The 144179-nt window shown below is 31.1% G+C and overlaps 10 protein-coding genes, 6 long non-coding RNA genes and 1 pseudogene across 22 annotated transcripts; 8 read left to right on the top strand and 9 right to left on the bottom strand.

Annotated features, from left to right (window-relative positions):
* The first annotated feature begins 1617 nt into the window (after positions 1 to 1617).
* Positions 1618 to 5681, top strand: LOC112800214 (protein root UVB sensitive 1, chloroplastic-like). The gene is made up of 6 exons (XM_025842361.3): positions 1618 to 2909; positions 3147 to 3203; positions 3360 to 3558; positions 3820 to 3935; positions 4350 to 4526; positions 4991 to 5681. Exons 1-6 carry the CDS (start codon positions 1950 to 1952, stop codon positions 5273 to 5275), a joined length of 1794 nt encoding a protein of 597 aa, XP_025698146.1. The 5' UTR covers positions 1618 to 1949; the 3' UTR covers positions 5276 to 5681.
* Positions 5682 to 5945: 264 nt separating this feature from the next.
* On the top strand, positions 5946 to 7990 carry LOC112800215 (lysine-specific demethylase JMJ32-like). Of its 2 annotated transcripts, none has more exons than XR_011881748.1 (4): positions 5946 to 6704; positions 7033 to 7208; positions 7301 to 7386; positions 7469 to 7990. XR_011881748.1 is itself a non-coding variant. In XM_025842363.3 (4 exons), the coding sequence occupies exons 1-4, from the start codon at positions 6015 to 6017 to the stop codon at positions 7597 to 7599; spliced, it is 1068 nt and encodes a 355-aa protein (XP_025698148.1). In that variant the 5' UTR covers positions 5946 to 6014; the 3' UTR covers positions 7600 to 7990. The 2 variants fall into 2 exon arrangements, 1 of the variants encoding a protein (XP_025698148.1); XM_025842363.3 differs by having other exon boundaries at positions 7316 to 7386.
* Positions 7991 to 8619: 629 nt separating this feature from the next.
* On the top strand, positions 8620 to 10217 carry LOC112800213 (pentatricopeptide repeat-containing protein At1g31790-like). Its single transcript, XM_025842360.3, has one exon. The coding sequence runs from the start codon at positions 8857 to 8859 to the stop codon at positions 10123 to 10125; it is 1269 nt and encodes a 422-aa protein (XP_025698145.1). The 5' UTR covers positions 8620 to 8856; the 3' UTR covers positions 10126 to 10217.
* Positions 10218 to 18141: 7924 nt separating this feature from the next.
* LOC112800212 (probable carotenoid cleavage dioxygenase 4, chloroplastic) lies at positions 18142 to 20938 on the top strand. The gene is made up of 2 exons (XM_025842359.2): positions 18142 to 19498; positions 19754 to 20938. The coding sequence occupies exons 1-2, from the start codon at positions 18333 to 18335 to the stop codon at positions 20364 to 20366; spliced, it is 1779 nt and encodes a 592-aa protein (XP_025698144.1). The 5' UTR covers positions 18142 to 18332; the 3' UTR covers positions 20367 to 20938.
* A 4998-nt stretch (positions 20939 to 25936) lies between these two features.
* LOC112800211 (probable apyrase 7) lies at positions 25937 to 30103 on the bottom strand. Of its 2 annotated transcripts, none has more exons than XM_025842358.3 (3): positions 27448 to 30103; positions 26620 to 26963; positions 25937 to 26472 (listed from the first exon to the last, which is right to left on the bottom strand). In XM_025842358.3, the coding sequence occupies exons 1-2, from the start codon at positions 29387 to 29389 to the stop codon at positions 26653 to 26655; spliced, it is 2253 nt and encodes a 750-aa protein (XP_025698143.1). In that variant the 5' UTR covers positions 29390 to 30103; the 3' UTR covers positions 25937 to 26472; positions 26620 to 26652. The 2 variants fall into 2 exon arrangements, with proteins under 2 accessions (XP_025698143.1, XP_025698142.1); XM_025842357.2 differs by having other exon boundaries at positions 25937 to 26457.
* A 20952-nt stretch (positions 30104 to 51055) lies between these two features.
* Positions 51056 to 53188, bottom strand: LOC112800210 (uncharacterized). Of its 3 annotated transcripts, none has more exons than XR_011881744.1 (4): positions 52716 to 53188; positions 52218 to 52280; positions 51612 to 51688; positions 51056 to 51515 (listed from the first exon to the last, which is right to left on the bottom strand). It is a non-coding gene; the product is annotated as an uncharacterized lncRNA (long non-coding RNA). The 3 variants fall into 3 exon arrangements; XR_003201351.2 differs by having other exon boundaries at positions 52371 to 52989; XR_003201352.3 differs by having other exon boundaries at positions 52687 to 52967.
* A 7093-nt stretch (positions 53189 to 60281) lies between these two features.
* LOC112800209 (uncharacterized) lies at positions 60282 to 61412 on the bottom strand. Its single transcript, XR_003201350.2, has 2 exons — positions 60984 to 61412; positions 60282 to 60547 (listed from the first exon to the last, which is right to left on the bottom strand). It is a non-coding gene; the product is annotated as an uncharacterized lncRNA (long non-coding RNA).
* A 1914-nt stretch (positions 61413 to 63326) lies between these two features.
* LOC140184654 (uncharacterized) lies at positions 63327 to 65173 on the top strand. Its single transcript, XR_011881747.1, has 2 exons — positions 63327 to 63556; positions 64943 to 65173. It is a non-coding gene; the product is annotated as an uncharacterized lncRNA (long non-coding RNA).
* Positions 65174 to 65193: 20 nt separating this feature from the next.
* On the top strand, positions 65194 to 67143 carry LOC140184653 (uncharacterized). The gene is made up of 3 exons (XR_011881746.1): positions 65194 to 65565; positions 66395 to 66608; positions 66844 to 67143. It is a non-coding gene; the product is annotated as an uncharacterized lncRNA (long non-coding RNA).
* Positions 67144 to 76890: 9747 nt separating this feature from the next.
* Positions 76891 to 79627, bottom strand: LOC112800206 (WAT1-related protein At3g45870-like). Its single transcript, XM_025842350.3, has 7 exons — positions 79086 to 79627; positions 78908 to 78970; positions 78699 to 78815; positions 78352 to 78616; positions 78001 to 78156; positions 77616 to 77767; positions 76891 to 77487 (listed from the first exon to the last, which is right to left on the bottom strand). The coding sequence occupies exons 1-7, from the start codon at positions 79304 to 79306 to the stop codon at positions 77331 to 77333; spliced, it is 1131 nt and encodes a 376-aa protein (XP_025698135.1). The 5' UTR covers positions 79307 to 79627; the 3' UTR covers positions 76891 to 77330.
* Positions 79628 to 79732: 105 nt separating this feature from the next.
* On the bottom strand, positions 79733 to 81033 carry LOC140184652 (uncharacterized). The gene is made up of 2 exons (XR_011881745.1): positions 80237 to 81033; positions 79733 to 80107 (listed from the first exon to the last, which is right to left on the bottom strand). It is a non-coding gene; the product is annotated as an uncharacterized lncRNA (long non-coding RNA).
* Positions 81034 to 82180: 1147 nt separating this feature from the next.
* On the top strand, positions 82181 to 86862 carry LOC114927712 (uncharacterized; annotated as a pseudogene).
* Positions 86863 to 95677: 8815 nt separating this feature from the next.
* On the bottom strand, positions 95678 to 98757 carry LOC112800207 (WAT1-related protein At3g45870-like). The gene is made up of 7 exons (XM_025842352.3): positions 98425 to 98757; positions 97655 to 97717; positions 97444 to 97560; positions 97103 to 97352; positions 96453 to 96608; positions 96136 to 96287; positions 95678 to 96018 (listed from the first exon to the last, which is right to left on the bottom strand). Exons 1-7 carry the CDS (start codon positions 98628 to 98630, stop codon positions 95874 to 95876), a joined length of 1089 nt encoding a protein of 362 aa, XP_025698137.1. The 5' UTR covers positions 98631 to 98757; the 3' UTR covers positions 95678 to 95873.
* Positions 98758 to 98890: 133 nt separating this feature from the next.
* On the bottom strand, positions 98891 to 101546 carry LOC112800208 (WAT1-related protein At4g19185-like). Its single transcript, XM_025842353.3, has 7 exons — positions 101179 to 101546; positions 100664 to 100726; positions 100442 to 100558; positions 100072 to 100339; positions 99680 to 99835; positions 99387 to 99538; positions 98891 to 99239 (listed from the first exon to the last, which is right to left on the bottom strand). Exons 1-7 carry the CDS (start codon positions 101367 to 101369, stop codon positions 99104 to 99106), a joined length of 1083 nt encoding a protein of 360 aa, XP_025698138.1. The 5' UTR covers positions 101370 to 101546; the 3' UTR covers positions 98891 to 99103.
* A 2971-nt stretch (positions 101547 to 104517) lies between these two features.
* Positions 104518 to 108428, bottom strand: LOC112800203 (WAT1-related protein At4g19185-like). Of its 3 annotated transcripts, none has more exons than XM_025842346.3 (8): positions 107640 to 108411; positions 107177 to 107216; positions 106957 to 107019; positions 106740 to 106856; positions 106269 to 106554; positions 105511 to 105666; positions 105117 to 105268; positions 104518 to 104941 (listed from the first exon to the last, which is right to left on the bottom strand). In XM_025842346.3, exons 4-8 carry the CDS (start codon positions 106826 to 106828, stop codon positions 104740 to 104742), a joined length of 885 nt encoding a protein of 294 aa, XP_025698131.1. In that variant the 5' UTR covers positions 106829 to 106856; positions 106957 to 107019; positions 107177 to 107216; positions 107640 to 108411; the 3' UTR covers positions 104518 to 104739. The 3 variants fall into 3 exon arrangements, with proteins under 3 accessions (XP_025698131.1, XP_025698130.1, XP_025698128.1); XM_025842345.3 differs by having other exon boundaries at positions 107131 to 107216; positions 107640 to 108370; XM_025842343.3 differs by lacking the exon at positions 107177 to 107216 and having other exon boundaries at positions 107640 to 108428.
* LOC112800205 (uncharacterized) lies at positions 108384 to 112759 on the top strand. The gene is made up of 4 exons (XR_003201347.3): positions 108384 to 109089; positions 110880 to 110984; positions 111081 to 111156; positions 111663 to 112759. It is a non-coding gene; the product is annotated as an uncharacterized lncRNA (long non-coding RNA).
* A 4482-nt stretch (positions 112760 to 117241) lies between these two features.
* Positions 117242 to 123058, bottom strand: LOC112800201 (conserved oligomeric Golgi complex subunit 6-like). The gene is made up of 11 exons (XM_025842341.3): positions 122731 to 123058; positions 122585 to 122637; positions 121807 to 121954; positions 121588 to 121695; positions 120923 to 120990; positions 120289 to 120412; positions 119873 to 120019; positions 119507 to 119770; positions 119136 to 119420; positions 118436 to 118582; positions 117242 to 117898 (listed from the first exon to the last, which is right to left on the bottom strand). The coding sequence occupies exons 1-11, from the start codon at positions 123043 to 123045 to the stop codon at positions 117383 to 117385; spliced, it is 2175 nt and encodes a 724-aa protein (XP_025698126.2). The 5' UTR covers positions 123046 to 123058; the 3' UTR covers positions 117242 to 117382.
* Between the last annotated feature and the right edge of the window lie 21121 nt (positions 123059 to 144179).

Genomic DNA, 144179 nt, shown 5'->3' with positions numbered 1-144179 from the left:
GGCACGAGAAATGTGCTAGGCGGATCTTGTCTTGCTGAAGAAAGTGTAGAATATATCATGCGCGACTTTAAAGAAAGTGTCACTGGCAGTTATAGAAATCAGATCGAAGAATTGATGAATTGTAAAGTGGAATTGGAATTGAAACCTTATTAGTTATCTAGGCATCATACCATTAGGCTGGATGCCATTGATAGAAGAAGGCTTCCTCATCGTCATTATTCTTTCTTCTAGTTAAGAACAACTAAGAAGAGAAGGCTTGGAGTAAATTTGGGGATTATGATTTTTTAAAATTGGTCCAGGAACTAAATTGCCATAGAAAAGTTTCGTCCTCCACATCAGCTAGCTCTTATCTTGCCCCCGTATCAGAAATGAGTCCATTTTAACTCTCCAATGACGCTTGTTGGCATAAATTGTTTGAAGGATAACTCTGGGTATCGAAATGCAACTTTAAGGATGAATATGAGTAATTATTAATTTGAAGGACCACTACGAAGCTCGAAAGTAACTTCACATTGCGTTTGGACGGTGTTTGTGTATATGAGAGACACACACAACAACATATGTGCACTGTTTGTTTTGTAAGACACAAATTCAAAAAAGACACAGTTACAAATAACTACACACAAAGAACATGTATTTTGTGTTTGGCCAAAATGAAGAGACATGAAAATTTAGCTTGAGATACAGATCAAAATTCTAAAATTACCCAACTCACGTTAACTTTCTCTTTTCTCTTCTCCTTTCTCCCTCTTCTAACCTCCATTATTATTGCATCTCAACTCCTCCTCTCTAAATTTATTTCATCCTCATCCTCCACCATCCCAAATCCATCAAGTAGTTACGCTTTCAAAGCACTTTGTGTTTATCCTCCCCACGATCGACGTCTCTCTCTGGATCTCTCTTTTTTATTTTTTCCTCTTTGGCATCACTATCTCCGACGATGTCGCCTTCACTTTCTCTATCTCCTTCATCTTTATCTTCGTCTAGTGATAAAAATAGTGTTAGTGATTGGAGTGGACGGCTATTATTGTAGATCTGATGCTGCTATAATTGCAAATATGAAGGAGGTTGTCTCTGCCGAACGCCGCAGTAACCACGAGCATAAAGAAGGTCGTCCAACACTATAGTTTGCCTCCGCATTGTCCTTCGTTATCACCGTCGTTTTTCTCATCATTTGTTTTTCCTCTGACGCATCAACAAACCCTCACCCTTATTTTTATTTTTTAATTTGAATTGTTTAAGTAATATTTAAATTGGAGTTATTAATTTTGTTTATTTGAAAAAAGATTGAAAGATCAATATTAATGATAGTGGTGGTAGAAATTGGTGATGATAGTGGTAATGTTAGTGGTGGTGGTATTGATGTTGTTTTTATTTGGGAATAAATTTGACTTTTGAATTAAATAAACGTGCCTTGTGTATTATAACTATTATCACTAAACATGTTAAAAATCGTGTATATCTATTTTCATGTATTTCTGTGTCTTTATATTTATGTCTCTATTTTTGTATGACAATAAAAAACAGTGTCAGAGACTATTTTAAAATATGTCACAAGTCACGGAATCCTATAACCCTAATATTTAATTAAGTAGACGAATAAACTATCGGTTAACGTAAGTTGCTTCATAAGGGTTTTTTTTTTTGTATTCAGTTGGTTCACAACTGGTCAAAGTTGTAACCGATAGTCCAGAGTATTTATGTTTTTTTTTTTAACTTGGGATAGTCCGGTTTATGGCCCATCAACGAAGAAATGAAAACAAAAAGCCCACTACCATTACATCGATCCTGACAAAAACAAAAAACACTACAACACTAAACTTTCAATTATTCTGAGTGGAGCGGCGGTCGGAATTCCAAAGGTTTTCAACGTTGGATCTGGTTGCGGCGGTGGTTCCGTTGATTGACTGATTCGATGATTCCCAAGTTTTGACCCATTTTCCTTCTCCATGGCCTGCTCTTCTTTCTTCCCCTCTTCCCACTTCTTCAATCCTCTCTCTTCCTCCTCCTATTGTTCTCCACCGCCGCCGGTCTCCGCCACTCGTTTCCGCTCCCTTCCATCCAAACAACTCAACACTCTCTTTACCACAGCCCCTCCTCTCCACCGTAGTTTTTCGGCGCTTCCTCTCTTCTCGGAACACCATGGCGGCGGTTACAACAACAACAACAACAACAACAATGGGGGTGGTGGTTGGGGATACCCCTTTGACTCCGACGACTCTTTTTCACCATCAAGCCACACCCTTTTCTTCTCATTGCTTCTCTCTTCAGCTTTCTGCTCCTTCTCCCAACTCGTCCTCGCAAAATTCGCAAAGGCGAAAACTTTGGCTTCCGAGAAAGAAGCATTCTCAGAGTCTCTTTGGGAAGTGAAAGGTGGCAAGTGGACAAAGCTAATCCCTGATAATTTCAACGATTCTTTCGTGACCTCGGAACCCGGTTTGTTCAGTGAGTTATCATCCATTAACTCGACTCAAGTTGTAACCTTTCTGTGGTTCAAGTGCAGGGACCTCTTCCTTCGTTTGATGCTCCCTGAAGGGTTTCCCAAAAGCGTAACCAGCGATTACTTGGAGTATTCTCTGTGGAGAGCGGTTCAGGGTGTTGCAAGCCAGGTTAGTGGGGTGCTGGCAACTCAGTCATTGCTTTATGCTGTTGGGTTGGGAAAAGGTGCAATTCCCACTGCTGCTGCCATTAATTGGGTTCTCAAGGATGGAATTGGGTACCTCAGTAAGATTATGCTGTCCAATTTCGGCCGCCATTTCGATGTTAACCCGAAAGGCTGGAGGTTGTTTGCTGATCTGCTTGAGAATGCCGCATTTGGTTTGGAGATGTGCACTCCTGCTTTTCCACACTTCTTTGTGCTGATTGGTGCTGTGGCCGGCGCCTCCCGTTCCGCAGCCGCATTGATTCAGGTGATTGAATGGATCTTGTATATAGTACATGAAGCTAGAAACAAACCAATCCCTTGTATTCTACTTTGTTTAAATGATTTTGTTTAGGTAGTGGCTGGTATGGTTAAGACATTTTAGTATAGAAGGCAATCTATTCTCCTGTATGATTCAGGCTGGGGAGTATGCATAAACTTAATATAGTTGTTAGTTATTCGTATGAAAAATGATTGAAACTTGAACCTGATTTTATATTTACAGGCATCAACCAGGAGTTGTTTCTTTGCTGGTTTTGCTGCTCAAAGAAATTTTGCTGAGGTAAGAAACAGATTGTTCTTGCTTTGAATAAATAGAAGTACTTGTTTAATGACACAGCTCAACCATTCTAGTATTACTAGTTATTGGAAATTTTCTGAACACATGTTCATTTTATTTTATTTAATTTTTCTTTCTAAAAGTAATTCTAAATATTAGGTAATTGCCAAAGGTGAAGTACAAGGAATGGCAAGCAAGTTTATCGGTATCGGGATTGGTATAGGATTGGGTAACTGCATAGGATCCTCCACGCCTCTTGTTCTTGCATCCTTTGGTGTTGTGACTTGGATTCACATGTACTGCAATCTGAAGTCATACCAGTCAATTCAATTAAGGACTTTGAATCCTTATCGTGCAAGTAATTTCTGATCACTTTCTCTCACTCTGGCTAACATTAACATGTTGGGGATGTATTATAGTAAACTTTGAAAGAATGAGTGTGTACTATTGATGAAACATTGAATATTCTTCCAAGTTGTCTCTTACATGTAGATTTAAATGTTTTTGCAATCAATTGTTGGAGGAGTAAGGAGCCGAGAAATGCTACTAGGATTTAATAAGTTTTAATTTTTCTGTATGGTTTAGAATTTTATACATATGATTATTGAGTTTTAAACAGGTTTGGTTTTCAGTGAATATCTACTGAGTGGCCAGGCACCTCCAGTTAAAGAGGTCAATGATGAGGAGCCATTATTTCCGGCTGTACCCATATTAAATGCAACGTTTGCAAATAAAGTGAGTTAATCTTGCTTCCATGATAAATATATATATGACATTTGAAACTTCAAAATGAAGTTCCTATCTGTTGGATCATATTTTTGTGGCATGCTAAAATGTGATAAAAGTTTTTATTTTTATAATGTATTATGTAGTTTAAGGTTGCCCTTCGTTTTATTCTACTTCTCAGTTGATGGAGGCTAAGGATTTGGGGAAATATCATATCAATCTTGCCAATTGCCATGATAATGTGTGATATTGCTTGTCTGATTTTGAAAACTTTGAATATTTTGTGCTTCCTTGCAATTCTTATATAGTAAGCCCATATAAAAGATGATGATTGTGTTGGGCACTAAACAACTGGTATAAAACACCGTCGAACACTTAATGACATTGCCTCTTCATGACATGGCTTGTTCGCTTTTGTACTAGGCAAAATCAAATGCATTGTCATCTGAAGCAAAGGATGCGGCTGCAGAAATTGAACGGCGTCTAGAACTTGGGTCCAAGCTTAGTGAAATTGTCAGCAGCAAGGATGACGCACTCGCTCTGTTCACGCTTTATAAAGATGAGGGCTATATCTTGTCAGAACACATGGGGAAATTCTGTGTAAGTTGACAGTCATATACACACAAAATTTGATAGCCTCTTCCCTTTGGTAGGAGCATATTGGACCTGAGATTTTCCTTGTTATGTTTCTATCTTCCCAGAAAATTGGATTAAAAGATAAGAAGTTCAAAGGATAAGGATGAGTTTGGAGTGACTTTTGAAAAAGAAAAAAAAAATTAAGAAGCAATTTCGTGTTTGGATAGAAAACATAAGAAATATTTCTGTTTTAGGAAACGATTAATTAAAATCTTAAAAGTTTTGCATTTTTTGAAAAGCAACATATTGTTTGCTTAAAATAAAAGAATTTTTTAATAAAAGTACATTTTTTTAATGAGAAAAAAATTCTTTTCTTCTCTTCAAAAAGGCCACTCCAAATGAGGCAAAAAGTCTTTCCCCTTCTAGATATTAGCAACCTGGTACATTGTTGTGTTATGGACAGTGACTAACATATCTGGCTGAATCAGGTTGTTCTTAAGGAGAGCTGTTTGCCATTGGACATGCTGAAGGCGTTGTTTCAGGTCAACTATGTATATTGGTTAGAGAAGAATGCGGGAATTGTAGGAAGAGGAGTCGTTAATGATTCCAAACCTGGCGGGAAGCTGCACATGTCCCTTGATTATGTAACACGGGAATTCGACCTTGTCAGAACTGATGGGGAATCAGTAGGTTGGATCACGGAGGGCCTCATTGCGAGGCCATTGCCAAATAGAATTCGTCCGGGCAACATGGCACCCTCAGCGAGTAGCTGATACTGTCAAGGTTTGGTGGTTTTCATGCATGGGCAGTTGAATTGCCATGAAGAAGCATGGTGGATGAAGATGTGGGAGAGATCAAAGTGGATTAGCTGGTTCTTATCATCTTTGTCCATTGTTGGTGATCAGCACATCAATGGGTCCAATGGTGTGGAGAGACATAGAGCTATAAATGGTTGGAACCCTAAAACACCACCCTGCAAAGATATCAATTTGAATGTGAATGATGGACTGACTTTTGAAAGGGTCAAACAATGGCCATGAAAGAGATGTGCATGTAATTGTGAAGAGAATTTGATATTCAATACATGTAGATGTGGTTTGCTCAAAATCTCACACAAATAGAATTGAATGTTTCTCATAAACAGTAATTTGAAATTAAATGCAAAATTTGTCCCTCCAATGTTTAGTCTTAGTTTAGTTAGAATTTTATATTATTTTTAATTATTTTATTAATATCATTATACAAGTGGTAAAATTTTATTGATTCTCTATCAAAGATGTTATTAAAAACACTTCATTAGAAATGTTATTAAGCATGATTAAAACATCAATAATATTTGAAAAATAATAAAAGAATCAGTTATCTAATTTAATATTTATTAATTATTATTAGAATAATTAAATAATTTTATATATATAATAAATATATAAAGTAAGTATAGTTATTGTCTTAGACATGTTAGTAGCTAAATAGTGAGGTGCGATGTGCGAAAGAAGAATCTGAGAGAAAAAGATGGAGGAGGTAGAGAGACTCTGGAATGAAGTGAGAGAGCTAAGCTTAGGCAACAACAGCAAAGTGGAAAGACTGCAAGCCCCACCAACTGCCCTTCAATTCCTCAGAGATTTCGTTAACCCAAACAAACCCTGCATCATCTCCAACGCTATCAACCACTGGCCTGCACTCTCCCTTTGGGCCCAGGCCCAACCCAATCAGGCCCAACATTCCTACCTCTCCCGCTCCCTCTCCTCCTCCAGCGTCTCCCTCCACCTCACCCCCTCCGGCCGCGCCGACGCCCTCGCCCCTCTCCCCTCCTCTCCTTCCTCCCTCTGCTTCGCCTCCGCTTACGTGCAGCGCACGCCCTTCCCCGACGCCCTCCGCCTCATCGCCTCCCCCGATCACAACCCCGCCGTCGTCGCCTACGCCCAGCAGCAGAACGACTGCTTCCGCTCCGAGTACTCCGCCCTCGCCGCCGATTGCGACCCCCACATCGATTGGGCCACGGAGGCTTTCGGCGGCGCTTTGCCTGAAGCTGTGAACCTCTGGATTGGTAACCAGCGTTCTCACACTTCATTCCACAAGGATCACTACGAGAATCTGTATGCCGTTGTCTCGGGAGAGAAGCACTTCATTCTGTTGCCTCCCACTGATGTTCATAGACTCTACATCCGTCAATACCCTGCTGCCACTTACAGATACTCTTCGGTATGCTCTTTCCCTCTTTTATTTATTATGTTTTTTCTTCCATTCATCTTTATTATGCTGTTATAAGTCTAAATGTCTAATAGATTACTCATGTAAAGATATCTTCATGCGAATAACAGTGGAGATTAACATGTTTGACTAAAATGCCTAATATCTTCATTATCTTTTTTTTGGGTGGTAGATACTGGATCAACAAGAAGTGTAACGAGATAGGCAAACGAATTGGCAAGACTTAAGTTGACTTTATATGTTATGATCCGATGCATGTAGGTGTAGCTGACCCTATTTAGCAAAACAAGACTGTGATGTCAATGTTTTTGGTTTGTAGGACACTGGAGAGTTTGATTTGGAGCTTGAGGAGCCTATTAGATATGTTCCATGGTGCAGTGTAGACCCTTTTCCTCCTCCTGAGAAACTCCATGAGGAGGTGTCTAAGTTTCCCTTGTACTTCAATGGCCCTAAGCCATTTGAGTGTACAGTGAAGGCTGGGGAGATTCTCTACTTGTAAGCATTTCCCTCCTTTTTCTCTCTTATAATTTCATTAGCGAGATGAATTCGTGGATTTATATAGTTTGTCGCGCGCTCGTGCTGATCAGATGGAACTAATGCAGGCCAAGTATGTGGTTTCATCATGTTAGGCAGAGTTCAGGTGATGGAGGATGCACTATTGCAGTAAACTATTGTAAGGATCAAGCCTTACTTTTTCCTTGTCCAATTTGTAATCAAAATCTCTTCTGCAAGTTATATTTTTCTTTTTTATGCAGGGTATGATATGCAATTTGACATTAAGTATGCATATTTCAATTTCTTAAAATCTATCCATTACCGATCTCCGAGTCTACTATTGCCTGAGAAATTTTCTGAGGAGACAGATTCAGATCCTGATTGCTTATGACACTGATGAAAATAGTTGTTCCTTAGCCAGTGTTCTTTGGGAAAATGCAAGAGATTCGGAAGTGTCATGGAAACATTTCGGGGAAGCATTGATTGATTCCCAAAACAAGCAACTAACTCTTGGAAGCTGGAACTCTTTTAAGATTTTTGACATCTCTACCTGATATGTGGCAACTGCCAACACAACTTTGTTTTGTCCTTCAATTGTGATATCAGTTTTTGCTGTAATCATTTAATTTTCGCTATTTCTGGTGATGCTGATGAGAATGAGAGAGACTGAATAGTTCAGTTCAGCAATTTTCTCCTAAAACAAGCGTATTCCTTTTTATTATAGTTGTAATATTGTCACATTTTCCGCACATTTTATTCCCTTCCTAATCTGTGTTGTGTTCTACAGTGTGTATTTAGTTTTTGGTCTGATAGCTGGTGTTAATTTTATCTTATTAGTGAAGTGAAAGGAGCACCTAGAAGAGTAGAAGTCGTGACCAGGTCTTCAAATCTTGCAAATTATCTTATACTAAGATGGTTCAAGTCGTATGCATAGTCATCTCCACAATACTATCTTCGTGAAAACTGAAAACTGATATCAATTATTCATAATGGTTAGTTCCAAGCTTTTTTATTTAAATAAGTATAGGAAAATGATTAATTCTCAGAATACGTATGAATGGAAATTTAGAACAAAATGTGCATAGTCATGGAGGCTCCATTTCGTGAGTGATGCAGGTGAATTGGAGGCTCCATTTTGTGTGCGCCTTCTTTGAAATGAAGTGCAATTCCATTTTGTGCGTATTGTCCTAAGATGGCCATGCGCATTTTGTTCTAAATTTTCATCCATGGGCATTATGAGAATTAATCATTTTCTTATACTTATTTAAATAAAAAAGCGGTTAGTTCCATAACTAAATTACCTATTTTTTTACAATTTCGATATAATGATCTGCTCTCTTGATAATTGTAAGGACCTAATTTAATTTTGAAATCTAATAAATGTTTTCAATAACAAAAATACTACGAGCATATAAAAATTCAGTTAAAGAATTATTTATCATCTATTTATGTATTGTTTAATTTATATTTTATGTTTGTATGAGTGAGTGGTCGCTGATTTTTAGTATATAAATAGCATGATATTCAAATAATTCACTTCATGTATATTTATTTGGTGATTCATCACCATTGAACGTTTCGTAATCTTCGCTACACAATCAGAAGTACGTAGCAGAAAGCTTGTAGGTCTCATGTTGACGGTCCAAAAATGGAACTTGTCACTGTTCCGCCGCCAACAGCCACTCAATCCAGCTACCATCACCACCACGGCAGCAGCATCTCCACCATTACATATTCTCCTCACAACCCCAAACTCAAGCTTCCTCTCCTTCACACCTCCCCTGTCATCTCTTCGAAACCCCTCCAACCCATTATCTCTCCACAAACCACTACTACTTGCAGCGACAGCATTAAGAGGAGGAAGAAGAAGAGGAAGAAAAATGGGTCTTCAACCTTAGATATATTGTGCTTAATGGAAGCTCTCTACAATCCCATACCCATTGACATCTACACCTCTCTTGTTAAAGAGTGCACTGTTTCTGGGGACCCACATACTGCTATTCACTTGAACAATCACATAATCCACAGTGGGATTAAGCCTCCGTTGCCCTTCATCAATCGGATTCTCATCATGCTTGTGTCATGTGGCTTGTTGGACAATGCACGCCATGTGTTTGATTTAATGTCTGTTAGGGACTTCAACACTTGGGCAACCTTGTTTGTTGCTTATTATGATAATGCTGATTATGCGGAGGTAGCTAGAGTATTTGTCAGCATGGTTGAAGATTTGGGTATGGAAGATTCGGAATTCCCTGCGTGGATGTGGGGTTGCCTTCTCAAGTCATGTGCCTGCAGTGCGAACTTCCATCTCGGTATGCAAGCTCATGGATGTTTGTTGAAGTTAGGAGCTTGTACTGACGTGGTTCTAAGTAGCTCTTTGATCAGTTTCTATGGGAAATTCAATCGCCTGGAAGATGCGAATGCTGTATTCAACCACGCTTCGCGACACAACAACATGACTTGGTCGGCTAAGATTGTAGGCGGATGCAGGGAAAAGCAATTCTCTGAGGTTCTCTGCGACTTCAAGGAGATGGGAAGACAAGGGGTGAAGAAGGATAGCTTCACATTTTCCAGTGTTCTCAAGGCATGTGGGAAGATGCTGAATCGCGAACAATGTGGCGAACAGGTCCATGCTAATGCCATCAAATTTGGGATGGTCTCAGATAAATATGTTAAGTGTAGTTTGATAGCTATGTATGGAAGAAGTGGTTTGCTGAGAGATGCAGAACAAGTGTTTGAAATGAAGGGGAATGAAAGAAATGTTGATTGTTGGAATGCAATGGTTATGGGTTACATGCATAATGGTATGCACATTGAAGCTTTGAGGTTTCTGTATCAGATGAAGGAAGCTGGAATGCAGCCCCAAGAAGATCTGCTTAATGAAGTGAGAATTGCTTGTGGCAGTGTTAAATACTAAACCATGAATAAACTGAGAAGTATATTGTATATGTACTATATACACAATGCACAAATGTTGAATGGAAACTATACATATGATTGATGGTTAAAGTCCGGTAACTTTACTTTTGAAAAATGTGTTTAGAATTTGAAGGTTTGTTTGATTTAAGAAAACGATTTTTGCTATATTTTTTTTTTAGAAAAAAACAATGCAATTTGGATTGGACTGATTCATTCGATTTTTAAAAGTAAACTTTTAATATTTTAGAATTAAAAAATAGAACAATTTTAAATTAATAAAAGTAAATGAATAAATCTTATTTTACATTTATAAAATGTTATTTGAGTAATAATATATGAGTAACATAAATTTTGTAACAAATTAAATATACTAAGTAAAATCTTAGATTTGCTAAAACAATAGTATTAGGGTAAATGAGATAAATAAATTAAATAACCTCTAATATAATAATATTATACCAATATCTTAAAATAGATCAGCTTACATACAAATCCTAAAGTAAATCTATATAATTAAATCAAATAAATTTGATTCACATTTGATTCCTTACCCATAGCATAAGATAAAGGGTGCGTACTTCAACATCTAAGTTTCACACAAGGAATCTCCTGTTCTTAGGTGTTCTCTGTCCCTCCCTCCTAGAAATTTAAATAAGATAGGTCGTAACTTAGTTATTAATAAATTTGGAAAAAAGATTAATTATAAATTGAATTTAGTTGATTTAATTTAATATTGATATAGATTATTAATATTTATTATTTTTATATTAATTTTAAAACATAAATGTCAATAAAAAAATATTCTATTTAAATTTAAATAGAATATCAAAAAAATTAAAACGAATAAGAATAGAAATTCAAATTTTATATTTTAGTTCAAATTCTAAAAAATATACATCTATATAAATTTATGAATATAAAATAGAATATTAACATTTAAAAAATTATTATCAAGACTTTTGATATTAAAAAAAGTAATATAAAGTATATTCTTCTAAAATGCGATAAAAATTAAAAAATATTGATTATTTATTACACATTATGATATTTCGATATAGGAAACAGAGGCCACAAAAAAGGTCATGTATTAATCAACTACCCCACCAACTATAACAATTTATCTTTGAAGCAATGGTGAAGCAGTGGACCCAACTGCTTTCTTATTGTGCCAGAAATGAAATAGCATCTCCAATTCAAGTGGCTTTGAAAGTGAGTGCTGTTTAAATGGAGGGCAGAAAACTTTTATCTGATTCCTATTCCATGGATAATTATTGGTCATTTTCTAATGAGTGGCTGGTCCCTATTTAGAAGCCAATATTATCCTTTGTAACTGCAGTTCACTGACTCAGAAGATATTTTTCAGTTAGTTTTATTGTTTTTAAAATTTTATTTTTATTATTAGCTGTTTAATTTTTTATAGGAAAAAAAAAGATCTTTTGGAGTTTTGGTTAGATTGCATAATTTAGGACAAAAGTTTAATTTTGCATGTTTTGTTTTGTCACCATATGTCTCTCTTGCATGCCTTAGTCCCACTCTTATTTCTCACTGTTTAATTGATTGGATTGTCCCATTGTTACCCTGCTTGCTTCTTTAGTTGAGTTTATTTTGATTTAATTTCTAAAATCTTTTGATGTTATAATTTAAAAAAAATTATATATTTGATCGAATAATTTTAAAATTTAAATTTTATTAGAATTTTATATTTTATGTATTTAATTAATTATTTTAATTTTATGTAAAATTTCAATTTTTTCGACTATATTAACCATTAACCGTTATGCCGTTATTCTAGCACTATTAATTTAAAATGTATTGTAAAAATAGAAAAGTTGCAAAATTGAATTATATGTACTCTTTTTTTTTTTTAAATATTTGAAAGTAAAAAATTGAAAAAATATATACAAATTTTTTTAGTATACAAAAATATATTTTGTGGAGTGTACCAAAAGTAGTATTACAAGTGTCATTTTTTCTCAAACCCAATTATTACCACTGATTCTGCCGTGATGGAGAAAATATGGACAAAAACAGTTATTATTATTATTATTATTATTATTATTATTATTATTATTATTATTATTATTATTATTATTATTATTATTTATTTATTTAAAAAAACTGGAAAAAACTGATAGTGATTTTCTTCTTTATTAAGTGGCTAATAGTAGGTAATAAGAAAAAGGTGGACCCTCTTGGCATTTATGGATTCGGATAGAATTGTAGAAATATCATATTTGATATATTACAACAGCTACATGTTTTATCTCCACCTTACACTTGTTTCCAATGGTTTTCACAATATCTTACCATGGATGTGAATGAATGATTGGAACTCTTATTTGTACCTTTCACTCAAACACTTCCCCTCATCAACATGTTCTACTCTCAAATTATGAATAGGCTATGGTGAAATGTAGCAAAGGGACTAGGCAGATCTTAATTGTGTTACAAATAAGGTGAAAACTCAAGTATATATAATTAATTTTATGTAAAGTTGATAATTGAGAATTATTAGATAAAAATTTAGTCAAATTAATTAAATTATTTAACTGTTCTCAGTTATCAACTTCACGTGAAATTGACTGCACCTGAGTTTTTATCTACAAATAATTGACTCATTATGCACCATCAGTTTCTGAAGATTGATTTTAAATTTTCTGTGGTAATGGAAAAATAGTGTTATTGTCAAACCTAAATACCTGAAATGGAATTTATTAGATATTGGAAGTATATATAGTCTCAGGTTAATTTGAAGTGGACTCAAGATGGATATTTTTTTTATTTAGTAATCTAAGGAATATTAGACTAAATGGCAACCTTACATAAAAAGAGAAAAAAAGATATACATACACTACAAGAAATAAGGGGTTTAGCCACGAAAATTTTTTTGGCTAAACTCTAAGATAACCGTAGCAATTATACATTGGCTACGAAAGAATATTTGTGGCTAATCGAGGGTTGCATTTTCAATTTGCCACGATTTTAGCGTTATTAGCCACAATTTTAAACATCGTGGAGACCTTCAAAGAGCCACGATTTATATATCATTGTCCACGTATAATGCCGTGGCTAAATAAGAATAATTAAATAAAAAAGTATAATTCTATTACACTTAGTTAATTTGTGCAGATTTTTCAGCCACATTTTTTTTGTAGCTAATGTTGGATTATTTAATCACACTATTTTTGTGGCTAACTCACTATATTTTTCACATACAATTCAGAACTAATTTATGCTAATTTGATTTAATTGAACAATTTTATTAAATTAAAATTATATTTATATATATTACATTAATAACAAAAATCAAACTTTTTAAATATATAATATCTAACATTTTTCCATAAAAAAATACTAATAAGAATTCAGTATAATAATAATAATAATAATAATAATAATAATAATAATAATAATAATAATAATAATAATAATAATAATAATAATAATAATAATACAAGTCTAAACTTATATATAATAAGAAATAAAAAAATTTAACATAAATAAAATAAATTCTAATCCCTTCTAGATTAAATATATTTAAAATTTTAACTATTACTTATTAAATATATTAATTAAATGTCTAACATATCACTGGATAAACTAGGCACTTTATCACTGTATTTTGATAACAAAAATTTGTACAGAGCTGCTATATCCATAGCTTTTTCTCTAAAGTTTCATCCAGTTTCTCTAAATTTATCACACATCATACATTTTCAACACCAAAGACCTTTCCAATTTACAGCGTTGCTCTACGAGCCATTACACCCAGAAAATCGTATCAATAAATTTACGTCATTATCTCGACTTTGTCCATGCCCATCAAGTTCCATAATGTCTTTTTCATCAATTTTCAAATGCCAAACTTAAATTGTCGTCCTTTTGCCAGTTGTAATTTCTCCCATAGAAGTGTCTGCCATGAATATAAAATTGAATAAAAAAATAAACTAAATATTAGAATTCAAAAAATCACGTAAAAAAATTGAAATTTCATATACCTTTGACATTCACAACTAAAGGGTCATTATAATCTTTTCTGGTAGGTACTGGTTGAGACTTATTTCACCCAAACCTTCTGCAAATTCTTCATTGTTGTTGATATTCTGTGTTATCGTAATTCTGCTAGGAGGGTCTCTTCTGAATTATTATGTTTTTGTTTCACGAAAAAAATCTACTAAAAAAACTAACAAATAACAAAGAAAAAATCAGTATTTTGAGTTTGGAGGATATCCTATCATATGATAGGGTTCATATAATGTGGTTAAAGAGAGTGCTTTTAAGGTGCTGCAGAAAAGTAGGAGTTAAAAGACAACGTGAATGATGGGAAGTTATATTAAAATTTGTCCGTAATTATTTTAATTTTCCGCCAAAAACTACTTCAGAAGTTAAGCGCACATTAAAATTTTAAATTTTAAAAATTCAGCTTGACCAATGTTGTTTAAATTGTCTTTTAACTTTCTTTAATCTTAAGAATATTTCTTTCATCCTACTGTTTATTATCTACTAAATATACCTTAAATTATTTTATTTTTAACAGAATAGTTATTTATTTATTTTTTAATGGTCAAATATAATAAAAAATTTAAATTTAAATTTTGATTTTGTAATATTTTTATCTTTAATTTTTATTACAATAACAATAAATAACCAAAAAACTACTTTAATAAATATATGACCCTCACAATCTTTCATTTCATGCAGTTGATAGTTGATGATTTAAATAATATACTATTATTTAATTATTTACCTATTATACATGAAACAATATAACAAGAGTTATACATTAAGTAAATTTTGTAAATACTTTTACCTGAAAATTTTAATGTTTAATAAATTTTAATTATTAAATTAGTTACTAAAATTTTATTACATTAGACAAATTAATTATCAGATAAAATTGTTATAAGAAATTTTATAAATTAATTTCTTTGTTACTTAATAAAATTTCAAACTTTTATACAAGTGACTCATAAATTAATTAGTATTATTTTTTTATAACTGAAAATAATTGTAAAATAATTAATTAATAGAATATACCAATTAAATAATAATAAAAATAAAAAATTTAATTCATAATTTCACAAAATAATTTTTAAAAAGATAATTATACATATAATAAGAGTACATAATAAAAGTACAGTATTCACAAAAATATATAGTATGTATTAAACCATATAAATAAAGACTAATTTTTTTTAACTTATTCTCATTTTTTAAATTCAAAAAATGATAAATAATTTATTTTTAATAAAAACCAAAATATTTTTTATACTTACAAATTATTGAACCTTTTATTATCTATTCAAATTATATTATTTTAGTTAAATAAATTTTATCTTTATAATTAACTCAAATATTAGAATATTATCTTTATTTTTATAATTTTTTATTTTATCTAAATTCATTTTTTATATTTTTAGATTTAATTTTATAAATATGTGTTAATGTTAGAATATTAAAAAATGATACTATACATTAATAAATTTATTTAAAAAATTAATTTATTTAAGACAGAATAGTCATGGTACGTTAATGTAAGCAAGAAATACAGCTACGAAAAATATTGTTTGTAGCAAAAGATTAAATTTTAGCCACTGTCGTAATATTTCGTGATAAATAGAAGACACGCTCATTTATTTTTATCACGATTTAGTGTTCGTAGTTAAAATTTGGTGACTAAACACCGTTTTTGTGGTAGTGATATATACCACTATATCTTATTCTGAATTTCTTTTTTAATTTTCTTTATAGTTTAAAAGAGCAGAGAATATATAGTATTAAGGATCAGCTACATTATCATTATTTAGATGCTCATTTGTTTATTACTTTATATTATAGGTGAGGATTCGTCATTAACATTTTTTTTCCCTTCTAAATGTTCATGTAACTCTTGTATGTAAATGTAAAATAAAGTGGTCCTTTCAATTTTGTCCGGCATAATGTTTCCTTTCTTGACATGAAGAAAAGCATCATAGCACAGATAGAAACAAAGTTGAAATTCAACAAAACGTGAGAGATAGAATGAAAAATTAAACTAATTTTCCATATGCATAAAATTAGGTGAAGAATGATTGCTAAGAAAAATAAAAAAGATAAATGGACTATTTTTGTGTATATTTCTGTTAAAAGATTTTTTATTTTGCATATAAAAAAATCAATTTATAAAGAGGGAGAAAAAACAAATATATCATAAAAAATATAAAAAAATGTATACAAAAGGTAGTGTGATGAATATAATTTTTTCTATTAATAACAGAATGTGTTTGCTACAAGTAATGGATACTTGTTAATTAAGTTTTTCTTCTAACTCATCAATAAGAAAGATCATATTAAATATAAAATAAATTAAAATATAATATAATAAAAAGTTAACAGCATATAATTTATGGTATTTATTATGGTGTCTAAAAAATATTTTCTAATTATTAAAATAAGTTAAATAATTAATTTTAAATTTAAAAATATTAAAGTTAAAATATTTTAAAGTTACTATAAAAGATAATTTAGACAAAAATTACACGCAAAACAAAAAGTACCATAGAATTGACCATAATTTATAAAGTAAATAGTCAAATTAGTCCTTAAAGATTACTTGTTTTTTAAATTGGTTTTCGAAAGAATTTTTTAATCAAATTCGTCCTTTAAAGATTTTAAATTAGTCATATTAGTTTTTTCGTGACTTTGTTTATTTATGGTATCAAAATTTGTTAATATAAGTATATAACACGGTTAAGTAACATTCTAACCAATACACACTAAAGAATCTTAATTGACTACCAACATAATAAGTTTATGAAATTAGATCAAATCTAAACTTAATTTATGGAGAGAACTTGAGACATTAAAATTCCTCAATTTAGGATTGATTTGATCTAATTTTATATACTAATCATATTAATAGTGAATTAAAATTTGATAATATAATAACAAAAGTAAAACCACATATCTAATTCATCACTAAATAAGTAAGTAAAAAAAATAAAAAAAATTTCATCATCTCTATACTTTAGTATGTGGTGATTTCAATGAATCAATTACAGCAACGTCAAATAATTATTGTGGTTACTTTGGTGAATTGATTATGGCAAAACAAAGGAATTTACAGTTTTCTATGTTAAAAGATGATGAATCATTATTTTGCATTTGAAAAAACCAAAATAATGCGTAGAGTTTGAAGAAATAGGAAGGGGTATGAAAAAAAAATGATGATCAGACCAACAAATTAAACGCCCATTTAGTTTCTAATAAGATATAAAAAAATTTAACAAGTGTATGTCAATTTTACAGAACTACGAGGATAATTAGACTTCTTAATTAGATTTCTATTCATTTCTCATTAGGAACTATAAATATATATTTTTACTAACAAGAATTTGAGTTATATTATCAAAAGAATTCGATTAAAATTTACGATCCAATTTGACTATAATTCTTTGAAAGACAAAAAAAAACTCCATGTTTCTATTGTGGAAATTGCAATGGTAAAACGGTAGATTTTTTTAGTATGAAATTGAAAGCAGTGATATATTTTAATACGATTATTTTTTATATTTTTTAAAATTGTAGAATATATACAAATCAAAAGTTATAATTTTTTACCTTAAATTTTTTAATTTTTTTAACATAAATTAAAAAAGATCTGACAGTCTAATTTTAAAAATTAATTTATATATCTAATAAATTATATGTTCAATCTAATTTTTACTTCTCTACTTTAAATGATTCCACATTTGAGAATTACACTTCAACCATTCACTTTTTTAAAAAAAAAATCACTAATATTACTCCAATATTAAAATCAAAAAATTTTGATAAGAAAAAATCTAGGAATCAGTAATTTTATTGAATTTTAGCTAGCATGTAATCAGCAGAAAAAGATAAGTCATTAGATAAAATTTTACACTAATCTCATACTATCAAATTATCATTAATGACTAATTGATGACTAATAATCACAAAAATTACTTTCCTAACATTACTCTCCCGCTAAAAACTGGAGCGAATACTTAGACATATAACAATTTATTGTGGCCTTACTAATTTGAGATAGATGTCAGCATCAATTTCATTGAGAATGTATCTTGGGCTTCATAGTTGTTAGTCATTTCTCTTTCCATAAATAACAACACCATACCTTCTCCCTCCTCATTCTTTTCTTTTTCTTCACTCTTTTGGGACTATACAAACTAGCAAGGGGAAACAATCATGGTCCCAAAACCCATCATTGTAACTACACCACCCTCATCATCACCCTCAATAACCCCACCTCTCCCTCTCAGAAACATCTCCACCGTTCAAACCCAACAAAACCCACAAACCCTTAACACCACCACCACTACCGCACCACCACCGCCACCACCAACAATAATAACTACCCCTCCCTCCAGAACAACCAAACCATCACCCTCAAAACTCCCCCCTAGAAGAAGAGCTTCGGAGTTGTCGCTGCCAGGGTTCATCTTCAACGCTTTCGATGACGTCATCAACAACTTCATCGACCCTCCATTGAAGCCTTCCGTGGACCCAAAACATGTCCTCTCTCACAACTTCGCACCGGTAGACGAGCTTCCACCAACCCAATGCGACATCGTCGAGGGATCTCTTCCGCCCTGCCTGGACGGCGCGTACATCAGAAACGGCCCCAACCCACAGTTTCTCCCGAAGGGACCGTACCACCTCTTCGACGGCGACGGCATGCTCCACGCCATTCGCATCAAAGAAGGCAAAGCCACACTCTGCAGCCGCTACGTCAAGACCTACAAGTACACCATAGAGAACGAAGCAGGTCAACCTCTCATCCCCAACGTGTTCTCCGGCTTCAACACACTAATGGGCTCGGCGGCGCGTGGCTCCCTCACGGCGGCGCGTGTGCTGAGTGGACAGTACAACCCTGTGAACGGCATTGGGCTGGCGAACACAAGCTTAGCTCTGTTCGGCAACCACCTCTTCGCTCTCGGAGAATCGGATCTTCCGTACAAGGTGAGAGTGACGGAGACTGGCGACATCGAAACGGTGGGTCGTTTTGACTTCGAGGGGAAGCTGGCGATGAGCATGACAGCGCACCCGAAGATTGACAGCGAGACCGGAGAGACGTTTGCGTTCCGTTACAGTCCGATTCCGCCGTTTCTGACGTACTTCTGGTTCGATAAGGAAGGGAGGAAGCAGGCGGACGTGCCGGTATTCTCAATGACGAGGCCGGCGTTCCTGCATGATTTTGCGGTGACGAAGAAGTATGCGTTGTTTGCGGACATACAGATTGGGATGAACCCGCTTGACATGATCTCCGGTGGGTCTCCGGTGGGGTCGGATCCGTCGAAGGTGTCGAGGGTGGGGATATTGCCTCGCTATGCGGTTGATGAGTCTCAGATCAGGTAACTAATTGCATGCTTTTCATGTCATCAAGCGCTGAATTTTCGTGCGGAGTCAATTCTTTTTTCATCAAATTTCTTTTATATTTATCTATATTTAAAATTTTAAATCATATTTTTTTTAAAATGTCAAATTCAAGTGCAGTTAGTAATAAAATTTGTTAGATTATAATTTAATTAAATTAATTGTACCTAAAATTTGTGTATCAAAAAGAATATTTTTCATTGCATGTAAATATAATGAATTGAAACTTGCAGGTGGTTGGATGTGCCGGGATTCAACCTCATCCACGCCATCAACGCATGGGACGAACCTGACGGAGAAACCATCACCCTCGTGGCCCCCAACATTCTCTCCGTCGAGCACACCCTCGAGAGAATGGACCTCGTCCACGCCATGGTTGAAAAGCTCACCATCCATCTCCCCACCGGCATCGTCTCCCGCCAGCCCTTATCCTCTCGCAACCTCGACTTCGGCGTCATCAACCCTTCCTACGTCGGAAAAAAGAACAACTTCGTCTACGCCGCCGTCGGCGACCCCATGCCCAAGATCTCCGGTGTCGTCAAGCTCGACGTCTCCAGGAAGACCAACTGCACTGTCGCCTGTCGGATGTTTGGCGACGGATGCTACGCCGGCGAGCCATTCTTTGTGGCCAGGGATCCGGAGAACCCTGAGGCGGAGGAGGACGACGGGTACGTGGTGAGCTACGTGCACGATGAAAGGAAGGGAGAGTCGAGGTTCTTGGTGATGGATGCAAAGTCACCGGAGCTGGAGGTGGTGGCGGCGGTGAGGCTTCCTCGCCGGGTGCCTTACGGGTTTCACGGGCTGTTCGTGAGGGACGCTGACATAAGGAAAGCGTCGCTATCGTGATCGAGAAACGTTAGAAGATATTATAATTTTTTTTGTTAATATTTAAATTTAAAATATAAACTAAAATATATAGTTAGTTTATTAAATTAAAAAATTAAATTAATAACTAAAAATTATAAAAAAAATAAATTTTAATAATTTTTTAGTATTTTTATTTTTTATATCATAAAAAATTGAAACGGTTAATTAACTATAAAAAATAAATTAATTTGATAGTAACAAAAATGGAATATGTTTAAATTATGGAGGTTCAATGTTTATGATAAAGAAAAATTAGTTTAAAGTAAAAGCAAGTGGTATCCGGTTTATTGAAATATCTAATATCGAATAATGGACAAAATATTTCGTATCATAGTGAAGTAGCATCATTAGGGTTGTTGATGAATGAATCGACACATCACATTAAAGTAGTTTGTTCTGTTGTAAATCTATCCATCTTCGTTTTCTTTCTTCCTTATTGAATGGGGGCAGGAGTTTCACATTGTATTAGTGGGATAATAGTGAGGTTTGTACTCACACACAGATGCTAAATGTACATAGCACATATAATTAAATTTTATTTTTAATGTGTATTTTATATTTTTAATTAATTTTAATAATTAATTTTAATATATATTTAATATAGTTGATCGAAACTAAATTCTATAATTTCAATATAATTTAAAAAAAAATAAATTCTAGTATATCTATATTTATGATGGTTATAATAATTATGCAAGTATTTTAAAAATTAAAGTCATATTTTTTTATTTTAGTAATATTTTTTTAAAAATATTATTTTAATTTTAACAATATTTTTTAAAATATTATAGCTATTATAGCCACCATAATATAGATATACTACAATCATCTTTTTTTTAATATAGATAAATAATTTTTAATCAGCTAATTTTAAATAACTGTAATTAATAATTAATAATTTTATATTTTGAAAAATAAAATTTAAATAATCAATAATTAATAACAATTTAAAAAATAAAGTATAATTCAAAAATACTTATTAACTTATTTAACAAAATAGAGTTATTTTTTGAAATAACTCATATTAATTATCTAACGAAATTATTTTAAAAAATACCAAAAAATTGGCCGCAACAATAAAGTGCCATACAATAACGTAGCTTTTTTTTTAATACAAGAAATAACGTTTTATTCATCAATAACTTCAAACGCGAAACTTACAAGTAAACATAGATCTACAAGAAATAAACATTTTCTATGTTAAATTATAAGTTGAGAATGAATAATTTTAATTAATAGAAAAATAATATAATAGAATAAATATTTTTTAAAATAGATGTAAACCTATTTCAAATTTAGTGTAGTTCTTCCGAGGACGAAAACTTTTCTTTGGTGAATAACTGAATACATGAAACTCTCCAAAATCTATATGATCTGTAACACAACCATACTGTCTACAAAGAAGGGGACAAAAATTACTACAAAAGAGAAAAAATAAAGCAAATTACAAGTGATGTTTAAATACCAAATTAAAGCAAATGCACACCAGAGCAAAAAGAAAAATTAGAACAACTCTAATAATAAGATATTTTTTGGATATTATTTTATTTTTATAATAATTAAATTAATTTAAAATTAAAATTTGTATTTGATATAATCTTTAAAATAATATTAAGATCAGTAAAAAGAGATAATATTATCTTAAAAAAAACTAATATAAAATATTATATATTCATTAAATTTAATAAATAAATATTGTAATTTTATTATTATAATATTGTTAAATTAAAATGAGACTAAATATGTATTGAAAGACAAATTTTACATTGAGTCTGAAATTAATTTTTATAATATATAATTTTATAATAAGTATGTGATATTTTATAAAATTTAAAATAAAATTAAATTAAAATTAAGTATTGAAAATGCTAAATATTCGAGAAGAAGAAGGAGAAAAGAAGAAAGGAAAGAGTATTATCACATGTGTATTAAATGAACATAATTTATTATTCATATCTCTTCTTTTAGGCTTTTAGTAATTATTATTTCAAATAAGTAGGGGTGTACATGATTCGGTCCGATCTGAAGACTCGGTCCAATTTCGAACACTTTAAGGGTTAATTTAGTGTGATTTCATCGAGTTTAGGGTCGGGTAAAGATCTCAAAAATAGATTCAGTCATTATTTCGGGTCAGGTCCGGATCATATCTCGGGTCACCCGAATTCGGCCTGGTAGTCCGGTTATTATACACAATTAATACTTTGTGTTATTAGTGATTGATGATGACTATTCTTATGTGAAATTTAAATATTGTAAATATTAATATTTTGTGTTATTAATCATTATAAAATTATAAGTTAATATTTTATGTTTAAAATGTATAAGACTTTAGACTAATGCATAATATTGTGTTATTTGTAGTGATTTAAATATTTGGTATTATTAGACAATATTAGTATTGATTATGGTTATGCTTTAATTTTAGAGAATGATTGGTTCTTGTTATATTTTTTAAGTGAATTTTAAAATAATGGTTGGAGATTATGTAATTTTTACATGCTAAAGACCCATTTTTTATCCGATCCAAAGTTGCGTAGGCTTTATCGAATTTAGGATCGAGTCAGAATCTAAAAATTAGACTCAGTCTATATTTCGAGTCGAATCTGAATTAAACCAAACCCGATGTGGTCCGACCTATATACACCCCTGTAAATAAGGACTAAATACAAAGATGTAAGCATTATGATAGATGCCCGTTATGGATTTTAGAGGAAAAAAAAATCTAGGTTTTATATACCGAAAATAGTAAGCCATTATTAGTAGAATGTATCTTTATATATATTAAATGAGAGATTGAGAGGAAGATGATAATTAAGATGCCAAACCTTAAAATAAGCATTCAAAGACGAAATGATTATTTTCTAGGACAGTTTAAATTTTATGTAAAATGTACTAAAAAAGTTTTTGAAAATATTAATGAACCATTCTCAGATAAAGGTTGATTAATATAGTTTTAAACGGTGTAACAGATTTTATAATTTTGCTACGTAACCAATAAGTATTCTATCAATTTCTTCCATTCTTATTTATAATTGTGTTTAATGGAAGTATTTTTTATGGATGTAAAAATATTTTTTTATAGCGATGTCTAATAAAAGTGTCTTTATAAATACATTTTTTAAATATGTCTCTTTATACATGTGTCTTTTAGTAGATATGTCTTTGATATTAATTATTGTTGGTAATAAATTGACAGATAGTATATTGGTACCCTATATTTTTCCAAAATTTTATTATTATTAAAGCGAAACCCGCGCATAGCGCAAGATGGTAAATTAATGAGAATATCTAGTATATTTTTAAAAATATTATATTATTTAAAAATTAATTAAAAAATATAAATTATTATTAAATTTGATGTGTTTTTTACTTGAAATATTTTATAATACAAAATTTTTTTATATTGAAATTATATAGAGCTATATCTTTATTTTGTGGTTTTTATTTTTATATTTGTTTTAATTGACAGACTTAGACTTAGTCTTTTTATATAGTGTTTGTTTTTTTTTTATTTTTAGTTATTGTTGGAGTTGTTTTTTTTTTTTATATGTTCTTATAGAGACATATGTTTTTTGAATTGTTAAGTTGTGTATACATTTTTTGATTATTTTTTCTGTTCCATTTTTGTAGTGGCAGAACTTGAACAGAATTATTGAGGGAAAATTTTTTTAAAATAAAATTATATAATATTTATATTAATTATTGTTAAGTTTGTTACTAGTATAACAAAAAATAAATAAAAAAGTTATAATTATAAAAAAATTAGACTATTATAAACCATGAAATATGTAAAAAAAAAGTTATAGTTAGAACTTAAAACAATAAATATTAAAAATTATAATATTTATTAAATATTTGAATATATTTTTTTAGAGAAAATTCAATTGAAAAAAGAACGAAATATAAAATAAATACTAAATTCAATATATAAAAAGTTGCCCGATTTATTAAAGACTTGTAAATTTTCTATTAGTTTATATAAATAAAATAAAATAAATATTTATTTAATTATGTTTATATTTTGTCTAATGTAAAAAAAATTTTAAAAAACCAATAAAATCTAAAATAACACTAACTTATATTAAAAAAAAAACTAAATAAATAAGTTTGTAGTTGGATGAAAATAGTGAATAATAATAAGATTGTGTTAGTATCAAATATAAATTTGTTAAGTTGTTAAGCCCATTCTAGCAGTTGTCCATTATTAGTCAACATACATATTAAGTTTAAAATAGAAAATATGTTGAATGAATGGTAAATATAAAAGTTGAACACAAGTCATTGTGGCTAGAAAAATATAATGCTAACTAATTGAACTAATTTCATTTCTATCTATATACTACTTATGTTTTTATAAAATATTTAGGAGGGCCATAGTTCTATTGCCCTAGAAAAGTTCTGTCATTGTATCTTTGTATATAATTTAATGTATCTTAAATTCGTCTATTTTTTTTTATTTTCTTTATTATTATGTTATCTAGGTTTGATGATATTAGTATTGGTAAAGTTAGTTCTTATAATAAAAAAGAATTTATTATATTACCTGTTTTATTTGTTGTAATAAGAGTTACATTTCGGTATTTTTTGTTGGGACAAATGTTTTTATAATAGTGTATTGTTGAGAGCATAGTTAAAATCATTTACTTTGACTTTAAATATAAGTGTGAAGTTGTATAAAATTTTCAATTAAGATAGTACTTGAGTATCATTAATATCTTGGAGTGTAATTAGATTTAAGGTAATCATGTCTAATAATTTTTTTGTTTCTCTATTAAATAACACAAAAGTTATTATAGCACTTTTAATCTAAAACCTTTAATTTAATTTTGAATCTATAATAATTCTTGCGTATTCGTCCATAGGTTAAATTAGATGTTATTATTAGAGTAATTGTTGGAGATTCAAATGGTGGATATGCAAGTATGATAACATTTACTTGCATTGTATTATTTGATCTACATACCAAAATTGATAACATTCGAGATTACAGTATAAGTAATAAGGGTAATTTTTTTTTATAAATTTGTTTTAAAAATAAAAAAATTCATGGTTTTATTATTTTTTTATTTTTAATTTTCTAAAATTTGATTAATTGATTTTTAAACTTTGTTAAGTAAGCAGATGTGTTGACGTGGCATCATTAGAGAAACAAAAATGCCTTAAATTTAATGTATAAAAATTTTGATATCAACTTTGGTGAGTGTGTTGCCTCCTATACTTTTTCTTGCCGACATAGCTACGTTTGATTATTTCGCTGGTTGCGTAAAATGCTTAAATGAAGCCAATATTCAATTGAGAATTTCTATAAGCAATATTTTCTGCTCAATTATATACTAAAAGAACAACCGGTAAAGGAAAAAAAAAGAGGGCAATACATTGCTGTTGATGGTAGAGACAAAGATGTAGTTCTTTCTTAATCAAATTTTGGTGACTTCATCCTTATCGTTCAATAATGACCCGTTTTGTTGTCTTGGAAGTTTTATTATTTTGTTGTCTTGATCTATAATTGCCAAAACCAGAAGCAAATCCACTCTTCCACGCCATGTTCATTCACCAATAATTGGCTCCATTTAGACCAAAAACACTGTCCTTATACACAGCACTAATGTTGTATGGTGTAATTGAAATCATATCCAATGGCTTGTTTGATGTATAACATGTTTGTGTACTTATAACTCCTCTCTGTGGTTCATCTTTCCAAGTCAATACTCATCTATGAAACAAGGGGAGATTCTCTAATCTCTATAGTAATGGCACCTAATTAGTCTAAAGAATGGTATTAACTACAGAAAACAGCCATGAATTAATGGATCTAGTGAACTATGTTAGCCATTGATGCTTGAGTAGCACCACAAAAGCTACAATGCTGAGGCAGAAATGGAGATATCAAGCAGCTATAAATCGTTCCCCGGTTCGAGTGCTTAATGGAAATGGATCCTTTATAATCTGGAAAATCCGAATTGACCATGTCAAGTGTAAATTTCCGCAATTGCTTACTTGGCATGATCAATTCAATTTCTCATTTGGAATCAGTTCTTCTGGCTGCTGCTGCATCTTTAGCTCCACTTTTCTGCAAGACAAAAATCTAAAAAATGATGAGAAAAATATAAATTCTTTTACCCATAGAAAAATCGCCAGAAAAGATTGTTTGCTTGCTTTACTAATCACTATTACTTATGTTCCACTATAAGGAAGTAAGTATAGAGAAATATGTTAATGTAATCATTCATACCAATCAATGTTAATGTCTACAGAAAATGATTCCCTAAACCTTCACGAGATGTGCCTCAGCCACCGAGGAATCCAGGTCTTCGCGAGATTGTGACCTCCTACTCTGCAGCCGCATCTGAGTTCTGTGGGGAGACCAGAATGCGCCCATAGTATTGCTGTCAAACTGCATCTGCCCTAAACTTGTCGATGAAAAACTATGCGAAAAGCTACTGGCTGAGGGGTACAAGGAAGATTCCATAAGCTGGATGCCACCACCGTCATCACCAAGACCACTACCAAGGGCAAAAGGGCTACCTTGTGAGCATGCGACGGTTGGGCTGAGTGGCATCTTTATTCTTCCATCCCCTGAAGACTCGTAGGCATAAACGACTTTAAAGCTCAATTATATAAGGACATTGTGAACAATGCAAATAGAGTGCACAAATCAGCCCATGATAGCAGTTTTGGTTATAAATGACTCTACAGAGCTAAAATCATGCCTAAAATATTTGATCAACACTTGCGACAACTGCAGCTGGGATGCATAATGAGCAGACACTACATAGTGACTAAGTTATAACAGTAAAAATTTAGTGCAAACATGATCAATAGCATTGTTTGATCTATGTAGCTGATCCTATCCAATTGGATAAGACTTTGTTGTTATTGTTGTTTTAATATAATAGTAAGAGTCTACCACTTATACCATATCTAGTACTAAAAGTCAAAAGTAAATCTAAAAGATAACAATTGACAACTCGATATGCATCTCAATTCTCAAACACGTGTTGAAAAAATAGTTCATCAGTTTATCTGGTAGTCAAAATCAACATGTATTTAAATAGCTTACCAGAGTTGATTGGACTCCATCGCTGGAACTGAAAAGGAGATGGGATATTCAAAACAGAAGCACTGGAAACATTGCTATGTCTGAAAATGGGAAGATATTTCCTCCGGAAGAACCTTGGTATCGAATTGCCAACACATGATAAAGCACAGAGTAGGATAATCAAGGAAAGCAACAAAATGAGAAAAAGAACAAGGGGATTTATCTTCATTGGAAGCAATTCCAAACCACGAAACCCAAATCCGGTGGAATATGCTTTCCCTGCTTCCAACAAGGCAACACCAAGAGTCCAAGTGATACTTCCAGAGCCAACAGATATTTGGTCATCAGTAATGTGCAAACCTTCTCTCAGCAGTGATGCAATGTATGGCGCTCTAAAGCAGTATTGCTCGATAAAGGGTTGAGGGGCAACACTTTTCTTTGCAACATCCCATTTCTTCCCACAAAAAGTCCTGCCTTTTTCAACTACATCATCAAGTGTGGCCTCAGAACTCAAGTTGAAAAATCTATACACCACATAAAATCCAGAAATCACATAAAAGTGGCCATATGGGCGTGGGAGATTCTTGCGCAAAGCACAAGGTTGTACTCCACAATCAAGTGCTGCACCGATATTGGACCATTCGGCCAAATTGACAGCAATTTTTGCAAGTGCATTACATTCTTGCCAATTCGGAGCACCAACAAGCACTACTGAAGTTCCTGATGCTCCTATCTTACCCAATTGTTTCTGATTACCAACAGGATTTCCACCTCCTTTGTTACCGAAAGAACAACGAGGGCAAAAATATTGTTCCTTGTACCCAGCTTGCAAGCAAGGATGTTTGAGCTCTCTCTTTTCATTAGCTATGCCGGCATTGGCAGATGATCCGAACTCTCTCTTAAAGAGATGCGCCACAGATTTACCAAATGCCTCATTAAGACCATACCCTGGGAGAGAGTAAGCAGTGAGATGATGGCTCACTGATCCCATCCGAACATACAAACTAGTCTCATTATTCAGCTGCTGATCACTCTCAAATGTTACTTGCAATGATGAGCCACCCAAATCAAGCGCACCATAAGTTGCCTTCCTAGGTCTAACACCCAAGATGCCACTATAATAATTAAGTGATATCCATCCAAAATAAGCCTCCTCAGTACCAGATATAGTCTTAACCCAATCCTTCTTACACAAGAAAGGAGATTGCTTTAACACAGACCAGGCATTATCTAGCAGCCACTTCGAGTCAGCGCTGGGGAGTCTCCGGACACCTGCGGTAGCATAAAGGAAAACCGAAGTACCCCTATGAGCATGTGCCGGTATCTGCTTCTGCGCCCAGCGAATTAATGGTTTCAATGCACCCTTCAAACCAGTAACATTATTCACCAACTTATCAAGGCCAGGCTCAGTTTCCATTCTATCATACGCACGACCACTCTGAGAAAGTGGCTTTTTCTGCAAACCACTCCTCAGTGACTTGATAACTATTGGAAGACTATTATATTTCTTGTGCTGAATGGAAGCATGATAAACATAAATCCTATTCCCGGTGCTACCACAATCAATCACAACAAAATACTTCCCAGACCCTTGACTCCAATAGGAATAAGCAATCACCAAAACCATGTAAACTATAAAAAGGAACAGCGTAAGAAAAATTGCAAGCTTGATGGCACTGACCCATTTCTTGCGAGAACAGTTGGCAACACTTTGAACAGGCTTCACCTTATGAAGTGGTTGCTTCAAATGGGTTGGAAGAACAACACCGGTGACATCATCAGCAACATGGCCACGTTCAGGACCAAATTGGGGGTACGAGGAGAAGTCCTGAAGAGAGGAAGAGACTCGCAGGTTGTTATTTTTGGTGGCTGCAAAAGGCAGAGAGAGTGGGTATGCAGAAGGAGAGGAATTTTGGGTATGCAACAAAGTGGATAAAATTGCAGTGATTTTACTAAAGATCATGTCTTTTTGATGTGAAGAAGAATACCCACTTTTGATTGAAGAGGTTTATGGATAGGTGGTGGTGGTGGTGGTTGAAGAGCGCAACTGCATAGCATTTGGTGGCACAGGCATAATAGTGCGATCAAATAGAAGGGAACAACCCAATGCGAAGATTGAGTTGAACCCCACTGAGATTTTGTGATGAATTGGAAGAATTAGTAGTCAAAGAGAGATTTTTAGACAAAACGTAAAAAGAGGGTAGAAGTTGGTTGTGGTGCAGACATGAAAAATGAAAGAGAGTTTGAAAGGGAAAACTGAATGTGGAAATTGAAAGAGATTGGAAGGGCAATTAGGAGAAAGTTTCAGAAAAGGTGGTTTTTTATGGTCGTTGATTAGGTCGATGACGCAACAGAAGGTGCAAGTGCAACTGCAAAACTGAGGAAGATGACCATTGTTTTTTCTTTTTTGGCGTTTTCATGTTGGTAAAATTAAAACTCCCCCTTTTTTTTTGTCAAGAACTCCCCCCTGTTTTTTATATTGTTCCTGTCACTCATGGGCCTAATGGGCTTCATTAATTACCAATTTAAACGGAAGCCCTTTTTGTGGCTTATTTTTTTAGATATTGTAAAATGAAAGGTGTAATACAATATTATGTAAATTTAGTATAGTACACTGATATGAAATAGATTAATGTAAGAATAAATTGTCACTAATAATTTGAGCTAGTGACAAAAACTACACTTAATACGTGAGTAACAATTTGATAGAGAAAAAAATTTTCTGTTTAATAAAAATAAGAGTAACGTTTTTTTGGAATCAATGATATGAAAAAATTGATATTTTTATTTTTATTCAACAACTTCCAATTGTTGATCAATAATCTGACTATTTCTGACTTTTCTTTTTTTTTTCTCTTTACTCTCAGATCGTGATTAACGAATTGATTAAATCTTGTATAATAATTTATGTAAAAATCGTTATTAATTTTATACATGTACATTACACACTTAAACTCTTATTTCCACGTATTATATTTATGAAAAAGTATAGAGAGCCAATGGTCTAAGCGTACAATGTGTACAATAGAGGTTTAGGAAGTATTAGAGATATGACCATTAGTGTTACATTGTCCTGTCAAGTTATGTTTTTGGAATGAGTGGGTTTATGACATGGTATTAGAGTTCTAGATCCGAAAGGTCAAGGATTCGATCTTTGGTGAACTCCAAAATTAACTTAAATTTTTAGGATGAGTAATTTTATGACATGAGATGTTTATTATCCCTGGTATTCGAATGGTTATTCGGATGGTCATTGGCTCCCTAGCACTACCCTATCCTTATTTGATCATCATATTAAAAATAAAAGCGACTTTTTGTGGTGATAATTTGAATTTTCTATAAGATTTGATTGGATTGTCCTTTATCATAAGGACAGATTAGGTTTTGTGTTATCATAGACTACGACGAATAATTTCGTAATATGTTATACGATGAGCAAGTAAATCTCTTCTAATCAGTTTGGCAATATATTATAAGAATAGGATAGAAAATATTGTAATATTCTTAATATATTATATATTATTAAAATCAAATTTTTTCAATTAATAACATAGTTGATCTATAATATTTTTTGATTTATTTTATTAAATTTATTTAAATATATTAATTAATTAATTATTTTATTTGATCATATTAATTATAACTAATCAATTACGCCAATCATTTAATTTGAATAGAAAAATAAAATTAATGTTATTTTAATTTATATTAATTTTTTATTTTATATATTTTGATTAATAATTTTTAAGGGTGTCATAATTAATTATTTATTTGATTTAATTATATTCTTTACGTTTTAATTTTATTTTTAATTTAAAAAATTAAATGATGAAATAACATTAATAAAGATTATTGTATCTCTTCTTTTTTTTGTGTTTTTGGCTTGTTTATCTTTTTGTAGGGATCATATTATATATAATGTCATTTATGCATAATAAGTAATTAAATATAAATTGTATCATATTTTTCTTAATATAATTTTATTTATCCATCTTAAAATAAAAAAATATTATAAATTACTTTGAACCAATAAATTTATCATCGTTATGACGAGATATTATGCATTCATATTATCTTAAGCAGTTTTGTAAGTGTTTAAACTAACAAAAAATATAAAATGTACAAATATTATTACTTCAACTTAAAAATAGATAAAATATATTGGTAAATTTTAATAATGTAATGTTGATCATGCTACTTTGATTCAAAGAATGAATATGATACTATAATATAAAATAATTTTAGGTATATTTTAACACAAATAGTTCTTCATACTATTTTTTTATTATGATAATAAAAAATATAATTCAAGTAAATTTTATCTCTTGTTAGATTATAATTGTTCAAATCGGTTTTAATATAAAAATAAGAGGGTGTAAAGTTTGAGTTATGAATCATGATAAAATATTTACAAATTTAATTATTAATGTCATTTAAAAAAAATATTTAAAAAGGTAGGATTATAATGTAAATATTTTAATTTAATCACAAATTATATATTATTAATAATAAATAATTGTTATACTTTAAAAACAAATAAAATTATTATTTACTAATTTTATTATTTTCAATATTAAAAATAATTAAACTTTAAAGTTAATTAATTTATAAATCTTTTATAACAAAATTATTATTCGTGATTCTATTTAAAACATTAAAAAAAATTATTGGGTAAAGTATATTTTTTGTCCTTAAAGTTTGAAAAAAGTTTTAAAAATATTCCTAAATTTTATTTTGTTTCAATTTTGTCTCAGAAGTTTTAAACATACCCCTAACGGCTAATTTTTCAAAAAATTTAAGACCAATTCAACAACAATTTCATGAGAATAACCATTAATACAAGCAAATCAAGCATAATTTTCATGCATTATTGTTAGATTGGTCTTAATTTTTTTGAAAATTTAGGCGGTAGGGGTATATTTGATGCAAGTCAAAAACTTTTAGGACAAAATTAAAATAAAATAAAACTTAAGGATATTTTTAAAATTTTTATCAAACTTTATCCAAAAATATTTTATATATTTTTGTATATTATCTAATGCAAACATAAATACATATACTAGTCTTTTTAATAAAATACAAGTCCCATTCAATGAAGGGTCCTCAAGAAATTCACATATTCTTGTTTGGTATAAAATCAGCCCTACATTTCAAAGGAAATATTTATCTAGTTAGGGGAGATAAAACTACATTTCAAACTCAAAATATATTTTAACTAGAGGCATTATGGAAAGAAGAAATTGCAGATATCAATAGGAAAAGAATAATTTTGATGCTTACTAATATACTATAGACATTATTACCCAAATCAGTTCAGTTTTTTAATCCAATGTGAACTTTTTAATACTCTGTCTTTACATGAATAAGTGGATCAGAAACACTACATTCATAATCAACATCTGTCTTTTTTTATAAGATCTCCAAGTAACAATGTATAGGCCACAAATGATAAAAATTCCTCCCAATATACTGTTGTTAATTAAAAAAATAGTAAGAAGGAGAAGAAAAAAAATATAATTCTAAAATGACACTTTTAGATGCCAAAGAACAAAAATGCATCAATAACTTGAAGCAATAGCAGCAATACATACCTTCTCAAGTAAAGAGGACTACAAGAGAAATTAGAGAAATTAGAGATAGAAAGGTAGAACATGCAGGTTGAAGAGAGCTAAAGAGGGCAATCATAATTGGCCCCAAAATCTTGTTGCACCATGTTATTAGTCCATAAGTAAGAGCAGATGCAACAATTCCCTAGGACAAAAAAAAACAAAAAACAAGATGAGAAAATATTTATCACAATTTCTTGTTGAAAACATATTAAGCATTTACTACTTACTTCTCTGCCATTAATGCATTCCTTTATTTTTATTATTATTATTATTATTATTATTATTATTATTATTATTATATGATCAATTTTTTATTTATTTGTTCAAAAAAGGGTCAATAATTCATACATAATAATTTTATTATTGAAAATACTTAAAAAGAGTACTAGAAAAAAAAGTCTCATAAATATTTATAACATATAAAATAACATATTTTAGTACTCTTTAAGTACTTTCAATAATAAGATTATTATGTATTTGGATAAAATAAATAAAAAATTTATAATAATAATAATAATAATAATAATATTATTGAGAATACTTAAAAAATCGTAAAAAAATATGTTGAGTGAATAAGTCTATAATAAAGTAGATATAATATATTTTTATTTCTTTTTCTTATAAAAATATTTCTGTAAATTATTAATGTGTTTTTATTAAAATTATAAAATTTAATAAAAATTAAAAAATTATTTATTAAATATAATTATTATTAATTGTGCTTATTGATATCGGGTCAACCATCTCCTTTCTTTCATAGTCCTTCTACGTGAATCGGAAATTCTTGTTACTTGCTTCCATGATGCCTTTTCATTTTCATCCAGACTGCGACGATAGAGTTTTACGGCAGATGAATAAGAAAGTACCATTTCTTCTGCTATTGACGAGGTAATATAAATTAATTTCGTTAAATTCCTGTTTTTCTTTATAAGGTATCAAAGGTTAGTGAAGTTCTTTAAGCATTTATTACTTACTCCTCTCTGCCATTAATGCATCCCCTTATAATTATTATTATTATTATTATTATTATTATTATTATTATACGATAATTTTTTATTTATTTTGTTTAAAAGAATAAACAATTCATACATAATAATCTTAATATTAAAAATACTTTAAAAAGTACTAAAACAAGTCTCATAAATATTTATAACATATAAAATAATATATTTTAGTATTTTTTAAGTACTCTCAATAATAAAATTATTATATATAAATTGTTAATTTTTTTAGACAAAATAAATAAAAAATTTATCATATATAATAATAATAATAAAAATAAAATTATTAAAAATAGTTAAAAAATAATAAAAAAATATGTTGAATGAATAAGTTTATAATAAAATGGATATAATATATTTATTTTTTTCTCTTATAAAAATATTTCTACAAATTATTAATGTGTTTTTACTAAAATTACAAAATTTAATAAAAAGTTATATATTAATAAATATATAAATTTATTTAATTTTTATATATTTATATTTATTATAATATTTTTAAATTAAAAATTTATTTATTAAATATAATTATTATTAGTTGTAGTTATTGACATCGGATTAAGATTGGGGTCAACCATCTCCTTCCTTTCATAGTCCTCCTACGTGAATGTGAATCGGAGGTTCTTTCTACTTGCCTCCATGATCTCCTTCCTTTCATAGTCCTCTTACGTGAATGTGAATCGGAAGTTCTTGCTACTTGCCTCCATGATACCTCTTCGGAGGAACTTGCTGTAGAGTTGAGACTATTTGGTAAGTGAAATTGCACATACTCTCCTTATTATTATTATTATTATTATTATTATTATTATTATTATTATTATTATTATTATTTATTTTGTTCAAAAAAATTAACAATTCATATTTAATAATTTTATTATTGTAAATACTTCAAAAAATACTAAAAAAAATCTCATAAGTATTTATAACATATAAAATAACATATTTTAGTACTCTTTAAGTATTCTTAATAATAAAATTATTATGTATGAATTGTTAATTTTTTTGGACAAAGTAAATAAAAAAATTTATTATATATAATAAGAATAATAATAATAATAATAATAAAATTATTAAAAATACTTAAAAAGAGTAGTTAAAGAATATGTTGAGTGAATAATTCTATAATAGAGTAGATATTATTTTTATTTCTCTGTTATAAAAATATTTCTATAAGTTATTAATGTGTTTTTATTAAAATTACAGAATTTAATAAAAATGTATATATTAATAAATATATAAATTTATTTAATTTATATTTATTATAATATTTTTAAAATTAAAAAATTATTTATTAAATATAATTATTATAAATTGTGCTTATTGAAGGGTCATGATATGAGAATGCTTCTCAACTGATTTGGGTTGTTATATGAAATAATAATAATACTAGTCCTCTGTAAATCCATGTTTGTAAGCGTGCCATTTAACCCCATGAATGATTTTTGAGGATGTACCAACTTATAAGCTGACCCCTAGAAATTGGTCCCTCCTGCAAACTTATACCTCTCTTGAAGTTAGATAACATCTGCCATATTGCAAGAGATGCTAATAAGTTTATGGAGTGTCATGGAATTTTAATTGAAGGAAATATTAGTATATGAGTATGTTCTTTTGTAAACAGCCGGTGCCATGTATAATTTTTATTTAATCATAAAATGAGGTAATTGTCATTTATATATTATTGTCCTATTATCAATTAATATTTATTGTTAAACAACCGAATTTGTGGATATTAAGGGTTGAAAGAACCTATTCAGACAGCACACATTGACAAAAGTTCAACCCTATGCATATTACTTTGCTGAAGATTGAAACCCAAAATAGTTTAGCTTAGTGTGTGTCAATGTCACAAAAAAAAAATAGCATTTGGTGTGTTCCTATACATATGCGCCACTTTCCAAATTCAAACGAAGTCATGATTTAAATGACTCAATCGGTTACAAAAGTTTCGGTCACTTTTTTAAATCCATTTAGAAATAATTTTATATTTTTCAGTTAGTAATAAAGTTTATTTCAAATTATAACCCTTAAAAAAATTATGCTGAAATAAGGTGAAAAATCAAATAATTATATGGTTGACTATAAAGTTATAAAATGCTACTATATTAATGTTAAATGATATATCTTCATCACTAATAAAGTAGTTAAGGTAAAAAAAATGTTACTTTATACAATATAAATGTATGTCTAACACTAAATTTTCATTTACAATTGTAAAAGTCAACCAAAAAAAAAATATATCAATGGCAGTTACATCACATAATGCTTTTGAATATAATATCTAACTCTTTACACTAAATAATAAATACTAGTCAAAGTATTTATCAATTTATAGTATTTTTGAAGAGTATCCCTTGGTGTTGTACTGTTGTTTGCTCCATTCTCTCTATGGGCCGTAGGTCCTCTCACATTTATAAATGAATAAATAAATTAATTATTATCTCTTAATTCTTGTTTCTTGATTTATAGAATACTTTAGATAACTAAAAAACTTAATTAATTAATTAATTATTTTTTAATACCAAAAAAGTTTATCCCTTAATTTGTTTGGTGTCTTGAAAAAGTTAATTTTTGAACGATGAAAAATTATCATCATTAATTATATTATTAATAAAAAATTAAAATCCTACTAAAACATGAAAGCCATTTATAGAAAGAAACCATGAATCTTGAGGAGTACAGTTATTATTACATACATAAAAGTACCTTTTGAGAGTACTAATAACGGTGGAAATAATTAAATTATTTTTATCTATTATATAATAGAATTTGAATATGTACTAATGTTAGCAAAAGTATTTTTTTTACATTGACTATTTAAATAATTATTAAAAAAATAATATAATTAAATAATTATATAAAATATTTTATATTATTAGAGTATTAAAATTAAACTATTATTATAACTATGTATATAAATTAAATATGTGTATTATGTATTGTTATAAAAACAAATCAGCAACACAAGTTAATTTCATTTTTTTAGTACTTATTACTTAATCCAATTTACATGGACCTACATCTAATTCAAATCTTAGTAGTTAATTGGTCATTTTATCTACTTTTTCTAATATATTAAAGCTGGATTCAGCTTAAAATGATCAGTTATTGTTACGTATTTAAATATTTTTATTATCTAAGTCTAATTAAATTTTTTTAAATTCAAAAAAATTACTTATATATAGAGTTAAAAGTGAGTCAAACCAGTTTCTAAGTCAGCTCGAGCTCGATTCGTTAATAGTTCGATAAACTGAGCTCGTGAGGCGTGAACTGATGAATTCGAACTTGAGCTTAAAATTAAACTCAAATTAAATGAGTCGAGTTTAAACTTAGATAAGCTAAGCTCGTTAGCTCATGAGCCGGCTCGATTTATTAAATTATGAAAAAGTCTAGGGGTCAGCAACTTTTTCAAATTCTGGCCAACATGTAACCAGCAAAGAAAAGTGAGCCATTAGATAAAATCTTACACCAATCTCACACTATTAAAATCATCATTGATGACTATTTGATGACTACAAATCATAAAAGTTGCTGACCCTTTAGCACTCATCTTAAATTATTAATACACATATCCTATATGCATTTAATTTATTTATTATAGGTTGAATAGATGATGAAGTAGAACATGATAAATCTAATTAAATTGTCCAGAATAAAAGAGAATAAGGAAGACACGGTTATATATATTAATATTTTTAATTATTTAAAATTTCATAGTTATTTTTTATATATAATTTTGATGTAAGATATAAATAAAAAATTTATAATTGATAGATAGATAATATATAAAATTGATATTTTTAAATATTTTTTAATATATATAAATTATAATTTATTGATATAGAATTATAGATTATATTCCTATTATTTGAGCCAGCTCGTGAGCTCGAGTCAATTCGTGAGCTTTCGATGAGCCACGCTTGAGCTTAAAAAATAGACTTGATTGTTAATGAGTCGAGCTGTGAGCCAAACTCAATTTTCGTGAGCCAAACTTAAGCTTGGTCTAACTCGAGCTCAGTTCGACTCACTTCCAACCCTACAGTTACACATATGAATATTAGTTACATACTTTATTTTTATGTAAAAAACAATACCAAAATTTCTTAATCCTAATATAAAAAATTATTAATTTTAATATCAAAATTTTTTCAAAATTTTAAATTTGATACCGTACTTTTTATTTTTTTGTTTCTTCTTATTTTTTTTCTTTTTTCTTAGTACATAATTTGTGTTTTTATTATAAAAACCACAAACTAAAAAAGAAAATAAAAAATTGTATAATTCTTTTTTTTTCTTTTTCTTATTCTTTGTGTGATATTTTTGTTTTTTTTTTTGTTTTTATTTTTCTTAGAAGATAAAACAAAAAGAATTATTAGAATGTGAAATAAAAAGAATTATAGTACGAAAAAGAAGATGGAAGGGGAAGAGAAAAAATTATTTAAAAAAATTAAAATAAAAAATAACACCAAAATTTTTAAACCGTAATATATGAATTTCTTAACTTTGACGATGAAATTTTTTAACTATGACACATAAAATAGAATGCTAAATTTTTTTTATTTCTTATTCTTTTTTTTCTTCGTGTAGTATTTTTGTGTTTCTATTTATAAATTTATGTGTTTTTCATTTAATTTTGTTTGTGTTTATAGTAAAAAAGAATAAACTAAAAAATAAAAAGTGCATAATTTATTCTTTTTATTTATTTTTTTGTTTGATTTTTTTATTTTATTTTTTATTATTTTTAGAGGATGAAATAATAAGAATGATAAGTGTGAAATAAGAAAAACTATAAAAATAGAAAGAAGAAGGATAATAAGGAGGAGGAGGAATATTAGTAATATTAGTAGTTTGAGAAAAACATAACATAAAAAATAACAATAAAATTTCTTAACTACTGATGTAACATGTTTTGTTTGTGTTAGAAACCAACAACTATTAAATTTAAATATAACAAATTTAATTTAGCCTAGTAGTTAATTCATTAATATGCTTATATAAGTGTTAGAAAGTTTGAATCTTATGTTGTACATGCAACAACAAATTAACCAGCAATAAATCCTTTTAATCTGCGACGAATTAGTTCTTATACGATGGATACCGTGGAAAAAAATTAAATATAAATATATAATGTATTAGATAATTATTTCTATGAATTTTGAATATTTGAATCCATGACACTACTTATTGAATTTTGTATGACATCCACTTCTCTTGTGTATTTACTAGAGCTTGAGCCTTGCAATATGCAAATAATTAGTTGAATCATACAAGGCTTTAAGTTAATGGTGAAAATTCAGGTACAATTAATTTTATGTGAAGTTAATAGATGAGAGTCATTAAATACCTGATAGATTTTACTAAATTATCATCTAACAACTCTCAACTATCAATTTTACATGAAATTAACTACATCTGAATTTTCACCTTAGTTAATATCACTTTGCTTAAAATATTATGAGCAATTCTTAAGAGAAAATATATTTAAGAAGAAAATATATACGTACATGATACGTGTAAAGTGTAAGAGTAAGACATTGTGTTAACTTCTACGTTCAAATTATTCTATGCAAGTTCTGGAAGAATGAGGTGAAGTTTCTTGGCCACGTGGTGAGCAAGCAGGGAATAACAGTAGATCCTGCCAGTGATGAATTAGGAGTGACCAACTTCTGTGACAGAGATTAGGAGTTTCTTAGATTTGGCGGGTTATTATTGGAGATTCATTAAGGGATTTTCACAGCTCGCCTTACCTTTGACCAAGCTAACTAGGAAAGATGTGCCTTTTATCTGGACTCCTGCGTGTGAAGAAAGTTTCCTAGTATTATTGAACAGAGGTTGACCACTGCACCTGTGCTAATACTGCCTGAGCTGAGCGAACCATTTGAGGTGTACTGCGATGCATTCTTGAAGGGTTTGGGGTGCGTGCTGATGCAGCACCGTAGGGTTGTGGCATATGCCTCACGGCAGTTAAGGCCGCATGAGATAAATTATCCAACTCACGACTTAGAACTTGCTGCCGTTGTGTTTGCTCTGAAGATCTGGAGACATTATCTCTATGTCGTTAAGTTTCAAGTTTTCTCAAACCACAAGAGCTTGAAACACCTCTTTGAGCAGAAAGAGTTGAATATGCGTTAGAGGAGGTGGATGGAACTTCTGAAAGACTATTACTTCAAATTGAATTATCATCCTGAAAAAGCAAATGTTGTGGCAGACGCTTTAAGCTGAAAATCTTTATGTGCTGCCTGGATGATGCTGCGAAAGGAAGAGCTGCTAAAAGCATTCCAAGGTTCAAAACTGGGAGTTAGAGAAGAGTCTAGGACTCTGTGTTTAAGTCAGCTGCAAGTTTTAAGTGATTTCAAGGCTGAGCTCCTAAAGGATCATTAGAATGATGAAGCATTACGGAAAGTATTGCCAAAAATTGAGCAAGGAAAGCAATGGAGATTGTCAGAGGATAAGAATAGTTTATGGAGGTTCAATGATCGTATTATTGTGCCAGATGTCGGAGATTTGTAACAAAGTATCTTGAAGGAGGCTCATAAGAGCGGATTTCCAATCCATTCGGGAAGCACCAAGATGTATCAAAATTTGAAAGCGATGTTCTGGTGGCCTTGAATGAAAAATGATGTGGTGTTGCATGTTTCCAAGTGCCTGACTTGCCAGAAGGTTAAAATTGAGCATCAAAGACCATCAGGAACACTTCAGCCTTTGGAGATTCCACAATGAAAATGGGAGAGTATTAAAATGGACTTCGTATTGGGTTTACCTAGAACTCGGACTGGTTATGATGTCATTTGGGTGATTGTGGATTGGTTGATCAAGTAAGCTCACTTCCTCCTCATCCGAATAAGTTGCACGATGGAGGAGTTAGCTCGGATATGCATTAAAGAGATTGTAAGGTTGCACGGCGTACCATATACCATTATATCCGACAGGGATTCTCGGTTCACATCAAGGTTATGGGGAGCCTTTTAGCGAGCATTTGGGACACAGTTGAGGTTAAGTACTGGATACCACCCCCAAACAGATAATCAGTCAGAGAGAACTATCCAGACCTTGGAAGATATGATAAGAGCTTGTGTTTTGGATTAGCCGGCGAGTTGGGATCAATATATGCCACTAGCAGAGTTTGCTTATAATAATAGCTACCATGCGAGTATCAGAATATCTCCGTATGAAGCTCTGTAAGGTAGGAAATGTCACTCTTTGCTATGTTGGTATGAAACTGGAGAAAGAAGCTTGTTAGGGCTTGAAATGATAGTTGAGACCACTGAGCAGATAAAGAAGATCCGAACCCGAATGCTTGTAGCTCAAAGCCTTCAGAAGAGCTATGCTGATCAAAGGCGGAAGCCTTTGGAGTTTGAGGAAGGAGAACATGTGCTTCTAAAAGTTACTCCAACCACCGAAGTGGGAAGAGCCATTAAGACGAAGAAACTGAATCCCCGTTACATTGGACCGTTTGAGATCCTGAAAAGAATTGGACCAGTGGCTTATAGGATCACTTTACCGCCAAATCTTTTGAACTTGCACGACGTGTTTTACGTGTCACAGCTTCGAAAATACACTCCTGATACAAGTCACGTTCTGGAGCCAGAATCAGTTCAAGTAAGGGAAGATCTGACACTACCGGTAACTCTGGTTAGGATTGATGACACCAGCATCAAACGTTTACGCGGGAAGGAGGTCTCTTTAGTGAAAGTAGCTTGGAATTGGGCTGGTATTGAAGAGCATACTTGGGAGCTCGAGTCAGATATGCGGAAGGACTACCCATACATCTTTTCAGGTAACTAAATATGAATTTTGAGGGCAAAATTCTTTGTTAGGTGGGTAGGATGTAAACTCCGCTAAATTAGTAAATAATTAGTCAATAAATTAAATTTTAATAAAGGAAATGAAAAATGTTAATATTATATTAAATTAGGATATAGCTCATTAAAACAAGAATTTTGACACTAATTTCAAAGAATTTGGCCCGATATTAGGCCAAACGGACCGAACCGATCGAACCGGGCACAAACCGGACCCATGGCCCCAACCAACCCATCAATTAAATGAGCTCAAACTCATCTTCTTCCCCATTCAGCAAAAAGGGGCACTGAAACAGCCAAGGGGAAGAGGAGAATCCCAAACCCTTTATCCTCGTTCAAACCTCCATATCTCCTCACTCCGAGCTCCGATCGCTGTACCGTTTGTGACTACGCGTTCACCGCGCCGAGCTCTACGAATCTGCTGGAACAATTTCATAGGTAGGCCATAATCTCACCTCAGTTTCTCTACCCCCTTTTGATTTTCGAAAACTGTGAGCCTCTATGTTGAAATTTTGTTGATTTTGGTATTTTAGGTTGGATGTAGATTGCGGAGCTTATTGGGCTTGGGTTGTTTTGTCCATAGGTGCGGTAAGGATCACTAACCCTAGTCAATTTCTTGATTTAGTATGTTAGATATTGAATTTGGGTGTATATGTGTTATATATATATATATATATATATATATATATATATATATATATATATATATATATATATATATATATATATATTAGGTTTGTGTATATGTAATTGGAGCTTGAATTGTGGATATTGGAATCTTGGTGGAGTTTGGGAGGACTTGTCTTGAAGATTTTGAACCTTGAGGGTTGCTTTGGGTGCCTTGGTGGTGTCTCGGGGTATACGCAGAAATCGTCCAATGTATGGTTTATGTTTCGCGTATTTAATATATAATGTCGTGTGAAAACTTAGGCTAGAGAACCATATAATAGGTTGAAATGATTGTGTAGGTTGGATGCTTAGCATTAATGATGTTGATTGATGATATTAGTTATGTATGTGTTGGTAATCATAATCCTTTGGTGTGTGGATTTTGTTGGAAAAATTGATGATATTGATTGTACATGCGTGTATGGTAAAATGTTAATGATTATGTTGATGGAGGTAAGAAAACTTAGGGTGTGGATTGGTAAGAAAGTTGAAGTTTGATGGGTCGTGATTTGGTAAGTGGATAGTATAGTTGTTTGGAGATGTCTATGATATGTATTGTGTTGAATATATGTATAGGAAGTGGATATTGAACTTGATTTTGATGAAAGTGAGGTTTGTGACCTTTTGAGAAACTTGGTTTTTGGTTGATCTTCGGCGAGTCATAATTTGGCTTCCGGACCCCCAAATGATTTCAAACTTATTTTATACGGAAATTGGGTTCGTGAAGTTTACACCGTTCGAACAACGGAAGAAAAATTATTTAAAACAGAAGAGTTATGCATGTCAGAAGTTTGGGATTGAAAATTGAAAATTCTGCAGCTTTTTCAACTTAGCAGAATTTTTGGAAAAACATACGCTTACGCATACGCGTGACCGAGGATTTGCATACGCTTTAGTCGCTCGCGACGCAACCAAACCTTGTGGGCTGGGATCCACGCGTACGCGTGACCCACCCGTACGCGTGGCCCCTGTTCTAGCAAAAATAAATTTCGTGTTTTTAAATCAAATTTTAAATTTCTAAACCTCTATTTTCATCCTTTTAGCATCAAACCGTAGTATGAGCTCTAGTAATAAGATGGAGATAAGAATATGAGATATCTTGGGGGTGAAGTAAAGTAGGAAAAGTGGTGAAGTAAATATGGAAATGGATATAATTGAAGTATATATGATATTATTGCATGTATGATATGATTTTAAAAAGATTACCATGATTATGAATATTGTTTGGCTTATATACTCAATTGATTTGAGATACGAGTTTTTCTGAAAAAAGTACCGTGACTTGCCACCACGTGTACCAGGTTGAGACTTGATACTCTGTTGACCCTACGACGTAAGTGTGACTGGGCACTTATAAATCCCTAGGAATGTTGACCCCTATTAAGCAATTTTATATATTTGAGAAAAGCTATGCATAGACTATTGGGGATGCGCGTTGGGGGACAGTCAAAGGGTTTCGAACTTGTCGAGTTGGCTTGATAACCGACAGATGAGTCTCATCAGCCATAGGACAGGCATACATCATGTGCATTTTGTTTGTTTCTTTGCTATACTTATTTGGGAATGCCTAATTGAATATATTGTGTTAATTATGATAACTGCTACTTGCAATACTTGTCTCCTACATGTACTTACAATTGTCTGTTTGTCTGTCTTTTCAAACTCTCTAGAGATGGAGGAACGGAGGAATGGTGGACAGGTTGAGTGTTAAGATAAAGTTTAAGTTGGGTTTAGAATTCCTTAGATACCTACCCTCTTTTATGATTTCTGTTTAGTAATTTAAACTTTATAATTTGAGTGTCGGCATTCTAAGATTGCCTCTGGCATTTCCATGACTTTATATATTATGTGCGTGATACCTTTACCATGTTGAGAACCTCTGGTTCTCACCCCATAATGTGTTGTTATTTTCAGATGCAGGTCGAGAGACTTCTCGGTAGGCATCTGGACTTCTGAAGCGGAGCGGTTTCTGAGTTCCTTTTGCCGTATAGTTTTTGTATATATACTTAGCTTTCTCTCCGAATAACTTGTTTATTTTGTTCCTCTTAAAGATTTAAAGAGAGTTAGGGTTTCATTTATATATTTTGGGTTTGTGGGATATGTATGTATGTAAATATTCTCTGGCCGGCCATGGCTTTGCAGGCTGAGTCAGGAGCTAGTTATTTTGTATCCTTGACTCTCTATTCTCACTTTCTATTTACTTGTACTTATGAACCTTAGTTTTCTTCGCACATAAGTAATCTCGTTTTTTGAGCGTTGCGCTTTTTATTTTGCGAATTTTGTTTCACTTGTTCTTCAAGCCTCCTAATTTATTATATTCTTTCTACTATTATACGCATATATTTTATTTTACTCGAAGCAAGGCTCTGATACCACTTTGTCACGGATAGCAACTGAAGCTTTAGGGTTCATTTTGCTTAGTGCACTTGAATTAGCTTAGTGTGAAAGGCGAAGGTTGAGTTACGGAGCCCTTTTTCTTTGAGGCGCTAGAGAAGTTCTATTTTATAGCTAGACAAGACAACAGGGGAAAAGGAAGGTAGGTAAGATTCTCACCATACCATATCTGTTTTACAGCTTAAAAATAAAGTTTTGTGTGGTAGAATATTACAAAAATGTGTACTAATACATGCCAACAAAATATTATCCATATCAGCTTATAATTTTGAAAGGGGATTTTTTTCTCCTTTTTAATTCTAAGGGTATTTTTCTATTTTATAAGTAGTAAAAATAATTTAAGAATGATTCATTATATAACATGTTTTGCTTTCGTTAGTGACCAACAACTTAATTTAACCAATTTGATATAGTCTAATAGTTAGTTTATTATATTAAAAATTTTTAAATTCTTTAATTTTAAGATCATCTATATTAAATTATTAAAAAAAGAGTTAAAAATATAAAAGTGTATCTAAATTTGTGATCATCATCTTAATTTATTGTTTGTGATTCTAATGTGTGATTCTTTAATATTTCTCAACCAAAATTTATCAAATCCTTATTTTAGAATGAATAGTAATTTTTTGATATAACTCATAATCCTAATATTCGATTCTTTAATTTTCTTCAACCAAATTCTGTTAAATCCTTATTTTAGACCAAATATTATTTTTTTGATAAAACAAGGATTGCATAGTAATTTTGGTGTATTGGAAAACTAAAATCCTAGAGCAATATTTATATTAGGCTATTGGTTTCCATTAAGACAATTGGAACTCATCTCAATTCCTATTTATGGCCCACCTATTATAAAAAGTAACTCCACATCAACTTTTGCATTATAAATAGTAAATAGAAATTCAAAGCGTTCTTCTCTTCTCTATTAGGAGAAACTAACTTTAATCCTGGTGTGGTCCCACTTAACTAATTAATTAAAGTTATTAAAATTAATATAGTTACTATTTTTTCAATAATATTATTTAAATTTAAAAATTTAAAAATAATTTAGTATTAAAAGACATTAATATTCAAGAAAAAAATTTATAACAACTAATTTTACAACAGTTACTTTCATAAACAATAATGACATAATAATATTGACTAATTTTAAAAGTTATATCACAAACGAATAAAACATACTACACCACAACGGCTAGTTTTATAATGTGGTTAGTATTTTAAATTTTATAAATAAAAATAAGCAACTCAACAAAAAAATATTTTGTAATGTAAAAATATTAATTTATTTTTATGTAAATAAAAAGAATTAATTATAATTTAATATAATAATATATATAATATTTAATAATAATTTAATATAATTATTTATATTAATTATGATTTAAATAATTAATATAAATTATTAATTAATAAAAATATAATTATTTAATGTATTTAATTATGATTAGTTATTTAAATAATAATTAATTATAAATATGATTTAATTATTCAATTAATTATAATTTAATATAATTATTTATTTTGAAGATAACTTGCCATATGGATATACAAGGTTCTTCTAAAGAAGAACTCTCTCTTCTCAAAATGGTGTGGGGACTTTACTCTCCTCTTCAATGCATGAATCCCGCTTTCCTTCTGACTAAGGCTGAAAGTGAGTTGAGTTGAGGCGAATTAGACAAACTCAAGTTTGGCTCACAAAAGTTGAGCTTGGTTCACGACTCGACTCATTAACAATCAAGCTTATTTCTTAAGTTCAAGTTCGGTTCATCGAAAGCTCACGAGTTGGCTTAAATAATAGAAACATAATCTATAATTCTATATCAATAAATTATAACTTATATATTTTAAAAAATATTAGAAAATCAATTTTATATATTGTTTATAAATCAATAAATTATAAATTTTTTATTTATGTTCTACATCAAAATTATATATAAAAAATAAATATAAAATTTTAAATAATTAAGATCATTAATATATATAAATATATATCACTATTTCATATATATATATATATAATCGAGCCAACTAACGAACTAATGAGCTGGACTTATCCAAACTCAAGCTCGACTTATTTAATTTATGAGCTTAATTCCAGGCTCAAATTTGGCTCACCAGCTCACGAATTTAACTTATCAAGCTATTAACGAGTCGAGCTCGAGCTGACTTGACTCACTTCCAGTCTAGCCTCTGACACTATAATAAATTGGCTTCAAATTTTCTCCTTGGAGATGTTCTCAATCCTAAAGGCCCAAGTAAAATAGAATATTTAGTTTTATTTTCATTTAAATTCAATCAAAAATATTAATGATTTATTCTATTTAGGATTTATAACAATAAATGAGATCATCTATATAAATTATATAATATAAAATAATTAATGTAATTATAAACATACCGATATGATAAAAATATGAATAAATTAAAATACGACATATGGATTATTTTTTTCTATGTCAGTAATTAATTATTTTTTCAATATATATCAAATCAATATTTTTATTAAAATACCTTATATTTTTAAAAAAATTATTAAATTTTATAAAAAGATTTAAATATTTTTTTTATGTTGAACAAAAGTCACCCTTTTGAATTAATCAAAATTTAAATTTTAACTAATTTTAATCTATAATTTCAAATTTCAAATAATTTAAAAAATAAAATAAAAAGGCATTTAATTATTTATCCACACTAAAAAATTACTTTAATCTTATTGATACTTCTCCATAAATCCATAGATTGATAGGTAAGTTTATTACTTTTTGGGTGAGAAATGTATGGATGCTTTTGTAAGCAAAATTTTGGTATTTTGATAAGTGAAATTTAATGATAAAAAAATAATTTTTTGCTAAAGTGTATTTTTATAAAAAGTAATTTATTTTTTTTAAAATAGATAAATTTTATATTAGTTAACACAAAAAATTTAAAATTGAATAAAAAAGAGTTTTTTTTTTAAAGTTATAAAAGAGAAGAATGTACATCTGTAGAAAAGTATATGGAACCAAAAGGGGACCAACAAGAAAAAAAAAAAAAACAAAACCATATTAATCTTAATTAATTCAATTTTAGGAAATTTTCAATATTTATTATTAATTGCCATGCTAAATGAAATCACCCCTTGACTAATATGTTTCAAAAATCCAAAAACCACTCCTCGAATCACGGAGCGCAAAATCAAGCCCGATTCAAACTTCTTCTTCCCTTTGGTCAAGCCTGACTCAAACTTCTTCTTCCATTTGGTGGCGCAATGCATGGTTCTCTCTAGATATCATTGTCGGCGCCGACCTCTTCCATCGGACCATCCAAGCGCTGCTCCATTTTCAAGTGAAGTATACGCTCCCGATTATTCATCCTATCGCGGCGGCTACGGGTGTATGGTTCGGTATTGGTTACATCAGCGACACCAACCTCATCCAGTCAAACAATCAAAGACAAGGCTACGTTGCAATACTTCCGGAAGAGAGCATCTTCCATAGCGTTTTCACTCCCTGAAAGAGGATCGATTAGTACATTGATCAATCTAACACAAGGCAATAAACAATTCAGTGTGGGTGAATTAGACATTCAAGAGTAAAAAGGGTGGAAGGTATGTTGCATAAGCTTCTCCTTGGTTGTTAAAATTTTTGTAATAATAGGTTGAACACATGATAAATTTAATTAAATTGTCCAAAATAAAAGAGAATAAGAAAGACACGTTTATATATATTAATATTCTTAATTATTTAAAATTTTATAGTTATTTTTTATATATAATTTTTATGTAAGACATAAATAAAAAATTTATAATTGATAGATATATAATATATAAAATTGATCTTTTTAAATATTTTTTAATATATATAAATTATAATTTATTGATATAGAATTATAGATTATATTCCTATTATTTGAGCCAGTTCGTGAGCTCAAGTCAACTCGTGAGCTTTCGATGAGCCACGCTTGAGTTTAAAAAATAGACTCGATTGTTAATGAGTCGAGCTGTGAGTCAAACTCAATTTTCATGAGATAAACTTGAGCTTGGTCTAACTCAGACTCAATTCGACTCAATTCCAACCCAGTTACACATATGCATATTAGTTACACACTTTCTTTTACATAAAAAATAATACCAAAATTTCTTAATTTTAATATAAAAATTATTAATTTTGATATGGAAAATTTTTCAAAATTTTTAATTTGATTCCGTTCTTTTTATTTTTTTTTTGTTTCTTCTTATTTTTTTTCTTTTTTCTTAGTACATAATTTGTGTTTTTATTATAAAAAACGACAAACTAAAAAAGAAAATAAAAAAATTGTATAATTTTTTTTTTCTTTTTTCTTATTCTTTGTGTGATATTTTTTGTCTTTTTTTTTATTTTTATTCTTTTTAGAAGATAAAACAAAAAGAATTATTAGAATGTGAAACAAAAAGAATTATAGTACGAAGGAGGAGATGGAAGAAGAAAAGGAGAAATTATTGAAAAAAAAACTTAAAATAAAAAATAGCACTGAAATTTTTAAATCGCAATATATGAATTTCTTAACTTTGACAATAAAATTTTTTTAACTATGATACATAAAATAGAATGATGATTTTTTTTTATTTCTTATTATTCTTCTTCTTTCTTCGTGTAGCATTTTTGTGTTTCTATTTATAAATTTATGTGTTTTTCATTCAATTTTGTTTGTGTTTATTGTAAAAAAGAATAAACTAAAAAATAAAAAAGTGCATAATTTATTCTTTTTATTTACTTTTTTGTTTGATTTTTTCTCTTTATTTTATTTTTATTATTTTTAGAGGATGAAATAATAAGAATAATGAGTATAAAATAAGAAAAATTACAAAAATAGAAAGAAGAAGGATAATAAGGAGGAGGAGGAATAGTAGTAATATTAGTTTAGGAAAAACATAACATAAAAAACAGCAATAAAATTTTTTAACTACCAATGTAACATGTTTTGTTTGTGTTAGAAATTAACAATTATTAAATTTATACATAACAAACTTAATTTGGTCTAGTGGTTAGTTCATTATATGTTTATATAAGTGTTAGAAAGTTTGAATTTTTTGTTGTACATCCAACAACAAATTAACTAACAATAAATCCTTTCAATCCGCGACGAATTAGTTCTTGCAATGGATACCGTGAAAAAAATTAAATATAAATATATAATGTGTTAGATGATCGTTTCTATGAATTTGAATATTTGAATCCACGACTACTTATTAAATTTTGTATGATATACACTTGTCTCGTGTATTTACTAGAGCTTGAGCCTTACAATATGCAAATAATTAGTTGAATCATACAAGCCTTTAAGTTAAGAGGAAGTATAGGGAGCTAATGGAGTATTTGTACAATGTGTACAATGAGAGTTTAAGAATATTCGATTCAGTAGGATATCAAATGTTTATTATACCTGGTAACCGGATGGTTATTCTGGATAGTATGAGTGTATTGTGTTTGAGAAATTAGTAATATTGGATTTGGATCCTCTAAAGTTTGAATTATTGCTTTAGAGGGTAAAGTGTGATCTTCTACCCTTGAATGGTTTCTCTTTCATATTTACTCTTGGCCCCACCTATAAAATAAATGGTGAGAGATCACACTTTACTCTCTAAAGTGAAATTCAAACTTTAGAGGATCTAAATCCAGTAATATTTTATTCTGGAGGTTTATTTTTAACTCATATTGGATCAAATAAATAGCACATTGTACACATTGTACAAATACTTCATTGGCCTCTAGCGGGATTCTAAGTTAATGGTGAAAATTCAGGTACAATTAATTTTATGTGAAATTAATAGATGAGAGTCATTAAATACGTGATAGATTTGATTAAATTATCATCTAACAACTCTCAACTATCAATTTTACATGAAGTTAACTAAATCTAAATTTTCGCCATAATTAATATCACTTTGCTTAAAATATTATGAGCAATTCTTAAGAGAAAATATATTTAAGAAAAAAAATATATGTACATGATACGTGTAAAGTGTAAGAGTAAGACATTGTATTAACTTCTAGGTTCAAATTATTCTATGAAAGGAGAATTTTGATTACACCAAGTTTCTTTTTCATTTAATAAGAAAAAATTAAATGAGTTGATATAATATCATATATACTTTATTTATAAAATTAAAAAAATAAAGTTGAAAGCACACAAGTATTGAACTTTTTCTTTTTAATATTGTATTAGTATGGGTAAAATCCTTTATGATGAACCAAACTGTGTTAAATACTATGGCCATCTACAAAATGTCACTGACGTTTTGTATTTCTTCAATTAAAATAATATTTTTTTAACAAAACGTCAACGACGTTTTGTGTTTTAGTCAAGGTTTTAAAAACCGGACCGGTCATCAAACCGTTTTAATGACTGGTTCACTGGTTTACTAGTCCAACCGGTCTAACCGGTGGTTCAACCGGAAAATCATTTTAGAATATAATAATAAATAAATTATAAACAATACATAAAATATCTGTTCCTATATTTTGCATTGTTCTGTTCTTGTATGATATGTGCCTTTTTCTTGGCTTGTGGATCATTGCCACTGTGTGTGAGATGATTGTTGTCATCAGAATTGTTACAAGAACCATGATTGAAAATACTTCATCGCCCAATACCTACATACATACATAATGAATTGAATCAATAATATGCATGATGGGTATACGTGAATTAATTTATAAAAAGTTAAAACATGCATCATATAAATATACCTTTTGTTCCCAGCCAATGTTGAGCACTATAATTTCAATGAAGCCTTTTGTATTCATAAGCAGACCAAGAATTACACCTTCCATGACAGGTATTTGTTAGAAGAACATTGTCACTGACTATCGTTAGCAGCATTATTCGAAATAGGAGGATTGACGGGCAAATTATTATTCACAGATGCACAGATGCATTATTATCAGCAATTGCTTCTTGATTAATATTATTATCCATAACTAAAATTAATAAGCAGATACTAAATTAAAAACAGCAGCACAATGAAAAATCAATTTCTTCATCAACAAAACCATATCTAAAATTTACCTACAGCATTCAGCATCAAACAAACCAAAAGTCCAAAACAGAGTAATAAAAAAAGCTTCACCCAAAACATTTCAGCAAAACCAGCATTCAGCATTTTAAAAACCCACAAAATCAGCGACTACAAAACACTAAAATCTGCCTACAGCATTAAGCATTTAGCACATTATGAAACATTCCAAAAGAATGCTATTACAGTAATTGCAGTTATGCATTTTCTCATAATCATTTCCACAAATTCGTATTGTATCCACATGCAAAAAATTAACATGGAAACATAAACCACTTACCTCTATCATCAGAATTTAAATCCCCAGTAGCATTTCCATTGTTCGCATACTCTTCTTGTGCCACTGTTTATAGGGACAGAAAAATGGCAAAATTAAATAAATAATGAATAAATAGCAAAATCGCATCAAACTGAAAAATAAATGAATAAACACCTGAACAAAAAAATCTGAACAAAAAAATTTGGAGCCATCAGCAACTAGTAAACCAGAGTAACAAACTAACAGAGCCATCAGTAAACTAACAGAGCAATCGAGCCATTGAGAAATTAGAAAACAGTCACACTAAAATAGAGTAACAAACTAATAGAGGGAACGAGTCATCAGTAAAGAAGAAGAAGACCAAAGAACAAGACCAAAAACTGAAAACAGTCACACTAAAAATGGAACAAAAATTGAACAAGAAGACAGAAGAAGACCAAAGAACAACAATTTCAGAACTTCAAAGTTCAAACCAAGAAGAAGATCGAACAATCAGTTAAGATGAAGACGATAAGCCACTAATCTGGGTTCCATGCCGGGAAGCATGCGAAGATGAAGACAACATGCTGCGCTACTAGATTCCGGACACGGGGGAGAGGAAGAAGCAGCGGCGCTGACGACCTGGGGACGGTGGCGGCGCTGTGGACCTGGGAACGGCGGCGGCGATGAAGGGCTAGGGTTTCCCTTGGCTTGAGAGTTCTCCAGGATTAGGACGATTCACGAATGATTGGGGAAGAAGGGGGTTGGCTCACGAAGACTTGGGCCTGCTTCAGTTTTTTTTTTTTCAAATAACAAATGGCATCGTTTTATTCGAACCAGCCGGTTATCGATCCGGTCTAACCGACCGATTTTCGGCCAGTTCCAAATTATAAGAAAGTCCAGAGAGCCCGCTATTAAAGAATTTACACTTTCGAATTTCGTATTTTTTCGAGTATGTAAATAAATCGCAAATATGGTCCAAGTAATAAAGGCCCAAGTTTCCTTGGGATCCCAATTCCAATATAATCCCCATGCACAGTTTACAAACGATTTTTTTTCTAGCGGTTATTGACAGCAGACCGAACCGTTTTTAGTGTCGTCCCCGGTTGAACCAGTTTGACCGGCCGGTCTGATCCGATTTTCAGAACCTTGATTTTAATAATTAAAATAATATTTTTTATTACAAAACATCAGTAACGTTTTGTTCTTTCATAATTAAAATTTTTTTTATTACAAAACATCATTGACGTTTTGTGCTATCACCACAACCATGTAGAACACTAAAATGATCAAATATTTTAGTATTTCAGATTCAAATTATTCATATATAAAAATTTTAGCCCACAAGTATTAAGCATTCTTCCCTTCTAGTTTTCTCTCTAACTCAAGAATAACGTTGGTTTCTCTTGAGAAAGGTGAGAGAGAATAGAAAGATAAAAGTAGTTAAGTTATAGATGAATGTCATGTCAAGAAGTATCATTTTCTAAGACCATCTCCAGTAGGAAACTCATCCCAGTTTCTGTTTATGGCTCACCTGTCATAAAAAGTAACTCCACATCAGCTTTTGCGTCATAAACAGTAAATAGGAACTCAAAGAATCTCTCTCTTCTACATTAGAAGGAACAAACTTTAGTCCCTGTTGTGGTCCCACTTAATTAATTAATTAAAATACTTGTAATTAATGTAATTAATTTTTTTAATAATGTAATTTAAATATTTAAATTTAAAAATAATTCACTATTAAAAGATATTAATATTAAATAAATTCATATATAACAATAATACACAATAGATAATTCGGGGTTACATTAATTTGTAAAATTACTTAATACAAAGAAAACATAATTAAACTCTATAGTTGACGACAAGCATTGTGAAATTACCATAAGCGTTCAATCAAGTCCTCCTTCAATTGTCTATGCTGCTGCCTATTAATAAATTAATTATAATTTAATTATTTAATTAATTATTAGTTAATTAATTAATATAAATTATTAATTAAATAAAAATATTAATATTTAATTTAATTAGTCATTATAATTATTATTAAATTAATTATTATTTAATTATATAATATAATTATTTAATTAATTAATATTTTATATATTTATTTATTTATTATTTAGTTGCTACTTGGCAACTGTATATTGGTTAATGGGAGTCCCCATTCAGAGGGACTCCCTCTTCTCTCTCTCTTCTTGATAAAGGTGAAGGAACTCACTTTAATTCCCTCCAACGGTCCAATTTCTTTTTTCTCTGACTAAACAGGAATTGGGCTTCTCCATTGGGGATGCTCTAAGACCATCTCCAGTAGGGAACTCATCTCAATTTCTGTTTATGGCCCACTTGTCATAAAAAGTAACTCCACATCAACTTTTGTGTCATAAACAGTAAATAGGAACTCAAAACATCTCTCGCTTCTCCATTAAGAGGAACTAACTTTAGTCCATATTGTGGTCCCACTTAATTAATTAATTAAAATATTTGAAATTAATGTAATTAATTTTTTTAACAATGTAATTTAAATATTTAAATTTAAAAACAATTCATTATTAAAAGATATTAATATTAACTAAATTCATATATAACAATAATACACAATATATAATTCGAGATTACACTAATTTGTAAAATTACTTAATATTAATTATGATGTAAATAATTAATATAAATTATTAATTAAATAAAAATTTAATTATTTAATCTAATTAATTATTATAATGACTAATAATTTAATTATAATTTAATTACTTAATTAATTATTAGTTAAATAATTAATATAAATTATTAATTAAATAAAAATATCAATATTTAATATAATTAATTATTATAATTATTATTGAATTAATTATTTAACAATTAATATTTTTTACAATTATTTATTTTTTATTTAACTTGCCATTTGGCAAATTTAGGTTCGCTAATGGGAGTCCTCATTCAGAGGGACTCCCTCGTCTTGAAATGTGTGAAGGAACTCAACTGAGTTCCACTCCAAGGCTATAAGAGCATCTCCAATGGAAAGCCCCGTTACTATGTAGTCAGAGAAAAAGAGGAATTGGAGCATTGGAGTGAAGAGAGAGTGAGTTCCCTCACTGTTTTCAAGAAAAGGGAGTCCCTCTGAATGGGGACTCCCATTGCTCAATCAACACTTGTCAAATGGCAAGTTAGGTAAAAAAATAAATAGTTATATAAAATATTAATTAATTAAATAGTTATGTTAATTAATTAATAATAATTAATTCAATAATAATTATAATAATTAAATGGCTTATCACAACCTCAGTTAGGAGAGGTAGATTTTACACTATACCATCAATTTTTTCAAAAAAATGCCCAACTTCGAAATAGGCAGCAGCATAGATAATTGAAGGAGGACTTGATTGAACACATATGACAATTTCACAATGCTTGTCGTCAACTATAGAGTTTAATTATGTTTTTTTTTGTATTAAGTAATTTTACAAATTAGTGTAACCCCGAATTATCTATTGTGTATTTTTGTTATATATGAATTTATTTAATATTAATATCTTTTAATAGTGAATTATTTTTAAATTTAAATATTTGAATTACATTATTAACAAAAATTAATTATATTAATTACAAGTATTTTAATTAATTAATTAAGTGGGACCACAACAGGGACTAAAGTTAGTTCCTCCTAATGGAGAAGAGAGAGATGCTTTGAGTTCCTATTTACTGTTTATGACGCAAAAGCTGATGTGGAGTTACTTTTTATGACAGGTGGACCATAAACAGGAACTGAGATGAGTTCCCTACTGGAGATGGTCTAACTCTCTTTTTTTTTGACAAAACAGTAGCAGGGCTCCAAAATTTGGCCCATTGGAGATGCTTTAGACCATCTCCAGTAGGGAATTCATTACAGTTTCTGTTTGTAGCCCACCTGTCATAAAAAGTAACTCCACATCAGCTTTTGTGTCATAAACAGTAAATAGGAACTCAAAACATCTCTCTCTTCTCCATTAGGAGGAACTAACTTTAGTTTCTGTTCTGGTCCACTTAATTAATTAATTAAAATACTTGAAATTAATGTAATTAATTTTGTTCAACAATGTAATTTAAATATTTAAATTTTAAAATAATTTACTATTAAAAAAAGTGTGATAATTAGTATATATAGAGTAATAAAATATTAATTTATTAATAATAATAGTAACATAGTAACGGCTAGTTTTCAACGGCTAATTTTGTAACGACTAACTTTATAATTGCTAATTTTAATAATGTGGTTAGCATTTTAAATTTTAAAAATAAAAATAACCAATCCAATAAAAAATTATTTTGTAAAGTGTAAAAATTAAATTTATTTTTGATGTAAATAAATTTAATTAATATAAATTATTAATTAAATAAAAATTTAATTATTTAATCTAATTAATTATTACTTAAATATTTAATATAAATTATTAATTAAATAAAAATTTAATTATTTAATATAATTAATTATTATAATTATTATTTAATTAATTATTATTTAATTATTTAATTAATTAACATTTTTATAATTATTTATTTTTTAAATAACTTGCCAAATGGTAAGTTATTATTGGATATGTTGAGTCCCCATTGAGAGCAACTTCAATGGGCATAGTTTTGAGGCCCTGTTACTGACAAAAGCAAGTAGGAACCGTTGGAGGGAGAGAAAAACTGAGTTCCTTCACGGGATTCAATGTGAAGGGTCCCTCTGAACAGGGACTCAACTAAACCAATAATAACTTGCCACTTGGCAAGTTATTATAAAAATAAATAATTATATAAAATTTAAAATAATTAAATAATTATATTAAATAATTAAATAATAATTAAATTATTAATAATTATAATAAATAATTATATTAAATAATTAAATTATAATTAATTTATTAATAATTTTAATAATTAATTAGATTAAATAATTAAATTTTTATTTAATTAATAATTTATATTAATTATTTATATTATAATTAATATTAAATATTATTTATATTATTATATTAAATTATAATTAATTAAATTTACTTACATTAAAAAATAAATTTAATTTTTACATCTTATAAAATAATTTTTGGTTGGGTTGGTTATTTTTATTTTTTAAATTTAAAATACTAACGACATTATTAAAATTAGTAGTTGTAAAACTAGCCGTTGCAAAATTAGTAGTTGAAAACTAACCATTATTATGTTACCGTTATTATTAATAAATTAATATTTTAATACTTTATATATATCATTTACATACACTTCTATTTTCACACTTTCCTCTACTTTTCTTCATCTTCTTCCAAGTTTACTTCTATCCCAAATTTTATATTGTGTATTGTTGTTATATATGAATTTATTTAATATTAATATTTTTTAATAGTGAATTATTTTTAAAATTTAAATATTTAAATTACATTATTTAAAAAAATTATTATATTAATTATAAGTATTTTAATTAATTAATTAAGTGGGACCACAATAGGGACTAAAGTTAGTTCCTCCTAATGGAGAAGAGATAAATGCTTTGAGTTCCTATTTACTGTTTATGACGCAAAAGCTGATGTGGAGTAACTTTTTATGACAGGTGGGCCATAAACAGGAACTGGAACGAGTTCCCTATTGGAGATGGTCTGAGAGGAACTCCTCCTTCTTGATCCAAGAGAAGGAACTCAAACTTACCTCACTCCAACGGTTGGCACCCACCTTTCCTGACATCTACACTAACAAGAACTCTAAAAAAGCAACCATTGGAGAGCAACTCCAATGGTAAGTGCCTTGCTAACTTTTTCTGACACAAATAAATTTCTCACAGTTGGAGCAAAATGGAATGGGTCCTTGCACAAGGACCGATGAAACAAAGTTCTTCTGAATAGGGACTGGAAGTAACCAATAATAATACTATTTGACAAGTTATTATTTAAATAAATAATTATACAAAGTTTAATTAATTATATTAAATAATTATATTAAATAATTATATTTTTATTTAATTAATAATTTATATTAATTATTTAAATAATAATTAAATTGTAATTAATTTATTAATAATTATAATAATTAATTAGATTAAATAATTAATTTCTATTTAATCAATGATTTATAATAATTATTTATGTCATAATTAATATTAAATATTATTTATATACTAGTTAGATACACTTTTATTCTCACACTTTCTACTATTCTTCTTCATTTTCTTCTAAGTTTTTTGTTCGTCAATTATAGAGCTTAATTATTTTTTTATATTAAGTAATTTTACAAATTAGTATAACCCCGAATTATATATCGTGTATTATTGTTATATATGAATTTATTTAATATTAATATCTTTTAATATTAAATTTTTTTAAATTTAAATATTTAAATTATATTATTGAAAAAAATTAATTTCAAATATTTTAATAAATTAATTAAGTGAGACCACAACATGGACTAAAGTTAGTTCTTCCTAATGGAGAAGAGAGATGCTTTGAGTTCTTATTTACTGTTTATGACGCAAAAGTTGATGTGAAGTTATTTTTATGACAGATGGACCATAAATAGGGACTAGGATAAATTTCCTACCGGAGATGGTCTAAGATTTAGTAAGTTTTCAAAAGCAATAAAGTACATTCATCAGAAGATAATAAAAGCTTTATAGTTGGATCCTTTTTTCACTTTAAATTTCAGGCTTACACCTTCACCTGATACTCATACTTACATTTTCACCTTCAAAAATGATTTAAAAGTACATAGATATCAACTTAACAAGTGTCTAGTTGTAGCTGTTGTAAAATAATGAGAAATTCTTAAAACCTTATAATATTTTCAACAGCTTCGAACTGTGGACAAGAATGTATGTTTTATTGGAACAAAAAACGAGGTGGTGGTCATGCAAACTCATGTGGCAATTTAAAATTAAGATTTGTTTTCATTATAATAGATGTGGAGATTTTGTCATGATCTCTTACTAATGTTGATTATAAAAGGAGTATCCTTGTTATGATGGATTTAGGAATCAAAGTCCCTCAAAAGTAGAAAAAAGAGAATTTTGTTAAGAAAGCAAAGGGTCCACCCACAAGACTTGGTTGAGGGTATGCAATTCATGTGCTCTGCCATTAATGAATTGAGCAACAGTTTGATACGGAACTGAGAGAAAACGAATCGGCTTATATATTACAGAAAACTGAGAAAAATGAAAATGAAAAACAACCAATGGACAAATAAACCCACGTCGGGAACAATTAAAGAAAATGAAACAAAAACTTGAAAAAGAAGAAGAATAACAAACTTATTTATATGCTTTGACTCAATGGTAGAGCTTTCAGCATTTTTACCTGATGAGCCACATTATCCAGAAACCTTGCATATGATATAACTGCCAAAACCAACATCTTTGTATAGCAGCAATTCCACAATTGGTTGGCCTCTTGAATTGTTTATCTTTTTAATAATAATAACAATAACTAATTCTTATGATCGCTCATTTGTTCTCCAATTAAATCCAAACCTACAAGGAGGAATGACACTCCTTGGAACAATAAGTAGTAGAAGTGCATCCCTTGTGCTGATAACAAGCTCCTAAATGCAGCAGTGAGCAATAAGAATGCAACTCTTTCTTGTATACCTTGTTCATTTTCTTTACAGGTTTTATAGCAACACTTTCTTGACATTCCTTTATTTTGTTAAGATCAGAAAGTCCACTATCAGAAGCTCCTCTGTGCAGTTGTTGGAGACTAATGGCCTTGGATTCCCTCTTTTCAGCCGCTAACAAGTCCGGCTCGGACAACAGGCCAACTGGAACAAACCGGATACCATGGCGTTGAATTTTGTTACAACAGTTACAATCTCTTCTAGGATTTAAACCTGTTTTCATTCTAAATGTCTCGTAGAAACTGCAGAGCACAGCGATGAACTAAAACTCTTAACAAAAAATTGTCATATGAACAGGATTTTGTTTACACGGCTTAGGAAGGCCAAAATTGGCATATAAGATTATTATTGATTAAATCTTTCTTATATTCTAATTAATGATAACGAAAAGGTTTATTTGATAAACTAATATCTATAATTGACATATTCCAATGTTAAATATGGTGTTACCTAACACTTACACCTGAACCTTTGCAGATGTTACACTCGCAGTTTTGTCAAATCGAAAACATAAATTATATAGCATTTTATGATGAATACATATTCTAACTAAAGCAAAAGAAGATCGTTATTCATAAGGAACCAAATTAAAAAACATTAAACATAAAGCCAGAGTCCATAAAATACAAAAAACAAGCCACTACATTAATCATAATAAAGTTATGGATTCAAGAGATAGTGTAGGAAACCATGTTTAAGAGATTATAGGCTTGGCTTCACTTTAGCAGTTCTTGGAGCTTCATGATTTCCATCATTTCCTGCATCAATGCATGATTTGATGATCCAATTGAAATCAAACAAATTAACACAATGCAAGAATTATCGTCAATTTGAAACGTTGCAATGTAACTAAAAGATGCATGATGATTTCTAATGATCTTGATTCTTGAATAATGCAAAGAAAGGAAGAAAAATAAATTGCAATTTAAGTTTTATTAGATGATTGAGATGCATTTTTCCTATAATGCATTTTTCAAATGATGCTTGTGTATCTTTAGATAGCTCTACTTCATAATCAATAGCAACATAGCATAGCTTCTGTTACCATGCAACCAACAAAGTATCAGACAATATCACTGAGATTATTTCAATGTAGAAATAGTCCCTCTCACCACACTGCAGAGAAAAATCATAAGGGGAAAAGAACAATGAAAGTCACAAAAGAAATTAGCAATGGTATTAGTAGTTTAGCACCTCTTTTAGCGTTCGAACAGTGTACATTGATTCAAAACTCATGTTATTCTGTTGCATTTGTTCTCTAAGGAATCCAGTGAGCTTTAGGGCTCCCAACCCTACAACCTCCACACCCACTTTTTGCATCACTTTGCCATTTAAAACTGTAAAACAAACATTTCAGATGGCGACAACACGACGGCCGCCGAGCTCAAGGAAGAAGCGGTGCCCCTAGGACTGGTGACTGCGAACAGATCGAAGACTTGGAGAACTCCCCTGACTGTGACGCATGAAGATTCGAGGAGACAAGCCCCTGACTGCGACAACAGCGGCAAACACGGCTCCTCCCTGCGGCGGTGGTGGCAGCTACGGTTTTTCCCTGGTTGAGGCTGGCCGTGTTCTGCTCTATGGAATAAGGAAGGAGATGGAGAAGCGCGTTTTGTTTCTCCCTTAAGTGCGAAACTGCGCCGTTTAATTCAAATTGGCTGGTTCCAGATCCGGTTCCGGTTCGACCGGCCAGTTTTTGGCCGGTCTAATGATTTAAATCCGATTTTATAATTTTTGGTATTAAACATCAGACCAAACCGTTTATATTTCTGGTTTGTAATTGAATCGGTTGAACCGACTAATCCGATCCAATTTTTAAAAGATTGGTTAGATAACATGTCTTTGTATAAGAGTCGTTGATGAAAACAAATGGACAATTCTGAACAGTTATCATCCCCAAATTTCCAATTTTCAAGATCCAGATCCAGATCCAAAACACGTAGCCACACATTCAACAATAGTCATTTTTTCATCATTTGTAAGCACTTATTTACAAATATCTTTATCATTATTTTTTAACCTTAAACATCTTATTATCGTTACTACTTAATTTTTTTTGTGATATATTTTTTGTGAGATATATTTTTAAAATATGTGAAAAGCTATTTTGAAGAGTCACATCTTTTCATAGAGTTGTGACTTATTCAAAGATTGTAACTATTTGAAAAGTCATAAATGTTGAGTACGTAGCTGCATGTTGCATGTACTCCATATCTATAAATCTCTATTCTTTCTTTTATGCATAAGAAAGTGTTGAAATGGATTAGTTCAGCAATATTGGTTTATGTCTCTGGTTTACGATTGAACCGGTCAAACCAGCTAGTCCGGTCTGATTTTTAAAATATTGGTTAGATAACATGTCTTTGTATAAGAGCCGTTGATGAAAATAAATGGACAACTCTGAACAGTTATCATCCCCAAATTCCCAATTTCCAAAAGATCCAGATCCAAAATACGTAGCCACACATTCAACAATAGTCATTTTTTTCATTATTTGTAAGCTCTTATTTACAAATATCTTTATCATTGTTTTTTAGCCTTAAACATCTTATTATCGTTGCTACTTAATTTTTTCTTTTTTGTGATATATCTTTTGTGAGATATATTTTTAAAATATGTGAAAAGCTATTTTAAAGAGTCACATCTTTTCATAGAATTGTGATTTATTCAAAGGTTGTAACTATTTGAAAAGTCATAAATGTTGAGTACGTAGTTGCATGTTGCATGTACTCCGTATCTATAAATCTCTATTCTTTCTTTTGCGCATAAAAAAGTGTTGAGATGGATTAGTTCAGCAATAATGAAATGAGGAAAATTTATAGATACGGAGTACATGCAACATGCAGCTAAGTACTCAACATTTATGACTTTTCAAATAGTTACAGACTTTTCAAATAGTTACAACCTTTGAATAAGTCACAACTCTATGAAAAGATGAGACTCTTCAAAATAGCTTTTCACATATTTTGAAAATATATCTCACATCTTTTAAGTAAATGATGTTTGCAATTTGATCAATCATTATGCAGTCACATCCTTTCCATATTCGTTTTTAGTGCTCTTGATTTGGATTTTCTTCGCTATTTACGTTTTCCTTCAAATCATTATCACATCATTTACAATTGCAACAGCTGTATTTTCTTCGCTATTTACGTTTTCTTTCAAATCATTATTACATTATTTACAATTGCAACAGCTCAATCTTGAATTCTAATTCGTTTTTTTTCTATTGTGTAGTTTTAGTTTGAAAAATTCGATTTTACGTTCTATGCTAAGATTTCACATTAGTTCTATCTAATAATTTTGAATTTTCTAATGTTTTTGGTTTATATCATGATTTTAAAATTTGAACCGAATTGATCGGTCAAACCGGTTCAACTAAAAACCGACAATGAAAGCAATCCAATCTTCCACCTATAACTATTCGAGGAAAAATCGTTAAAAAACCATTAAACCAACTCGACCAACTGAGCCGGACCGATAACTGGGCAGTTCGAATAACACGACGCCATTTTTTAATTTGTAAACACAAAAAAAAAAAAAAGACACGGATCCAGTGATCCACTCGTGACCCAAACCTCCCCCGCTCTTCCTCCCAATAATTCATTCATTTGTCACTACTCACTCTCCCTGTACTGGAGAACTCTGAAGCAAAGGAAAACCCTAGCCTTTCATCGCCGCCGCCGTCCCTAGCTCCTCAGCGCCGCCGCTGCTTCCTCTTCCCCGTGTCGTTTTCATCTTCGCTGGCTTCTCGGCACGGAACCCAGGTTAGTGGCCCTGCTTTCAATTCTTTGCCTCCGCTTCTTCCTTTTAATTTCTGAATGTTCGGTCTTCTTCGTTTGAAGTTCTGAAATTGTTGTTCATTTTTTGTTCCATTTTTCTTGTAATGTTTTGTAAATTGTAATTGTCTGCTGCTGATGGATCTGTCTTGTATTTGCTGGTTGCTGATGGCTGTAATTTTTTTTTAAATTTACTGATGTCTCGATGGCTCTGTTAGTCTGTTGCTTTCAATTCTTTGCTCTGTTACTGATGGCTCTGATGGCTCGATGGCTCTGTTAGTTGCTGATGGCTCTTAATTTTTTTGTTCAAATTTACTGATGGCTTTGTTTGTAGTTGCTGGTTTTGCTGGGTGAAGGTTAGTGTTTTGGAATGTTTTATAATGTGCTAATGTTTGTAATTGCTGGCTTTGTTTGTAATTGCTGGGTGAATGTTTAGTGTTTTGTGATTATTGGTTAATGTTTTGGTTTAGTGTTCTCACTTTCCAGATTTCCCTTCTCCCTGTATTTCTGCATGTTGCTGAATTGGTAATCAATAAATTTGCCTTTTTGCTGTAAATCGGGACTTTACTAGGATTTGTTAAATTTGTTGCTGTAACTTGAACTTGTTGCTGAATTTGTTGCTTCCCAGTCACAGAATCAGAACAGAATGCTCAGTCAGTGCTTGATTAATTGGCTTTGCTCACTGATTGTATTTGATGATAAATTTTAAATTAATAACTTTTAAATTTTAAATTTGCACTGCCCATGTTACTGATTCACTGTTCTTTTGGTGCTTTTTGTTGTTAATCATTGTGATGAGCTTTGTTAAAATTTGCACTGCCTATATTACTGAGTGTTCCTTCAGTGCTTTTTGTTGTTGTTAATCATTGTGGTGAACTTTGTTAAAATTTGCACTACCTATGTTTAACATTTAAACTGTCAGCTTCTCAGCCCTGTTTGATTCTTCATATCCGGCAATTGAATCGAATCAACCAGGCCTTCCTTTTCTTTTTCTTTTAGTTGATTCTTAATTTTTCTAATATATGTAGCTTTCTGAATCAAGTGGATCAGATTATGTAGTTTTCTTGATTTGGGATATTTTTGGAGACGCATTAGAAGAGCTATAATAATATTCACATGTTCTGTATGCTTGTGATTGTTTCGGTGTTTACATTTTCTTTCCAAGTCACTTGCTGTGGTTGTTCTTTGAGTTAAGGCTTTGTATGTGTGTGTGAGAATATGTGATAATGTTCAATGCTGTTGCATCTAATAGGAGTTCTTGGAGTACCCTCATCTTTGGTCCTTTATAATTTATTTATTATTTTATTCTAAAACGGTTTTTTCGGTTGAACCACTGGTTGGATCAATGAACCAATAAACCAATGACTAAAGCAGTTTGATGGCCGATCCGGTTTTCAGAACCTTGGTTTATATGCATAAAGTTGGATCTAGATTTAGAACAAAAATATTTTTTATGTGTGAATTTTTTGTTGAATGTTCGCTGATTTTGAAGAGGGTTAACTTTGCTTGTTAAGTGAGGATTCTTCGACTAATTCTCGTTTTGTTCCAGGTATGACGCACGGCGATGATGACGTTCTTGGTCTGGGAAACAAGACTTCCGGCACCAAGAGGAAGTCGCCGAGTGACTCGGAGTAAGAAAAGAAAAGGGAAACAAGACTTCCTCCGTCCTCCCTTTCCTTTTTTTTCCTCCGAGTCACTCGGCGACTTCCTCTTGGTGCCAGAAGTCTTGTTTCCCAAACCAAGAACGTCATCATCGCTGTGCGTCATACCTGGAACAAAACGAGACGAAAATTAGTTGAAGAATCCTCGATTAACAAGCAAAATCCTCTTCAAAATCAGCGAACATTTAACCCAAAATTCACAACGGCAGATTCCAAGTGGAATCCCCAGAAAATAAGAGAGCAAGAATTGAAGAGAATCAAGATGAAGATGAGCTGAATCAGGATTTTTATACGGCAGATGAATAAGAAAGTACCATTTCTTCTGTTATTGAAGAGGTAATATAAATTAATTTCGTTGAATTCTTGTTTTTTTTTATAAGGTATCAAAGGTCAGTGAGGTTCTTGAGAGGTGGAGAATAGAAGAACGTTGGAGTTGTAGGAAGAACTCTAGGCTTGTGAATGTTAGACTTAGAACAAGTGATCATTGAATGTGTATTAGTAGTGGTGGGATCAGTAGTTGATGATGGATGTGGAAAGGGGATTTCAATTCCTGAAATAGGCATAGTATTAGTAGGTAAAGGAGGTAAATTTGATGCATCATGAGAGGGGATAGTTGGATGTAATGAATCTTTGGCGCTGGAATTAGCATGTCTGATGCAGAGCCTGAATTTTCTAGTGCAGAAATAGCAGAATCAGAAATAACAGGATTAGTGAATAGAGGAAATGGATAAGACAAGGCAGAATCAGTATTAGAAGATGAAGGAAAAACAGATCCTGAAGCATTAGATACAGAAGGGAACATTGAGGAATATGGAAATAACTTTTCATCAAGATAACATTGTGAGCTATAACAACTTTACCACTTTTAGTAAGACATTTATAACCTTTGGGTCCTGGAGCATAACCCAGGAACAAACATAATTCAGACCTGAAATCTAGTTTAGATTTGTGAAAGGGTCTCAAATGTGGAAAACAAGCACAACCAAATATCTTTAACATGAATAGTCTGGTTTAACATGATTAAGCATTTCAAAAGGGGATTTCATATTTAAAACTTTAGTAGGAAGTCTGTTAATTAGAAAAGCTGCTGTCAAAAAGGGGATTTCTTTTAACAAATTAATTTTGTTGAATTTCCTTAATTTTCAATGCTCCACCTACTCCTCAGGACTTCACGCTAATGAGCGAAACTAGAAGGCTCATCGGTGCGGTGGAGTTTGTTATCAGCCCCTACCCTCGCTTTCGGCTTGAAATCGGGGTCAACAATCCCCTTCCTTTCATAGTCCTCCTACGTGAATCGGAGGTTCTTGTTACTTGCCTCCAAGAAACCTCCGGAGGAAATTGCTGTTATAGTAGCTCAACACATGGGTTGAGGTTATTTGGTAAGTGAAATTGCATATACTTTGATGATCACTCAGTTTGTTGGGCACTTTTTTGCTTCTATCTAGTGAGATTGTAGTGTAACCATTTATTGCCTTCCAAATCTCAAATTGTTTTACCCTTTTTGTTTCTTCACAATTATATTGTCTGTTGATATTATTAAGCTGATTTTGTTTTGTTTGGGCTGTATTTTGATCAAAGTGTTATGTTGTTTCTTTCTTTTTCTTCAATTTTCAGATACCACAGAGCATTGCTCAGCTTTGTAGCTGCAACTATCTGTCATTTTGAACCTAGCTGTTTTGGTTTATGTTCAAACACTTTTCTTTTATTTGGATGATTGATCTTGTAATAATTTGAGTTTATACTTGAATCTGTTTTAGCGGTCATGATATGAGAATGTTTCTCAACTGATTTGGGTTGTTATATGGAATAATAATAATACTAATCCTCTGTAAATCCATGTTTGTAAGCGTGCCATTTAACCCCATGAATTTTAATCGAAGGAAATATTAATATATGAGTATGTTCTTTTATAAACAGCCGGTGCCATGTATAATTTTTGTTTATTCATAAGTGAGGTGATTGTAATTTATATATTATTGTCCTATTATCAATTAATATTTATTGTTAAATAACCGAATTTGTGGATATCAAGGGTTGAAAGAACCTATTCAGACAGCACACAATGACAAAAGTTCTACCCTATGCATATTACTTTGCTGAAAATTGGAACCCAAAATAGTTTAGCTTAGTGTGTGTCAATATCACAAAAAAATAAAAAATTAGCATTTGATGTGTTCCAATACATATGTGCCACTTTCCAAACTCGAACGAAGTCATGATTTAAATTACTCAATTGGTTATAAAAGTTTCGGTCACTTCTTTAAATCCATTTAGAAATAATTTTATATTTTCCAGTTAGTAATAAAGTTTATTTTGAACTATATTATTTAAAATAATCCTTAAAAAAAAGTATCCTGAAATAAGGTGAAAAATCAAATAATTATGTGGTTGACTATAAAGTTATAAAATGTTACTATATTAATATTGAATGATATATCTTTATCACTAATAAGGTGGTTAAGGTAAAAAAAAGATGTGACTTTATACAATATAAATGTCTAACACTAAATTTTTATGGGAAAGTATGAGGAGTCAATAGAATATTTGTACAATGTGTACAATGGAGGTTTAAAGAGTATTAGAGATATAACCATTAGTGTTACCTTTTTCCATCAGTTGAAGCTTTTTAAGTTTTTGGGAAGATGTTTATTATTCCTAGTACTTAGATGATTATTCTAGATAATATGGGGGATGTTTATTTTGTAACTTAATAGCCCATTATACACATTATATAAATAGACTCGATTTTCATTTACAATTTTAAAATTCAACCGAAAAGAAGCATATCAATGGCAGTTACATAACATAATGCTTTTGAATATAATACCTAACTCTTTGCACTAAATAGTTACAATAGCCCATTGTACATATTATATAAATAGTCCATTGTCTCTCTAGTAAGACTCAATTTTCATTTACAATTTTAAAATTCAACCGAAAAGAAGCATATCAATGGCAGTTACATAACATAATGCTTTTGAATATAATACCTAAGTCTTTACACTAAACAAGTGTAATAACTCGGGTCATGCATGTGATAAGATTGAAATTATAATTTTAAATTATAATAATTTAATTAATAAATAAGTAATATAATGTGTATTGTTCATTCTTTTTTAAATATAATATTAAGTGTATTAACTCAAATGTAACTATTAAGTGTATAAGAATTATATTTGAATTATGAATTCTTTAAATAAAATTATCCCATTTAAAATATTTAAATTATGATTTCAATCGTTAATTACAATTATGATTTTAAAAAAAATTGATATGATATTACATTTTTATCTCCACTTCACTATTAATATACTGATATTGTAAGTCTACATTATAATATTTTTTTGAATCTCGACTGAAAAAGAAAATAGTTACGTGTTTCTATCATTCAATTTATTTAATACACCATGTGCTAACACTAACGATATTTTTTAAAAAACATATATTGATAAAAATAGATATAATATGATTACAAATATAACATAAATAAATAAAATATATAAATAAATGCTAAACCAATATGCTTATCAATGTCTTTGTTAAATTTTGTAAATTAGAGAATAATTATGTATTCGGTTGTTTAGTGATCACATAGATGATCAATTAATTAGATTGTAAATTGATATCACAATGTGCATCTTATTTTTTTCTCATTTCTAAATGAAAGCGAGAATTAAGAGAAATAAGTAGTAATATATAAAGAAAAAAAAAAGATTTTGCATTGCAACACATAATTATTACCAAAAAAAATATTCACATTAAAATATTAAAATTTTACATACGTACTGTAAATCATGAAGATCAATTACAATGTACTAGTCACTTCTTCTTATTTTTTTACCATGATATAAGTTTTTTTTTCCGCTCAAGAGTCCAATAACATCTAATTGAACAAAAAAAATTAAATTAAAAATATCAAATTAAGAACAAATGAGTGAAAAATATAAGAAATTAAATTCCGCTTGATTCTTCAATCTCAAAATTTGAGAAAACATATACCTTCCTTTATACCAATTCATTCTCAAACATTTTTTATCAAATAGTTCTTGATTGAACAATAAATTTTATCGTACTACAAAATAAATTAAATATAAAAGCTATTAGCTTCTACAAAGCTATTAAAAAGAATTGTCTTTGACTTGTGGAATGGCGTACTTATAAAATTAACTTAAAATACGAATTACAAATATTTTTAAGAATTTAATTTTGATGCACTGACAATGTAAAGTAGTTTTACACATCCATCCAATTATATAATGACACATCAGTAAAAATAACGACTTTTTACATTGAATGCGTGAATAGTCATCCAAAAGAATGGAACGTTTTACACTGTCAGTATATCAAAATTAAACTCTATTTATAAATTGAAATTAGCATTACTTGAAAAAATTTAGTAAAAGAATCAACTAATTTAGTAAAAAAACTATTTCTATGTAAGCCATCTTGTTCTTGTCAAACTTGGATGGGACTTTCTATAGTCTTATAATTCTGGTCTTTATTTTTCATACTTTTTCTTAGTATAATTTACTATAGGTGATACTATTGATAGGATAGTAGACAGTAGCCATTAGATATGAAAAAGGAAAAAAAATAGAATAAAGACTATGTCAAAATTATAAATTTTTTAAATGATAAATATGTGAGAGAAAATTCACTATTACTTATTATATATATTAATAATATGTCAATATTTTAAAAAATATACTAATAATACTAATAGTTTAAAGATAATTGTATTACAGTTATAATAAATTTAGTTATTACTTTAAATAAATAAATAAATAATATATTTAAAAACTAAAGAAAAAAGGATTAACGATAATTATGTTTGAAATATTTTCATGTTTTTTCTTATTTCTTTTTGCTTGCCATTTTTACACGTAATATTAGATCAAGAAAATTCTAAATTTAAAATATAATAATTATGAATATGTCATGTGACAGAAAAATAATGAATTAAAAGGGGATATATATATATAAAGAGAGAGAACAGATACAAAAAGATGTATTATCATAATAAAATATCACAGTATGAATAATTATATTTGTTAAGTAAATTTATTTATACATTATATCTATTATATTATTTTATGTAAAATTAAAATCTATTCTCCTAACTTAATATCATATAAATATTTGCTCTCGACATTACTCAAAATTAAATTGGAATTATATCTCTAAAATCTTAACACTGTAAACAGGGTATAATTAATATCTAAAATTTTAATAATTAAATACCTAAAATAAGTTAATAAATAACAATAATTAATACTTAAAATATCATATATATATATATATATATTTGTTTTCGATATTGTCCAAAATTAAATTGAGGTCATGTTCAAAGTTTTAATATCGCAATTGGAGTATAGTTAATACCTAAAATTTTAATAATTAAATACCAAAAATAAGTTAATTAAATAACAATAAATAATACTTAAAATATTGAAAATAAATTTTTAATAAATGTGAAAAATAAAAATAAAAAGAATTAATAAATAATAATAGTGTTTAAATAAAAGAATTGATAAAGAATAATAATTGTAGGTTAAAATAGTATATTTATCTTGGAGAATATACTTGTACCATGCACGTGATAATAAATTGTTCAATAACTTATACCATGCACGTGATAAGGTTGAAATTATAATTTTAAATTATTTTATTAAAATTAATTTAAATTATAATAATTTGATTAATAAAAAAGTAATATATTATACGTTCGTTTTTTCTTAATCTGGTGTTAAGTGTAACAACTCTAATATAATCATTAATCGTTTTTGTTAATCTTCTTTTTTTTTCTGAATTTATGATTAAAATAATAATTATAAATATTAATAATTAAATAAATTATTATATTATAATTATTTACGTTTTATTCCCAAAATAAAAAACGTACTATTTCTTGTTTATTTAAGGATTTTTTTATTTATGCTACCGATATATATTAATCATTTAGTCAATAATTTTTTTTATTGGTAGGATATATTTATTTATTTTGTTTAAATAATTTTAAATTTTTTATTATTTAAATATACATATATATTAAGTCACATATGCTAATTATTTTTTGATTTTCTGATTATGAATATTTTATTTTGAGCCTACAATCATTCAATGATTTTGTTATTTCATTAATACCATCATACGCATAATAATCTTCATAAGTAATAATTTTTTATTTATTTATATGTATATATTAATTGTTTAGTTAATAATTTTTTTATTCTCAGAATATATTTATTTTATTAAATAATTCTAAATATTTTCTTATTTAGTTTATACATATATATTAATTGTATGTAGATATATTTAAATCGCATATATTAGTTATTTTTTATCATAATTTTTTTTTGAGCCTACAATCAGTCGATAATTTTTTATTTTTTATTATTAATGTCATTGTATGTGTAATCTTCATAAATTATAGTAATTTCTTTATAGTAATTTTTTTATTTATGTATATGTATATATTAATTTTGTTAAATAATTCTGAATATTTCTTTATTTATGTATACATATATATTAATTGTACATAAAAATATTTAAGTCACATATATTAATTTTTTTGTTATGATTATTTCTTTATATATATGATTATTTTTTATTCTACAATCGTGCAATAATTTTTTATTTTTTCTATCCATGCATATTTCTCAATCCCCTTTCATACGCATGATGATTAACTATTTTTATTTTAAATGGTGATGTTTTAATTTTTCTTTTCTTTTGCGTATTTTTATACATTGACAAGAAAGGCAAAATTACGTATTGCGACTCTTTTTCTTTTTTCACGCTTTAATCTTAATTAATCAATCTTGTGTCCACACAATATAATTAAATATTTAATCATTTTAGTATATTGATGAAGTGCATTTTTCTTAATAATTGCATTACTAATCTGAAATATAAAAAATAAAAAAAGGTGATATATATATATAAAAAAATAAACTTAAAAATCGAAAAAAGAAAGAAATTTCGTATTAAAAAAATTAAAAAATAACATATCCAAAAAGAATAGTCATAATATATAAATTGAGACAACAATTTAAATTTCTCTAAAACTAATTTAATCAAATACTAATATTAGAACTAAATTATTTAAATAATATTTAAGCTATTCTAGTCCCTAGATATATAGGTATAGATTAGAGCCATTTTAGTAACGACAACCAACCGAAATAACATCATAAGATCGAACATTTAGAATCCGTACAAATTCAAACAATCTTCTTGTTAAAATTGTCAAACTAAATTGACCTTTATTTTTCTCAATGACATTGCATTGATGCACCAAAAGGCCGGTAGTTTCTGAAAAAATCACAATATGTTATAAAATTATTTTAATACAAAAGTTTAAGAGAAGAAAATTTAAATATAGTACCAATATTTGAAATTGCATCTTCAAATTTGAACAAATTTTCCAAAATTAAACCTAAATTGAGAAAATTCAATAATAGATGCTCCCTTCGAATATTTTCTGACAAACGTAGAAAGCGTGGAAGGAATGAGACTTGAACTTGACCTACAAAGCTCCTTGGAAACAATTGCTCAATCAAAGAATAATAACAAATTAGAAAAAAAAGAATGCTTTGCATGTTAAATTTAGACTCACAAATGGCAAAAGAAACACTATATATAACCTAGGTTAGTAGTACAAAAATAATTATAGAAATTAATTATTGATATCAATATCAATTTACTACTATTAACGTTAATATCATATTTATGACAATTAGTAGTACAAAAATAACTATAGAAATTAATTATTGATATCAATATCAATTTACCACTATCAACGTTAGTATCATATTTATGACAATTAGAATTATAGAATTATGTTTATTTTTTTTTTAATTATTGATATCTTAATCTTTTTAAAAATATATTTTGCTTTTTAAAAATATAGCGTGTGCATGTGCTGTTTAGACCTTTTCTATTATTATTATTATTATTATTATTGTTATTATTATGATTAATTAATTAAATAATTAATTAATTAATATCAATATCAATTTATCACCATTAATGTATGTATCAATTTGTTACTAATTATGCTTGATTAAAAATAATAATTGAAAAATAATAATTAAAAATATTAATGATCGACAATTAGTATTATACAATTAATATAATAATTAGTATCAACTTGTATGAAGGTGTATATCAACTTGCATAATGATGGAGAATTAGAATTATATAAATAAATTAATATAATAATTAGAATGATTAAAAATATTTAATGATTGATGATTAGTATAATAATATATTAAATATTAATTTTTATATAATTATAAAAAAGATATTTTCTTAAAATAGATTGAGAAGATAATAAATATAAATATATTGAAAGTAGCGCTTTTATTTTGGAAAGAAAAAAGTTCATAAGAAATTGACATCTCACTTCCAATATTTCTAAAAATATACTAATATACCAATAATACTAATAGTTGAAAAATAATTGTGAAGACTTATTAATAATTAATATCTAAAATAAGTAAATTAAATAACAATAATTAAAAAAAATCTTTAACAAATGTGAGAAATAAAAATAAAAGAAATTGATAAATAATAAATGTAAATATATTAAAAGATAATATTTTTATTTTGGAGAAAAAAACTCATCAGGAAATGATACTTCATTTTCATTAATTAGAAAAAAAATTTAATTTTAATAGATTAAATAGATTATTATTATTATTATTATTATTATTATTATTATTATTATTATTATTATTAAAAAGCTAAGACTTATAAGTACAGAAAAATAACCTGTGCGCCAATGAATAATAGCTCAAATGGCATAGTCTCCCTATACTCAATTAAGAAGTTGCGGATTCGAGTCTTCTATCTTTGGTAAAAAAAAAAAAAAAAAATAACCTGTGCATTGAAAAGAATTTTATTATGATTAGAATAACTCATGCCATTAGCATATTATTATCTTATCATATCATATTGATTTGATATACTTATAATAAAGGCCTTTTTTAAATTAGTATAATTATGTATCATTCATTAAATACTAATTATAATATAATTATATTAATTAAAGATATTTTTTTAAAATAAATTTAGAAGAACAAATAGTGCAATCATTTTGAAGGAAAAATGGATTAATAAAAAAGTGACATCTGACCATCATAAGTTAAAAGAAAACCCAATTTTAGTATATTAAGTAGATAGTAAATACTAGTTAAAGTATTTATCAATTTATAGTATTTTTGAAGAGTATCCCTTAGCGATGTTTGCTCCCTTCTCTTTATGGGCAGTAGGTCTTCTCATATTTATAAATGAATAAATAAATTAATTATTATCTCTTAATTCTTGATTTATTGATCGAATTGAAAAATATTATGAATAACTAAAAAAAAAAAATAATTAATTATTTTTTAATACCAAAAAAATTTATCCCTTAATTGTTTAGTGTCTTGAAAAAGTTAATTTTTGAATGATGAAAAATCATCATCATTAATTATATTATTAATCAAAAATTAAAATCCCACTAAAACATAAAAGCCATTTATAGAAAGAAACGATGAATCTTGAAGAGTACAATTAATCAATTATTATTACATACATAAAAGTACCTTTTAAGAGAGATAGTACTAATAACGGTGGAAATAATTAAATTATTTTTATCTATTATATAATAGAATTTGAATATTTACGTAATGTTAGCAAAAGTATTTTTTTACGTTGACTATTTAAATAATTATTAAAAAATAATATAATTAAATAATTATATAAAATATTTTATATTATCAGAGTATTAAAATTAAAGTATTATTATAACTATGTGTATAAATTAAATATGTATATTATGTATTGTTATAAAAACAAATCAGCAACATAAGTTAATTTCATTTTCTTAGTACTTATTACTTAATCTAATTTACATGGGCCAACATCTAATTCAAATCTTAGTAATTAATTGGTCATTTTATCTATTTCTTCTAATATATTAAAGCTGGATTTAGCTTAAAATGATGAGTTCTTGTTACGTATTTAAATATTTTCATCAACCAAGTCTAATTAAATTTTTTAAATTCAAAAAAATTACTTATATATAAGGTTAAAAGTAAGTCAAGCCAGTTCATAAATCAACTCGAGCTCGATTCGTTAATAGCTCGATAAGCTGAGCTCGTGAGCTGATGAATCGAGCTTGAGCTTAAAATTAAACTCAAATTAAATGAGTCGAGTTTGAACTTGGATAAACTCAGCCCATTAGCTCGTGAGCCGGCTCGATTTATTAAATTATTAATACACATGTCCTAGATACATTTAATTTATTTATTATAGGTTGAATAGATGATGAAGTAGAACATGAGAGAAAGGGTCCACCCACAAGACTTGGTTGAGGGTATGCAATTCATGTGCTCTGCCATTAATGAATTGAGCAACAGTTTGATACGGAACTGAGAGAAAGCGAACCGGCTTATATATTACAGAAAATTGAGAAAAATGAAAATGAAAAACAACCTCGGGAACAATTAAAGAAAATGAAACAAAAACTTGAAAAAGAAGAAGAATAACAAACTTATTTATATGCTTTGACTCAATGGTAGAGCTTTCAGCATTTTTACCTGATGAGCCACATTATCCAGAAACCTTGCATATGATATAACTGCCAAAACCAACATCTTTGTATAGCAGCAATTCCACAATTGGTTGGCCTCTTGAATTGTTTATCTTTCTAATAATAGTAACAATAACAAATTCTTATGATCCTCTAGCTCATTTGTCCTCCAATTAAATCCAAACCTACAAGGAGAAATGACACTCCTTGGAACAATAAGTAGTAGAAGTGCATCCCTTGTGCTGATAACAAGCTCCTAAATGCAGCAGTGAGCAATAAGAATGCAAGTGCAAGCTCTTTCTTGTATATCTTGTTCATTTTCTTTACAGGTTTTATAGCAACACTTTCTTGGCATTTCTGTATTTTGTTAAGATCAGAAAGTCCACTATCAGAAGATCCTCTGTGCAGTTGTTGGATACAAAACATAAATTATATAGCATTTTATGATGAATACATATTCTAACTAAAACAAAAGAAAATCGGTATTCATAAGGAACCTAATTAAAAAACATTAAACATGAAGCCAGAGTCTATAAAATACAAAAAAAACAAGGCACTACATTAATCTTAAGAGATTATAGGCTTGGCTTAATTAAGCGCATCTCAGATGAGCAACTTGGAAGACCAAAGTGCGACGGTGAAACTAAGCTTTCATGATAGAGTTGAAAGACCCTTGTACATGCGTGCTGAGTTAAAGGAAGAAGTCTGGGCATGCCATCACTGGAGCTGTTAATATTAGGAAGATCTATGCTGCCATCTTTTAAGTTACATAAAACAAACTTGCCACTCGGAGAAATTGCAAGGAGAACATGTTTCAACATGTATATAGGCTGTAATGCAACGCATGAGGGACTATGAACGAGTAGCGGGTGGTGGGGGATTGTGGTCAATTTAGTCCAAGACTGAGGAACTCCATAGTCCTTCATGACCTTCATTGTGGTGGTGGGAGAAAAATATGTTACTCCCTCCATTTATAACTGATTTTAACATTTTCTTTTTGCTACATTTATAAATCAATATATTTGGATTCAATTGCAGATACTGAAAATTATAGTGACTCATAGCATAAAGAACGGCAAGTATTTTAACTGTCAAAGTCCAGTCTGTTATTCCATTTTTCATGAAAATTGTACTCAAATGATAAATGAAGTCAAATATTGGATTTTATCCTAAAAATGAAACAAGGATCCTTATCATATGAAACATAAATTTCTGACTTAAAATGATGTAAAAATTGGTCTCTCTAGAGTTGGTCCTAAAACAACATAGGATAGCATGGGACAAAGCCTTTCACATTATGTAAACTCCGGAAAATGACCTATCCACACGAGGTTCCGAAAAAGCTCACTCAAATGGTATAAAGTAGGCGGCCTAACCTGATGCAAGCATAAGCAGCTAGCATAAACATTTTTAAATTCACAGGAACCAAACATGGAACAGAACACTTTTGATGCACACTAATATACAATATTATACAATTCAGTTCAGTTCAGTTCCTTAACCCAATGACTTGAGGGATGCACTAATCTTGAGCCTTCTGACACACAGTCTTTTCTTGAAGAAGTGGATCAGACACACAAGATTCAAAAGCAATAACTCCAGCATTTGCCTGGTTTTCTTTGTAAGATCCCCAAGTAACAATATATAGGCCAGCAATGATAAAAGTTCCTCCAAGTATACTGTTGTCATTCAGAAAAAAAAAAAAGAATAAAAGAAATAAACAATAATTCCAAATTCCAAATGCCACTTTTAGATGCCACAGAACTAAAATGAATCAGTAACTTGAACCAATATGAGCAATACATACCTTCCCAAGTAAAGAGGAGTACCAAGAAAAATTAGAGACAGGGAAGTAGAACATGCAGGTTGAAGGGAGCTAAAAAGGGCAATCATAATTGGCCCCAAAATCTTGTTGCACCATGTTATCAGTCCATAAGCAAGGGCGGATGCAACAATTCCCTAAAAAAAAGATTAGAACATATTTGTCAAAACTACTTGTTGAAAACGTAAAAAGCATATATTACTTACTCCTCTCTGTCATTAACCCCATTTTAACTTTGTCTATTGTTGCAATCATGATCAATATGTTTGAACAAAATTTTTTATTTAAATACATTGAAACAACTTGAATAGTTCTGGAAATGGTAACAACAAATAAGTGTTGAGAGTTGCTAAAAATGTTAGAGACTCACAGCGTAAAGAACAGCAAGTATTTCCGACGGCATCAAAATCCAGTCTGTTATCTCATTAGACATAAATATTGATATTATCACCATCAATCCAGCTCCAAAAAAGTATGAATACGCCGTGAGAGATATATTTGTGGGGTACTTTTTCAGTAATTGTGCCTGAAAATATAGTTCATAGTAAGATATTAAAAATATCAACAACTTTGCATATAACCTGTCATCAAATAATGAATATAAGTTTATAAATTTTATAAGTCCTCAAAAGGGAAGCATATATTTTATTAATTAGAATCATAGTCCAAGGAAAAACTCTTGAGAGAACTAGTATAGTTGACACAAATTAAGGATAGATACCTGAATGGCCAGATAAGCAGCCATGGACAAGCAGTGTCCTATTATGCATATAACCCCAAGACTGAATTGATCTAATCCTATAAACTTCAACCCATCAATTAACATTCCAGATGCATCTTGTGATACATGTTGCAGTCCTGTTTCTGAATTTCCTATAACAACTGGACCATGATATACAACCATCAATATGGCACCAGAAACACAGACAACAGTTCCAACAACCTTTGCCACACCTTCATACCTTAACAAGTTCACTTTTTCTATGCTGCATGAATAAGTTGAAAAATTATATGGAAAATTGCAAAAACAAACAGAAATATATAGGAATGAGTGAGAGAGAAACTGACCCCATGATTAGAGAAAAGAGAAATGTAAAGACTGGAACTGTTGGCTCTAAGGCAGAAGCATATGATGGATTAGTATAGCTTAGACCAATAACAAACAAAAGGTGGTTGCCAACTACCCTGATCAAGATTCAAGAGGCAACCAAGGATTATGCTATATTATATATACTTCTTAGTTATATAAATTGAAATAATTAAGTGTAGAAGGTCACCCAAATAATCCAACAAAGAAGAATGAGATTAATAGACCCTTAGTAATTGGTGGTCTTCTCTGCCTATAAGTGAAAAATAGATCACAAGAGGAAACAATAAAATGAATATAATTCAGAATTTGAGTTTCTAAAGTTTGAATGTGTTAGAGGATTATAGAAGATATGATATGGTGCATACTTTTCATGGAAATAGGCAAGAGGAGCAAGGATAGAAAGGGCAATGAGATCTCTGTAGGCACAGTAAACTATTTGGTTGACACCATCATTGAGTACCACTTTGGTTATTACATGGTAACCACCATGGATCATGGGCACTATTAACATCCCTAACTGTGCCTTCCATGTCTCACCTCCACCACCACCCCCCACCACTGATGACCCTAATCCATTCTCTGCCATCAACTCTACCTGCCCAAGTGGTTAATTCTTGAAAGAGTAAAGAAAGTTTTCAGCTTTTAGCTCAGTGCTAATACTACTACAATTATTAGATTTTTGGTCTTTGATCAAACTGTTGTTCTTCTTGGTAATTATTGGTGGTTGACTCTGAAGCATCCAAGAGTGAATCATAATTGATAAGATAACATAGTTAATTGAAGAACTTGTGGACATGGCTTCTCTCTTGGTTGTGTCACTTGTCCTTTTCTTATTTTATTATTTCCATGCAGTGTTGTAAGAAGGTGTTTATTTTTTCGGTTGAGACATAACTTTATATAACATCACTTTTTATTTTTCTGATAGGTGTTGCCTCTTAAATATTCAATTTCAGTAACATAGTTGGCCCACAATTGGCATAAATAAAAAATTGAAATTGCAGAATTAAGCTCCTTAGCAGTAATGGGCTTTTTAACACACTGTCTTTTCATGAATAAGCGGCTCAAGAACACAAGATTCACATGGAATGGAATAATTTGAGCATGAGTAGCTAATATAAACATTTAAAATTGACAGAAACCAAATATGGAAGAGAACAGTTTTGATGCACACCAATATTCAATATTACACAATTCAGTTCAGTTCCTTAACCCAATGACTAAGGGTAGGCATTAATTTAGAGCTTTCTGATACACTGTCTTTTCTTGAATAAGTGGATCAGACACACATGATTCATCAGCAATAACTCCAGCATTTTCCTGCTTTTCTTTGTAAGATCCCCAGGTAACAATATATAGGCCAGCAATGATAAAAGTTCCTCCCAGTATACTATTGTCATTCAGAAAGGAAAAAAGAATAATAAGAAATAAAAAATAATTCCAAATTCCAAAATGGCACTTTTAGATGCCAAAGAACAAAAATGCATCAGTAACTTGAAGCAATAACAGCAATACCTACCTTCCCAAGTAAAGAGGATTACCAAGGAAAATTAGAGATAGGAAGGTAGAACATGCAGGTTGCAGGACCGTGTCAAAATCCAGTTTGATATCCCACCAGTCATGAACATTGATACTATCACCATCAATACAGTTCTAAAGAAGTACGAATATGCTGTGACAGATGTCTCTAGGTAATTTTTCAGTACTTGTGAATGAAAATATAATTCATATAACATTATATTTATTAGAATCATAGTATAAGAAAAAATTTCTAGAAAGAACCTCAACATTCCAAATAAATTGGAAATCGGAAAGTGAACGTTGTTATGAGCAGGACATAACATACTTGCTTGATATAAAAGAAACTGCTACACTACCCATTACCCAATGTCCTCAGATTTTCATCTGAATCATAAGAGATTTGTGTAAAAGTGATAGTTCATAATAAGTGAGAATTATTAGAAAGTTTTTGAGGCTTTGTAAATGGATAATAGAAGCAATAAAGCCTTGTTTAACAATTGTTTTAAGAGTTTAATTTTGATGTACTGACAGTATAAACCATTTTACACAGTCATTTAATCATGTCTATACTGTGAAAAGTAGTTATTTCTGCTAACATGACGATACATAATTGAATGCACATGAAACTATTTTAGATTGTCGGCACATCAAAATTAAATTCTTGTTTTAAAAGAAAAAAAAATATAAATACACCGAAAGATACAAGAAAGAGTGATACGAATCACGTGGGACAAACTGAGAACTGTCATATGCCAATTGGTCCAATTACAAGAGATCATATGTTCAGGAGATGCATCAAGAATTAAGCAAGACAATGATTAGCGATTATCAAAAGTCAAATGTCTTACTATTTTACAAGATGCATTGAAGACCCTCGTTAATCAAGATGAATTAAAAGAGACATCACCTTTTTAGAATTTATTTTATTTTCGTTGTTTGTTTGTTTTAGGCCCAAATATGATTTGGCCTATTTTTTTTTCTATTCTAGTGAACTTATGAGTTAGGGTTTTAAATTTAAGAGGTACAAAAATCCTCTAAGACTTGATAGCCACTTTTTTCTTAATTTCGATGAATGAAATTTTTTTTGAGTTTCTTTGAGAAACTTGGATGTTATCAGGTAAGATAAAGTGATTCCCTTAGCTGTTGCATCAGGAAATCAAATTGAGGTAGAGGAGTCTCTTTCTTTGATCTTCCAGGGTTACGTTCCGTATCATTTGGTATCAGATTTTAGGTTCTAGATTAATTTTCATTAGTCTATGTTTCTCCTTCTTGTGTTCTATATACATTAAAAAAAATCCAGTCATATATGACCGTTTATCCTTACGTCTTATTATTTTCTTGTTGATTGGCTTTTTAATTCCTTTCCGTATGATTATTGTCTGTTTTTGCTGTTTTTGTGTTTCTCATTATTCTTTTCGTCCTTCCTTTCCTATTAGTTTATTATCTTTCTTCTTATTATTAGAAAAAAAAAGAGTACGCACTTTTTAAAGTTTCTTCTTATTATTAGTAAATTTTCTTTTGCCAACACATCTTGAGTACAAAAAAAAGAGAGTACGTACTTTAAAGTTTACACCGTAGCACTTTAGCAAAAAAAAAGAAAAAAATCATTACATACGTTGTTATTATTATTATTATTATTCTTATTATTTTTATTTTTTTTTATTATCCTTATCTTTTGTCTTTTGTGTCTTTGTCCCTTTTTATTATCCTTTCCATCTTTTCTTTTATCGTTGCGTCGGATTTTCTCTATCTTTTATTTTTGTTTTATTTCTAGAGTGCAACAGTCAAAGAGATTCAAGAGTGGTAAAAGGTAAGAGTGTTAAGTTCAATAGAGGGTAAAAGCTAATTTTGAGAATAAACACGAGTGTCCATCTTTGAGTGAAACACGTGAGCGAGTGATTGTGAGGTCCTTTCTATAACATTTTGTTACATGTTCATTGTTATGGCAGCTCATTCCGAAGATACTGTAGTTGACATGGAGTTGATGCAAAGGACTATTCACCACTTAACCAATCGCTTGACTAAATTGGAAGCATAGAGGCAAGAGGTGACACAGACACTATCCAAGAATACTAAACAAGGACCTTTCCGGAATCGGCGTCCTAATCATGTACCTTCTGATGATGACTCTGATGGGGTTATAACACCTCGACACAAAAGTCAAGATAGCAATATCAACGCCATCAAGATGCAAATACCACCATTCAAAGGGAGAAATGATCCTGAAGTTGATTTGGAGTGGGAATGTAAGGTGAAAAGAATTTTTTCTTGTCATAATTACTCTGAAGTAAAGAAGGTTCGTTTGGCAGCAGTTGCATTCTCTGACTATGCCTTGCTTTGGTGGGATGAACTAGTGAAGACAAGACGGAGGAATGATGATCACCCTATAGAGTCTTGGGATCTTATGAAGCGCCTCATGAAGAAACGATTTGTGCCTTCGTACTACTACAGGGAAGTGCATCAGAAGTTACATCGACTGACTCAAGGCTCCAAGTCTGTTGAAGACTACCATAAGGAAATGGAGACGCTTATGATTACTGCCAACATAGAAGATGACACTGAGGTTACTATGGCACGATTTGTAGGTGGTTTGAATAGAGCGATTGCTGATGTGGTGGAGTTACACCATTATGTGGAGATGGAGGATTTGGTCAGTATGACCATGAAGGTGGAGAAGCAACAACAAAGAAGAACACCAAGAGGATTGTCTCATGCTAATCCCAAGTGGCACTCTCATGGTGCTGACACAACAAAGACTACGAGTATTGAATCCAATGCGTTGTTTGATGCTACGAAGAAGAAAGGTAATTCTAACTCTTCTTCTACTACTTCTAGGCATCGAGATATTAAATGTTTCAAGTGTCATGGTATGAGTCATTATGCTAATGAATGCCCAAACAGGAGATTAATGGTTATTAGAGGAGATGATATTGTGTCTAATTCTGATCATGGTGATGATTCTGATCATAATAGTATGCCACCTTTGGATGATTGTTCCGATGGTGATGTTGAGTATGCAGTCCATGGTGAATCTCTTATTGTTAGACGCGCTTTGAATTTGTAGGTGAAAGAAGAAAGTCTAGAGCAACGCCACAATCTTTTTCACACTAGATGCTTGGTGGGTGAAAAAGTGTGTAGTCTAATTATTGATGGCGGGAGTTGGACTAATGTGGCTAGTACACTTATGATGGAGAAATTAGGATTGACATGTTTTCGACATCCTAAACCATATACGTTGCAGTGGTTGAATGACAGTGGAGAGATCAAGGTTGAGAAACAGGTGACAGTTGCATTCTCTGTTGGCAAGTATGTTGATGAGGCATTGTGTGATGTGGTGCCAATGCAAGCTTGTCATTTATTATTGGGGCGACCTTAGTAGTTCGACCGTCGAGCATTTCATGATGGTTACATGAATCGATTCTCCTTTGATTTTAATGGTCGCAAGATCACTCTTGCTCCTTTATCACCTAAGGAGGTTTACCTTGACCAGTTGAAGCTTCAACAGGATACCAAGGGGAACATGGAATGTGAGATCACAGAAAAATCTGAGAGAAAAGAGGCTATGAGAGAAAAGAATATAGCAAAAGGCCCAAAGGTGAGTGAAAAGAACGAAAAGAGTCCATGTCATGAGAGTAGTACAAATACCAAAAAAATTGAGAAAGTTGAGAGCAAATTGTGTTTCTTTGCAAAAGAGAGAGATTTAAAGAGTGCTTTAATAGGCAAGAAAGCTTTGTTTATGGTTCGGTTTCGGGATACTTTATTTTCTGACACTGACCTTAACCCAAATTTGCCAAATAGCTTTGTCTCTTTGTTGCAGGAATTTGTCGATGTCTTCCCTACTGACGTACCACGTGGTTTGCCTCCATTACGTGGGATTAAGCATCCAATTGATTTTATTCCTGGTGCTAGCATTCCTAATAGACCAGCCTATAGGAGTAATCCTAAAGAGACAAAGGAGCTTCAAAGGCAAGTGGAGGAGTTATTAGCCAAAGGTCACATCCGGAAGAGTATGAGTCCATGTGCTGTACCAGTTTTGTTGGTTCCAAAGAAGGATGGTACTTGGCGAATGTGTGTGGATTGTCGTGCAGTCAATAAAATTACGGTAAAGTATCGTTATCCTATCCCTAGGTTAGATGACATGCTTGATGAGTTATATGGTGCATGTATATTCACTAAAATTGATTTGAAAAGTGGGTATAATCAAATTAGAATGAAACCAGGGGATGAATGGAAGACTGCATTTAAAACAAAACATGGGTTATATGAGTGGTTAGTAATGCTTTTGGGTTAACTAATGCCCCTAGTACTTTTATGCGTCTAATGAACCATGTTTTGCGAGACTTTTTGGGTAAATTTGTTGTTGTTTATTTTGATGATATTCTCATTTATAGCACTTGTTTGGATGACCACTTGTCACATGTTTCAGCTGTTTTGGAAGTGCTTTGAAAAGAAAAATTATATGCTAATCTTAAAAAGTGCGCTTTTTGTATTGATCGAGTTATATTTCTTGGTTTTGTTGTGAGTGCGAGTGGAATTGAAGTTGATGAGGAAAAGGTAAAGGCTATTCGTGAATGGCCAACGCCTAAGAATGCTTCTGAGGTACGAAGTTTTCATGGGTTAGCTGGGTTTTATAGAAGATTTGTAAAAAAAATTTCTACCATTGCTGCGCCTCTCACAGAGGTTATAAAAAAGGATGTTGGATTTAAATAGAAAAGGGAACAAAACATTGCATTTCATATCCTAAAAGACTGTTTGTGTTCTGCTCCTATTTTTGTTTTACCTAACTTTGATAAAACCTTTGAGATTGAATGTGATGCTTCTGAGATTGGTATATGTGCTGTTTTAATGCAGGAAAAACGAACCATTGCCTTCTTCAGTGAAAAGTTGAATTTAGCTCAGCGTAAATATTCAACATATGACAAAGAATTATATGCTTTGGTTCGGGCTTTAGAGGTTTGGCAACACTACCTCTTACCTAAGGAGTTTGTGATTCACACGGATCATGAATCTTTAAAGCACTTAAAAGGACAAGGTAAGCTTGATAAAAGACATGCTAAATGGGTGGAATTTATTAAAATATTTTCCTATGTGATTGCCTTTAAACAAGGTAAAGATAATGTCGTTGCTGATGCTTTATCTCGGAGGTATGCTTTGATTACTACCCTTACCTTTAAGTTATTGGGATTTGAGTTTTTAAAGGAGTTATATGTCACTGATTCTGACTTTTCTACTATTTATGCCTCTTGTGAACATAGTGCATTTAACAAATTTTATAGACATGAAGGTTTTCTGTTTCGTGGCAATAGAATTTGTGTGTCTGCTTGTTCTATGAGGGACTTACTTGTTCTTGAATCACATAATGGGGGTTTGATGGGTCATTTTGGTGTGCATAAGATATTGGATGTGTTATCTGAACATTTTTACTGGCCACGCATGCGTAGAGATGTTGAAAAATTTTGTGCTAAGTATGTTGCATGTAAACAGGCTAAATCTAAGTCTTTACCACATAGTTTGTATGCTCCTTTACCTGTTCCTATGCATCCGTGGGTTGATATTTCTATGGATTTTGTTCTTGGTTTGCCTTGAACAAAAAAAGGTCGAGATAGCATTTTTGTTGTGGTAGACAGATTTAGTAAAATGGCTGATTTTATTGCATGCCATAAAACTGATGATGCAACAAATATTGCTGATCTGTTCTTTAGAGAGGTTGTGCGTTTGCATGGTGTTCCCCAAACTATTGTTTCTGATCGTGACGTAAAATTTTTGAGTCATTTTTGGAAAGTTTTATGGGGTAGATTAGGCACAAAATTATTATACTCTACTACTTGTCATCCTCAAACTGATGGTCAAACTGAAGTAGTAAATAGAACATTAGAGACCTTATTACGTGCTGTTGTTGGTAAGAATTTGAAAACTTGGGAAGATTGTTTACCTTTTATTGAGTTTGCTTATAATAGAACTATTCATTCTTCTACTGAATTTTCTCCTTTTGAACTTGTTTATGGTTTTAATTCTTTAACTGTTTTAGACTTATTACCTTTGCCTTTGAGTGATATTGTTAGCTTGGATGCAGAAGGTAAAGCTGAAAATGTTAAAGCTATGCACTTGAAAGCATGTGAATTGCTTGAAAAGAAAAATAAGTTGACAGCTCAACGGGTGAATAAAGATCGAAGACAACCTGTCTTTGAACCTGGTGACTGGGTATGGGTTCATTTGAGAAAGGAGAGGTTTCCTACTCAAAGAAAATCCAAGTTAGACCTTAGGGGTGATGGTCCATTTCAAGTGCTCGAAAGGATCAATAACAATGCTTATAAGATTGACCTTCCAGGTGAGTATAATGTATCAGCTACTTTTAATGTCTCTGACCTATCTCCTTTTGATTGTGATGCAGATTCGAGGACGAATCTTTTTCAGGAGGGAAGGAATGATACGAGTCATGCGGGACAAACTGAGAACTGTCATATGCCAATTGGTCCAATTACAAGAGCAATAACTAAGAGAATAAAAGAAGGTTTTGTAAACATGGCTAAAGCATGTGTTCAGGAGATGCATCAAGAATTAGGCAAGACAATGATTAGCGATTATCAAAAGTCAAATGTCTTACTATTTTACAAGATGCATTGAAGACCCTCATTAATCAAGATGAATTAAAAGAGACATCACCTTCTTAAAATTTATTTTATATTTATTTTATTTTTGTTGTTTGTTTGTTTTAGGCTCAGATATGATTTGGTCCATTTCTTTTTCTATTCTAGTGAACTTATGAGTTAGGGTTTTAAATTTAAGAGGTATAAAAACCCTCTAACACTTGGTAGCCACTTTTTTCTTAATTTTGATGAATGAAATTTTCTTTGAGTTTCTTTGAGAAACTTGGGTGTTATCAAGTGAGGTAGAGTGATTCCCTTAGCTGTTGCATCAGGAAATCAAATTGAGGTAGATGAGTCTCTTTCTTTGATCTTCCATCTTATCTTGGGTTACGTTCCGTATCAAAGAGACAAGTAACAATTTTGATATTTGTCAATAAAAAACTATAATAAGAACGGAGATGCAGGTAGGGTTATAACCCACGGGTTAAGAACGGGTAGGATTAGAGTTTGGATATTCTTAACTCGCGAGTAGGGTACGGTTAGAATTGGTTCTAAACCTTACCCTACCCTACCCATTGCCACTCCTAATATTGTAGTTGAATTGAAGAACTTGTAGGCTTGGCTTCTCTATAGATTGTGTCATTTGATAGTTTCTGATTTTATTTCTAACATGGTTTAAAGAAGCGGACCAGGTAATGCTTTTTCATGTTTCATTGGTGTTTTTTGAAGGTTCTTGGGGGGTTGAATCTATGACTTTTTTTTAAACTTGATTAATCTTGCCTCAATCCATAAAATGTAATTTAGCTTCTATTCTGTCTGCGAGATAAATTATGTAAGAGACAATTTTATTTTGTCTTATAAATCGTGAAAAATAAAATCAATACAGGAGAGAAGAAGATGGCATAACCAATTTCCTAGGATTCAACCTAATCCTATCTGAGACAAATCAAGCTTCTACCTAAACTTGACTTAGCTATGTAACTTCTTATACTCCTAACACACTAAGTGCTTACCCAACTTAATAAGGGATATAACTTAGACATCAGAAACAAAACAGAAATACAATCAAAAGATATTTGAAATAAATATTGACTTTTCTCTCCAAATTCCTCTCTTTACTTCTTTTTTTCAATGATTTTTTTAATGCTTCTTTTTTATGCCTTTTACTACTGAACAGAGATAATGAAAGACATAACATACAAATAGAATACTCAACGATAAATCATAAAGGAGATGATGATTTACAGTTCAAACTTTATATTTTGAACCCAACTTTTGAACTCTCAAATGTTATTCTTTATCTTGACGAAGTTCTCTTTTTAGTGGAGGTGCAATACTTCTAAGGCTTCAAACTATATTTGTAAGGTTTCACTATTCTCTCTTTCGATTCTCTCTCCTTGAACGAAAATGAAGATTATTTTTCTTTTTGTATGAACTCTATTTTCTTAGTTAGGGATTATTTACAAAGTCAACTTTTTGAATCTTGAGCTAGCTAAAATTTTCCTTTCTTTTTCTTCCATTAGTCTAGAAAATCAGGAATTACAAATCAGTGTTAAACACGACAGCAGAGGGGAGAACAGTAGCGATTAGCTTTCTCAGAGAGCTTGACAAAATTCAAACCCTTAGTCTTGTGCTTTGTCCCCAAGTTTCATTATTAACTATTGATTTACAGCAAAGCAAGCTAGCCACAAATTTCTTTAACTTACTCGAAATAATGATGCAGAAGGAAGGAGAAAACAGCATGTAATTGACTTGCATGTAAATAAAAACAAATTATATTTAACTTTTCTGATTATGTTTAACTTGATTTTTTTTTATCTTGATTTGACATGACTTTCTTGATTTTGCTTTTCCTCTCTTCCTTTTTGGTATTAGAATGAAAAAGTGAAACTCCCTTTTTTCTCTGTGCTTTACTCGAAGTGAACTTAGAGAAGCTTACGGTTGCTTTCCCTTGGGCTTGATTGGCATTGGGCTGGGTTGTGGTTTCAATTTCCATTCAGCAGCCTTGAGATCACTTTGCTTTTGCATTTGGACTGCACACTTTACATGCACCTGCATCACTAAGCCATTTCATCAAATCCCAATTGATCATTCTCTCAAAAGTCTTGTTGACTATTCAATCTTGCTAACAAAAAAAGGTTCAAGTATAAGTAGCTGAAATTAGACTTCTCAAGTTCTTATAAATTGAGTATACTTGATAAAATTTGGCTGGATTTTCCTTCAACTGGTGCGAGTGATTTTTGTCCTCTATGAGAGGAGCTTATGTGAGAGGGGGGACGTCCAGATCCCATGATCCTAGAGAAAGGAGAAGGGAAGGAGAATCATCGTTGAGAAACTTAAAAAGGTGAGGAAGACGGGAGAAGCGGAGGAATACTCTGGAGAGATGGCTCTGACACCTAGAGTGGAGGAATGGATGATGGAAACAGAGGTCGAGCATCAGAAACATGGAAGACAAGAGGCCCAAGTAGAAGAAAATAGCAACAAGGAACAAGAAAGCAGGGTCGGAGGAGTCCCCCACTCTTTTGCAGAAATTGTTAGAATGGGGAAGAACGCTGCCAATGAGGTGGGTGATCAAAATATAGAGAAAATGGCTACTGATGAAACTGTTGAAGAACCAGAGGATAGTGATGAGGATGAATCAGATATTATTGTCAAAAAAATGCCAAACGGCCTCTACAATCTAGTGATAGGGGAAGAAGTGAAAAGAGAACTCAGGAAGGAATGGTGGGACACACTCATTGTTAAATTGTTGGGGAGAAAAATTTCATTGTTGGCTATGAAGAGGAGATTAGAGGTGATGTGGGGGAAGAGGGGAAGCATTGACGTCATTGACCTCGGAAATGAGTTTTTCTTTGTCAAGTTCTATAATTCTGAAGATCTGGATTTTGCTTTAATGGAGGGGCCATGGAAAATTCTGGATCACTACCTCTCAGTAAGGTTGTGGAAACCAAATTTTAATCCAATGAATACTTCCATAGATAATATAGCAGCTTGGATTAGACTTCCAGGTTTGGCCATAGAGTACTACTGTAGACCTATTTTGGAAAAAATAGGAAACATTGTGGGAAGAACCATCAAGGTGGACACAAATACAGCAGAAATCACAAGGGGAAAATTTGCACGGTTATGTGTGGAGGTTGACCTACAACAGCCTCTAATCTCTCAATACCAGATTAACGGACAAACTCATGTAGTGGAAAATGAGGGCATTCATTTGGTATGCTTTAGGTGTGGAAGAGTGGGACATGACAAAGCCAACTGCAAGGAAGGAAAACAAGATCCCTCACCAGAGCAACAAATCCAGAAGGAAGGTCAAGCGACAAATACAGAGGTTGAAGAAGAGGATAGAAATGGAAATAAGAATATTGACAAGGGCAAAAAAGTGATAGAGGAACCTGCTGATGCCTTTGGCCCCTGGATGATAGTACAGAGGTCTACGCGTGGCAAAAAGACCACAAAACCAGGAGAAGGTACAAGTAGTGGAGGAGGTGGAAAAGAAAAGGAGAAGGAAAGAAAGATAGAGAGTGAGGGGCGACAGTCACGTTTTGCTGTACTAGCAGAGGAAGAACCTGAAAGGAATGAAGAAAGCAATCCTAAAGCGACGGCAGGAATCAGTAATGAACCACAATCAGAAAAAGACAAAGGTATGTCCTCAACTCCCTCTCATAAGAAGAATAATCTAGACCTTCCTAAGCCAGTTAACCCTACCCATATGTCCACAACCAGACCAAAAAGCCCAAACACACATGCCCACAAACAAGCCCAAATAGCTAATACTCCAGGAAAAAACACTGTCCAACACCAACAGATTAATAGTAATAACCCTGTTTCCCAACCAGAACACCAATTAGACAAAAACCCCCATGCCATGACCCAAACCTGCAACACACCAAACTCTTCCTCTGTCCAGCCCAATGACTTTATTTTGAACAACCTTGATCATCCTCCCCATTTTCAAGAAAATTGGATTGTATCCATTCAACTAAGCCAAGTACTCTCCTTAGCTATCCCTCAGACAGCTTTGGAGGATCCAGCCCAGAGTAAACCACCTGATCCACCTTTTAACTCACTACAAACTAGTGAATTGGTGGAAGCTATGTTAGTATATGAGAATGAAGAAGCTAATAAGGCAATTCAGCAAGGAGTTAATCCACTTCAGGTGGAAGATATGCAGTGCAATTAATGGTCCAGGACCACTTTTGTTTTCCCTTTGTGGTTAAAGTTTTTCCAACTGTCCTTAGTAGGAGTTCCTCCTTTAGCTTACTTTTACCATGATTATTGTTGCTTGGAACATTAGAGGTGTTGCAAATAAGGCTACAATTCGCACACTCAAAGAAATAAAGTCTCAACACAGACCTGATATTACTCTAATCTATGAGCCAAAATGTAGTGGAAATAAAGCTACAGAAGTGATAAAAGCTCTCGGTTTTAACTTTTCCTTTTTGGAAGAAGCGGATGGTTATGTAGGTGGAATCTGGGTGTTATGGGACAATCCAGCACTGACCATTAATATATTGGAGACACACCACCAATATGTTGCCATGGAGGTAAAGGACCCAAGCCACTCTCCTTGGAAGCTTACAACAGTCTATGCAAGTCCCCAAGAAGGAATTAGAAAAAACTTATGGGAAAACTTAAAAAGATTGGCTGATGCTACTACGGATGCTTGGATGGTCATAGGAGACTTTAATGAGATTGCAGAGGAATGAGAGAAGAAAGGTGGGGCGAGAGCCGACCAACATGCGTGCCGAAGATTTAAAAATTGGATACAAAGTTGTAACCTCTTAGACCTGGGATTTGTCGGATCAAAGTATACTTGGAAAGGTGGTCAAAGAGACGGCATGGAGAGAGTCTTCAAGCGCTTGGACAGGGGTCTAGCTAATGCTGAATGGCGAAGAAGATACATGAATGCTAGGGTGGACATCCTTCCGAGAGTCAATTCAGATCATCACCCTCTCCTTGTTAATCTTACCCCGGGTATGAGACTGTTGGGAGAAAGACCTTTTCGTTTTGAGGTCATGTGGAAAACACACCCATCTTTTAACGAGTTCATTGAGAAGACTTGGACAAATGACACCCCCCTCCCGAGAGCCCTGGAATCCCTCACTGAAGCTTTAAAGAGTTGGAATTTAGAAGTCTTTGGGAATGTTTTTAGGAAGAAAAGAACCATTTTGAACAGATTGGCGGGTATTCAAAAAGCCCCCACCTATGGAAGAAATCCTCACTTAGAAAAGCTGGAAAGAGATTTGTCAAGAGAACTCGATCAAATTTTAAACCAGGAGGAATTACTTTGGTTGCAAAAATCTCGGCAGCAATGGATTGTTGATGGAGACCGCAATATGAAGTTTTATCACACAAAAACAGCTATAAGGAGACGGAAGAACAGGATCTTAAAACTTAGAAGAGGGGATGGATCTTGGTGTGAGGAACAACAAGAACTCAAAGACATGGCAGTGAGCTTTTACTCTAGTCTTTATAAGGAAGAGTCCACAGACTACCTAAGTCTTGATCTGCCTATCTCTTACCCAGTCATGAAAGATGAACATAAAGCGGCCTTACTGAAGCAGCCAAATAATGAAGAAATCCACAAGGCTATTTTTCACATTGGGTCCCTAAAAGCTCCGGGAGAGGATGGATTCCCAGCCTACTTCTATAAGGAGAATTGGAGTATGGTGAAAGACTCTGTCTGTAGTTTTATTAAAAGAATTTGGGAAAATCCAGAAGAGATAAGAGAAATAAACCAAACCCTCATTACCCTCATACCCAAAATTGACCAACCTGAATTTATATCACAATTTCGACCCATTGCTCTTTGTAATGTGGTATATAAATGCATCTCTAAATTGTTGGTGGAGAGAATTAAGCCTACCTTACATGACCGTATTTCCCCTAATCAATCCAGTTTTGTCCCAGGAAGAGTCATTCATGATAATGTCATTATTGCAAAGGAAATGATTCATGATATGAAGCGTATGAAGGGTAAGAAAAAGTTCATGGCGATAAAAATCGATTTTGCTAAAGCTTATGATTGCTTGAGATGGAGCTTTGTGGATGAATGCATAGCTGAATTTGGAATTGGAGGTGTGGCCAGACGACTCATAAAAGAGTGTATCAATTCGGTGACTTATAAAATTCTGTGGAATGGAGGAAAAACTGATATAATCACTCCTACTCGGGGACTCAGGCAAGGCGACCCCCTCTCGCCATACTTGTTTGTAATAGCTATGGATAAACTATCACACTTTATAGAGGACCTGGTAGATAAAGGCGATTGGAAACCTATGAGGGCAGGGAGAGAAGGACCATTTATCTCCCACCTTCTATTTGCGGATGATTTAATCCTTTTTTCACAAGCTTCTGTTGACCAAATTGAAGGCATCTTGAGGGCTCTTAACAGATTTGGACAAGTTTCTGGCTTAAAAATTAATGCAGAAAAAACCGCTATTGTTTTTTCTAAGAATGTTGAAGAGAGGCTTAGGAACCAGATCAGCAATATCAGTGGATTCCAAGAACAGTCCAATCTTGGCAAATACTTAGGAGCTATGATTAGTGATAACAGGAAGAAGAAGGACAACTTTAAAACTACTCTTGATAGAGTAAAGAACAAGCTAGGAGGATGGAAGATGAATTGTTTATCGATGGCAGGGAGGATAACTCTGGCCAAGGCAGTCATCAGTCCCATTCTCAATTATGATATGATGCATACCCAAGTCCCGAAAGGTATTTGCAAAGAGGTTGAAAGGATACAGCGAAGTTTTATCTGGGGGGATGGTAGAGAGAGCAGGAAGGTTCACGCTATAAGCTGGGAGACGATATGCAAGCCAATTAAAGAGGGTGGTCTCGGTTTTCGGAAGCTAAGTAAAATGAATGAGGCTTTTTTACAAAAGATCATTTGGAGATTAGTTATGGAAAAAGAAAGCTTATGGGCGCAAGTAATGCTCAGTAAATATGGGAGAGGACAAGACCTGAGACAAAATATCCTCAGCAAGCAATCAGACTCTGATCTGTGGAGAAGTTTAGCAAAAGTTTGGGGCTTTTTTAAAGATAACATTGAGTTTTCCATTGGAAATCGTAGGAGAATTCGGCTGTGGATTGACCCCTGGCTTAAGAACGAAGGTAGTTTAATCCAAAAAGCTATCATACCAATAGAAGAGGAAAACATGGAAATCACTCTCACAGAAGCTACTGACCTAAATGGAGGATGGGATTTTAACTTACTCAGAAGATATCTTCCAGATAACATCATCTATAAAATTCAGGCCATACATCCCCCTTGGGATAACCTTAAAGAAGACAAAATTCTATGGAGTTTGACACCAACAGGAGAATTCAGCATAGCAAGTACATATAGAAAAATCAGCCAGCAGACAGATACACAGGACCGCATATGGGAAGTTTTATGGGGATGGAAAGGGCCCCAGAAAATAAAAATCTTTATGTGGCTAACCTTGCATAGGAAATTGATGACAGGTGCGAGAAGAAGGAAACTATTTAGTACAGGAGATGAATGTCATCGTTGCAACAGTCTGACGGAAGTTTAAAGCCATGTCCTGCGAGATTGTCCTGTTGCTTCAAGTATATGGACTCAATTAATTAATCCCTGTAAAATTCAAAACTTCTTTAGAGCTCCCTTCGATGCTTGGCTCCGGTGGAATTTAACAACAGAGCTAGGAAAGAATAACCAAACTCCATGGATAACAAAATTCTCAGTTACCTACTGGTGGCTATGGAGGTGGCGTAACTGTGAAATCTTCTCTCCTCCCTTCAGACGGCCGATAGACACTATAGCAACTATTTTCCAGACAACAAATTCCATAAATGAAGCTTTCAAAAAAGAGGAGCTATTCTGTCAAAAGAAAAGAAGAGTGGAGATTGAAGTAGCGTGGAAACCCCCTGTTGAAGGCTGGATAAAATTCAATTCTGATGGGGTGTCCAACGAAAAAGGTTCAGGATGTGGTGGACTGGCAAGGGACCATTGGGGGAGATGGGTTGCCGGCTTCATGGCTAATTTAGGGACTTGTTCTGCCTTTCAAGCTGAATTGTGGGGAGTATGCTATGCTTTGAAGACTGCCTGGGATTTGGAGTTCAAAAGAGTGGAACTTGAAGTAGACGCAAGGGCTGTATATGAAGCAATTACGAAAGGAAGGAGACTGAATCAACACCCAAACAACTTAATCAGGAGTATCAATATTTGGTTGAAAAAACAATGGAGTGTTGAAATCAGACATACCTACAGGGAGGGTAACCAGGCTGCAGACTGGCTGGCAAAAAAAAGTGTGAAGGAGAGAGGTACAGGGTATTGCTTCATTGACTCCCCTTTTGTGGATTTGAGATCCATCTTAGATGCTGACATGAAAGGGGCCTCCTTACCCCGTTGTGTTATTAATTTGTAACTGTTTGTTTTCTTTTTGGGGCCTTTAGCCCCTTTTGCCTACCAAAAAAAAAAATCAAATCCCAATTGAACTTGCCAATGAGCCATAGCTCACATGGCATTCTGCCCTCTCCCCATCTCAAAAAGGTATCGGGTTCAAGTCCTACCAGCTACAACCGAAAAAAAAAAAATGGTAAGTAATGGTAAGTATGTGAGGAATGTGTGGGTGTGTATTGTGTACCTAAAATTGAGGGTTGTGCAGTCCACCAACCAAAAAAAAAATCCCAATTGAACTTTTAACCCAAATAATACTATGTTTGTCGTCACCAAAATATTATTATTTGTTTACTAAACTCAACATTTTTAATTTATTACACGCCAACTTTCATTGGATGTCCATACAAGGTTGTGTCCTTATCAAAAATACCAATAGACAATTCTATCAATAACTTCCATCAATAACTACAAAAATAGAAAAATATAGAAAATGTGTATGTATAGCATTATAGATATAGTAGACATATATGTTTATTCTATTCAATTTCATTCTTAAGTAAAGAATAATATAGAGTAAGAGATATGATGTGAAACATATAAGCAGAAATGAAACTTTATAATTAAGTTCCTAAGCTAATAATTTAAGGGAAGCATTAGAGGACTATGAAATAATGAGCCTTTTAACACACAGTCTTTTCATGAATAAGTGGCTCAGAAACACAAGATTCACAAGGAAGATTTTCAGCAGCATCTGCCTGCTTTTCTTTGTAAGATCCCCAAGTAACAATATATAGGCCAACAATGATAAAAGTTCCTCCCAGGATGCTGTTGTCATGCACCAAAACATAAAATAAAATTAAAAAAAAGATTAGTGAGAAACTTTAAAGTAAAATATAATTTCAGAATGCATCAATAACTGGAAGCAATACATAGCAGCAATACCTTCCCAAGTAAACAGGACTTCCAAGGAAAATTAGGGACAGCAGGGTAGCGAATGCAGGTTGAAGGGAGTTATATAAGGAAACCATAGTTGGCCCCAAAATCTTGTTGGACCATGTTATGAGTCCATAACCAAGAGCAGATGCAATAATTCCCTAAAGGGTGAAAAAAAAAGAAATAATTTGTCATAAACTATATGTTGAAAAACCAGAATAATCTATTACTCCCTCCATTATAAGTCATTTTAACCTTTTTTGTTTCATTTGTAAATCAATATATTCGGATGCAATTTTAGAGACTAAAAATTTTTAGTGACTCACAGCATAAAGAACAGCAAGTATTTCTGACTGTGTCAAAGTCCAGTCAGTTATCCCGTCTGTCATGAAAATCGATACTATCACCATTAATACAGTTCCAAAGAAGTAGGAATATGCTGTGAGGGACAGGTTTGTGGGGTACTTTTTCAACAATTTTGCCTGAAAATATAAGTCATAGAAATAAATTAGAAGTGACAACTACTTTCCATGTAGCAGAACCTACCACCAAATATTGAAGTATGTAAGTTAATGAATTTGATAAGCCCTCAAACTAGAAGCAGATAATTTATAATTATATTTAGAATCATAGTCCAAAATATGAATCCTATTATCAATGACATAAAAAGACTTGTTTGAATTTGAATACTATACCTATCCAAAGTTCTCAGTGTTTTTCATCTGAATCATAAGAGATGTGATAAGAACTTGGAGTGCTGATACATGACAAAGCATTACAAAGTTGCATTCTCAATAACTTGGACATGTAAGAGTTTGGCTCATGGTGGTGGTGGCTAATACTGGCAATGTCAGATTACATTAATTTTTCGATGTATCAAAAACGTTAACACAACATTGATTGCCGATCACTGATTATTACCTTTTACCTTAATGCTATAAATATATTTAACACTACATAACAAAAGGATACAAACCTGAATTGATAGATAACCTGCCATGCACATGCAATTCCCTATTATGCAGATAACCCCAAGTTGGAATTGGTCGAATCCTACATCCTTCAACCCAGATGGATTCTGTGATACATGCTCCATTCCTGTTTCAGGATTTCCTATAACAACTGGACCGGGATACAACACCATTGATATGGCTCCAGAGACACAGATAATAGTTCCTCCAACCTTTGCCACACCTTCATATCTTAGCAAGTTCACTTTCTCTGTGCTGCATCAATAAGTTAAGGTATCTAAAATATAAAAATGATATGCCAACACACAGAAATAGGAATCCATAAGAGTGAAAGTGTGAAATTGACCCCATGATTGCAGAAAACATAAATGTTAAGACTGGAATGGCTGGCTGAGTGGCAGCTGCATATGTTGGATTGGTCAAGTTTAGACCAATAAGAAACAAAAGCTGGTTGCCAAATATCCTGATCAAGATTCAAGAAGCAAGAATTCTGTATGTATTAATATAACAAAAGTTATTAATTATATAAACTGAAATGAGTAAATGAAGAAGCTCACCCAAGTAATCCAAGCAAGAAGAATGACATGAGTAGGTGCTTAGTAACGGGCGGTCGCGCCTGCCTATAGACAACATGGTAAGGTGAGGATACCACATATTACAAATGAAGTGAAGATAAAGTTTGAGCTCTAAAGTTTGAAAATGTGTAGGACTGTTAAATTTGCAAAGAAAGCAAGTATTATACATTTCTAGTATAGTACACATTTTAGATTATTACTCTTGTTTCTCAGTTCCTGTTATCTCATTATTTCTTATTTTTCATCCCAAGACAGTTACCAATTACAACTATATCTACAACTAACACAGCTCCTGCTACTATTCACAATCAAAAGGCCTAATCTACCAAATGAAGTCAATGATAAGAGTAAAGAAAAATGCTGAAGCCACAAAGTTGCAACACTGGCCCAGTTACAAATTGTAACAATCAGCAGCAGCAGCAGAACCCTTTGTCCTTTATCCCTTAAATATTTCCTTCTATCCTCGAACTTTGTAGAAATATTTTCTGTTAAGAGGTTTGCAGAAATAGGATTTTGTATGGATTTTGTAGATTTTTTTAACAAGAAGATGTTGATATATAACAGCTTTTTGTAATCATTGAAAATCAGAATACACACTCTTCATTATTTCATTAGTCTTATCTTTTTCTTTAAACAGTCATATATAGTGTTAAGTCAACAATAAGAAGGAAAGCATATAGTTAGTTAGCTCTTTTTAATATAATTAATGGTTGAAACAAGTGGGATAAATAAGAGCATAGATAGTTACATACCTCTCTAGGAAATAAGCAAAAGGAGAAAGGACGAAAAAGCCAATGAGAACTCTGTAGACACAGAAGACTAGTTGGTTGACTCCATCATTGAGTGCAACTTTTGTGATGACAGGGTATGCTCCATAGATTAGGGGCACCATTGACATGGTCAACTGTGCCTTCCATGTCTCACCACCCCTCACAGATCCTGAAGCACCATTTTCCATATCACACCACTGTAATTTCCACACAATCAATCACACACAAAATGGGGAAAATGGTTGTCAAGAAGGAAGGGAAGTTTTTGTCTTTTAGGCATTTAGCTCAGTGGGTGCTACTAGATCTTGGTGTTTGATTAAGCTAGTATTGTCTTCTATCAGCAATTAAATATTATTTTTTAACTTGTCTCAATCAGCATAGTTGGCTAGCACAGGTTAGTTAGTGACTTAGTGATAACTCTAGTTAGTTTGTAAGTAACTCAGGTTAGTTTTGTGTTGATTTAATATGACATTTCACATAGATAAAATCAAATATACAGAAATTAATTTCAATACACAATGAAAATCAATGTGTTGCTATCCAATTCTATTACAATCATAGCATAATCAAATACACAAAAATTGCATAATTCAATTCCTTAAGCCAAAGACTTATGAGAAACATTGAAGGGTCCCGGAGTAACAGACTTCTAAAATGTTGGCTATTTCTGAATCAGTGGCTCTGAAACACAAAATTCATAGGGAATAACTCCATCATTCGCTTCTGTCTGTCTTTCTCTGTATGATCCCCAAGTAACAATGTATAGGCCAGCGATGATAAATGTTCCTCCCAAGATACTGTTGTCATGCACCAAAAAATAAGACTGATAAGAAACTTTCAAAATAATAAGATATAATTTGAGGATGCCACTTCTAGATGCCATAGCTCATAGAACAAAATGCATCAGTAAGTGGAAGGAAGCTATTAGGACTTAAGAGCAATACCTTCCCAGGTAGACAGCACTTCCAAGAAAAATTAGGGAAAGGATAGTAGCACATGCAGGTTGAAGGGAGATATATAGGGAAACCATGGTTGGTCCCAAGATCTTACTGCTCCATGTAATAAGTGCATAACCAAGGGCAGATGCAAGAACTCCCTGGAACAAAGAAAAAGGGGAAATATTAGCTTCATAAACATGGCTTACGGATGTAAATGGACCAGAAGATGATCAGCATTAAGCAATAACAAACAAGGGCTCATGAGGATGGAGATTGATTTAAAAGATTCAGACACTCACAGAATAAATAACAGCAAGAATTTCGGACCCCGTTAGAGCCCAGTCAGTAATCCCATTAGTCATAAACATTGATACTATCACCATTAATACAGTTCCAAAGAAGTAGGAATATGCTGTGAGAGATATATTTGTGGGGTACTTTCTCAATAGCGGTGCCTGAAAAGAGATCGAAACAAATTGGTTCAAACTGGAAGCAAGGAAATGAATATACTTCCTCCACTCAAATAAATGTCTCCTTTGACAAATTAGTACATCTAAAATCATGTATCAGATATAGTTATATCTAGATAAAACAATCTTTTGATGTATTGATTTGTCTCAGGTGACATTTAATTTGAAATGGATGGAGTGATTAAAAGTCATTTAATGGATACAAAAAAAGGATTAGATACCTGAATGGCTAGATAAGCACCCATGCACATGCAGTTACCTATTAAGCACATAACACCAAGACTGAATTGATCAAATCCTATATGTTGCAAACCATCAATTAACCATCCAGATGGCTCAGTTTGAGATGCACTTTTCATTACTATTTCTTCATTTCCTATCACAACTGGACCGCGATAGAACACCATCAACAAGGCACCAAAGACACAGATAATAGTCCCTCCAACCTTTGCCCACCCTTCATATCTTAGCAAGTTCACTTTTTCTACCCTGCATAAATAAGTTAAGGCATGCTTTACTGTGTTTCAAACATTATATTGTATGAAAACTCAGAGATTTAGAAATCAAAAAGAGTGAAAGTGTGAAGCTGACCCCATTATTGCAGAAAACAGAAATGTAAAGACAGGAATGGCTGGCTGTGTGGCAGCAGCATATGTTGCATTGGTATACTTTAAACCAATAAGAAACAGAAGCTGGTTGGCAAATATCCTGAACAATATTCAAGAAGCAAACATTATTTATGTATTAATAAAACAATATAGTTCTTACATTACTGAAAAATTAGGAAATAAGTGAGTATATGAAGAAGCTCACCCAAGTGATCCAAGCAAGAAGAATGACATTAATAGCTTCTTAGTAATGGGTGGTCGCATATGCCTATAGACAACATGGTAAGATAAGGATATCAAACATTATGATAAATTGAAAAAATACCATCATAATAAGGGGACAAAATAGTATAGACTATACTTAAAGTTTCACTTCTATACTCTTGATGTTAAGGACTGTAAACTTAAATGTGCAAAGAAATTACATTTCCAGAATTTCCAGAACCATTAGCAACATCAATCACACACAAACATAGTACATATATACAATCAGGTTCTTTATGATAATTATTATTAAATGCCTCAAATCAATTTCCAAAAAAAGTAAGCACATTTGATTTCAGTTAAATGGAAAGCATGTTCTATATATTAACAAACAAACAAACAAAAAAGATTTAAAAATAAAAAAGACGGAATCCGTACAACTATGATAGCGATGACTCCAATAATTGCACCTATCCATTTACAAGTAATGGAGAAAGTGAAGAGAAATACACATACTTTTCATGGAAATAAGCAACAGGAGCAAGAACAGAAAGGGCAATGAGATCCCTGAAGACACAGAAGACAAGCTGGTTGACACCATCATTGAGTGCCACTTTGGTGACAACATTGTAACCTCCATAGATTAGGGGTGCCATTAACATGGCCAACTGTGTCTTCCATATAATTGATCCTGAACCAGTTGCCATCTCACAAACACTTGAACTGCAAAATGGGGTTGCTAGAAATGAAAGAAAGTTTTCAACTTTAACTTCGGTGCTACTTGTCTTGGTTCTGGTATCTTTTGAATCTAATTTTGCATTCAAGCAATGATGATGTTGACTTCAATATTTTGAAGACAAGGCTGCTGTTCCCTTGTCCAGACACTTGCACAAGTTGCTATCATGACAATCACTAAATACACGTGTTTTTTTATTACAATAAAAAAACATGGATTTAGTTTTAGTTTACTGTCAAATTAAGATAGTTTTAGCGACAAACTCTCGAATAGATTTATGATTCGCGATAAATTAATCTTTGATTTGTCAAAGTAAAAGATATTATAAGAAAAAAAATTAGACATAAATTTAGTTAGTTATATAATGTCAACAAAAATAATTAGTTTATGTAAACGATTGTGTAAAATAATAATTATGGCAGGAAAAAATGATGAATGCATTTTTAAAAAATATTAATTTGACAAAAATAATTAAATATGAGATATATATTTTTAAAATTTTGATGGATTAAATTTGGATGTCATTTTTTTTTAACCATACTTAGAAGAATGTGAGATTTCTATTCGTAAAATTAGGTGACATTTATTAAGTAAATCTCTCTACAATTTTATTTTTACATTAATAATTACAAATTTTAAAAAGAAAATGGAAAAAGGATGAATTTTATCCCCATTTTTATACATCTTTACAATAATTATTTAAATATTTCTGTAAGAAATTAAACCAAATACACAAACTACTTGTCAGTACAAAAAATAGTTTGTGTTATTTTTATCAAACTAATAATATTTAAAAAAAATATTATTTACATCTTGAAATTACTTTTTGTGTGCCAAAATTTTATGTATGCAATTTTGGTAATTTGGTTCTTCTTCTAAATATATTATTTGAACAAAGCAATGAATTATTGAATTTTTTTTTTGTCTTGTGAATTATTGATACTTTGAAGTGCCCGTTTGTTAATCGAATTTTTTATTTTTAATATTGGAGTAGTAATAGTATTTTTTTAAAATATGAATTATTGTGGTGTTATTTTTAAATATAAAAGTGTTTAATTAGAAAAGTAAAAATTGGACCGTTCAATTTAGTAAAAGTACAGAAATTAAACCTTCTGATTTTTAAAGATATACAAATTGAATTGTCTGATTTGTAAAACGTACACAAATCGAACCGTCTAATTTGTGTTTAAAAAAATTAAAAAATTTAAAATATATAAATCGAACTTTTTAATTTATATATTTTTTATCATTTTAAAAATACTAAAAATTATGATGTTAAAATATATTACTACTTTGCTGACAAAACAAAATAACCTTGTTAATCCCACAAATCACAAATGTGGTGGAGAAAGGAATCTTATTGGTTTTAGACTTTCTACTTTCTAATTCCTAGGTCAGTTTCAAAAATAATTGATACTGATAAGTGATAAAGACCACAGACACATATTATAATATTTTATTTTCTGAAAATGCAGATTGACCCAGGTAGTTGGTGGTGTTTGTTGAATTTTGTGATGGTCGAAGTTCCACGTGTGTGATATAATAGATATTAGTCATGGGTGAATTCTATGATATTTTTTTATTGTGGTATTTAAATTTTTTAATTTATTTTTAAAAGTAAATAATAAAATATTTAAAATAAAAATAAAATATTTAAAATTTATTATATTATTTATTTGTCTTTTTTTAATAAATTAGGCATAATGTAACATTATAATATTTACTTTAGTTATGAGTCATAACTTAATAAAAATTAATAATTAAATTAATTTTTAAAAGATGATATATTTTTAATTTATTCCTACAAAAATTTTTCAATTAAATTAATCCATTAAAAATTAAAATTTATCTAATTTGTATTTTAAAGATACATATTAAGATGATAAATTAAAATATTTTTTTAAAATACAAAAAATTTAAATTTTCAATGCATTTGTTTTTCATTTATTAAATGAAAATATTTAAAATATTTTATTAATAGTAGTTTTATTAAGGATACATGTTAGCTAAACACTAAAAATTAATTATATTTGTCCTTTAATCACTCTATTCATAATTTTCATCAATAATTAATCTTTGTAAAACATTAATTGACAACATATATGATATGTGACATGTTTAATTAAATATTTACCAAATATATTTGTGAACATCTATTAATTTAGTCATTTTTTCAATTACATAAATTAGTCCAGCTACGTCACCAAAAAAAAAATTAGTCCAGTTACACATCTAAGTATTTTTGGCAACAAAGTCCAACCAAGTTGGTCTAAATTCAACAAAAATTACTTTCTTCATACGCGCGTTTCGATAACGTAAAACATGTCCTTCTTTGTCTTTGTATTCGCGTTCTTCTTTCTTATTCTTCACTTTTCTCCTTCTTCATCTTCGCATTCCTTCTTCTTATAACTTTTTTTTGCGCATATTTTACGATATTCTTGACAGACTAAGAATTAATTTGTCGCGGATCGAATTTCTATTTAAGAGTTAGCTACTGACCAATGAATTATTATTATATATATACATGTTCTGAAAACTGAATCGGACCAGCCAATTCAACCGGATTAATCGGGAATCGGGTCACCATGCCAGTCCGGTTGACACCCAAAACCGCCTTACAAAAAACCAATGAAAAGGTCAAACCGACAGTTAACCAGTGAACCAGTTGAACGGATTCGGTTTTTTTTAGACCCGGTTCACTCCCCTCCCCTCTTCAAAACGGTGCGTTTTGAATTTCGATTTTAAAAGAAAAAAGGAAAAAACAGGCAAAGGGGAAGGGGGTTGTTCACTGTGTTGCCCGTTTTTTCCTTTTTTTTTTTTAATCAAAATTCAAAACGCACCGTTTTGAAGAGGGGGAGGGAAGTGAACCGAGCCTCAAAAAAACCGGTTTGATTAACCGTCAGTTCGACCGGTTTTTTTATCTTTTTTTGCAAGGCAGTTTTGGGTGTCAACCAGGCTGGCGACCAGTTCCTGATTGAACCGGCCAATCCAGTTTTCAGAACATTGATACAAATTCACCCGGCATCAAATTTATGAGGAAATATTTTACTCAAGTGACACAAAAATACATTTCAAAGCCCTGGGGTATTTTGACTTAAGATACAAAATCACATTTCAAATTTGGTCTCCAAATTTAAGCACAAAATTCCATTGCAAAATGTTTAGGCCAATTTTGATATTTTGTCCTAAAACGAGATAAAATGTTCATTCCTACAATGATAGCAGACACCAATTTTCGGATGAAATTTTACATAGACAGGATCAAACATAGAATTCACAACTAAAAAAATGATAGCATAAACCAATTTTTACATGATATATATATTGCATAATTTATTTCCTTAATCCAATGATTTTGGATTAATGGAAATGCTGGATGACCCTGAAATAGCATGACCTTTCTGGTATGCAGTCTTTTCATGAATAAGTGGCTCAGACACCCAAGAAGCAATAGGAATAACTCCAGCATTTGCTTGTTTTTCTTTGTAAGATCCCCATGTAACAATGTATAAGCCAGCAATGATAAAAAGTCCCCCCAAGATACTGTTGAAGTTTTTGCCATGCACCCAAAAGAAAAGAAAAAGGATGAGCAAAGAATATGCAAATTTCAAAAGGCTAAATTGCCAGATGTCTGTGGAAATTGTTTAGAAACAATACCATTTTTGGATGATATAGGAGAAACAAATGCATGAGTAATTGGAAGCAATAGGAACAATACCTGCCCAAGTAAATTGGACTTCCAAGGAAGATTAGGGACAGAAGGGTAGAAAATGCTGGTTGGAGGGGATTGTAAAGGGAAACCAAAGCTGGCCCCAGAATCTTGTTGCTCCATGTAATGATTCCATAATTAAGGGCAGATGCAATAACTCCCTGAAGAAACAGGGAAAATATTTGTCAAAAACTATATATTAGAGTCTCCACCAAACAAGATAATATTTGTATGAAACATAGCTAGCCATCTGTTTGAATGAAACAGCAGAAACAATGAACAGGTGCCAAATTTAGAGAAGACAACTTCAAATGTTAGGAAGAGAATTGGACTGGATGCTCAATAATAAGTGATAACTAACAAGGGCTCATGAGATTGAAGATCGATTTAAAATTAGACTCACAGCATAAATAACAGCAACTACTTCTGACCGCGTCAAAGTCCAGTCAGCCGATGGATCAGTCATGAATATCGATGATATCACCATCAGTACAGCTCCAAAAAAGTACGAATATGCTGTGAGAGATATGTGTGCATGAAACTTATTCAATAATGGTGCCTGAAAACAAGCCATGGCAATAAATCAAACACACCAAGTTGCATATAACATAAGGTCAGAATCAATAGGTTCGCAAAAGTTGATGAGCAAGCACAACTAATCTGATCAATGTAGATATATGCGATGCCTAACATTAGGATTGGAGCTTCCAGAAAAAAATCACTTGGGAAGATCTCTTATCTTCCATCATGTTGTATTATTCTTCTGTTAGTATTAATGATATACTTCAATCCAAAGGGGAAAAAAGAAAGTTATAACTCTGAAAAGCATTCAGAAGCCATCCAAATCATATGCCAAAGAGGATATAATGTGTGTTTTATGAAATGTGGTTCAAGTGAATCCAACAAAGATATTGGTTTAACAAACAATAAAATTTACTAGCATTTTTGGACCAAATAATTTTATCAAGTCAGGTCATAAAACATTTTAGCAACATAGAGACCTATATATTCCAAAGTAAATTATCTCTAAGGAAGTGAAAGAACTGTTTGCAACAGAAGAAACTATAACTACCCAATCTCTATAGTCCACACCCTTTGTCACAAGACATGTGAAAAGGAATCAGAGCCATGAAAAAGAATAGTCAACAAAAAGGTACATACCTGAAGGGCCAAAAAAGCAGCCATGCACATGCAGTTTGCTATCAAACACAAAACCCCAATATGAAATCGATCTAGTCCAAAATCTTGCAAACCATCCATTAACCATCCAGCTGGCTCTGGCTGACCTCTGGCACTAATTTCAGTTAGTGCTACATGGTCTAGATCTGAATATCCTATCAGAGCCGGACCTCGATACAAAACCATCAATACAGCACCAAAAACACAGATGAGAGTTCCTCCAATCTTTGCAATCCCTTCATATCTTAGCAAGTTTACTCTTTCTGTACTGCACGAATAAGTTTAGGTAAGCATTTTACTGAATGTCCTAGGGCAGTGGGATATGCTTATTAACATAAACAATTCTGGTTGACAGTTTAGAATGTGCATTCGCTTCTATAAGCTCTATAGAAAAAGAAAATTTAATATTTGGTTAACACATGAAGTAAGAAATCGCTTAAGAGAGAAACTGACCCCATCATTACAGTAAACAGAAACGTAAAGACTGGAATTGCTGGCTGCGTGGCAGAAGCATATGTTGGATTAGTATAGCTTAAACCCATAAGAAACAAAAGCTGGTTGCCAAATATCCTGATCAAGATTCAAGAAGCAAACGCAGTATACGTGATAATAAGATTATTGTTCCTATATTGCCAAAACAGTAAACAAGTGACTACATCAAGAATCTTACCCAGTTAATCCAAGAAAGAAGAATGACAGCAATAGGCGCTTTGTGATTGGGGGCCGTGTACGCCTACAGGCAACATGGTAGATTAGAAAATCACAAATAATAAATGAAATGAAGACTTGAGAATACCGTCAGTGGAAACAATAAAATTCAGAGCTAAAACTGTTTCTAAATTACTTCGAATCTGTAGAACTGTTAAAGGTGCAAAGCAGGTATGTATAACCTATGCTGTTAGGTGCCAACAATCAAAATTAGCAGTCTTCCTGTATAAGATATAAACATGATTAGCAGCCTCGAACCAGTAGCAACAATCAAGCACAAACATAGTACATTTCTTGAACCAGGTTTTAGATTACTATTGTTCATTGCCTCAAATTAATGTCCAAAAGGAGTAAGCCATTCAATATCAGTGAAATACAGAGCATGCTCTAAATTTGCTGGAAGAAATTTCTAAATAATTAATATTTTCATACAAATAGCATGGCCCTAAACACAGACTCCACGGTGCCAGAATCACCCATCATATACAGTGGAAAGTGTATCAATAAGAAGAAAATGCAAAATAGTAATTATTCCAACAGGTTAAATTTTTCTACAACAAATTGGAAAGTAGTAATTATTTATGGCTAAAACAGAACACAATTAAAAATTTCTTAAAGGAGAAAAGGGAGATAAAAAGAGCATACTTTTCATGGAAATAAGCGACAGGAGCAAGGATAGAAAGGGCAACGAGATCCCTGAACACACAGAAGACTAATTCGTTGACACCAACATTGAGGGCCACTTTTGTGATGACATGGTATCCACCATATAAGAGCTGCACCATGGCCATGGCTAAATGAGCCTTCCATGTATCAGCACTCACTGACGCTGACCCTGACCCTGATCCTGAAGCTGATCCAGCCATCACAAACCCACCTTTTCTTCTCGCTCTCTGTGGAATTCTGACAAACACCTCGCAGACAAAGAAAAGAAGAAGAAGATGGGATGGTGGTTGTTGGCGGTTTTGATTTGGTTTGATTGTAACAGTGGTTAGAGATAGAATGAAACACACGCCAAATCAGATGCTTGGTTTGCAAGGCACATACAAACAAACACGCGGAGAGAATTTAAGGGGTTACTGAAAATGAAAGAAAGTTGAGAGCTTTTAGCTCAGTGGTGGTTGATCTTGGTGTTTTGATCGAGTTTGTGTTTGTGGGTGGAGGAACTCGTCTCCGATGGAAAAATAATAATATCTGCTGTATATGTGGACTGCCTTGTCAGCTCCATGGTTGTCGTAGAAACATTTTGTGATAAGAACAACTTGTTGAACATACGTGGAATATTTTGTTGGTTTTCTAATTTATTGCATGTGCCATCATCATCCCACTTGTTAACGTTGAAGTTTTGGGTCATGAATTGATCATCGAACTGCCACTTCCAATTCATGTTTCCTGTAATATATTTTATACTAGTCACAATTTTTAAACATAGTTGAAAATGAAATTCATATACTGTCATAAAAAGGTGCACACTATGGTACAGAGGCTGTTTTACAGAGATTCCTTTACTATTGAGGATCTAGCGACGCGTGTCCCTTGTGGGATAATCTCCTGGATGCAGGCTGCGGCTTCCGGACAGCGGCGCTTACACCTTCCATTGCAGCTCGGCTTGGCAATTTTTAGGGAAGTAACTCCGTTTATATTTATGGGCTGGCAAGATTTTTTTGAAGGATAGGTCGATTTGATTTTGGGCTGGATGGGTGTTGGGGCTGGGTAGAGTTAAGAAGACTTGGCAGGTCCAAAAAAAAAAAAGGACTTGGAACAACTGCAATTGAGCTACCAGCACCAGATCTCCAACCTACCTGTGAGAGTATGAGTAACGGTGAGAGGATTTTGCACCGCCACGACCAGTTCGACGGATAACCATAGGAGTGTACTCGATGACTGTGGACAGAGGGGGCTTCTCTGAGCGGAACAGATAGAGGTGGGCTGGATTGCGTTGAGACGCGGTGAGCAGAAGCTTCTTTGCCGTAACTGCGTCATCCCAAAGCAGAAGCGAAATCGTAATCGAGCTTTTGGCTTTGGAGGCCTGATCAGAACTCGCAGTCATCATCTCTTTCTGCTTCGATTTCTTATCGGCAGTCCACAATGACTGGTATTCTCCTTATTTCTTATTTGCGTTGCAAATTCACATAAGATAGTGCACTGTTAATTATGTTTTTAGGGTTTGCATTGTAAACTAACAATGCACCATTTTTGCTGAAATAGATTAGGTATTGGTATAGATTTCTTATACAGAAATTCATTAATATTCTTTGGTAGAACGGGCTTGATGTGAAAGGGAAATTATTAGTTATGTGTAGCTGAAGTTTTGTTGATTTTTTTTACTGAACATAGCTGGAACATTTAAAAATATGCTTCTTGATCTTCCGTTGAGTTTTTGAACTTTTGCACTTTCAGTTAGAATTTAAAAAACATGCCATTCGAGCTATACAAATTGATGGATTTCACCTGCCACTCTATATTAGAGCACATTTCAGATTAACTGGACTTTAGAAAGATGCATGTTGCCCCCCTTTGAACTATACGGTTAGAGACTAAAGTTAAATAAGTAGAAATCTAACCGAGTAAAATGTACTTGCTATATATTAAAGTGTTCCCATTTTCATTGCATTTGGCCGCTTTTCCACATTATTAAAAAATTCATATTCTCAAAAATCTTGAGTATCTTGTTGCCACTAATTACTAGCAAACATATAATTTTATAAAAAACAACATTGTTCCTATTACATTTTGCTTGTGTGCTAGTTAATAATTCTTCTTAGAAAAAAAAAACTTTTCCTAACAATATCAACCACCAATTTGATTTCATATTATGATAACATATTTTATGCCCATCTTCTGTTTGTGTTTTGGCTTCATTGAACAAGAAAAGCTCCACCAATTTAAATTTTTGTTATATGCTCACATGCTTTTATAATTCAAAACATACATGTGTTCTTCTTGTCCTTTAAAATCCCATGATTATTAGATGGCATCTCTTGGTAACCCAAGAACTTGGGGTCCTTGTATTTTCATCTCTTCTCCTTTCTTCTTATTGGTGATGTCACATTCATTATTTCTTGCTGTTAACCTCACTTTCTTCTTGTTTCCATAAAGCAAATGCAACCAGACATTCTTCAAAGAGAAGAATGAAGCTTCAGTTTCTATAGTATCCTCTAGTCAACCAGCTATAAAATATAAAAATAAAAAAAGGAGTGTTTTTTTGCCTTATATATGAGGTGGGGTTCTTCTTTTTCTGCTTATAGTTGTAGGAAGGAGAAGGAATACAGTTCTTATAGTTACTTTTTTGCTTGCCTGAAAATGGGTCTATTCTTTTCATGTCTATCATTATACCAAGTAATACAGTTCTTTATTTCTCTGTTTATGAGTGTTGTAGTTATGCTAAAGCTTTTTTGTTAAGTTGACTTGACAGGTTTTGTTATTACCAAATTTATTAAGTGTTTTCACAATTTTCTTGTATGTGTTTCATCATATTTGTTTATTATTCTTTCTCTGAGCCTTGTTTGTTTCCTTGTTTCCTGGTAATGTGCATGTACCTTTCAACTGTAATAGCGAAGCCAAATTGATTTCCACATTTAGAACTCGAGAAATTTAACTAACTTTCTGTGCTTTATTTATTCAAAGAAATCAGAATGGCCAAAAAACAAAAAACAAGCAACTATTTCCATAGATGTCCCAACGAGGCTTTAATTTATTATTATTATTATTTTCTTCTTTCCTTTTATATAAATTCATGCATCTTTACATGCTTATGTTGACAACTCAATAATTTGATGCTGGACTAACACAAAAGTACATGCATAGATTATTTTATTCTGCTTATTGTAAAAGTTTATAACAATAGTCTGTCTAAAACCTCTTCTCTTTCTTTTGTTCAAACAGATATAACTGATTTGGTTGGTTAGCCATGATGAACAACAACAGCACTATTCCTAGTTGCAACTTTGAGAGTGATGCCTGTGTCATCAATCAAAAGAGTCCAATAGGGTGTGTGTTATGTCATCTATGACTCTCTCTCTATATATATAGCTTCACTATGACTTATATCAAGTGTACTCATTTTAACTAAACACTATGAAATAGCAAACGTCATACTGAAAGCAGTTGAAAACTTTTGGAAGCAAAGGTGAAAACATTGCAAACTCGGAAGAAGAATTAGGTATATTCATGTATTTAATTTAGTGATATTCCATAAATTATTAGTGTTTTAATTTAAGCTGTTATGTTAAAAAGTTTAAATATATCTATAAATATATTGATATAATTGTATTCGTGTAAACTGAGAAAAAAAATTGTAAGTTACAATTTTAATCAGACTAAAATTTTATAAGGATGCCACATATGATAACCAACGGTAGATTAATTTTGAGAGATTCAGTTGTGTGAAATTAACTTCGATTGACATGGATATTGATGGCTATGACTCATATTATTAAATTGGTGTTCGTGAAAACCATTTCCGCGTATCGTAGGATTATATTTTTAATCTAGAATTCCTAATCATATGAGCAGAAGACTTTGAGTGGCGTTTGATATCCCATTCATTAGTCAAAATTTAATGTTTTCTCTATGTTTTCACTTTTTCTATGAATGCTAATTTTATTTGTAAGTACGTGATTGCTGCTTAGCTTTGTTTATTTCCTTTTATATATGTTGGTTTTGCAGTTAATACAGGCCAAATGGATTTCGACCTTTACTCAAGCGATAATGATGAAGAGTCATCAGAGATGTCGTTGGGTGTCTGTGGTTCTTCAGGGTCCTTTGATGATGACGACAGTACTAGCTTATTTGGCATAGGAACAAGTCACTCGGAATCGAACAAAGAATCTCATCGCTCACAAGGGGATGTTCACGGCAAGGTGCCTGTGTTACTTACCGCAAAGGACTTCTTGCATACAGTTTTCACTTCTGAGGAGGAGGCCTACAATGCTTACAAGGAGTTTGCCTGGACAAGGGGGTTTGGTGTTCGCAAGGGGGATGTGGGACGGGTTGACGGTGTTTTGGTGAGGTGTGTGTCCAACATTCAAAGTGTTGCTTTAGGGAATCTGGCACTGTCCGAATCCTCCCAAGAGCAAACAGCCAAGCACACCACACCTGCCAAGTAATCTCACAACCAATAAATAAATGAAAAGCAGACACAACAGACTTATAACATAAAATACACAAATTATTATACTGGTCAAGAACCCCTAATCTACACAGTCGATCCTTAGTAGCCGCCCTGTCAACCAACAGAAATCAAGCAAACAGCTCAACTCTTGGTCATTACGAATCCGCTCCAAATAGTACTAGTGAAGCTATAGCTAAGGATTGCCTCCGGGAGAACTTCCGCTTGTAACACCTGCACAAAGGAGTTAGTCGAAAAAACACCTGACCTATCAAATTTTCATACCACTCTATCCTCTCTCTCAGATGTTGGCCTTACTGAATGTAACCTCTCATGAAGTTGGTTTACTAGCTCCAACTCCCATTGGAATAGCTCTCTCCGCCATTGGAAAGTCCAAATTCACTATATCCCATCCCAAAATCCAGAATCCCCTATAACGGATCCTTTAAGGTTTGAGATCGAGAAAAGTCGTGGAAACTGATCCTTCAATGCTCCACTAGGTAACCATCTATCCTCTCAGAACCGGATTGTTCTGCCATCTTCCAGATCCATAGACAAGCTGCTAATCATCTTCTCTCTCACATGTGGCTCCCTCTTTTGTAAAAGACATATGCCCTTCGAATTATTTTTAAATGGAAGTCTTCATCCGGTCTAATGCATCGTCTTTCTCTGTAACGGCCTAATATTTTTAAATTGGATTTAAGCCTTTTTTTACGTTATATTGGTAGTTGATGTTCAAAATGTTACGAAGTATGAAATCTAAATGAGATAACGAAAAGATCTTTGAATGAAATAAGAAAAATAAACAGAATCATAAATCAAAAACAAGAATAAAAGAGGAACAATTATAATCACACTTTTCTTAGAATCTAATTTGCGTGTAGGTGAAGTATCAAATCTGAATCGTCAATTTTGAAGAGTTATACAGTTTTCTACTTTTGGAATTTGGAAAATAATTATTAGATACAAATTTACAGAGAATTTAGTTAGATTTAAAATGAATCATAAACAAAATCAATCTGATAACTACATCTTGTTATACTCTTGAAAAACTGTTAGTACATGAGGCTGATAAGAGCATGAGTTTCTGCTATGAATTTGTAACTGATTTATCTATCTAATTTAATTTGAATTTGATTTTGTAGTGAACTTAAAGAATAAAGTTAATTTTTCTTATCTATTCATGTAACCGAAAATCTTTCGAATCCTATAAATATGGAATTAGTTATCATTATATTTTGAAAGGTAATTTATTCTTGGTTAAGAAAACAACACAACTAGTGTTTTCATATGTTTAAATATTAAATTTGATAGGTTAATTTTTTTTAAATGTATTATTTTTTAATTCTTTATTTTGAATTTAAATTTTAAATCATTACAATTCCAATTAATTAATTTGTTATTAAATAATAAACCTAATTCAAAAAGTTAAAATGTTATATTTTCTGTCGTTAGTTTGATTCATAATTCCAAATTATTTTTTCTTTTTTATTTAGCTAATATGTGTTTTTTTTTCAACAATGAACTGAAGGTTTTGGAATAAATTTTATTCAACGAATGTGGAATATAAATTTTTATTTTTATTTTAAACTAAATAATATTAAAAAATAAATTAATAAACTTATTTAACGTTTATAAATAATTATTTTATGAATATTTTATATTCATTTTCTTATCTATAATAATAACACAATAATTTTTTTACTATCCTACATAGTTTTACGGCTATCAATTTTATAGTTAATAACTTTTAGAATTGGTATATTTATTTTTAAATATTTGTATTCTTAATTTTTTAAATTATTCTATTAAATTTATTATTTTATAAATAAAAACACAAAAGTTAATCTTTTAAAAATAATAAAAAAATGACATGTCTACTGTTAGTAGATAATTACTTTGTAAATATTCATTTTGATTTTTTTTACATTTTTTTTTTGATTTTATCACACATAATAACAATGTATCCATTTTTAAGTATATTGAATTTAATTTAAATTTATTTACTTTATATATTTTTTACATTAAATGACTAAATAATCTTTTATTTATTTTTACTTTTAAATAACTTACTTATTCATTATTAATTATGAACTCACATACTCACAAAAAAAAATTATGAACTCACATTACGATAAAAAAATTCCTACAAAAAGTCAAAAACTGGCTGAACAAACTTGCTACTGTGCCTTAATCTCTTAGGTAACAATTTTTTTTTGGCTGATCTTCTTTTTTTTCTTTTTGGATAGTGCCAGGCCCACAAAGAGTCAAACAACGCTAAAAGACAAAATTCTTCCCTTTTACCGTAACGGATCTTCACTGCATGTAACGGATCTTGGTGCATCAGCTGTGCGGCTCAAGAGCCGAGCCATCTTCTTTGCCATGTTTGATTCCGCTTGCAGCCAGGCCATCTTCTCCTTCTGCCGTATGATTTTACTACGTGTCAACATCTCTCCATCTCTTTAAACTAACATCTGTACCGTATAATTGACCATAAAATAAATGTGATTGAAATATTAAATAATTATGTGAAATATTTTATATAGTATATTAAAATTAAATTTATCTTTATATATCACGTTATATATACACACAAAAAAGTCTATGTATAGATAAAATATATATATAAATTTTTATATTTTTTATCTTTATTTATCAACGAATTTTATATAATATTTAAATAATGTTTTAAGTAATAAATTTAAAAATATGTTGTCAATACTCGATTAGGTTTTATTACCATGCTTTTTCGAGAAAAGGAATTTATTATCTCTAGTTTTGAGTTTTTGTTGAAGCATTCCATCTCTTTTATTGTTGTCAGTCTAAGTGACATTACTGTCATTACATATCAGATTGATTTTTGAAAAAAATATTTTTTTTAAAAAAATTAACAAATAAAAATTATTTTATATTTAAATAAATTTTTTAAAAAAATAAATATTAAAAAAATAAAGATATATTTAAATAAATTTTAAATTAAATAAAATACATTATTTTTTAAAAAAATATTTTTTCACTCAAAAAAGCTAATTTAAACTAGCAGGTAGTTATTCTCTATAACTTATCTCGTAATTATACACGTCGTATTCATTTTTCCTCTTGATGTTTGACTTTCACAATCAACGTGTGTAATTGAGGTGGGAGAGAATCAGTAAGTTCCAATAATTGAGGTGGTGGGAAAAAAAATTATTTACGACACATACGTATTTTATTCTATTTCCTTCTGTATATTTTGCTTGTATCTATATATACGCCTATATATAATGTTCGAGTCATCAACTCCTTTAATACAAGAAATCATATAATATTATAAATAAATATTAGTGATGAAACAAAATACAGAGAGAAAGAAATATTCAAAATATCAAACAACACAGAATAATAACTACAAAGTACAAACAGAATTATCAGGGACTCAAAAGGACACTATGTGATAAAGCCAAATAAGGATTGTGATCCAGAAACAAACATGACACTCCAATAATAAAAGCTGTATATAAATAGCACCATGCCAAAATATCCAAACGCTCGGGAGAACCAGCCAATAAGCTGCATTCTTAGTTTGAGGGTGGTGGGGATAAAGCTGTTGGGATGGTTGGCATAGGGGGTAGTGTCAGTTTAGGTGCAGCTGTTGCCAATGGTGGCAATGTGTTTGGCAACTGTGGTGGAATTTGGGTGCTTGGCAATGGTGGCAATGAGAGTTTTGGCTGAGTTGGTTGTGGCATGTTTGGCAATGGTGGCAGTGTTGTAGGTTTAGGGAAACTTGGTAGAGATGGCAAAGGTGGCAGTGTGGCTTTAGGGAGTGGTGGGAGGGAAGGAAGTTGTGGTGCTGATGGTTGTGTCTGCATGAGGTGGCGAGCTCCTAGGATCATTCTGGGGCTTGACAAGAACAACGCAAGTAGCATGCAAAGGATGAAAGAATGCTTTGTAGCCACCATTTTTGAAAGATTTGTGATATGGCTTATGAGTTCCTTTTCAGCTAATTAAAGTACTTGTTTTTATGTGCAAATATTGTGTTTGAGGTGAGTTGAATCAGAACAAGTTGTAATGGGTATATATATATGTGTGAATTTGAAGCCTTTCCGGGTGTTTGATAAAATGTTGTTGAAGAAGCATTAGTTAGTTTACCTTAACATAGAAGGGAGGCCATCAAATTTCACCTACACCTATTTGTGGTATGGTTGTATCCCCAACCAATCTACACCAATGAACCTCAAAGTCAAAGATGATTAAACTAAGATAGTTGAATATTACTATGGAGCAATTCCGTATATAATAACTCCATATGAACCCAAAATGTAGGTTTGAACCCTAACCGACATTTTTCGAACCATATGCGTGGAGTATTATGGTTATCGTATTGTCTCCGCAACTAAACGTAAGCTTGTAGCGTATTGATGCGGGTGAATGCTATAGCCTAGTCAAGGGGGAGAGGAGAGTTTAAGTACTATTATTTTTAAGCAATAAATATTATTTTCAAATCAAGGTGTTAATTATATTGGCACTCTTTAAACATTATTTTTATTTGTGAGTAAATGTTTTTTGGAAGAAGTGCCTTTTCTTTTACCATAACCAAAAGGACGAAAGGAAAACTGTAATAAAAAATGGAATTCAGTTAACTTATGCCTTAAGAAATAAAGACACACGTTAAGCTTATAAATTAAAAATATTTTCATTAAAAATACAAAAAAAAATTGAAGTTTTCAATATATTAAAAAATAACAAAAATGTTATTTGTACACAAAAATCTGCCACTAAAATTAGCCACCAATGTATTTATGTATAAATACATGTGTGATTTAATTATTTCCAATGTATATTTGTATTCTAACATGTATTTTACACTGGTGGCTGACTTTGGTGGCGAATTTTGGTGTACACGTAGTATAACCCTAAAAAAAATTTAAAACTTCTACTAATAGTAATCTTAAAGACACATACCAGCTAAACTCCAAAAAATAAACAAATAAAACCAAGTGATTGAAAGATTTTCGGCGAAAAAATTCTTCAGCCAAAAACACATCATTTCTTTTGATACAAAATTTCTAAAGCATTTCTCCTAGAATCTGATCATGAAAATATCTGTGTAATTCATTAATAAAATTAATTTCAATTTTAATATTTTGTATCGCAAAAGTTTAAGCACATGACGAAACTTATTTAATGTATAACAATACAATTACAAACGCAGGAGATATAGAGTATAAAAGGAAAGATATTTACGTAATCAACAAATAAAAACATGCATAGGTAAATAGCAAAACATATCAGTAAAGGCCTATATTCCTAAAATGGTTCTTATCTGATTAGGAGGATGCCTGGCCAACGCCCTGGGATCCGGATAGCCATTCTTGGGATCCATAATTGCTTTATAGATAAGCTCATAAGCTTGTGCCAGAGACCTGGCCACCCCTATAGAAGCTTCGGAACGCAACCTTGGAACTTGCATCTGCTCAAATTCAGGCAGAGAATTATCGCTTCCCAAAACAAGACCAAAAAGAGCCTTCAAACACTCGGAAAGGATTGCTGGACTTGTGCCTTCCATCTCCGCCAATGGCGTACCAACTTCATTGTCTCCCTCGTGAACTGAATTGTGGAAATGAGGCATCTTTTCAGATAAATTACACCTTCTTAAGATTGCATCAACTTCTTTTTCCACGAGAACACGCAAGTGATTATCAATCATTGCTCCAAGCCTTTTCACATATTCAGCAGCAACCTCATGCCGAGATAGAGGTTGTTGAATAGCACACAAGCAGTTAATGAGAAAGATCTTGGAGGGGGTCTCACTAGTCTGCCAAAAAAAGAAAAAAACAAAGATGAAGGCATTAGAAGGTGAGGGCAATTATGACTCAACCAAGTGCTAGTTTATTGGATATTAGTTCTGTATGGAACTAATAAAAAAGTCCAGAGGCTGACCACTTTAACTTGCTGCACGTTTAATTTCTTCATCTTTACTTGTCATGTCCAAAATACAAAGATGGTAATATAAAACTTTGCTACATTTGAACATTGGACAATGTAGTAAGGGATTTACTTCAGTCCACATGGTTTTACATTTATGACTTGACAGGGAATCAAATAAAAGCCAAATATTTTATGATTTTAAATTGGATAAAGTATATTTTTTATCCCTAATATTTGTGATTTTCTTTAAAAATACCCCTAACATTTAATCTCATTCGATAAAAAAAAAAAAAAGTGAAGATATTTGGGAATAATAATCAATTAGATTTAGAGCATCGTAACAAAGTTTGTATCATCTACTAACATCAAATATTAGTGAAACCCAAAGAAAAAAATGGATAAAAGATGGAGGAGCATAATAGACCTGTGAGGTTGAAGCAGGATTGCTACTTGACAAGATTGCATCAACTGACGATCTAGTAAGTTGTCCAGAGTCAGAACTCATCCTATTCCTTCTTGATGAGTGACCAACTCCCTTTGATTTGTGTGCCTCTGCTGCTTGTTCACACATCTGTAACAATTGCTCACCAACGAAATCCATGAGTCTATATAAGATTAGGTTTTTTCTCAAAATGAACAGCATGCATTTGGAACTGTCCTTAAATGGGATATTCTACACATCCTTGAGCTTGAAAAAACTAGTTCCAACTGGAATATACAAGTATGGTCTAATAAATCTTCAGGAAGAACCAAAATATGCACCATTCTGTTCGGAATAAGAAATGACAAAAACAAAGGAAGAAACCCATGTAAAGACTTGGTCCGATGCCAAATAATATACGGGTAGATTATGAAACAGACCGCTTTAGCTCATGAGAAGCAGGAAGGAGCTCCCCAAGTTTGAAACAATGCCAGACAATATCTTGGAACCGAAGCAAAGCAGTTTAAAAAAGATTTGGTGGTCAGATTATCACGTTCTCATACAGATAAGGCAAAGATGTTCAAAGATTCCTAAGTTACTATTATGTAAGAAGTGATACAATATTAGAAAGGAAGGTCAAACTTCAGAATATCATTTGGAATATAAAGGTCACAGCATAAAATACAGAAACCAGATAACAAACCTGAATAATTGGGTCCAGTATCGCAGATATAACTGGATCAAAAGCAGGTTTCTGGCCAGAAGCAGGAACCATCATGCTGTTGTAGGTGTCAATAATTTCAAGAAGTATGGATACTCCTTCTCTAACTGCTGGAGGCGGGGAAAGATCAGATGCTACAAGTGGGGGATATCGTAGAAGTTTTTCTCCTCGACCTTTCAGAATATCAAAAAATGTTTTCTGAGCAGCATCTTTCAGCACCCATAGTGTATTACATAGTGCAGTATCTCGTCCAAGTAAATCTGCAATCTACAAGGCCATTACAAGTCATGACGTCATTTGAAAAACATGGGATTATTGCTTTCATGAAAAATCGACTGAAGTGAAAAACTCACGGTGTAGCTGTAAAATTCAAGGGTATTACTCAGTTTGTAAGAGACTATCAAGCTCGGTTGAGATTGCAAAACTTGTTCAACTCTCAGCTTAAATGGCCTGCATACTCCTTCGAAAATTCTATCAAGAACAAACATCAAGTCACTTTCTGTCTTTGCAGAACCATTCACAGGGTTATTGGAGAATTGCTTTGCTGTTGGTCCAATATCCACACTTGCATCTGGATCTAATAAAACAAGTACAAGTTCACGTTCAGATGCCAGGGCCTGCATGCATATAGAAAATATATGAAAAATAAATAAACCATGATCGAGAAACAGCATCCAGAGTGGCTTCAAGGCATTCATCACAATGCTTTCACACAATACCTGATGCAACCAGCCTAGCATATCACCAACATATCTTAATGGGTCATGAGCATGCACTTCGATTGGTCGAGGCATTCCACCAGGTCCTCCACGTGTAAGAGCACTAATAAATCTTCTGAAAAGTGCATTGTGTCTCATATTGGCTACCTGCAGAATTTAGTGACTTAATAATTTATAATGTGCAAGTAGATGATGATAAAGAAAATCCAGGTTTAAATTTGATATTATGTAGATTCTTTAGATTGTATTGTTAACAAATGGTTCACTAGGAATTATATTAGCTGGTGCATTAACATGCTTCACAATACGAAACATATCAATTCTAATATGGAAGATGACTGGTTTCTAATCCAAACAACAATCACTAATAGACTGGCCAATTTTTCAATAGGTTGATTGATCAACATTGAACGTACCTCTTCTGCACAATACTTGAAAAGGATAGATCTTTCCTTGAGGTATCTCACAGCTGTTTTCAGAAGCTCACTAACTTCCGGATTGTCAGTATCACCCAATTTTCTACATTCTGCCTGAACCCACCTAAAAGTGAAGAATTTATATATATAATCAAACAAGCCAGTTTCAATGAGAAACAAGTTGTGAGAGTCTCTAAGAAATCTTACAAGACATGAGATATTCTCTGACATTATAATGTTAAGAGTAAATTAGACAACCACTTCATTGCTCCAGAGTCAAGTGAAGTAGTAGTGCAACCATTATAAGTTAGTGAAACTTGTTATAAATTTTATAATCATGACAGCTGTATTCAATGATTACATATAACATATGTATATATCCTGTTGTATCAGGTAAAAAAATTCAAAACGAATGGTACAGATTATTCGCACATGGTTTTCTTTCTCATGATTCTCTGACATCTCACAAGGATCTGATTCTCTTTCTATTTTGTGCTACTTATCTGATTTCGACATATATCAATGACACATGCAAGGCTCAAACTCAAGCATTAAGCATGTATAAACCGCACATATAAACAACAATTGTGCATCACACGCAAGCCAAATGACCCTGAATTATATGAATGCTCACCTGCATAGGCGTTCATAAGCTCCTTCTTGATACACAGCCATCATATCCATTAGCTCCAAACCAGCACGCTGCAGTGAAAGTATCTCATGTTATTCAATAATATACAATGAGAACTGACATTGCATAATGCACAAAGATAGCTCAACACATAAAGCACAAATTAATAATACAATAACAAGATCACTATTATGATAAACCTTGATCAAACTCCTACCCTCTATTTTATAATATACTTTTCCTCGTCTTGATGAGATTCTTCTTTTATAATAATAATAATAATAATAATAATAATAATAACAATAATAATAATAATAAACCATAATCCAAATTGTATAGGTTTATGATAAATATGAGACTATAGGACTAATGCTTGAAGCTAAGCCATGTAAGATGACATGGATGCATGTCATACTTAAAAGAAAATAGTAAACAAATAAATATTTCCATAATGGGACAAACAGCCGGCTAGCAGTACTCTTACCACATATGTCATGGACAAAGTATCCCCCTTTTTTTTAGCCCCGAGGACAAAGTATTTCTAACTTACTCATAATCTTATATGCATAATTATTCAGACTTTGGCTAACATCTGCAGACTGCAGAATTCCGCAGTAACTCACAAGAGTGAAAATAGGATAAGAAGGATATACATAGAACAAGATTACCTGATGATGTGTCCTAAGCAACACTTTGCAGTTGGCGTGAATCTCTTGGACATGAGAAAGTGCCTTGAAAAAGTTCTCATTCAGCTCTTCATCTCTAAGTGCATTTATCTGCCGATAATCAATAATTATTGATAAGCAAGAACACTGTATGATTATCTTGAAATTAATTCACGAAGCCACAGTCCAACAATAGGAGAGACATCAAGCAGTAACTTAAACCTCTTCAGGGGAGAGCTGATAATTGCGTAGGAAACATGCCACAATCTCTAGTCTTTGGCTAGTAGTTTCAAGCTCTTGTTTGAGCCTCTCTGTGGTGTTGATAATGTCACCAGTGCTATCACTACAACTGTTTAAAGCCTTTGCTATCCTGTAAATTATAAAACCTTAAGATTTTATCAGAAGATCTACACACTAGTAAAAAAAATTATTAAATTTAGAGAACAATATGACCATTTTTAAGATAAATTTGATATTCTCTAAGGTAAAACTCAAAATCTTAATTCATAAACCCTAATGAACAATTTCTGAACAAATCATCAATCTTAATTCATCACCCTAATGTTTCTGGAGCTGGGCCGCTAATGAAAAACTAGGGTTTAGTAGAGTTTCTCAATACGATTCTTGAAATGAAACATATCACACTCAAACAATGAATTGTCCTTGCCATTTCTAAAACCTATAACTTATTACATTGCAAACAACACAAGCATTGTTCTGCCACTTTTCGCACCTCATAATCGTTACATCATTACATTTTATATACACTTCTGATCAATTCAAGTGGTCCAGTATAAAAGGGATTAAGTAGTCATACATTCACACTCCTATCCCAATACACTATTCAGCTCCTACATAAGCATGCAGCTCAGCTAAGCACAAAACTTGAGACCAAAAGTTTCATTGCACAAGTTCAAAATGATAACACCTACTGCCTCTACGATAGGCATGAAATCAACGAAACTACAACTAAAGAATCATTTCAAATTGAAATCCACACCTGTCGCAGCATTCAGTAAGCGCATTGACCTCGTTCTCGACGCTATCCAAAGCCTAACAGACGCATTACAGAGATCGGATCGGATCAGAATCGCAGCAAGTAAAAGCAAGCAGAAGCTTTAAGAATGAGAAGGAGATTGGAATTACCAGCTGCGCGGGGCGGGAAGCTTCGATAAACTCGAGGTTGATTGAGAGAGCGCGCTTCTCGATGGTGGATCGGAGATTGCGGCGCGACTGTGGAGTGTTCTCTTCGTAGAAGGAAGAGAGTGTGTTAAGAGAGGACAACAGATCCGGCGTGTCAGTCCTCGATTCTAGAACCTTCTTCAGCTTCCGTGAAAGCCCCGGCGCAAGTCCCGCCACCGTCGTCCCCATTCTCTTCGTTCTTCTTCTTCTTCTCCGTTCTCTGTTCAGATCTTCTGATCCAACTGAGTTTCTTCTTCTTCGGTTCTTCTGGTTTTGCATCTTTATTTCCTTTAAACTTTGAACCCACACGTTCACCCGGTTCGGATGAACCGGGATTTCCTTTTTTTTTTGGTCTAACGTAGATAGCGGGCTGCATGAGAGAATAACTTAGGTCCTTTGTTTGTTAAATGGGCTTCTATTAGATACTGGACCTCGGCCCAAGCAATGTTTAAATAAGAAGAGGGTTATGTCTTTTTGTTTTAGTATAGAATTCATTTTAAAGATTAAAATTGGAGTCTCAGACCCAAGTCCAAAAAAAAAAAATTGGAGTCTCAGACCAAAACACAATTGAAGTCATGACTGAAAAAACAAAAATTGCCTTACCAAAAAAAATAAAAATAAAAAAAAAAACAAAAATTGAAACTAGGTAAACTGCACTTATCTTCCTCAAGGTTATGTAATATTATACTTGACAGTTCACCGAAAAAAATATTATACGTGACATTTGACAATCTAGTCATCTTGATTTCTTATACCTACACTAGGGTTTTGACTTTTTGAGTTTAAAAGTTTGAGAGGTCAATGTCTTGTTTGGAAAGATAGTTAATATTATATTTTACAAAATTTAAGGATATCAAATGTCACATTTCTTGAATTTCAAGAGAGGGTAGCATGCACACCTATAAATATAAATAGAGAGTATTATGTGTAATATTGCCTCCTATTTCAAAGAAGTGTGTATATTTACCCTTGAACTTATGAATCCCAACTATGTTTCTTTTTGCTCAACACTATTATTATTATTATTATTATTATACAATTAATTATCAAAAATATTATTTATGTACAAATAAATATAAGTACTTTAACACATTTTTAATGTTATTTTATATTTTAATATATATTTTATTCTGATAGTTGATTTTGATATACACTTAATCCTAATATGATTGATTAATTATAGCATGGACAAGTTTCCTTAAAAGTAGAACAGAATAGGTACTATGTATGACTTTATTAATTAGTACAATATTGTACTATTATTCATGATAGTACAAATTATTTATTTCTGGTATCCTATAAGGTATTTTAACATCCTTTAAATATATGAGACATCTTTTTTTGCTCAATCATCTAATGCATGAGGTGTTTCATGCAAGAAAGTAGGAAGAGAGTGGAGCTAACTTTGGCCTGTAAAAATGAATAGGTTATATTTAAATATAAGCTTAATAAAGTGTGGGTACATTTTCTAAGCACATGCATGCATGTTTTTTTTTTTTTGTTTACCCAAACAGTATCCCCCAACCCGACAGGTTAAGAACTAATCCGTCGCGGATCTGAGTTTCATTTAAGGGTCTGCCGCTGGCCAATGGGTTGCTGCATGCACAAGGTAGGATTCAAACTTCCGACACTTGCTTAAGCAGACAAGTGAGCTGACCACTCGACTAGGGCTGTCAAACGGGCTAGCCCGGCCCATTTAGGCCCAGCCCATTAAGCCCATGGGTTAAACGGGCTGGCCCATTTAAGCCCGCTTTATTCGCGGGCCAAAATTTTTTAGCCCGGCCCATTTATAGTCAGCCCGATGGGTTAAACGGGCTAGCCCGTTTATCATTTTATTTTATTTTTTGAAAAATATTTTGACAAAAAATACCACTTTTAGGTCAAAAACCATTTAAAAAAATTTTTTTTTTAGTTGATGGGTCGGATTGGAAAAAATATTAGCTGAAAGTGTTACTTTTTTTTTAAAAAAATGAAAAAAAAATTAAACGGGCCACCCGTTTAGTCCGCGGGCTAGCCCGTTTAACCCGTCATTTTTTTCGGGTTAATCGGGCTCAGCCCGTTTAGCCCGAAATTTAAACGGGCTTAATTTTAGGGGCAAAGCCCGCCCATTTAAACGGGTAAACGGGCTGGCCCGATGGGTTTAGCCCATTTTGACGGCCCTACACTCGACCAACCCAAGTTGGTTACATGCATGCATGTTTAACTCACTAATATATACCAATTTAGGGATTTTGGGCTGACCCAACACTCAAATTACACAAAATAACAACTTCGTTATGTATACATACATATGTCTTTTATGCTTGATAAGTTAGGCTACATATGATAACTTCAATCATGGATCAACAACGAGTAGAATATATTAAATTAAATGAAACTAATACAACCAACTTGGACTATAGTCTAAGAATTAGTTTACTAGTCTACTTAAATAAGTAACAAAAATTTAAATCTTATTTTGTACATATAATAATTCATTGGTGAATGACAAATTGATTCGATCCGGGACGAGTTTTGTCGAATTAAAAAATGTCGAATTAAAAAATGGGTTATGTTACATGTACACCAAAATCAGCCACCGCTATAAAATATATGTTGGAATATAAATACACATTAAAAATAAATTAAACTATATATGTATTTATACACAAATACATTGGTGGCTAATTTTAATGATTGATTTTGATATACAAATAATATTTAGCATGAAAAAAAAATACAACTGATACAGTAAAATGAACTCAATACCTTAATTTTGTTAAAATTATTATTAGATATAACTATTTGATGAACAATATTAGAGGATTTTTTTAAATTATTTTAGTTATTTTAAATTATAGACCCTAAATCATAAATTCTTAATTTTATATTCTAAATTATAAATACTAAATCTTAAAATTGATAAGTATTAGCTAACTAAAAATTGATTCTCTATTTTATGTAAATTATTCTATTTAATTAACTGTTTAAACTTTTATAATAGTTTGATAATAGTGTTAGAGATATAATTATAAATGTTGTTTTCTCTTATCAACTTAATTTTTTGGATAAGTATTTTTATTAGATAGTTTGTGTCCGAAAGATTAAGAATTCGATTTTTAGTGAATTTCAAAAATTAGAAAAAGAAAACATAAGACAAATAAAAAATGCCTGTACAAAAATTAAACATTTAAACTTTTTAGATAAATAATTTTATGATAGATAGATAGAAATAATAACTAGTAAATTATAAAAAAATGACACACAAAATAAATTTTTAAATATTTATAAAATACTAAATAAATATGATTCTAACCAATAAAAGAATAATTATAAATTATTATTCGTTATTAACTTAAATTATTATCTTAGATAATATACTTTTATTAGTTAAAAATATAATGACATGAGTGACATTCTAAAAACACCTAAATAAAGCATATGTTAATAATCACAAAAAGATAATGTGAATAGTATAAGGTATAGAAAATTTTTCAAATGTACTTAAAATGCTGGTCATTTTAACAGTTAATTTTAATTAATATATTATATATATTTTTTATAATTAAAATTAACAATTAAAATTATTAAAATGTTAATATACCTGCTACACTTAAAATTATTTCGTAAGCAATATATAAAGAAAGCAACTGAGACAGATCGTACGGTCATGAATAATAATAATAATAATAATAATAATAATAATAATAATAATAATAATAATAATAATAATAATAATTTGTTATTATTATTATTGGGTGGCCTACCAGGCAAGGGAGCAAGAATTAGTGGTTCTCTAGCTAGTTTGCACAAAATATGGCATCACGTCCTAAACTTCAGGTTTTTTTATTTTATTTTATTTTTTCTTCTTCTATATATCATTCAATCATAAACAATTATATCTTTCTGAGACTTTAGTACGCCAGAAAATGATTGTTTAACCTAGCACTTAGCTTCTCCGTCTTAATTATTATTATTATTTTAATGAGTAAAAGATACAATAAGAATATTCAGTAGATCATATATATGATGATGAATTCAATAAAATAAAAGTCTAGTAGATATGATTATTATTCTGAATACCAAGGAGAGATAAATAATTAAATAATATAGCATTTAGAGAAACGGCGAGAATATAATGTAGGTTAGCATATTGACCAGGTTAAAGGTAATTCCAAACGATATATACGTTTCTCTCTTTAATTATTATATATAGTTTTTTTTATTTATTTAAATAGTGTTGACGCTCATATGATAAGATAAAAAAGGAACCATGAGTATTCCTAAAGTATACACTACTAGTTATTAATGGCAAGTGGGAATTCATTATTTGTGCTTCGAATAGAACTAGTGCTAATTAAGATTAATATCTGATGACATTCCATTGCGCTGTTTAACTAATTTTACTGTATAAAAATCTTCATTACAAAACTATTATTTTTTTATCGGGTGAATCAATAATATTATTTTAAAATCCCAATTGCAATTATGAATATACTGTGAGGAAATGCGTTTGTGATGTTGATTTTTAATTCTTAATTAGTAAAATATTTAAGGGAGTTATTCAGATAAAGAGGTTTAGAACGTTTTTTTTAAATATTTTTAATAATTAAAATTTAATATATATATATATATATAATTAATTAAATTGTATTATTTTTGTTAAAATTAGGTCAGATAAATTAATTTGGTCGAAGAAATGGTAAATCAAATCTTGAACTGATTTAAATTAATATTATTTTTTTATAAAAAAATAACTGCAATACTCTTATTATAAAAAATAACTAAAATTTGATTCACCATCTTTTCGATCAAATTAATTTGTTTGACTTAATGTTGACAAAAATAACACGATTTAATCGATTATATATACTGAATTTTAATTAATAGAAAACATCTTTAAAAAAATACGTTTTAAACGTTTTTATCTGAGTGACTCCTAATATTTAAACCCGCATATTTAATTTAAGTTTATATATCAAGTATATAAGATGTTTTAAATTTATATTTGTATATATTGTTACTTACATGTGTGGTTAATTTGAAGAATTCATAATTGTGTTAAAATTTTTGGATCGAATTTTCTTTAATTTTAGGAGGCCTATCATGTTAAATTATAAAAAAAAATTATAGAATAGAAAAACAATTAGATACGTAAACATCATTGGAGAGATGTATATAAAAGAGATTATATGCAATTTTTTCAGTCGATTTAACAACGATTTAAAACTGCTGCAAAATTAAAAAAAAAAGCCGCTAAATTAAGAATTATTTGTAGTGGTTTTCTTAATTTTGATGTGTTATTTTTTAATTTATCCTAACTTATGGTTCATTAATCTATCTTTCTCAATCAATGTGTTAAATTCTTATTATAGGACTAATAAATAGCAACTATTCTAATGGGTAAAGGTTAGTTGCGCAACTTTGGGATATATTAAATTATTAAGCATCAAAACTTTGAAGGATTATATGTATAGTTGTTTTTATTCTCATTAAAGCCTTAAATATGTAAGTAATTTTAACTCATTTTTTTATTTATAAAATAGTGGTGATGAGAACAAATAATATTTACTTATATACGTGTATATAGCTACAAAATAAATAATGAAAATAATTTTTTCAACAAATTATATATGAATTAAAAATTAAATTTATATTTAAATGTTCTTAGTTCCGTAATATAATATATTATCTAAGTTAAAAAAAAAAGATATATTCTCACTCAATATTATAATGTATTATTCAATTGCTAGAAAAGCTGAACTCTCATTAAGTCATAATAATTGTCTAATTAATTAATATATAGTATACTATTTTCAATAAGAATGACTAAATATAAATAATTGAATGATGATAAAAAAAATTTAAAAAAAATTATGATTTGCCTTTCCATATTATATTTAATATAATAAGCAGATTTATATAATTGATAATAATGCACCAACTGTAAAGTAGTGTTAACTATTAGCTTTGGCCACCATCAGTTGTAATATATATAAGTTTAAAATTTGAATTTTTTTATAATATATATAAAATAAAACATAAAAAATAAAAAAAGGTTTATTAGTGTCATATATAGCAAATTAAAGTAAAGCAAAGCACACAACAAGTTGAAGAAGGTTGTTGAGACTTGTGACTAATGTGATCCCTAGCCGGAGACCTATATAGCCACTCTATAAAGCAAATTAAATAATCGTGAGTTCTCCCGTATTTTTGTTATGATGTCTAAATTGTATAACTTTATTTTTAAAATAAAAAATAAAATATTTAATATAAAAAATAAATTATTAATCATATAAAATTTATTAAATATTATTTATTTATCTTTTTTAATAATTTAAATATAAAGCAATAGACACTATAACATTCACCTCTAATTTAAAAATTATATAGGTGTGAATTTAAAAGTTAAAAACTCATGATAAAAATTGATGTATAATTAATTTTATATAAAATTAATAATTAAAAATTATTAAATAATTTAATAAATTTAATTAAATTATTATTTAATAATTATCATCTATTAATTTTACATAAAATTAACTGTAACTAAACTTTTAACTGATTCTAAATGCAACTCATCATGAATCAGTGCTTACGTGAGTATGATGAATTAGTAGGGTTTGTATATATTATTGTATGTGATGATTCTCTATTCTATAAACACTAAACATATTTTAATTTGTTATAATAATATATGCGCGCATGCCTTCTAAGCGTATCAAGTAGCATAATGCAAAAGAGGGTGTGAAGTGGATTTATTTATACAGATATTCAAGCCACGCAATCATTCCTATTATCATGTGCTTCTCCACTTACAACAAATATAACATCTACATTCAATTAACTTTTTCTTCTTCTTAATTAGCTTTCTTCTTCTTTTCCAATTATCTTACAAAAACTCACTCTCTCACCCATTCACACACACACATGACAACAATATAATTAATCCTAATCCCATCAACTTCAACTACTTGATCTCATATATTTATTTTAGATATCCCTTAATATTAATTAGGATCCTACTAGGGAGACAATGATCTATTTATACAATGTGTATAATGAGCTATTGAGTTATAAAATGAACATCTTTTATACTATCCAAGTATTAGGGATAATAAACATCTTCCCAAAAGTTTAAAATAATTTTGGGGTTTACTAAGAATCGAACTCTTGATCTTTCGAATCTAGCATTATAATATCATATCATGATACCACTCATCCCAAAAGTTTCAGCTGATAGAAAAAGGTAACACTAATGGTTGTATCTCTAATACTTCATAAACTTCTATTGTACACATTGTATAAATATTCTATTGACTCCTGATACTTTTCTTATTAATTAATATAATATGATTATAACACACATATACAATTACATATATGTATATATGTCCTATGTATGTTTTTTTTAACAGTATTCCTAATCCGACAAGTTAAGGACTAATTCGGCGTGAATCGGAATTCTATTTAAGAGGTTGTCATTGATCAATAAATTAATATATACACAAAACAAGATTCAAACTCCTACTACTTATTTAAATAAATTAATAAATTAACCACTAGACTAACCCAACTTAATTTTTCGTCTTAATGTTTGAGTTTTAGGTGGTGGGGGACTAATATTATGAATTCACCACATTCCTACAACTCAACATATACATTAGCAAATAACCAAATGAATGAGTGGGCAAAAAAAGGAAAGGATCATATCATGTAACTTCCAGATTCAAATAAATAATTGTGAATTTGAATAAAATTCTCCTATATTTTTTAAAAAAATTAATGTATTCAAATAAATATTTTATTGTCTTAGTATAATAAGTATTTAATATATTTTTATCTAAATTAATAGTTATATATTTAGGTGAAAATGATAAAAATATTTTAAATTAAAACAAATATAGTATAAATTGAAATTTATCCTAAATAATACAATTTAAATATTCTATTTTTAGAATATGTCCTTCAATTAATAACACTACTATATATAAAATAGTCAACTAGTGCATGCCAAAAAAAAAAGTAAGGAAGCTAAGAAAAAATAATACATCCTACTAATCTCTTCTATTATAAAGTGATTCAATTTGCAAATAAAACTAAGACACCACGGAATGAAAAGAAATTGAAAAATAGAAATTTAAAAAAGTTTAGGAAATTATTTGCACACTTTATTCTAAAGAAAAACTGGCTTGAAAATTTGAAGAAAGGTGAAAGGGAAAGAAGAGAGACAGTAGACAAAGGGGCACACGCGTGTTCCCTATTGGGGTTATGGTGTCTGGAAATGTTGCAGTTGGCACCTGGGATTATTTCTTAGCATCACATCTCATTTTATTATTATCTTACCTTATTTTTTCCACATCATCCCCACCTTAATTTGCTCTCTATTTTCTGGAATTTTGGATTCTCATTTCCACACAAAATTAGATAAAAATTTAAGTGCAGTCAACTTCACGTGAAATTAATAACTGAGAGTTATTAAATGATTTGACTAAATTTTCATCTAACGATTCTCACCTATTAACTTCATGTAAAGTCGATTGCACTTGAGTTTTCACCACATAATTAACATGCCCCATTGCAAATATATGTGCTTACCATGTGTATTTACATCTAACAATAGGACAAACTATAAATTATTAATTTTACTTTAAATTAAATTAAATTAAATGGGATTGGAAATCAATTTTTTTATTCAGTAGTGCTTAATTAGTTTGATTTTTGAATTTTTAAAAATTGATAATTTTAATATTTAAATTTTTTTAGTTATAAATTAAGTTAGTTCATGGTGACTATATATATGTGGATTATTAACTACCAATAATCTTAAAATTAAATCTTAAATCCTAAAGTTAAATTCGAAATAAAACTCCATCTGACTATTAGGGTGCAATATAATCATGTAAAATTGAATATATATATTTCATTAGTAGTTTTAGAAAAAAAAATTATAAAATAAAAAATTAATCATGATTAAATTTATAATTTTTATTATGTATAATATTCACTGTTTTGATTTAAGAAAATTAATTTTTTTATTTTACTATTTTTTTCGCTTTAAAGGAGTATAACTTAACTTGTATTTCGTTTACATTGGATTCAATTGTCCTAATTAAACTCATCAAATTTATGAAGCCTTTAATGATCAACTAACATATTAATTAACTATTTCTCTTGTCCTTTTCTTTTTCCATCTATTAATTAATAATTGCATGTCATGGAAGCGTTGGAAAACAATATATAATAATTCACAAGTATACAATTTGCATTAGTATTATTGCTAGGCTTTAATTTCTTCTCAATAAATGCCTAATAAACAATTAATAAACTTTTTTACACACAAATTAAAGTTGTGCTTTTTCCCACTTCTCTTGTTGAAGATAGTAATAACATGTACATAAATAAGAACATGCAATGTTGCAATTAAGAGAAGAAAAAAAACATTAACTTAGAATGAAGTAGTGAGTTAGTGATCCAATTAATAAATAGCTGGCTAGTCTGAAGAGATCATGATTGTTTAATAATAATTCCCATCATCTTTTTTGAAAACATAGGAGTAATGCAGTTGGAATTAAAAGATAATATAATTAATTTCAGTTATAAAGAGAATAGAAAGTGTAGTGCAGGTGCCGCAATCAGTTTCAGTTGGCCCTTCATCTCCATTATTAAACAAAGTGGTGCTCTTTTAATTAACCACTATATATATATATATATATACACACACCCCGGCCCCATCATCAATCATCATGTATATGTTAATTAACCCCATAACATTAAGAAAAAGTATATCAACCCAATATTAATCCAATCAACCAATTTGAAACACACCTAATAAGTAAAAAAAATAAATATAAAAAATCCAAAATTTAAAACATATAAAACGCAAGTAAAAAAATATTCGAAAGTAAAACATAGTAAATCTAATAATTTAGGATATAAAATTTAATATTTAAAGTTTAAATTTAAGATTTAGAATTGTCTGTGATAGTAGGGAGATTGTCGACGATCGATAATGGTGAGTGACGATCGATAATGGTGAGTGACTGGTGATGAGTAAAATTATGATGTTGATTGAAAAGATAAAAAATAAGAAAGGGCAAAAAGTAAATTTTAAAAAAATAATAATAAATTTGTTTGTTTATTGACAAAATTTGGTGGAAATGAGTGAAATTATAATATTAAGAAGAAAGAGAAGAAGTAAAAAATAAATAAATTATAATTTAAAAAAATTGTGAATAAATTAATTTATTTGTTTATTGATTAAAATTGGTTGATAGAGTATTATTAGCTTTAATTTGGTTGTAAAAATAAATATGAAAATTTAATTTTAACCTATTATTTAATTTAGGTGTGTGAACACTATATCTATATGCGTCTCAAATGTAACCATATGGCTGGTCCTAAAAGCAAACACCAACTTACTCTTGTTTATTTTGTCCCAATAATGAGAGGTACCCATCATTGTTGTGGCATATATTGCTTTGAATTTTCATGTCATATACTATGAGGGCTTTAATTAGGTTATACATATGATAGAGATGTTACTATATGATTCAACTAGCTAGTAGATTCTATTAAAATAGAATCCACATGCATAAGAAAAAGCTAAGGCATGGGAATGAAGAGGACTACTCCAATTGTAAAGATGATGTAGGTTATTATATAATCAATACCCTTTTGAATTGTATTATATCACTACCTCTATAAAATTATTCTCTTGCACTTAAACTAATTTATCAACTACACATTATAAGTGTGAGATATTTTTTATCAACATAAGAATATTTTGAGTCAAATTTAATCTTAATTCTAATATAATATTAAAAATTATATGGCCCAATATTATTGGATCAACTACTATAAATATTTACGTGAGATTAATATATTATAGATTTCATATCTCTTAATAATAAAATATTTATATAATGGTTTAATTACTGTTGGTCTCTATAATTTTGTAAAATTTTCAATTAGGTCTTTATACTTTTTTTCTTTTTAATTGAGTCCTTGTACTAATTTTTTTTTTCAATTAAGTCTCTTTTAGTAGTAATTGGCTTAATTTTATAGGGACCCAATTAAAAAAAAAAAGATTTAGTATAGGAACCTAAATAAAAGGAAAAAAAAATGTAGGGATCCAATTAAAAAAAATTGGTACAATGACTCAATTAAAAGGAGAAAAAGTATAGGAACCTAATTGAAAATTTCGCGAGACTATAGGGACCAACAGAGTAATTAAACATTATATAATTTATAATTACGAAGCATTTTTTATTTTATAAATTAATTTTTGAAGTTGGATTATTTTTATTTATTCTCAATTATTCTAATACTATTTTATAAAATAGTGCATACATAAATTTAGCATTGAATGAATTATATACAAGATTTTGATGGGATATGAATGAATGCCTCACTAATAATATATAATTAGTATGTCAAATAGTTTTTAAATCTTTCTTTTGATTTCTAATGAGTTGTAAAGTCTCACTAAACAAGGAATATATCCCATATGCATAATAATCAACCTCCATTTGTAGACTAAGGAAATAAGGATTATATAGCTTCTATTTTTTTTTTTTTTTTGCTAATAATAATGACTTGATACCATTTAGAGGCATCCTTATAAAGATTCAAATGTAATATATGCTCTTCAAAGGAAATTGTTCTTTTATTCTTCTGTTCATTTAATTTGTATAAAATAATGTATCTCTTATGAAAGAATCTCAGCTGATTTATATGAAAGTCTTTTATTGCTTAATTAATGCAACTTTTTTACACCATAAAGATGAAGCATAAATTGCAACACTTTCGGTTCATGATTTCTCTCGTGATAACTTGTTTGTTGATAATAACTTTATAATTTTATTCTGCTTGGGCCGACTAGCTTTTTCAAATAAAAATTATGGCCAGGGTATACTCTCCAATTATTTATTTTTTATACTAAGATTTAATTTGCTCATATATATTACTTTAACAAAAAAAATATTTATTCATTTTAATTAGGCTACCAAAAATCATAAAGTAAGCATGCATTGTTTACAAATTTATTCATTTTTTTATTTAATATATAATTATTTTTAAACAACCATCAAACTATATATTATTAGTTCATCAAGAAAAATAACTATATTCGGTACTCATTATTAGAATTAGTGTATGTTATGCATTATTATCAAAATAGTGTAAATCTTTTATTTCTCAAATTAATTTAAAATTTATTGACAAAGATGTAATTTCAGTGATAGTGTAAAATATTTTATGTATATGATTGAAATATTTGTGAAAATGGCGAGGGAGAGGTTGCACTCTCATCAAGCTCTATTGTGCAAGTCTGAGATCAGAGAAGAACAAAGAAAAGAAGATGAATCAGACAGAAGAAAAGGGAAAAGGGAGAGAAAGAGAGTGAAAGAGTAAAGTTGTATTCATTGATTCTCAAAAACTGAAAACTGTGATACACTATACAGTTTTTATATGTGTGTGGAGTAGAATGCATAATGATAACTAATTCCCTAATTATCTAACGTCTTTGTCTAACAGTCTAACAATTTCCTAACTGATTACAAGCATGTATAAATATCAACTTGCAGTCACAATGACTCAAGTTACACCCTCCCTCAAACTGGGATCATGAATGTCCAGAAGACCCAGTTTGAAAACGTTCACAGTGAAGGGACCTGGAGCCAAGGCTTTGGTTAAGAAGTCAGCGAGTTGATTGCTAGAGGAGACGACATCAAATGGATAAGGCCTAATAAATGCTGGTTTCGAACGATGTGACAATCCACTTCGATATGCTTTGTGCGCTCATGAAATACGGGGTAAGTAGCAAGGTGAATGGCAGAACGATTATCACAAAAAAGAGTGATGGGTTCAGTTAATGGCACACTGATATCTTTCATCACAAAGGACAGCCATTGAGCTTGGCATATGGCAGCAGCTAAGGCTCTGTATTCTGCTTCCGAAGATGACCTGGCTACAGTACTTTGCTTCTTGCTCTTCCAACTGATCAAAGAATTTCCAAGATAAAAGCAATGTCCTGTGATGGATTGTCGAGTGTCCACACATGTAGCCCAATCAGCATCACAGAATCCTGTTAGCTTCAAATCATTAGCTGATGAAAAGAAAATTTCCAATGAGGGACACCCCTTTAGGTAACGAAGAACTCTATAGGCTGCGTGCATGTGAGCATCAGTTGGACAGTCAAGTAATTGGCTCAATCTCCCAATAGCATAGGAGATGTCATGGCGTGTGTTTGTGAGGTAGAGAAGCCTACCAATTAATTGACGGTAAGGAGTGTGATCCTGCAGTGCAATGCCACTTTCCTTTGATAACTTTGAAGGATACGTGTAATCCATTGGAGTGCTAACCGGTTTACAATTTAAGTAACCAAATTCCTTGATAATGTCCAGTGCATATTTTCGTTGGCAGAGATGAATGCCTTTAGAATTCCTTGCCATTTCCATCCCCAAAAAATATTTTAAATCACCAAGGTCCTTTATTTTGAATTTGTTGTCCAACAATTTCTTGACATGATCAGTTTCTGTCAAGTTATTTCCAGTTAAAACCAGATCATCAACATAAACCATGATGATTGTAATGCTACGAGGAGTGATATTCGAATGCAGGGAGTGATCTGCTTCGAATTTAACAAAACCAGCAATGGTGAGTGTTTCTGTGAGCTTTAAATTCCACTGACGGCTGGCTTGCTTTAATCCGTACAGCGACTTCTGTAGCTTGCAAACAGGGATGAATTCAGATTGGTCCCATCTAATCCTGGAGGCAACTTCATGTACACTTCTTCATGTAAATCTCCGTGGAGGAACGCTGTATCAACGTCCAATTGCTTAACATGCCATTGTTTGGCTGCAGCTAGAGCCAAAACTATGCGCAATGTAGTCATCCTAACAACGGGACTGAAGGTGTCTATGAAATCTACTCCTTCAACTTGAGTAAATCCTTTTGCCACAAGCCTCGCCTTGTAACGTTCAACAGTTCCATCCGGATTGAACTTCACTCGAAAGACCCACTTGCAACCAATTGCCCTCTTGCCAGTTGGGAGTTTTGTTACACACCAAGTTTGATTCTGCCTCAACGCCTCTCAAGTTCACTGTTAATGGCTTCCTTCCAGCAAGGATGAACAGCAGTTTCCTCATAGGTGCGCGGCACAACAGTTTTGACAATGGCTAAAGAAAGGGCCTTGTATTTTGGACTTAGTGCCTCATATGACATGTACTGTGAGATAGGATACCTGCAAACAGTATTAACCGTAGACTTTGCACCAGGAATGTCACAATGATAGTCCTTTAAGTGTGTTGGCATTGTCCTAATTCGGGTTGACTTTCTTGTTTCAATGAAAGGTGGATTATTTTCTAATGTATGCAATGTGGAATTATTTTCTAATGTATGAGATGATGAATGCATGGCAGTATCCTCTTTTAGCTGAGGGGGTGAAAATGATATAGATGATGCAACATGATTGTAAGTGGTGGTGTTGGCATGCTCTTCATTTACGGTAGGCGGACACCAAAAGTGATCTGTGTTATCTAAGGAATCAAGGTGATGTGCATGGTGATGAGTTTTGGGTGTTGAATCTACTTGTTTTAATGCATAATTTTTAATTTTATTGTATGAAAAAAAATCCTCATAGAATATAACATTCCTAGAGGTGAAAATATTCTTGGAGTTCAAATCAAACAGGATATAACCCTTGGTACCCTCCCTGAAACCCAAGAATATGCATCTACGGGCCCGAGGATCCAGCTTGGTTCTGCCATGAACCATAGTAGAGGCATAAGCCAAGCACCCAAAGATCTTTAAATTGGATAAATTTGCCAAAGTTCCAAAGATGATTTCAAAAGGTACTTTATTTTTAAGAAAATGACTAGGTTGAATATTAATCAAGTGGACTACATGTTTAACAGCATATGTCCAAAAGCATTTTGGCAAGGAAGAGTGAAAAATCAAGGCCCGTACAGTTCCTAGTATGTGTTGGTGTTTGCGTTCTACAATGCCATTTTGCTGTGGGCTCTCCACGCAAGATGTGTGGTGCAAAATACCATTGGAGGCATAAAAGGATTTCAAAGCAAATTCAGGGCCATTGTCAGAGCGGAAGCATTTAACAGTTTTACCAAATTGAGTTTGTACATATCTAACAAAATGTATAATATGTTCAAAAGTTTCAAACTTATGATGCATGCAATGAATCCATGTGTATCTACTTTTATCATCAACTATAGTGAGAAAATACTTTTTGCCATTAAAGGAAGGAGTTGAAACGGGTCCCCAAATGTCCACATGAACTAAATCAAAGCAATTAGCAGATTTAATTACACTATAAGAAAAGGGTAATTTCTTTTGTTTAGCTAAATGGCAAGAATTACATGGATGTATGTGTTTAGCACAATCAATCATAGGATATATTTTGTGCATTATTTCTAACATGTGTTGTGGAACATGACCTAACCGTGAATGCCAAAGTGCATCCACTTTATTGACTATAGCAGCAGAGTTTCCCAAAGTGGCAGTAGCTACAACCACAGAATTATGAGACAATTTGCTATCTATAAATGCAGAAGTGCCAACAATTGGTTTGCTATCCATTGTATATAAGCCATCGGTGCATTTAGCTACTCCAATCCTCTTCAAAGTAGCTTGGTCTTGGATCTCACAAAGTGTATCATTAATAAGCATTTGACATTTTAAATTTTTGGTCAGTTTTGACACAGAAATCAGTTTGAAGTCAAAAGTAGGAATAAAAAGTATGTTTGCAATGTGTAATTGATTAGAGAAGCGGATGGTACCAATGATGTTACTAACTGTTTGAGTACCATCCGGCATTCTAACAATTATAGGGGGAATGGGATGGTGTGACTCAAAATCATTAAGATCAAAAGTCACATGATCAGTTGCCCCTGTGTCAATGACCTAAAGGGTGGATTTCACAGCAACAAAGGAAGAAATTATGGTGCTGTATTTTAAAACATTTCTACCTTGACTCATTGGAGAAGTGTGTGGGGGAAGTTGTGCCTGAGGTGCAGTATGAGGTTGTGACTGAGCATCCTGACCCTGAAGGAGCTTGAGTATAGCTTCCTTTTGGAATTGAGTGAGGTCAAGTTTTAATGCTTCACTAGCTTCCTTCTGACAAGTAGTGCTTAGATTGCTTTGGCCGAGTTCATCAGTAACCTTCCCAGCCTGTGAATCAGTTGATATGTAGTTGATACTGCCAATTTGCCTTTAGCGCAAATGAGGTGGATATCCATGCTTCTTGTAACATGTCTCCACAGTATGGCCGGTGCGATCACAAAAGGTGCATTGAGGCCGATTACCCTTACCACGACCTCTGCCTTTCCCTCTACCTTTCCCTTTGCTTTTGTCTTCAAATGATGGATACTCTGTGGCAGCTCTGTTGAAGAACACCTTAGATTCTGGTGCTTCCCCAAATTGCCGCTCTTGTTGACTCAGCATGGAGAAAGCCGTATCCAAATCGGGCATAGGATTCATCAGCATCAATTGCAACCGCACTGAAGAGTATTGGTCATTGAGCCCTCGCAATAGTCGTGTGGTATAATCCTCACGTCTGTACTGGCGTATTACTTCCAATCCACAGGAACATATCAGATCGCAGTCACGGCAATGAGGAATTGGCCTGAAATTTCCAAGATCCTCCCAAATTGACTTCATTTTCGTATAGTAAGAGGTAATGTCTAGGCCTCCTTGCTTCATGGCAAACAAATCTTTTTGCAATTTAGCTATTTTGTATTTGTCACCTTGATAGTATCGATGCTTCAAATCTCTCCACAGATCAGAAGCGACGTTGTTCCAACTTACACTGTTGGAAATGTCAGGGCTCAAAGACAAGTTAATCCAAGAAACTAAGTAAGTATTGCAGCATTTCCAGGCGTCAAACAGAGGATCATTCTCATGTGGTCGAGGCAACGAACCATCAATGAATTTCAATTTGTTCTTTCCTTCTAAAACTCACAACATTGCTCTACTCCATGGACCGTAATTATTAGGAGTAAGAACAATTGGAATAAAAGGCGTACCAGCGTTTTCGCTCGGGTGAATGTAATACTGACTTGTTGGATCTTGCATCGGATTGATGTGAGTTTTCGCCATCTGAGCCTGAAACACTGCAATTTGATTCAAAAAGGTTGCAATAGATTGTGCGTCCATTGTAGGAGTAACCGCTCTCTGATTATCAGCCATCAGAGATTGAGAGAAGAATAACGATTGAGGTCGTTGAAATAGGATTGTTCCAGAGGAATCAAGAAAAAAAAAGAATCAATGAATCTTCTTTGAAGAAAATGATCAGAAAGGATCGACGAATTTCTTCCAGCAGTCAGATCCGGAGGCTTCTGAACTCAGTCTCGTTGATCGGAGATTCACCTCTCCTCCACGCTCACTGCACCATGTGAAAATGGCGAGGGAGAGGTTGCACTCTCATCAAGCTCTATTGTGCAAGTCTGAGATCAGAGAAGAACAAAGAAAAGAAGATGAATCGGACAGAAAAAAAAGAGGAAAGGGGGAGAAAGAAAGTGAAAGAGTAAAGTTGTATTCATTGATTCTCAAACACTGAAAACTGTGATACACTATACAGTTTTTATATGTGTGTGGAGTAGAATGCATAATGATAACTAATTCCCTAATTATCTAACGTCTTTGTCTAACAGTCTAACAATTTCTTAACTGATTACAAGTATGTATAAATATCAACTTACAGTCACAATGATTCAAGTTACAATATTAGAACTAATATTCTTTATTTCTATAAGTTAATTTCCTGTTTTAATATTATTTTTTATGCTATATTGTTATATAATAATAATGATGATGACATGTGATTTTACAAGTATAAAAAAATAATGATAATAGAATATTAAAATTGGTTTTCTATATATGTTCTTAATTTTGCTTCGCAATTTTTTTTCTTTTTCTCATTAATGTTCTTTGGACAAAATTCTCTGTCAGCGATTTAATTAATTGAAATAAAGAAATAAGTAGGTCACCCCAACATCAACTTTAATTTTAGTGTCATTTCCATGCATAAAAGGAAGCTAAGGATTATTATTATTATTATTATTATTCCACATCATTTCAGACTAGGTGAATTAAATAAATAAAGTATATATTATTCTATTCACAAACGCATGCTCAAATCATGACACACACTCATCAGCGGAGTAAGAAATATATCTCAAAAAGTTTGATAGAATTTACGGGACTTATTAGTAAAAACAAAAGGGAAAAGAAGAAGGGTTAAGTTAATTAATTAATTAATCAATACTAGACTTTTTTTTTCTCGATTTGTTTTCAATTAGGTATCAATATATAGACTTTTTGTGAGGATTATTCAATAATATATAATATATGTTTAATTTTACTAATATAGACTAATAATAGCATAAAGAATTCAAATCTAATACCTATTTTTTTTTTCAGTAAGGTTAATGTTCAGTTTAAACCTTAAAAGATTTAATGTCTCAATAATTTGGTCATTCATGAAACATATGAATCAAGTTAAGTCAAATTAGTTTTCTTTAACTTTCAGTTGACGTGTCACGCTAGTAATTAATAATAGAGTTATACTACGTGTACACTAAAATAAATCAGTCATTATAAAATATATATTAGAATATAAATACATATTAAAAATAAATTAAACCATACATGTATTTATATATAAATATATTAGTGACTGATTTTAGTAGTTAATTTTAGTGTATAAATAATATTTTTTTAATAATAATATGATGTGTTGATAAGCTTTATTTCATATACGCCGGTAGAAATTTAATAAAATATCAATTTAATTTACAGTAGTATTTTTTAAACACTAATTAAATTAAGATGTTGATTCTTTTAAAAACCAAATTGGTTAATGTATGTGATTGAAGAAATTTGAGATATTAAAATGAATCTATAAGAGAGTGAATTATAGAATTAAACAATGTGAATAATGGATATGTCGAATGATTAATTTAATAGGTATGTAAATGATTATGTTTATTACTTTTTAATTGGATGGTTATTTCTTTTGATTCGATTTACTCATGTAGAGTTAATAATGGTTGGATGTTCAATTCACTATATGTACAGATAGTTATTCTAATATTAAAATTTATGAAATAATTTGAAGGATGAAATATTTTTTTACTTTATTAAATCAATTATAAAGTCTATTGTTTACAAAAATTATTATCTACTTAACAAAATTCTTATATTACTTATTTTATTTAGGAATGACAAAATTTTTTAAAATACGGAAAGTTTTGCGGGAATTATTATTCTAAATGAAAATTCGTTTAGATGAAGATTTTTTTTTTTCTGTGAATGAGAATGAGAAACAAATTTTTTTTTGAGATAGACACAGAGACACAAGTGGGGATTTTCATCCCATCTCTCTTAATTTCCAAATTTATGTGAAATACTTTTAATTATTTTTATTATAAATTTTTTTAGTCATTTTACATATCGTATATAAATTAAATTCTAACCCTAATTTCATTTGTCTTTCTTCTTTACTTTAGCAGTCAGCAACCATAGTCATTCTGCCAAACAAGAGAGATCATACAAAGAAAAAATAGGTCATTATTGTAAATATCCTTTTGGTATAAAAGATAAATTGAGGATATAATTATTGTTCTTTATTTTGTAACTTTTTTAGCCAAATAATAACCACGAGTAGTAGAAACTAAATAGTAAGTTCTCAATAGGAAAAAAAAAAGAATATAATTATTCTAATTCTAACGCCACATACAAATATTGACATATTGTATTCTAATACGGAATTTCAACAAGAGGCGATTAATAAGCATCTTGCATTATTTTATTATGATTCTTTTTTAGAAAGAAAAAAAAATTAATAATGAGCAGCATTATTATGCATTATATTCAACTTAGCATATCCTCTATGCTTCACTTTTCTTTTCTACTAATATTGTATTAACTTGAAAGAATTTATTTTAATAAAAGATCACAGTTATTATTATTATTATTCATTTTGTTTGACAAAGACAAAAAGCGTAAAACTTAGCAAAAAGGATTTGGTACCCTATAGTTTAAATAAAATTAAATTCTCAGTCATTAAGATATCGGCATATAGTTAAACCACAAATAGAGACATGACAAAGTTAGATCACTTCACTTGTAGCGTCACATCAATTATATGTGGTATTGCAAAGGATAATGTATTATACAAAATTAGTGAATCCGGTTACAAAATTACTTGTTTTAAAAATTTAAATTGAATAAAAAAATATTAAATTATTCCTATGTTTGAGTTTAATTTTGTTTTAGTTTCTAATGTTTAAAATGTTTGATTTGAATCCAAAAAAGTTTCATTTAGTTTAATGTAATCTTACCGTAAAATTAATAGTAAATAATTAATATCACCATTTTACCAAATCTTACTGTTCTTCTCTAGAGAATAAGTACAAATTCGAGAGACACAAAATCAGCAGCGAATACATCATCGTGAGCTACTAGTCTTGGTTCAAGCACTTCGAAAACTTGCTTTTCGCAGAAAAATTCGCCGGAGACAACGAGAACAAGGCTATCGTCACCTCTACCATGGAGAACTTCCCTCAACAACTAAAGAATTTGGTTATATAAAATTTCCATATCTGAAAACTAAATTTCGTTATTTATTTAATATTGACTTCATAGTAAAACTACATTGAAATTAAATAAATATTTTTTAAATTTAAATAGAATACTTTAAAACTTAGAGATCAACATAGGATTAAGTTCAAATATAAGAGACTAATTTAATACTTTATTCTAAAAAAATAATAGATAATTATACTCTAACGAATTTACAAATTTAAACGAGTTGGTTAATTAAAATTAAAGAGATCATTGATTAGTAGTACATATATAACAAAGATACGTGGGTATAAAAAATAGAGATGAAGATATATAGAGGTCATCCACTAATTATTGTGGTTAATGTGTCGTGTTTTCAACTTAGAATATATCAGCAAGTTGTCTTTAGTAAATTTTATTAAAAGGTGATCCCATAAGAGGCCATGATATTAGCATTATCATCATATTATATATATAAATAAATTTGTTAAACCCTAAGAAGATCCTAGCTAGGTCATTTCTTGTTCTTAAACAATGTTGTTTGTATATGTCTTATAGGTTGAAGGGGTCAACCCTAAAAAGCAGCTATTATTGTAATAAAAAGATATGTTAAAGTTCTTAGCTAGCCTCAAGCACACACATCGGATTTGTGATGGCAAAATAAAGAAAAAGACATGAGGGACAATCCACTTTCTGTTTGATTAGTTGTTTTTTATTTTATTTTTTAAATAATTTATAGTAGTACTTTCTTATATAATTATCAATAATGCATGTATAGGTAAAATACTAAAATTATATCTAAAATAGAAAATATAGGATTTGAATACCTCATATATATGATAGAAAAGATA

Source organism: Arachis hypogaea, chromosome 5 (assembly GCF_003086295.3).
Source record: "Arachis hypogaea cultivar Tifrunner chromosome 5, arahy.Tifrunner.gnm2.J5K5, whole genome shotgun sequence".
Classification (NCBI taxonomy): Eukaryota; Viridiplantae; Streptophyta; class Magnoliopsida; order Fabales; family Fabaceae; genus Arachis; species Arachis hypogaea.
The sequence above is the reverse complement of the archived record's forward strand: the minus strand, read 5'-3'. Positions and strand labels throughout refer to the sequence as shown.

What these genes read in the sequence shown, in the direction of transcription:
- LOC112800211 (XM_025842358.3), bottom strand. Translation starts at nt 29,389, where the DNA reads ATGATCTTTAGTAAAATCACTGCAATTTTATCCACTTTGTTGCATACC. An exon ending in ATGGAGTCCAATCAACTCTG is followed by an intron (nt 26,964 to 27,447) that starts GTAAGCTATTTA and finishes ACGAGTCTTCAG; the next exon opens with GGGATGGAAGAATAAAGATG.
- LOC112800208 (XM_025842353.3), bottom strand. Translation starts at nt 101,369, where the DNA reads ATGGCAACTGGTTCAGGATCAATTATATGGAAGACACAGTTGGCCATG. An exon ending in GTTGCTTATTTCCATGAAAA is followed by an intron (nt 100,727 to 101,178) that starts GTATGTGTATTT and finishes TGTTGTCTATAG; the next exon opens with GCATATGCGACCACCCATTA. An exon ending in CTGTTTTCTGCAATAATGGG is followed by an intron (nt 100,340 to 100,441) that starts GTCAGCTTCACA and finishes TTATTTATGCAG; the next exon opens with GGTAGAAAAAGTGAACTTGC.
- LOC112800206 (XM_025842350.3), bottom strand. Translation starts at nt 79,306, where the DNA reads ATGGCAGAGAATGGATTAGGGTCATCAGTGGTGGGGGGTGGTGGTGGA. An exon ending in TTCTTTGTTGGATTATTTGG is followed by an intron (nt 78,816 to 78,907) that starts GTGACCTTCTAC and finishes AATCTTGATCAG; the next exon opens with GGTAGTTGGCAACCACCTTT. An exon ending in CTGCTTATCTGGCCATTCAG is followed by an intron (nt 78,157 to 78,351) that starts GTATCTATCCTT and finishes CTATATTTTCAG; the next exon opens with GCACAATTACTGAAAAAGTA.
- LOC112800201 (XM_025842341.3), bottom strand. Translation starts at nt 123,045, where the DNA reads ATGCAAAACCAGAAGAACCGAAGAAGAAGAAACTCAGTTGGATCAGAA. An exon ending in ATCAGCTCTCCCCTGAAGAG is followed by an intron (nt 121,696 to 121,806) that starts GTTTAAGTTACT and finishes GATTATCGGCAG; the next exon opens with ATAAATGCACTTAGAGATGA. An exon ending in GCTTATGAACGCCTATGCAG is followed by an intron (nt 120,413 to 120,922) that starts GTGAGCATTCAT and finishes CTTCACTTTTAG; the next exon opens with GTGGGTTCAGGCAGAATGTA.
- LOC112800203 (XM_025842343.3), bottom strand. Translation starts at nt 107,860, where the DNA reads ATGGCTGGATCAGCTTCAGGATCAGGGTCAGGGTCAGCGTCAGTGAGT. An exon ending in CTGCTTTTTTGGCCCTTCAG is followed by an intron (nt 105,667 to 106,268) that starts GTATGTACCTTT and finishes GCTTGTTTTCAG; the next exon opens with GCACCATTATTGAATAAGTT. An exon ending in AGTCCAATTTACTTGGGCAG is followed by an intron (nt 104,942 to 105,116) that starts GTATTGTTCCTA and finishes AAACTTCAACAG; the next exon opens with TATCTTGGGGGGACTTTTTA.
- LOC112800213 (XM_025842360.3), top strand. Translation starts at nt 8,857, where the DNA reads ATGGAACTTGTCACTGTTCCGCCGCCAACAGCCACTCAATCCAGCTAC.
- LOC112800215 (XM_025842363.3), top strand. Translation starts at nt 6,015, where the DNA reads ATGGAGGAGGTAGAGAGACTCTGGAATGAAGTGAGAGAGCTAAGCTTA. An exon ending in CCACTTACAGATACTCTTCG is followed by an intron (nt 6,705 to 7,032) that starts GTATGCTCTTTC and finishes TTTGGTTTGTAG; the next exon opens with GACACTGGAGAGTTTGATTT. An exon ending in CACTATTGCAGTAAACTATT is followed by an intron (nt 7,387 to 7,468) that starts GTAAGGATCAAG and finishes TTTTTTATGCAG; the next exon opens with GGTATGATATGCAATTTGAC.
- LOC112800207 (XM_025842352.3), bottom strand. Translation starts at nt 98,630, where the DNA reads ATGGAAAATGGTGCTTCAGGATCTGTGAGGGGTGGTGAGACATGGAAG. An exon ending in ATGTTTTCTGCAATCATGGG is followed by an intron (nt 97,353 to 97,443) that starts GTCAATTTCACA and finishes TTATTGATGCAG; the next exon opens with CACAGAGAAAGTGAACTTGC. An exon ending in TACTTGCTGTTCTTTATGCT is followed by an intron (nt 96,288 to 96,452) that starts GTGAGTCACTAA and finishes TTCACCCTTTAG; the next exon opens with GGAATTATTGCATCTGCTCT.
- LOC112800212 (XM_025842359.2), top strand. Translation starts at nt 18,333, where the DNA reads ATGGTCCCAAAACCCATCATTGTAACTACACCACCCTCATCATCACCC. An exon ending in GTTGATGAGTCTCAGATCAG is followed by an intron (nt 19,499 to 19,753) that starts GTAACTAATTGC and finishes TGAAACTTGCAG; the next exon opens with GTGGTTGGATGTGCCGGGAT.
- LOC112800214 (XM_025842361.3), top strand. Translation starts at nt 1,950, where the DNA reads ATGGCCTGCTCTTCTTTCTTCCCCTCTTCCCACTTCTTCAATCCTCTC. An exon ending in ATGCAACGTTTGCAAATAAA is followed by an intron (nt 3,936 to 4,349) that starts GTGAGTTAATCT and finishes CTTTTGTACTAG; the next exon opens with GCAAAATCAAATGCATTGTC. An exon ending in AACACATGGGGAAATTCTGT is followed by an intron (nt 4,527 to 4,990) that starts GTAAGTTGACAG and finishes TGGCTGAATCAG; the next exon opens with GTTGTTCTTAAGGAGAGCTG.